Raw genomic sequence first — 144179 nt, 5'->3', positions numbered from 1 at the left:
CTTTGGAATTGTTACGAAAGTTGACTTCAGCCAATCTTAGACATATTAATTTCCTATAGGTACTTATGTGACACACTTCATTTCAGTGACTAGTGACAACTCCCCTTCCAATTCTGTTAAAGTCAGCCTTCCTAAGATGATGGGATAGTTTCCGCTTCCACTGAAAAATTAATTTTTTATCAACAATCTACTCTTGGGGTGAGTACCATACTTTTGATTTAATTTGATTTAACGTTTAACCTATATTAATAATTTTTATTTCTTTATTACCTCACTTCTCTCCAAAGCCACGTTTTCAACTATAATGTCTAGGTATGCATATAAAAATATTTTACAAATTTTACTAATTTTGACAATAATTCTATTCATTTTATCCTTGCCCATCTGGTATTTATTGAATTGTTATTTTAAAGAAATGGCAAGGAAGTTTTCAATGCATTTTGATGTCGGTAATACCTTAATACAGTGTTTTCCTGAGCGTCGTGATACCACATAAGGACTTACAGATCGTTGATGATAAATTATAAACCATCAGCTGCTTTTAAGACCACAATTGCCCTTCAAGACACTAAACACGGTCAACATTTAAGGCCTACACACACACCTCATCTGGAGCCAACCGCTCATCTTCATCCCCCACATAAGCAAGCAATCCATCGATATAATAACATAATTTTGTAAAGATATCGACAGAGTTTGCTTGAAAACATAAAATACTATCACTTTACTATGGATATGATTTACATATAAATAAATATTATTAGTTAATTTTTTGCTTTATTTGTCCCATTCTGAATTTTCATTATTCACTTCGATGAAGACAATACGAACTTACACATGAGAGGCTGAGCTACGCGAAGCGTAGACTCCCATAGGTAGGCTCCCATAGTTAGTTAAAGTATTATTCTACTTCTACAATAGCATCCCAATTATTAATGGCAGTGCTATCGTTACACTTTGGCGCCCAACGTGGAGTCAATTGTAGGTTTTTTGGATGGTCAAGTTTTGCAATTAGTAGTTTTGTTTTCTCGCAATTTTTAATTATCTATTTATTTTAAGTGTCTCATATATTTTCTTTTTAATTCGTTTACCTATTTATTTCTTTGTATTCTCTATCACTATTCTTTATTATCCTTCTTTATATTTAAATATCTTTATTATTTTTTAAATTTCTATTTTCTTCCACTATATCCAGAATTTCGTCTGTCATCCAACTTTTCTTTGCTTTGGGGGAGTGCAATTAGAACGAAAACGTGCATTGTTTCGGAAAAATTCAAACAAGCTTATATTTTTCTAAAACTTTTTTTGTTAGTTTATATACATGTTAAAGTAAAAAGTTCTACTCGTAGATTTGGCGGCTAATTGTTTATTAATTGTTTAAACAATAACAATTGTTTTGTATAAATAATTTTAAAAATATCGTTAAATTCATCTTTTTACGTTGATCAAATTTGTTTCTATTTTGTTTTTGATTATGCTGAATCCGAATATGGCATTGCAATTTGAAAATTCTTATACAGAAGCTCTTATACAGTATGTCTGCGTAGCTAGGAACCACATGGAAAACTTTTTTATTATCAATTTTACGAAAAAAGTTATTAATAAAATGCTATGGATAGTCAAAAATCTAAAACTCAACAATCAGATATCAAATTTTATCAATTTTATACGAGTTATGTCGAAAATATCAATTTCGTTAAAGAATAAAGTACCCTTATATTCCAGAATATCAAAAAATGCTATTATGAAAAGTTGTTTGAAATTAGAAACTATGTCTAAATATACAATAACATCATTCTAATCGAAAAAAAAATCAATTTTTTCTCAAATTACCGATACTCATCATCATTTTATTACAATTATGATAACTATTTTATTATCACTTGAAAAAAAGGTATTCTTCATAAAATGCTCTCCCTGGTCTAAAATCTAAGATACAACCATCAGATATCAAACTTTTTTAATTTTATACGAGGTATGTATAAAAAATATGAATTTTTTTTAAGAGTTAAGTGCCTTTATTATTCACAATATTTTAATTAGAAGGATGTAATTGAACACTAAAGCAAATTTTTTAATTCCAAACAACTTTTCTTAATAATAATTTTCGATATTGTGAAATGTAAAGGTATTTTACTCTTGAGTGAAATTCATATTTTTTGACATATCTCGTACAAAATTAATTAAATTTAATATTTGATGATTGCATCTTAGATTTTATACGATGCAGAGTATTTTATAAAGAATAACGTTTTTTCGTAAAATTGATAATAAAAAAGTTATCAAAAGGTTCCAAGTTACGCAGACATACTGTATAAGAGCTAAAAATTTTTTTTTGCTAAACTTTTATTATTGTTGAAGCTTATTATTAAATGTATTTTAGGTAAGTTTTACAGAAAAAAGTTTTGATCACTTTGTATAAACATTTTTTTAGCTGATAATTTTCGGTTTTTGTATTACATTTTTGTTATCTTTCTTAATTTTCTTAAAAAAATAATTTATTTCATTTTTAAAGTAAAATAATTAAGTGCATTTTAAAGAACACATCCTAAGCTTTAAAAAAGCACTTATAAAACTGTAATAAATCTGTTCAAACTTGAGTAATACCGTCTTAAAGTGGCGGTAATTCTATAAAACTACGAAGATTTCAAAAATTACATTTTTTGAGACGTCATATCATTTGAATTAAATTTTTGAATTTTTTTTAATAAAGCATCATTTAGTAAGATGCTTGAAAGGTAAGTTGTGCAAAATTGAGAGTTTGTATTAGTTACACATTTTTAAATAATTTTTAAACAAAATTCATGTAAGGCTCACTTTCCGACCACACCGTACTTATGCCCATACATTTTATTTCTTTCTATTATAACCGTAAGATAGCTTAATTATTCTGCTTTCTTGATCAATTTGTAAAATTTGATCCATTAGTTAAATAATTACATTAAAATAACTCAACCGTGCACTTCGCCGTACGTTAGTTTACAGTGTGTCAATATTTGTGAGAAGGGTGACTTTAGCGTTATAAATAAAAAATTATAGAAGATACAGATTTGATTTTAGAAAATTCTTTATATAGGGTGTTTGGTAAAGAATGGGCCATAGATTAAACTGAGATTCCTGAGCTTAAAATAGGTCGATTTAAGCTAACTTACCTTAGTACAAAAGTTGATAATAACCTAAATACAGGGTGTCAAAGTTAAACTTTTATTTTATTTATTTTTGAATATTTCCCGACAGGCATGTGACAACAACACGAAATTTGGTAGGTGGTGCTAGTATTGTACAATCTACTAAATTATGTTAAACAAACGTTTCTGGCTACTACCAGAGGCGCACGACGGTGGAACGTGAATGGTTGACCCTTCCCAAATTCTACGCCACTGGAGGAATTGCTATTTTAGTGCAATTTTTTTATTCTCCAATACTTTCTATGTAAAAAATATACATTCATTCGTAACGATAAAGCCATTAGTTTTCGAGATATTTGAAAATTAGTATCTCGAAAATTAATGACTTTATCGTTACGAATGAAGAGTGTATTATTTGCATAGAAAGTATTGGAGAATCTAAAAATTAAGCTAAAATAGCAGTTTCATCAGTGGCGTAGAATTTGGGAAGGGTCAACCATTCATTTTCCCCTGTCGTACGCCTCTGGTATTAACCACAAACGATTATTTAACATAATTTAGTAGGGTGTACAGTACCTACACTTTTTGCCAAGTACCATAAGAATATGTCAAATAGTTTTATAGTAAAGGGCACACATAGTTCTTAAAGTTTTAAATAAAGAATAAATTATTAAAAAAAAAAGAATACTTTAAAATAATTTGTCACATCTATGTGATACTTGGCAGAAAGTGTAGGCACTGTACATGTACACCCTACTAAATTATGTTAAATAATCGTTTCTGACTACTACCAGAGGCGTACGACAGGTGAAAGTGAATGGTTGACCCTTCTCAAATTCTACGCCACTGATGAAACTGCTATTTTAGTTTAATTTTTAGATTCTCCAATACTTTCTATGCAAATAATACACTCTTCATTCGTAACGATAAAGTCATTAATTTTCGAGATATTTGAAGTTAAAAATGAAAAGGCACACTTATTTTGATTAATGTATTATGCTCCTTCGTTTTTAGCTTCAAATATCTCGAAAATTAATGGCTTTATCGTTACGAATGAAGAGTATGTTTTTTAAATATAAAGTATTGGAGAATCAAAAAATTGCACTAAAATAGCAATTCCGCCACTGGCGTAGAATTTGGGAAGAGTCAACCATTCACGTTCCCCCGTCGTGCGCCTCTGGTAGTAGCCAGAAACGTTTGTTTAACATAATTTAGTAGATTGTACAATACCAGCACCACTTACCAGATTTCGTGTTGTTGTCCCATGACTGTCAGGAAATATTCAAAAGTAAATAAAATAAAAGTTGAACTTTGACACCCTTTATTTCGGTTATTATCAATTTTTGTACTAAGGTAAGTTAGCGTAAATCGACCTATTTTAAGCTGAGGAATCTAAGGTTAAGATATGGCCCATCAAACACCCTGTATAAGGTTTTTTTGTAAAATTTTCTGAATTTTTCAATGGTCAAGTCAGTTTTTTTCTAAAATTTATATTTTCAGAGTTATTTAAAAAAACATCTAATTTCGTAGTTCAATTTATTTAATAAAAAATGAAGCACCCACTTCTCAAGTAGAACTTTTTGATATGTTGTTTATTAAACATTTCTTAATGAAATTACAAAAAGTTCTATCTTGTTTGATTTTTTCCGAAGTGAAAATCTATATGCATTCCCTTTTTTGCATTCTTTTGTAACCTTTTGTAACAATTTGTAGCAGCTTTATGTGTAGTATTTTTTGATATTCTCTCACTAGGCGAGGCAACGAAGCATGCAACCTAGGAATTTTGTGTAGTAAGATGAATCGTCATGCAACTTTTTGCATTCGATTCGGGAGATTGTCGGGAAATTTTGTGAACTAAATTGATCTCCGGGAGATGAAAATTGCTTTTTGGGCATAAGAAAAATGCATTTTCATTTAACCCCTATTAGACTGGGGTTGAAATTTTGAATTAGGCTGAGAATTGGATAGTAGAGAGGTATACAAAATAACAACATTTTTTTAAACTCATTTAATTTCAACGATAATGACAATGTCTAGCAAATATAACAATAACAATGACAAATTAAAAACATCTATACATACATCACACAGATTTCTGCAATATTTTCTAATCTTAAATAATAATCTAAGACACTATTAATTTACAAAGGTTTACATAGTAATCTAAAATAGCTACGTGTAACTTAAAGTTTTAAATTTTTCTAATTAATCAACTTTTTGAATATTGTGTAACCAAGGAATTTGTAATAGAGAGAGCAATCACGATAGAATAACAGTAAATAATAATTACTATCGAGAGCTTTACAACTTATAAATATATACCTTAACTGCTTTCTTAAATGAAAAGTGAACAATAAATACAGTTAAAATAAATAGGTACTCAAGATGTAGAATTTAACAGGCGACAATATTAACAAGACGTGATAAGGAGATTTAACTAAGAACGCAGTGCACTTACTCCGATGTCATGTTTTCAGCATTCCTTTTTATTTCAAGCTTGGAGCTTGGCAGATGCCATGTGGAATAATTGGAAGCGTTAGAAATGTGGGCATACAGTAGAATGCAAAAATTGTATGGACTGCCAGAAAAACGTATGAGTAATGAGCCAAACGCATAAACGGAGAAAGTGTTAATATCATCAAGAAAAGAAAACTATGATATTTTCGATAGGTTATGAGAAATGCCATATATAATCTCCTGCAGTTGGAAATTGAAGACAAACGTGGACGAGGTAAAAGAATTACATATTGGTTAATAATTTGTAGCATGGTGAGCAGTTAGTACAAGATCATTATTCCGAGCAACAGCAGATAAAATAAAGATGTACTTGGGTGTCAACTTTCAATGAAAGAAAGAAGAAGAGTCGAAAGTCAGTGTAATGCGAGGACTTTAATTTCTGAAGAGAAGCATATCTATAATTTATTTTTCTTACGATGCTCTCCCAGATGACATTAAAGACGAGTGTGAATAACACATACCCCTGTTTGAGAACACTGTTTGTTGATTGTAAAGAAGACCGACAGTTTTTCTTCAAAAATTCCTGCACTTGTAGGTTCAACTGCATAAGCATTTGTGAGATTAATCATGTGAGATTCTGTGAAAAATTTTGACTAAAAATGAATATAAAAATAAGCAAATATATGAGAATAATAAAGAAAAAATATATAAACATATATTTGGAAGATATACCGATAGAAAGGGTTGATAAATACAAATACCAGGGAACCTAGATTTCAGAAGATAATAGCCAAATAAAAGAAATAAAGCCCAGAATACAAATGCCAAGAAATGCGTTTGTAACAATGAAAACAATTATATGCAATAGGGACCTTAGATTAGAGCTGAGAGTAAGAGCTCTGTTTACATGTTATTATATGTTACATGTTTTCGATACTACAATATAAACTTGAAGGATGGACACTGAAAACGAACACATAGGTAAATAAGCTAAAATCATCTGAAATATGGTGTTGCAAAAGAATGCTTAGAATAGCACGAGCAAAGAAGGAAACGAACACGGAAGTATTGCGAGGATTGGGCAAATAATACGAAATAATAAACACAATAAAAATCAGAACGTTCCAATATGTGGGATATGGAATGAGAGGAGAGTGATATGAAACGCTAAGATTGATAATGCATGAAAAGATAAGAGGAGGAATGAGTATAGGAAAAAAAGTGTCATGGTTGAAAAGTTTTAGGAACTGGAACTGCAGTTCAATATAGCTCATCGGAGCAGCGGTATATAGAGTAAAGATAGTGATGATGTTTTCCAACCTCCGATTGGGACGCGGCACTTAGAGAACAAGAAGAAGAAGAAGAGATTTATTAACTTTTTCGGCATGCCCAATTCAGCCATGACATTCCACAGTTCCATTCTTAGGATCCTATCATATGCTTTCTTAAAACCTGCATGTAGTTGGTGCAATACCTTGTACTCCCAAAATTTTTCATTACAGTCCCAGTCACAAAGATTTGATTTACTCTTGATCGATTTTTAGAACTCACGCTGATAATCTCCCATTTGAAGTTCTACATTCTACACCATCAGCCAATCGTTTTTAAGTATTAAGGGAAATTTATATCCTGTGTTAACAACAGATAAACTCCTATAGTTTGAGCCTTACATTTTATCCTTCCTTTTATGTATGAGTATAATAACACTTCTTTTCTTAAATTTGAGCTGATATAAAGGCATGCACCAAAGCTTCTCCTTTATTATTTAAACGTTGTCAAAAATAGCTCTTGATACTTCTTGCTTTGTACGTTTTCTGCGATGAGTCCGGCGATAAGATACCTATATTACCGCCTAGTTTACAATCACATTTATAAAGATAACCAAGCTACTCTAATCGTATAGAACCCACTCATCAAATCAAAACTGGTGAGGAACTGCAAAAATCTCCTTAACGACATATCTATCTATCTGTCAGTCTTGCAACATCCAATATTAGACATAGGCCTCCCTTCGCTCTTCCATGTTTCTCTATCTTGAGCCACGTGCATCCCTTTTGAGCCAGTTTGTATGTCCATGGTCTCTTCTTTTGCCCTTTAATTCGTCCAATTCTGAACATAGGCTTCCCCCAGCTTCCTCCATTCGCTTCTATTTAGTGCTTTCTGTTTCCAGTGCGTTCCTCCTATCTTTTTAATGTCGTCTCCCCATCTCATCTGGGGTCGTCCTCTTGCTCTCTTTCCTGTCCATGGTCTCCATTGTTGTATCGTGCTATTCCACCTATTGTCCGTTTGTCTAGCGTTATGACCTGCGAAGCTCCATTTTAGCCTGGTTATATGTTGACCTGCGTCTTTGACTTTTGTTCTATTTCTGACCCAGTTGTTTTGCTTTTTGTCTGTCAATTTTACTCCTAACATTGCTCTCTCCATGGCTCTTTGTGTCTTTATTATTTTATCCATGTTTGCCTTGGTCAAGGTCCATGTTTGGCATGCGTATGTGAGAATTGGGAGTATGCACTGGTCAAACACTCTTGTTTTTAAGTATTGTTGTATTTTTTTATTCTTTAGGACCCATTTTAATTTTCCAAATCCTGCCCAGGCTAATCTGACCCTTCTTTTTACCTCCGCTGTTTGGTTTTCCTTATTTATTTTTATAATCTGTCCCAAATATATATAATCATTAACCGCTTCTATTGTGGTGTCGTTTAGTATTACGTTTCTATTGTCTTGTGTGTTTGTCATTGTTTTTGTTTTGGCAAAATTCATTTTTAGACCTATTTGTTCGGATTCATTTGCTAGTTCGGTTAGCATGGTTTGTAGTTCTTCAAACCTTGATGCTATGACTACTACATCGTCTGCATATCTTAGGTGGTTTAGTTTCTTTCCATTTATGTTTATTCCCATGTTTGTCCATTCCATTGTTTTGAAAACATCTTCCAGTGCTAATGTAAATAGTTTAGGAGAAATAACATCTCCCTGTCGCACTCCTCTGTTAATCGGTATGGGTTTTGTGGTTTCTTCCAATTGTACTGTCATTGTTGCTTTCTTATATATATTATGTATTAGCATTCTGTATCTGGAATCTATTCGACAGTTGTTTATAGCTTTTTCTATTGCCCACATTTCCACGCTGTCAAATGCTTTTTCGTAGTCAACGAACGCTAAGTGCAGATCTATATGGTATTCGTTAGCTTTTTTTATTAGTGTCCTAATTGTTAGAAAATGGTCAGTGGTGCTATATCCCTTTCGGAATCCTGCCTGCTCTACGGGTTGATACGAGTCCAATTTGTGTGTTAGTCTGTTGTTGATAATCCTCATGAATAGTTTATACGTTTGCGACAGCAGTGAGATGGGTCTGTAATTTTTTATGTCCTTTCTGTCGCCTTTCTTAAATAGCAGGATTGTAAGACTTTCGTTCCATTCGTCGGGTATTTCTCCTTTATGTAGACACTGATTAAACAGATTTCTTAATGTTTGTAAGATTTCTTCTTTCCCTTCTTTCAACATTTCAGCAAGGATTCCATCTGGTCCTGGTGCTTTGTTGTTCTTTAATTGTGATAGTGCTGCTTCTATTTCATAATTTTCTATTTTTGGTAGTGTTTCTGAGTTTACATTCGTGATTGTTTTCTTGATATATTCCTGAGTGTTGAAGCCAAACCGAAAATGGACATGGGTCTCCCCAAATGGGGTGACAAAAAATGAAATAGACTACTTCCTCTGCAAAAATAAACAAATCTTCGAAGACGTAACTGCACTTAATAAATTCTCAACTGGCAGCGACCACCGCATACTACGAGCCAAAATAGAAATAAGCAAACTAGCGACGCAGAAATCTAGAAGAAAACCAACGGCTATTGACCATAGCAGAATAAGACAAAACGCAGAAGAATATAGACAGACTTTAAGGGAAAACTATAATCAACAAGTAGCAAAGGAAGAGTCAGAAATTAATAAGATCAATGAAGAAATGAAAGAAAAACTCTTGGAAGCGGGAATGAAAACTGCCAAAAAACTAACAACAAAAGAAAATAGATTAAGTAGCGGGACAGTTAAATTAATGGAAAGTAGACAAAAACTAATAAGCGAAAACAAAAGAAACACAGTAGAATACGTAGAACTAAACAAACTTATTAAAAGAAAAACCAGAGAGGATCTAAGAAAACACACTGAAAATGAAATCGAGAAAGTAATTGAGAGAAATAAGGGCCTAAAATGCTTACGACCAAATTTAGGGAAACCACTACTGATTTCAATAAAGGATGAAACAGGACGGGAAGAGAGGAGAAAAGATAAGATATTAGAAGAAGTAGAAAGGTTTTATAAAGAACTATACACCATGGTCTCTACTCTGTAATAATTTTATTTCATCTTTCGTCTTTTTGTCTAATAGTATGACCGGCGAATTTCCATTTTAGTTTAGCTGTTTGATGAGTAGCATCCTTAACTTCTGTGATATTTCTTATCCAGGAATTCCTTTTTCTAACTGACAGTTTTATGATGATCATTATTGATCAACTACCTAACAAAAGATAATAAAAGTCTTTAGTGTGGTCAAGAAGGGATAGACTACTTAAAAAACACCTCATCAACGTGACTCACTCATTTGGTGACGTAAATCTACGAACAAAATGATGAAATCCGACATTACTGAAAACATCAGAATGCAGATCGGATGCTGTCACACCATTCAGTATGAAATTAAAATACTCTAATCTTTTTAGGATTCAGTTTTTTGTTCGATTACGCGTAATTTCAAGGTTTTTAACGCTTTGCACCAACTCTACATGGTAATAAATAAACCGATTTGTTGGCAACCGACTCGATAGAAATCTTTGCTTAGAACCCCTGTGTGGCATTACCAAAGATGCTGCAAGAAACGAGGTACAGAGTAGCCAATAAGATTCATCAAAATAAATAGAGAGAGCACCTCAAGGACAAATCCAGAATAAGAAAATAATCAAGAACATTAATAAAAAGCTCTGGGATGCCTAATTTGATAAGCCTCAATAAACGAGAGATTAAAGCGGTCATCAAAATGGTGACTGGACATTGTCTTTTAAAAAAACACCTATTCAAATAGGTAGGGTAGGTAAATGAGCCATGATGCAGCAAATACGAAATAAAAGAAGAGACTTCCATACACATCCTTTGCCATTGCAATATGCTAAGTGAAATGGTTAACTGATGATTGAACCATAAGAGATCCTAGAACTACCAATGAGAAAACTGTTGGTCTTCGTTGAGGCCACATTACTTAATGAAAAAACATTGGAAACCATATAGCAATTAATGTTTTAATGCATGGTTTGTTAAATATGATTCATACACTATATATTGTATATTGTATTGCCACTTTAAATTACTATATAAACTTTTAGGCCATGAAAAGTCTTAAATCGCTGAACAATGTATGATATAAACCTAGGTTTACAAAAAATAAACTTTAAATGCATCACATATTTACAACTAATATTAATAACTCTAGCCACAAAAATATTACATTTAATCACAGCTTTACATTTATTATTTTTTTCCATGAATTCAAACGCTTTCACCTAGTGTTTACATTTTTCTCTAGATGCGAAGCTTGAAAACGTGAAAAAATACGTATTTGCTAAAAACAGCTCTTACAAATACTGAATGTTCTAGCTTTGAATATTTAATTCACATTTATTTAAAATCAAATTATAGCGAAAACCAGCAGCACTTATAGAAGTATGAAAGTAACATCTACTTAGTATCACATAATTAGTAAACAAGATAGTAGAGGATCCGATAAGGTCTACCGGCACCGATCTGTTTAATCGATAAAAATTGTTGGATAATATGTAATATAGTACGTTAACAATTATAGAAAACAAGGGGTGTCCGATCTAATTTTGTTCTGACTATGATTAATTTATTAATAATTAAAAAATTACATTTTTTTATAAAAAATATATATATATTTTCAACCCGGGCAGGTATTATTTCAGATTTTTTGGATCAATTTAATTAAAAAGGTTTTTTTGTAAATTTTCTCTAAGTTGATCGTTTTCGGGTTATAAACAATTTAAAACTGAGAAAAAAATGAAAGATGATGATTTTTAAGGCTCAAAAATACAGTGTGTCCACGGATGGGGTGCTCAAGAGCCAAAACTTTTTTATTTTCAATTTTAGCGAAAATTGTCGTTCTTTATAAAAAGTTTTGCTTATTCTAAAACCACATAAAACGAATTTTAATTCAAGTTTTTCAAAACCTGCTTAATTTTGTAGCCAATTTTGTGTAAATCCCTATAAATTTTTGCACTAAGTTCGAAATCTTAACAATAATCTAGTGTTGCTAAGCTATAATGTAGCTGAATAACTGTCAAATCCGATAAATAATTTGCGAATTGTCATTCTTTTTCGATAAGATAAGATTCTTATCTTATCGATAAGAATACCTCTTTATCCCCTCTGTGGCGCAGTGGTAAGAGCGCCTACCTTTGAAACGAAAGGTCGGGAGTTCGAATTCTACCGGGGGCAGAAATTTTTCATTTATTATAAATTAATAAATGGAAAATAGTTTCTGTCCTTGTGGGATCGGTACTCATCGGAGGGACCGCAGACGTTCGGAAACAATTAGCGTCTCTTTGCAAAGACAATGACGTCGACTTTGCAAAGTAACAAGACACTTACTCAATACACACACTACACATTACTCCCCTGACTTAGTGATAAGTTATACAATTACGTGGCTAAAGGTTCTAGTTCTAAACCAAAGCCAGAATCAGAGAAAAAATAAGATTCTTTTTTTCAATAATCTAGTGTAGCTACATTGTAGCTTAGCAACACTAGATTATTATTACGATTTCGAACTTAGTGCCAAAATTTATAGGCATTTATATAAAATTGGCTACAAAATTAAGCAGGTTTTGAAAAACTTGTAATTTTATTTCGTTTTATGGGGTTTTAGAACAAGCAAAACTTTTTATCAAGAATGACATTTTTTGCTAAAATTGAAAATAAAAAAGTTTTTTATCTCGGGCACCCCATCCGTGGACACACTGTATAAGTAAAAAATTAAAAAATATTATTTTTGTAATTATCAAGTACCTAAGTTTAAGTTAAATCATTCTTCTATCAGATTATGATTAGAATTTGTGCCATGTTTTATTCTAAAATAAATATTTTTATTTGTTAATCCGGAAGATTCCTTATGGGATCGGGGTGCATTAACAAATAAAAAACAATGTTTTAAAATAAAATAAGTCCAAAATACTTATCAAGAACTGATAGAATAAAGTTTGAACTTGAATTTATTAGATACGTCATAATTTCAAAACTGATATTTTTACTTATGTTTTTAAGCCTTGCTTTAAAAATCGTCACCTTTTGTTCTTTTTCAGTTTTAAATTGTTTATATCTCGAAAACAATAAATTTAAGAGAAAAACTACAAGACCTTTTTTGTTTAGAATGATCCAAAAAATCTGAAATAATATCTGCCTCGCTCAATTTTTTTTATTTATAAAAAAGAGTCTTTTTTATTTAGCACCCAATTAATTAGTCAGAACAAAAGATCGGGTACCCCTTGTTTTTTATAATTGTTAACATACTACATTACATTTTTTTTTATTTTACAAAAAAGTCGCATCAACCTCTGAGGTTATTAGCGACATATATACATATACATGAGATGGTTTACTTTCAAATGTTAAATTTTGTTAAATATATTGATATCTTTAAAGAGTTTTACCAAATGTTCGATTTTACAATTTTCTTCTAAGAATTTCACTTGTTGATCCGATGATGTGGTTGGTCTGTCTCTACAACTGGTATCTTGGACACTCTACAAGTACATGCACTACATTACATATCCAATAATTTTTATCCAATAAACAGATGGGTACCGATCAACCTTATATCGTATCTTAGACTAAAAGGATAGAGTAAAAATAAGCTTGATTTTGTGTTGATATCACAATATTATCTATACATGTTAGCATCTGCAGAATTAGTTTCTACAACTTGATCGCACTTTATAAACCTTGGATCCACACTTAAAAAAATTATTACCTCCCTCATGAGACCTCTCAGTTATTTATGTTGAGTCGAACAACTTTTCTAATAGTCCATGTGGTGAGACCGCTCCCGTCTGAAAAAATTTCTGATTCTGTTTCTTTGTGCATTCCTATTCAAAAATGTCCCCTTTAAACAAATCTGAAGGGTGCCGGGCGGAATTTTTGGGTAGAAATTGTTTAAACAATATTTTTAAACAAATACAAAAGATCACCTTTTTTTGACCCGAAAATTGTTTTAGGATTTTTGGGTCATTATAAACAATAAAGGTATCTTGTGATTTTTCTCAAAAGTTGATAGTTTTCAAATTATAGGCGATTTAAAATCTGAAAAATGCGAAAATACGCGTTTTCAAGGCTTAAAAACTCATATTTTAAATTAGTATTATTGAGGTTGCCAAGTACTTGAATTGTAGTTTAAACATTCATTTTCAAGATTCTGCAGACTGATCGGGTCTAACTTCAATTTACACCGTTGTTATTTAATTGTTAATTATGCGTGTCCATCCGATCTTTTTGCCGGTGCGGCGCGCACTTTTCCAAAAATCTCCGATTTTTTTCTGAAAAATATATTTTTAGATTTTTTGTGACATTCTAAATAAAATAGGTTTCTTGTCATTTTTCTCAAAAGTTAATAGTTTTAAAGTTATAACCGATTTAAAATCCGAAAATGCGCTTTAAATCGCTTATAACTTTAAAACTATTACCTTTTGAGAAAAATGACAAGAAACCTATTTTATTTAGAATGTCCCGAAAAATCTAAAAAATATATTTTTCGGAGGAAAATAGGAGATTTTTGGAAATAGTGCGCGCCGCACCGGCAAAAAAATCGGATGAATACGCATAATTAACAATTAAATAACAACGGTGTAAATTTAAGTTGGACCCGATCAGTCTGAAGAGTCTTGAAAACGAATGTTAAAACTACAATTCAAGTACTTGGCAATCTCAAAAATATTAATTTAAATATGATTTTTTAAGCCTTGAAAATGCGTATTTTCGCATTTTTCAGATTTTAAATCGCCTATAACTCGAAAACTGTAAATTTTTGAGAAAAATCACAAGCTATCAATAATAATTTAAATATGAGTTTTTAAGCCTTGAAAATGCGTATTTTCGCATTTTTCAGATTTTAAATCGCCTATAACTCGAAAACTGTCAATTTTTGAGAAAAATTACAACATACCTTTCTTGTTTAGAATGACCCAAGAAACCTAAAAAATATTCTTCGGGTCACAAAAGTTGATCTTTTGTATTTGTTTAAAAAAATTGTTTTAACAATTTCTGACCAAAAATTCCGCCCGGCACTCTTCAGATTTGTTTAAAGGAGATATTTTTGAATAGGAATCCAGAAAGACGGGAGCGGTCTGACCCCATGGACTATAATACGGAAAATTTTCGGGAGGGGAGTTTCGTAAATATAGAGCTTTCTAAACTTTGGTGCGTTTGTAAACTGGATAGGTTAACAATTTGTCGGACAATATTATCAGTAACTTGTAAGTATTTTTGATTGACAACAGAAATAAAAAATATAGTTTAAAAAGTTAATTGAAAATATGGCTATGTAAAAAATTGTCTTAAAAATACCCAATAAAAATTTCTTTTCTACACACGAGATTGATATTTGAGTCACCAGAGCTGTGTGTTTCACAGGAGTCCACAAAATTTACTATAAATAATCTATTTCTCTCCTCTCTATTAAGTTTAATATTTAATTCATAAATGAAGCCAGTTGTTTCTTGAAAAGTGAGATTATCTAACATTTTCAGTTTAATTTGGAACAGAAGCTAAGGTATGTATATTTCTTTAATCCTCCTCCCCAGGCTGCGATTGTGTGCCAGATTGACGGCTATATATAAGGATTTTGCCAATATTTTCGCAACATTCCCATAGTCCATGTGGTGAGACCGCTCCCGTCTGAAAAAAATTTCTGATTCCTATTCAAAAATATCTCCTTCATGGATTCCTATTCAAAAATATCTCCTTTAAACAAATCTGAAGGGTGCCGGGCGACATTTTTGGGCAGAAATTGTTTAAACAATTTTTATAAACAAATACAAAAGATCACCTTTTTTTGACCCGAAAAATTTTTTAGGATTTTTGGGTCATTATAAACAATAAAGGTATCTTGTGATTTTTCTCAAAAGTTGATAGTTTTCGAGTTATAGGCGATTTAAAATCTGATAAATGCGAAAATTCGCATTTTCAAGGCTTAAAAACTCATATATTTAAATTAGTATTTTTGAGGTTGCCAAGTACTTGAATTGTACTTTAAACATTCATTTCCAAGATTCTGCAGACTGATCGGGCCTATGTAACTTTTTACACCGATGTTATTTAATTTTTAATTATGCGTGTCCATCCGATTTTTTTGCCGGTGCTGCGCGCACTATTTCCAAAAATCTCCTATTTTCCTCCGAAATATATATTTTTTAGACTTTTCGGGAGATTCTAAATAAAATAGGTTTCTTGTTATTTTTCTCAAAAGTTTATAGTTTTAAAGTTATAGGCGATTTAAACGTATTTTCGGATTTTAAATCGCTTATAACTTTAAAACTATTAACTTTTGAGAAAAATGACAAGAAACCTATTTTATTTAGAATGTCCCAAAAAATCTAAAAAATATATTTTTCTAAATCTAATCTAAAAAATCGGATGAACATGCATAATTAACAATTAAATACAACGGTATAAATTTAAGTTAGACCCGATCAGTCTGCAGAATCTTGAAAATGAATGTTTAAACTACAATTCAAATACTTTTGGCAACCTCAAAAATACTAATTTAAATATGAGTTTTTAAGCCTTGAAAATGCGTATTTTCGCATTTATCAGATTTTAAATCGCCTATAACCTGAAAACTATTAACTTTTGAGAAAAATCACAAGATACCTTTATTGTGTAGAATGGCCCAAAAAACCTAAAAAAATATTCTTCGGGTCAAAAAATGTGATCTTTTGTATTTGTTTAAAAAAATTATTTAAACAATTTCTGCCCAAAAATTCCGCCCGGCACCCTTCAGATTTGGTTAAAGGGGACGTTTTTGAATAGGAATCCATAAAGAAACCGAATCAGAAATTTTTTCAAACGGGAGCGGTCTCACCCCATGGACTACCAACAAGTTTGATCGAACCTTAGGTACTTACCTTACTACAAATGTGCACATAAAAACAGTTACAGCCCTTTGAATTTACAAAATGAAAATAAATTTTTTCCAATATATCGAAAGCCGTTATTAGTTAAACATAATGCTTTTCACAAAATTGTTTTTTAAACTATTGTGTTTAACTAATAGTACCACAATAATTATTTAATTGGAACATACACAAACATTTGGGGTATTAAAATAACAAAACCCCCAAAAAATTTTTGTGGGGTGCACAAATTTCACTGATATTTTTCCTGCTACTGCACTGAAAGATGTTCCTGCTATCAGAAAACTATATGTCCATTTTCAATATACAATTTCTACATTTTCTAATAGTTTTCGACATATATGTAGTGCTGTAATTTTTTTATTTGTAAAATTTGTACCTGTTTGTTACACCCATTTCAACAGTTCAGTTTTAGTTTCGACGTATTTTAGTTGTAATTTATAATAAGCATATTTCTGTATTCTTTTTATGTATCCTATAAATACCTACGCATATTTTTGTAATTTTTAGTATTTTTTGTGAATTAAATATTCAATAAGAAATTTTGTCTAATTATGTTATACACAAAAGTCACAGCGATCAATATACATTGCTTTTAATTCAGGATATGTTTTTCTATGAGCAAAAATATTCTATAATTTATGAGTATAGCCTAAGCAAACACTTATTAACACTTTTAGGCACATGCTTTGATTAAATATATGAACACTGGTATGTTATGGATACAGCGGGGTTTTAGCGTAAGTAAATTATAAAATATAGGCCATATTAGAGATGGCGCAACAACAACATGATTTGTTGAGCGAGTTGATTCTAACAACTTCAGTGGATTACACAAATAACATTATAGGCTATTGATTATGTACTTTAGAAAGGAACTACAACATGAAATGGGTTTTATGGTTTCATATGGTCAATCGACCTCTAAATATAAAGGGGTACATTTTTGAGAAAGGGGTGAATTAGTCCCTAGGAACAGGGTGAATAAAGGTGAGTTCTATGCACTTTTGGTACAACCACGTCTACAGAAAAAATATTCCAGGTTAAATTTACTATTGAAATATCACCTATTTAAAATCAAAAATATTTTCTTACAAAACTATATTAAGAAAAAACAGCAAAACAACACGAAAGAAAGCAATTTTGTTTTTTGCACCATAACTTTTTTCCACGGGGATATAGGTATAGGCATTGCGTCACAGAAAAAATACTTCCATCCTTCTTCTTTAAAATAACGTTTGACAGAATTCCATAGTATTTATAGTTTCCGAAGTATGATTTTTCAAAGTTCGCCACTCACAGCGATTTTGGGCCATTTTCCCTGTTATTTCGCAAGCATTGCTCTGTAACTTTTTTCTACGCAGCTTTAAGTATATGCAATAGTACATTTAATAGTAAGAAAAGTCAATTACCCTTAAGTTGGTCGACTGTAAAAGGCTATATGACTATTTTTGTGCATGATATGGTTTTTCGAAATTTTATACTTTTAATTATTTTTGATATATTTTACGATTATTTTTAAATTTCTCATTATAACTTTTTTCTTGTACATTTTAGTATATACATTGTGCAATAAAAAGAAAGCTTATTTTTAAACAAGATATGCTTTTTCAAAGTGTGACATATACACATTCAATATGTCTCACCAAGTTAGAACCATATGGAAAACTTTTTTATTATTAACTTAAAAAAAAATCATCCTTTATAAAATGCTTTGCATAGTCTAAAGCCTAAGATGCAATCATCAGATATAAAATTTTATTGATAGTATACGAGGTATGTTAAAAAATATGAATTTAGCTCAAGAGCCTTTATATTTCACAATACCAAAAAGTGTTATTAAGAAAAGTTATTTGGAATTAAAAAATAAGTTTTTTTTTTTTTTTTTTTTATTTAAAACACTTATACCACATCAACCACGCAGGGTTATTAGTGGGATTACAAACACAATATTTTTCATATGAATTACATTAAATACTATAATAAAATTTTATGTCCTTTAAATAATTCAATACATTTAAATTTTTGTCCGTCAGGATGGATTTGAGGTTGTCTGGAATTCCATGTATTCTTCTTTCATTTTGGAAACAAGGGCAGTCAAGTAGGAAGTGTTTCACTGTTAATGAAGTGGAGCAGTTGTTGCAAATAGGCGGTGGATCTTTACTGATAAGAAATTTGTGTGTTACAGCTGTATGACCAATTCTTAAACGGTTGATGATCACTTGTTCTCGTCTGCTGGTGGGGTTATTCATACAGCTGTTCACCTGTGGGCATATTGGGATTAATTTGTTTTCAGAATTTTCCCAGTAATTTTGCCAAGTGTTGTTGCAGTGAATTTTAATTAGATATTTCATATCACTGTAAGGATACGTTGTAATTTTTGTAGTATCTTCTAAGTTGATTCGGCTTGTAGTTGCTAGTTGATCTGCTTTTTCATTTCCCGAGATTCCAGTGTGCGATGGCACCCAAATGAAGGCTATGTCTTTTCCCATCGAATGTAATATTTCTAATTCATTTTTTACTGCTTGTGTAATGGGATTTGTTGTATAAATTTGCTTCAATTTCAATAATGCATTAAGTGAATCTGTAATGATGACGCACTTCATCGTGTTACTCGATTTGAGAAAAGTTAAGGCATTCAATATAGCTGTGGTCTCGCCTGTGAGTATACTACACGTTGTAGGTAACTGAGTGCTGTTGGAGTTTTCATCAGAATAGTACGCAGCAGCATGTCCATCAGGGGTTTTAGAGGCGTCTGTAAATATGTGTAAGTGATTGGGGTAATAGGATATGATTTCTGCAAAAACATTTTTAATTATTGAGAAGTTTGTATTTGATTTGGGGTACTTTCTTAGTGTTAGGTCAATGGTCAAAGGGTGGGTTGTCCATGGAGGAGAGACTGCATTTGTATATAATAATAAATTAAGTTGATCCATGTTGAAATTTGTGGCTTTTATTCTTTCTATTAGAGGTATACAGTTTGTTGATTTTTTAAAAGAGAGGATGCCAGGTTGGAAAATTTGAGAGAAAAGAGGATGTTGTTTTTGGATTGAAATTTTGGCAATGTAGTTTAGTGATAATTGTTGTCGTCTTATGGTCAGAGGAGGCTCCTTAGCTAGAACTTGTAGGCTATTAGTGGGACTAGTTCTAAATGCACCTAGTGCCAGTCTCAAAGCTGTAGATTGAATGCTATTGAGTTTTTTTAGAGTAGTTTTGCTTGCGGCGTTATAACATATGCAGCCGTAATCTAGTTTACTTCTTATGAGTGATTTATATAAGTTTATTAATATTTTAGTATCTGCGCCCCAAACTTTATTAGACAGAATTTTGAGTATATTTAACCTAGATTGACAGGAATGTTGTAGTTTGTTTATATGTGAGTTCCAATTTAAGGTTCTGGTAAAAGTTAGACCTAGAAAATTAACTTCTTCTGATTGTTTTATTGATAACTTATTTAAAGTTAAGTCAGTAGAAAACCGAGATCTATTTTTATTAAAAATTATATATTGTGTTTTTTCTGTAGAGAAGTTAAACCCAGTTTTTAGCGTCCAATTTTCAAGACGAGTTATAAAATTTTGTAAGATTTTACTTGCAGATTCTATATTGTTGGATTTAGTATAAACGACGATGTCGTCTGCATAGATACTGGCTTTAATAGGTGCTCTAATTTCATGAATAACACTATTGATAGCCACTAAGAATAATGTTGGGCTTATTATGGAACCTTGAGGGATTCCATTTTCTAATGTTCTAGTTGAGCTTTTAAGGCCATTTATTCTAATTTTTATTGATCGATTACTTAAAAAATTGTTTACAAATGCTAGTATGTTCCCTTGAACTCCGTTTTCGCTTAGATTTTTCAAAATACAGTGGTACCAAGTTCTTTCAAAAGCTTGGGTAATATCAAAAAATATTGCAATCAGTTTTTGGTTATTAGCAAAGGCTTCATTAATTGAGTTTTGTAAAGTAACATGGTTATCTGACGTCGACCTGCCTCTTCGAAAGCCGCTTTGATAGGGGGAAAGGAGATTATTGTTTTCCAAGTGCCATACTAAACGTGAGTTTAAAATTTTTTCCAAGATTTTACACATACTACAGGTAAGAGAAATGGGGCGGTAAGAAGAGGGATTATCTTTAGGTTTATTAGGCTTGATGATGGGAATTATTATTGCCTGGGACCAAAGCTCAGGAAATTTATGTTTTAGAAAACAAATATTAAATAAATCTAGTAAAACTAGTTTAGCTGTAAATGGTAAGTTTTTTATAAATATTGGTGGTATGTCATCTGGTCCGGCCGAGGTGTTTTTTAAATCAGAAATAGCAAATTCCAATTCTTGAAGAGTTATGGCGATATTTAACGGATTATCGATATCGTTTATGGTGATAATAGAGGATTCTAGAGATTTCTTGTGCGTTAACATGTCCTGAGGTATATTATTATTGCTAGAATTTTGTTGGTAAACATCAGCTAATGTTTCTGCAATAGTTTTGTTACACGTGATTAGTGTTTGACCAAGAGTTAAGGTGTTTATTTGTCTAAAAGAGTTGGAGCCTTTGAGTTTACGAATTTTAGACCAAATGACAGCTGAAGGGGTTGATGAATTTATAGATGAGACATAATTTTCCCATGTATTTCTTTTGCTTTTTTTTATGAGATATCTCGTTTTTGCTCTAAGTTTTTTAAAATTGAGTAAATTTTCTTCCGTGTGCTGCTTTTTAAGTTTATTAAACGCGCGTTTTGTTATAGATACAGCCAGTGCGATTTCGCTGGTCCACCAAGGTACTGGTTGTCTATTACAAAGTTTAGTTTTACCGATATTAGTTAAGGCTGCTTCTGTTATGATATTATTTAGGGACCTAATGTCAGAGTTTATGTCACTGCTTAATTGGAAATTTTCAATTCTCTTTTGGATGTCGATTTGATAGGAATTCCAGTTTGCATTCTTTAATTTCCAAGAGTGATATATTGGGAATTTAGGAGATTGAGATTTATTAAATGTTACATGAATGGGGAAATGATCACTGTCATGTAGTGATTCTAAAGTATTCCATACGAGATAAGTTGATAATGATTGGCTACATAATGTTAAATCTATAGCGGAAAATAAGCCGTTATAAGAATTAAATCGGGTCGATTTACCAGTATTGAGTAGTATTAAATCTGAGGATTCAATGAAGTGATTCATTAGGTTGCCGAATTTGTCAGTTTTATGACTTCCCCATGCCGGATGATGGCAATTCATATCACCTAAAATTATTTTTGGATTTGGGATTTGATCTATAAGATTATTAAATTCTTGTAAATCGAGGTCGCTGGGATGAGGCAGATATATATTGCAAATATTAATGTGTTTTTGATAAGTTACTGCTACAGCTACAGCTTCAAGACTAGTATTTATTGAGATGGGTTTAGCTTGTACATCAGTTCTAGTAAAGATAGCTACTCCGCCACTGGCATGGTGAGCGTTTCTGTTTTTTAGAAAACATTGATAGTTTCGAAGGTTTATATTGGTATTTTTAAAATGGGTCTCTTGAAGACAAAGTATTTTAGGAGATAGTTCATTTATTAACAGTTTTAATTGTTCAATATGGGTGTAAAACCCATTAAGGTTCCATTGCAGAATAAAAGAATCTGACATTAGATTTCCGATTGGGATTGCGGTTCGTCGGACTCTTCAATTGAAGATGCTTGATTGGGGTTTAGTTTCTTCTTTAAACGGGTAATGTTATTTTTTAGTTTTGAGTTATGGATGTAACAGTGGATGAAGTTAAGAATATCGATTAGTTCAGAAGGTTCATTGGAATAATTTTTGGAGGTTAATTCAGGGTGTTGAGAGTATAATGTATTATCTAGAAAATCGCAGATTTCATTATAATTTAGAATAAATGCAGGTGATCTATTCTCTATTTTATCTTTTATTGATTCCAGAGAAAGAGTAAGTTCTTCGCGTGAGGTTTTATCTGATTTTTTGTATTTTTTCTTTGGTTTGTTTAAAGGAGGTGGCATAAAAGGTTGTGTATTAGTTTGTGTATTATTGTCAATAATGTCTGGAGAGGAAGATATTTGTCTTTTAACTTGATTGGTTTTACTGGGAATATTTATAGATGATGGAGACGTTTCTACTGTTAGAATTTTGGTAGAATTATCTGAGACTGATGATGTACTGGGAGGAGGGTTTTGGTTTGTGTTGTTTATAGGTGTTACTGGTGAGTCAGTTTCTATTGTTAAATTTGTTTGCTCATTTGATTCCTGAGCTTCTGTTCTGGGTTGGATAGTTTCTAGTGAAGGGTTTAATGGGGTCAGATCAGTTCTATGAGGACATTCAGTTTCTTTGTGGCCTATAGTTTTACAATTTGAGCAGTTATATCCATCTATGGAAAGGAACAGACGATATAGGGTGTTGTCATGTGTTATAAGAAAAGAATCAGGGATAGACACATTTTCTAGATGATTGATAAATATTTGCCGTCTAAAACTGAGGACATGGCTGTACTCTGTTTCCGGCATACCTACTCTTAAAATAGTCATCTTAGACACGGCAAAGATACCCATCTTTTGTAGTTCTGCTTCTATAATGTTGCTAGGAATTGTAGGGTCTACATTAGATACTACGAGTCTATCGGCTGGAGTAATCAATCTTCTTATTTCTATCTCTGTTTCTTTTATATTTACAAATTTGTAGGAGTGGAGAAGTGAATCGACCATGCTTTTTGACGAAAGATAAATACAAATTCGATTGTTAGAAATTCTTGATGCGAAAATTACGTTACGGGGTCCTACTAGCGATCCTACTGCTATGATGTAGTCGTGTATTTTAGTATCTTCCATACTAGATAGGACAACAGCTTGGTCTTTTGTTGGGTGTTTAAAAGAATTTACTGCAGTGGAATATGACATTGGTGATGATTTTTTTGTTTGAGTCATGTTGAATGAAGTTGTGTTATTTAAAGTGATATCGGTTGAAGTCATTTTAATTTAAGGTGCCGTAAGTCCGGCCCTGTCGCCAGTTCGAAAACTGGTCTTCGTTCTGGACACAATCTTGTTTTATCAGTATTTTGTAGGTTATATTTCTGATACTATTATTTATAATAATGTAATTTCAAGTACTCACGTTTGTCTATATTCGTGGGCACTTGTGTTGCACTTGAACTTTTATGCACAGGTGAAATAACAATATTTGAAAGGTAATTTACCATTCAAAAATAATTTATTTTAGAACGGCTTGTAAACGTGGTATATTGTACCATAGTCCAAAAAATAAGTTATAATATGCAATTATGTATATTCTTCTAATTGCAAATAATTAAAAAATTTCAATTTTTTTTTCAAACTACGGATATCCTTGGATATCTCACGGATATCGTGTTTAAAAATAGGCCTAGAATTTTTTACAATACACCATTATAAAGTAAAGAAAATAAGCTTACCTTTTTATTGTACTGTACAACGTATATACAAACGCGCAGAAAAAAGTTACATAACAATGTTTGCGAAAAAATAAGGAAAATGGCCCACAAATGCTGTGAGCCACGAACTTTGAAAAATCATGACTTCTAAAGATGGAAGTTTTTTTTGTGTAAGGCAATGCCTATAACTATGTGCCCGTGGAAAAAAGTTAGGGCAAAAAACAAAATTGCTTTCTTTCGTGCATTTTTTAATATATTTTTGTAAAAAAATATTTTTGACTTAAAAAGGTGATATGTCGATAGTAAATTTAACCTGGAACAACTTTTCTGTAGACGTATTTGTACCAAAACTATATAGAACTCACCCTAATGCACCCTGTGCCTAGGGGACTAATTCACCCCTTTCTCAAAAACGCACCCCTTTACATGGTAGCACTCCGCGGTTTTTTTTTTCATATTTAGAGGTCCATTGACCATATGAAATAATAAAACCCCGTTAATGTTGTAGTTCCTTTTATCTCTCTTATTTTGACCATAATCAATAGCCTATTAGTTCAACTATTGTGATTGTTAATTATATTATTATTCAATAAATTTGAGATGTTTAAGACCACCATGGAAAAATTACCTAATTTATGGGATTTGACTTTTAAATATCTGGGAGAGTTTTGTAAGGTATGTAGTAGGCTTGCTTCATTATCATTATTTTGTCTTGATACACAAAAATTTCAAAATAAAGAATAAGATAACTTTAAATATCTGGTGCTCTGATAAGTAACTTCTTTCATTGATTAGAGCTATGCCCTCTTAAAAAACATTAGTTCTAGAAAGTCTAATTTTTTTTAGGTATATACCTATGTGAAATTTTATCGCGATACAGGGATTAGTATATTTTGACAGCTGCATAAAATTAACGATTGGTAACCGTTGAAGAAACCTGAATCCACTACTACACTTGAGAACCGAATGAACGCATGACAGTAGAGTAAAGCTGGAACAAGTGCTTGGAAGCAGCCAAGAGTGATTTAATGAGTCTAAAAGGTTATAGGTCTGGATCCCGCGTATGAAAAAAAAGTTGATTAATAGCAAGCTGAAAATTTGTTAATAGCTTAAGGGTGTCTAGTCAGATAAACTTTGTAATATGGGAACACTGGAACAGGGGCAGATTTAATTGTGGAACAGGTTAAAAATTTGGAACGGTCACACCACGAAAACGGTACATTTATTTTGTCCGACAGAACAGACTTAAACTCTCCGAACAGAGATTAAACTCTCATGCAAAAATCAGACTGCTATTTATCACCTGTCATAATTCCTGTTATTTGACATATTCTACATGTTCCACTCATTAAAACGCCCACTTGGTGATAAATAGCAGTCTGATTTTTGCATGAGAGTTTAATCTCTGTTCGAAGAGTTTAAGTCTGTTCTGTCGGACAAAATAAATGTGCCGTTTTCGTGGTGTGACCGTTCCAAATTTTTAACCTGTTTCAAAATTAAAACTGCCCCTGTTCCAGTGTTCCCATATATCAAAGTTTGTCCGACTAGACACCCTAAAACTATTAACAAATTTTCAGCTTGCTGTTAATTAACTTTTTTTTCATACGCGGGATCCAGACCTATTATAGTAGATTTATGATTGCAAAAGCATAATTTTAATTGATTATCTTGAAAACGTTGAAACTATCAATTGTCAATATTATTGTGAACATTTGTACAAATTAAAGCAGGGACTAAGTGACAAACAGCCCCATATGCAGAAGAAAAAACTGTTATTTTTCTAAGACAATGCACCAGCTCACAATACCGTTAGGAAAATGGCAAATATTCATTACTTGGGCTTCGAATTGCTTTCTCATCCTGCTTATTCCCCTAATAGGTCTGGATCCCGCGTATGAAAAAAAGTTGATTAATAGCGAGCTGAAAATTTTTTAGTAGCTTAACGGTGTCTAGTCGGACAAACTTTGATGTATGGGAACACTGGAACACGGAAATTTTAATTGTGGAATAGGTTAAAAATTTGGAACGTCAGACTAAGAAGACGTCCCATGTATTTTGTCGGAGAGAACTTCCAATTAATTTGTTACCCTTTCATTAAACTGTTCTGCAAAAATCAGACTGCTATTTATCAACAACTGGACATTTTAATGAGTGGAACACGTAGAACATGTCAAATGACAAGAATTATGACAGGTGACAAATAGCAGTCTGATTTTTGCATGAGAGTTAAGGCTATGGGTACATAATTCGCAAATATTTTACCGCTATCCCTAGTTTTCGTGTCTTTACACGGCAAATTACGTGTAGTAAAATTCACACTGGTATGGATATGTACATATTACTAGAATGTCATTCTACTTGACAAGGTCATAACTAGCTTAAAGAGATGACTTTTGAATGTTCTTGGATAACTGTTATTTTTTGTATAATTGCAAATTATCAATTCAGTTAATAAATGTGATAATTTTTTCACTAGCTATGTATTCAGTGATTATAATAATATGTACTTACAACAAAAACTAATACTCAATTGAGAAAAGAGCAAAAGTGTTAAAGTAATTTTTTAATAATATATTGTTACTATGGAACGCTTACAATTTTGAACATCTTTAAAAACAAAATACTTGGATCACAGAATATGTCTTAATGTATTCTCTGCTTCTATATTCCATAAATAATACACAATAAATAACTTTTTATAAAGTTCACCTCTTAAATCAATTATTTATCACATACACTATATATCAATATCATTTAATCAACAACTAAAAATATTCCCGATTCATGTCAAATAATTATTTAAAATTGTCACTGATTGTCAGTGTCTGACTGACAATATTCTATTCGACTAAGTGCGTTGTATGACAAAGATATATTTGGAAAAAATTACCACGGGCATTGTGTTCATTTTTTTCGAATCCTGAAAAAACCAATAAATATTTTTGAAAAGTCTAAAAGCAGAATGAAAGACTAAATTATTACCGAGGGCCGAAAGTCCCTTAGAATAAATAAAAAGTTTATTTTGAATGAGTTTTTTGAAATTAAAAATAACACTAAATTTTCTCTTAGTTTTTCACCCCTGTAACTTATTAAAATAAACAATATAGAAGTTCTCAGGGACTTTCGGCCCTCGCTAATAACGTAATCTTTCATTCTGCGTTTAAATTTTTAAAAAATACTTATTAGTTTTCTCAGGATTCGAAAAAAATGAATCCCTATTTGAATAGCATTGCAGCCGAAAAAACGTACCGATCCTCTTAAATGAAAGGCTAACAAATCAATTTGAAGTTCTGTCAGACAAAATACATGGGATGTTTTCATAGTTTGACATTCCAAATTTTTAATCTGTTCCAAAATTAAAACTTCCCCTGTTCCAGTGTTCCCATGCATCAAAGTTTGTCCAACTAGACACCCTTAATCTATTAACAAATTTTCAGCTTGCTATTAATCAACTTTTTTTTCATAGGCGGGATCCAGACCTATAATTTAGCCCCCTCCGATTTTTATATATTTAAAAATCTGAAGAAATAGCTGATAAATAAAGGCAAATTTTTCAGAGCTTCCAGAATCGTAATATTCTGACGTATTAGGCTAAAGAGAGGCTGTTTCAAATACAATAAAAGAATTTTCTGGAAAACATGTTTTTAAGTTCAAAGAATCTTATCAGACCATCAGGATATTTCGTCGAATTATTAAGTTGCTGTGAAACCTACTTTCATGCATCTTCTGTCAGATAAAATGTTAAAACATTCGCATTATTTTTCCTGTAATATACAGTATGGTGTAAATGAAAGGAATAAATTCGTTATTTCGTAAGCCGGTGAATTTATAAAAAAAATCCCGAAATTAACCGATTTGGATTTTTAAATTGTGTTTTTTGGCATATATGACTAGTGACGTCATCCATCTGGGCGTGATGACGTAATCGATGATTTTTTTTAATAAGAATAGGGATCGTGTGCTGGTTTATTTGAAAGGATATTAAATTCTCTATTTAGTAATATAAACATTAACATTATAATTTATACAGGGTGGACAAAAAATATTTTTTTAAATAAATGAATTTACAAAAAAAGAAGAATGTACCTATGTAATTTATTTAATTCAAAATATATCTTACTACTGTCAGAAAACATAATAAACGTTTATTTGATAAATACACATTGCTTTCCGCTTAAATTAAATGTTCAAACTTTAGGCGAAAATCAATGTTTATTTCTAAAAAATATTTTTTTCTCTTTTTTGACAGCAGTAAAATGTATTTTGAAGTAAATAAATTACTCACATTCTTCTTTTTGTGCCAATTTATTTATTTAAAAAAAATTTTTGGACAGAATGTATAAATAATTATTATGCTAATGTTTATATTGAATACTGAATAGAGAGTTGCTAACCTTTCAGATAAGCTAGCTCACGACCCAATTTCTCATGTAAAAAAATCGTTGATTACGTCATCACGCCCAGGTGGATGACGTCACCCTTATGATATATATGCCAAAAATATATATTAATAATAATTTAAAAATAAAAGTCGATCTGCTTCGGAATTTTTCCCTAAAGTCGCCGGTTTACTAAATAACCAATTTATTCTTTTCATTTGCACCATACTGTATGTTTTATGTAAGCAGTTTTATTCTCGTTATATATGAAAATAAGTCTGTTGTTTTTTAGTCTAAGCAACATATTTAGATTATGTTGAAATCCAAGTTGAGGATGGGTCTGGAAGGTTCTAACCGTTAGGATAGTTTTTCTAGCTTTATTCTAGCTTCGGGATTTTATTGTTCGTTTAGAAGAGACCTTTCGTATCTTGAGTTAAATATTTTAAGTAAGCAATTAAGATTAGTTATAGTGTCTAGTTAATATGTAATTAGAATAAAAACCAAGAACTAGCTCAACAAGAATGTCGTCATCAAGACACAATAGTATGGTGTATTTACTTTACTATTCTAGGACAATTTATGACGAAAATACATTGCTCTCATTAACGCATTTTATGGCTTTCCTTTATAAAATTGTAAAATTAATATACTTTTTTGTAAATTATTTTTTTAGATTGGCAAAAATACACTAATTTTGAAGAGAACTATCAATCTCAAATTCATGGAACTTGTCTAGTTGTAAGAGATGAAAATGAAACTGAACCTCTAAAAAACATACAACCAAGCTGAATTTGGCTGAGAATGTCAAATTTGGGGCCCCAAAAAAGCTGAAAAAAGTTTGGCTACTACTACCCTCGGACTTCCTACTAAACCTCTATCCAGGCGGGGAAGGGGAAACATCGATTAGCCAAGAATCTGTACACTCTAGAAAACAATGTTTCAAATCAGCTTGAGTTGTCAGCTAAACAACGCTTGAATTTTTTGAACAACCGTTGATTTTGAATGTCAGCTATCTGTAGCAACGTGGTGGTAAAAATTCGATATTTTTTTATGAGATTGTGCTAAAAACATTGTCATAAAGATGAAGAGTGCTGCTAGTAAAGCTGCACAGATAAAGCTGTTAATTAAATAAACATTACGCGATTTTTGTCTTTTTGAACGATTCTTATGAGATCAATAAAATGTATCACTTCTATTTACCGATCGCTATGGAATTTACATTTTTAGAGCCCAATCTTTAAAACCTATAACATTAAATTCGAATTTTCAGTTTTTGCAACAAATATAAGGCATTTTAAATATGCCTAAAAAACGACCGGTCAATGAAAGTTATACCTTTTATTAATACCATGAGAATCATAAAAAGTAGCAAAAATCGTGCAACGTTTATTTATTTAACAGCTTTATAGAAACTGACTTTATTTGCGACAAAATGCAACAACTGCATACGAGAATTGCAGTCCTCACCTTTAAAACGCATTTTGATTGTTGTCGATACTCTGATCAAAAGATATCGAATTGTTACCGTCGAGTTGATACGAATTTTATTTAAAAAATTAATTTCGCGCACGTAACTGACATTGAAAATCGCTCGTCGCTTCAAGTGTTGTTTCTGATATAACGGCTCATTCTACACAAAAAGGGCAAATAAACATTTTTGTCCGAAAATATATCAGCTACATTTCTTGTTTGAAACATTATTTTTTTCTACGGCGTACATATTCTTGGTAAATCGATGTCTCCCCCTCCCTACAAGGAGTGGGTTTAGGGGGAGCCGGGGTTAGGGTAGGGAGGGAGCCCGGGTGTAGGAGCGGCAAACCTTCTTTGCAGAGGGGATCTCAAAATGGACATTTTCAACAAAATTAAGCTTTTGGATTTTAAGATTGTTAATAGAGACAATTTGCACGTAAGTTTAATCTATTGTGACTCGTTGAAAATAGCCAAGGCCTAACTTGGTTGTTTTTTTTTGCAAAAAAATCTGTTGTGTGCATTATTTCTTCTTCTTCTTCTTCTTCTTCTTCTTCTTCTTCTTCTTCTTCTTCTTCTTCTTTTATATAGGCAGTACTGCCTGTTTTTCTTCAACGGTGCCTTTCATTCTGTCCCTAAATTGTCATTCCATCTTTTCCTTGGGCGTACAGACTTCTTCTGTCTCACGGTGACTTGTCCCTTGCTATTGTTACTATCCGTGATTTAGACATCCTGCTTATGTGTTGATTCCGCTCTTCTTTTCTCTTATTTACCCAGGTATTTATATTGTCTACCCCACATATGCGTCTAATTTCCTCACTTCTTACCCTGTCTTGAAGTCCTTTTCCAGCAATCCTTCTTAGGATCTTAATTTCGATGGTCTCCAGATGTCTTTGTGTTTTGCTTGTATCTGGTCTTGTTTCGGCCGTGTAAGTCATAACTGACCTAATAACTGACTTATATATTCGGGCCTTTGTTTCCATTCTTAGGTGTTTGTTATTCCAAATTCTGTCGTTTAGGCATCCGGCAGTTCTACTGGCTTTAATTATTTGGTCTTTTACCAATTCTTCGATATTGTTGTCGGCTGATAGATTAATTTCCAGGTATTTGAAATTTATTACTTGTTGTATAATTTGATTGTCTAACTCCAATTTGCATCTTATTGGTTCTTTGGCTATTACTAAGTTTTTTGTTTTTTGTGCTGATATTTTCACATTCATTTCTTTTGCCTTAATGTTGAATTCGTGCAATAATCTTTGTAGGTGGTCTTCGCTTTTTTCTACTAAAACGGTGTCATCAGCGTAACAGAGTATTTTTATCTCTCTATCGCTCATTTTGTACCCTCTTTTTTTCTTCACTTGTTTTAGTATTGCATCTAACATTATGTTAAACAGTAGAGGGCTTAGTGAATCTCCTTGCGTGATTCCTGTGTTTGCTTCTATGGGTTCGCTTATTATTCCATTGACTATATTGACTATATTATTTCATACTGTAATTTTGTTGTTATTCTTTTAGCTATTTATTTTTGGAATAATATTAACAAACCAAAGGTATCGTGGAAACTAAGAACATTAAAAAATAGAAATATATTTTCATCATAAACGTCATATACTTAGTATGTTACATCTCGACTAGATTGTTTTTAAAATCAGTGATGTTAAGAATAATATAGTACATTAGGAAATGATGATACATATTCAAGTGTATTTTAAGACACCCTGTGTTCTTCTCATACAACATATTTTAATAAAATTTTCTACGGTGCAGTCGATAGAATGTTTAGAGTTAAAAGTGCTTTAATAGATCTAGTATAAATGGTAGAATGCAGGAGGTTTTTAAACCAGTCATATCGTAAATAAGATGTTAAATATACAGAGAGAGTCTGTAAAGTGGAATAAATTCAATATCTCAAATACTAATTGTTTTTTTGGAAAATGCTCAGACCCGTCGATTAGTATTTCAAACTGTCCTTTTTGACATTCAATAATAATGTATACAGGGTGTCCCAATTTAGAGATATGACGTCATCGTCGATTTTCTTAAATGGCAATACTGTCATTTTGATAGCTAATTTGATAGGGTTTGTAAAGTTATACATAACTGCAAAATATCAAATTTTTATTCTCTACCATTTACAAGATAATAGAAAATAACAAAGTTATATCTGTAATTTGGAATATATTCAATAATTAAAATACTAACTGTTTTTTTGAAAAATGCTCAGACCCGTCGATTAGTATATCAAATTGTCCTTTTTGACATATAATAATAATGTATACAGGGTGTCCCAATTTAGAGATATGACGTCATCGTTGATTTTCTTAAATGGCAACACTGTCATTTTGATAGCTATTTTGATAGGGTGTGTAAAGTTATACACAACTGCAAAATTTCAAATTTGTATTCTTTACCATTTAGATGATAATAAAAAATAACAAAGTTATGAAAAAGAAGTAATCAACTAATAATTGAATTTAATTATTTCAATAAATTAAGCAAAAACTCATAATGTTGCCCTCAATTATTGTCAATTGTCAATGGGCAACGTTATGAGCATTTGCTTAATTGAAATAAATAAATTCAATTATTATTTGATTACTTCTTGTTCTTCATAACTTTGTTACTTTTTATTATCTTGTAAATGGTAGGGAATAAAATTTTGAAATTTTTCAGATGTGTATAACTTTACACACGCTATCAAAATAGCTATCAAAATGATAGTGTTGCCATTTAAGAAAATCAACGATGACGTCATATCTCTAAATTGGGACACCCTGTATACATTATTATTATATGTCAAAAATGACAATTTGATATACTAATCGACGGGTCTGAGCATTTTTCAAAAAAACAGTTAGTATTTTAATTATTGAATATATTCCAAATTACAGATATAACTTTGTTATTTTCTATTATCTTGTAAATGGTAGAGAATAAAAATTTGATATTTTGCAGTTATGTATAACTTTACAAACCCTATCAAATTAGCTATCAAAATGACAGTGTTGCCATTTAAGAAAATCGACGATGACGTCATATCTCTAAATTGGGACACCCTGTATACATTTTTATTGAATGTCAAAAAGGACAATTTGAAATACTAATCGACGGGTCTGAGCATTTTCCAAAAAAACAATTAGTATTTGAGATATTGAATTTATTCCACTTTACAGACTCTCTCTGTATAGAGATTTTTCTAGATACCTATACATGTCTAATATTTTCTACTCTATGAATATTGAGGAATTTTATTTTCTCCATAATATTTGACATAATTTTGATTACGCAGTAACTATCGAGTCCGCAACAAGTTTTAATTTTAACTATAGTCCAGTAGTCCAGTGTACAACATACAAAAAATTAAAATTTCCCGCTTAAAATATTGATTTTTCGAAAAAAAACCCTATAGAATATTTTTTTCTTAGAATATATTTGTTTATCGACTCTAGGCAATTTTTTTAATATAAAGGATTTCATCCTCCAGTTGTGATGGATTCCACTTCAACGATAACAGCCCATTTCGGCATGGGGTAGATTTTTGTTGTTAAGGTATTTCCTACTTACTGTTAAAATTAAAAAAAAATCGATGTTGATGAAATTCATAGCTAAAAACCGTGGTACACTGGACTACTTACATCACGTTAAACAATATTTAGATACAACCTTTATAGTGTAAGAAGCAAAGGTTGAACCTTGCAAAATGGACACAAGTCCGGTTTTATTTTTTTTCTGGTATATCAAGGGGTGCTTATTATAAGAATAACTTTTTCTGAAAAAATTTCGCCCCGGAACCCCCTTTTTACCCCTTCAAATGGGGTAATTTGTGGTTTTTGCGGAACGTAGCCCTTCCTGTACCTTTTACAAAAAATTTCTTTTATAAAAATATGAAGGTAACTATATTTTCTACGATTTATTTCCCGACAGCATCTGTCTAGCATCCACCGTTTAGCGGGGGTGGCGGCCCAAAGTTGACAAGTTTTTAAAAAAGATGGTTAAAAAAAATATATTTTTGCCTAACTGTAATGGAAATTAAGAAGAAATCCTGCGACAATTATTAACAAATAAGTGACTGATTTTTTGGTATAGGTTTCACTTAAGGGTAATTGCGCTATTTTTAATTACAGGGTGTTACATTTAAAAAAAACCCTTGTTATACCATCTGAACTGTTTATGCTAGAGTAAAAAGACTTTCAGCGATTATCCATGTACTGGTGCTATTTACAAATTTGTATAATGCACCCCTATTTTTCCCCGGAACCACCCAAAAAAAAAGAAGAATTAATAAATAAAGTGATTTTCTTGGAATCCTTCACACAAAGCCCTTTATTAATATGCTTCATATATCATTTTGTGTACGGTATTATTACCCATGTATGGACACCAAAAGCAATTTCCTAGTGCAACCCCTGTAGCCAAAAAAAAAATAAGTAAAATGGGGGGTTGAAATTTTTTTTTGTTTTTTGCTTTTTGATGCATATGGGCATATGCTTCGTCAATAGTGCTTTTCAAAAATATATATGGTGCTATCCTTGAAAATATAGTGCAGAAACTACCCCTATCCCTTGGCGAGCATGTTTTTACGATTTTCTCGGCACCCTCGCTAAACGGTGGATGATAATCATATGCTGTCGGGAAATAAATCGTAGAAAATGTAGCCCTCTTCATATTTCTATAAAAAATTTTTTTTTAAAAGGTACAGGAAGGGCTACGTTCCGCAAAAACCACAAATTACCCCCTTTAAAGGGGTGAAAAGGGGGATTCCGGGGCGAAGTTTTTTCAGAAAAAGTTAGTCTTATAATTAGCACCCCTTGATATAACAGAAAAAAAACCGGACTTGTGTCCATTTTGCAAGGTTTAACCTCTGTTTCCTACACTATTAATTAAAATTACTTAAATAATAATGTCACATTGTAATAAACTAAAAGCCTGATAAATAACTTTGTCTCTAGTTTACCTCTCCATTATAAATGGGTTAAAACTTTTTATCGCATAAATATATTATACATAATTTTCAGAACAAACGGTAAATTTAAGATTAAACTTTTCATAAGATTCTGGTATAAGTTTGTTCTTTTTGATTGTCAGTATTTTTTGTCGTTCTTTAAGTCATTTAATGAAAAACCATAATTTATTTTTAAGTAAATAGATAGTTTTTTAAAATTCACGAAATTATTTTACAATTTTATGTTACCAAATAAATTTTCTTTTTGTTGTTTAAAAACCTTCTGAAGGGGATAAACCTTGTTAATCAGAACAATTGACAAAATATTTATACACAAAATACACAAAAAATATTTAAATAAGGCAAGATAAAAACTAACATGTTTAAAACAAAAATCATCCACGATACGTAGATACATTGCGTAACCATTTACATAACTTGTTAGAGATTGAAAATTACTTACAAGCTTTTGATATATTAGTTTCTAAACGTATTACTATCTTAATATCTTACTCGCTTGGTATGATTTTTGGTAGGGATGGCGGTTTTTGACAAGACACCGGTTTTCGGTTATACCGGTTTTTTGTGCTAACGGTTTAACCTGGCGGTTATAATCGGCCAAGAAAAAACGGTTTTTGGAAAAACCGGTTTTCTATTTTTTTAATCCAATAGGTTACAAAGTTACATTTACAATACACTTTAGTTTGCGATACTCCATTCGACTCGATATCAATATGATCAAAATTAGTACTATCGAAAGGACATGTATTACTTTTAACACGTTTGTATATTTGTAGAATAGGTACATTTTAACTCATTTAATACTTCCTGTATGAGTGTATCGTTTTGAAAACGTAGCGAAATTCTTGGAGATTGGTATTTGTAATCAGTAATTCGATATTCATAGTCAGAGCATTATTTTTGGTAATCAGAAAAAGTCATTCACCCACTTTCAATGTCAAGAGTTAAGTGTGAAAAATAGATTATGTTTGCGTCTAATTGAACCAGATCACTTCTTATGTAAATATTATGATTACAAATAACTGTTCAAGGAAATATTATAATAAAACTTAATAATTGTTTCTGGTTGATGTGAGATTGCACTTTCAGTTTGCTTCTGAATTTTATAAAATAAAATAAAATTTGAATTATGGTTTTGTTTGGAATAATTATTTGAGAATAATAATTATGATTGGGATCCAAAATAATACCTAATCTAATCCTAATCAACGTAAAAACCTAACAACCGGTTTTTACTTTAAAAAGAAAAAACCGGTTATAATCGGGACAAAAAAACAACCGGTAAAACCGGTTATTGCGAAGTAAAAAAACCGGTTTTAGGTTTAAACCGGTAAGTTTTTCCCATCCGTAATTTGTGGCTAATTTTATACTCCAGGGGAATAATCAAAATGTAACCGTTTCAGGAGTTCGAAATAGCGACGCATTTGACGAATTTTTCAGTTAAATACTAAGAAAACCTATACATTTTCTGCGAAAACTTCGGCCTTATTTTTTTAAATTAATAATATAATTCTTTTTATAATTTGAATTATTAAAAATTTAGTGCGTAAAAATCGATTTTTTCGAATTTTGGCGTACCATTAAAAAGGAAATCTATACAGTGATGAGCGCACAATAACCGGCAAAATAACGCAAAAGATGAAAAACATATTAAGTTGTGAGATAAAAAGAAATGAAACTAGTAGAGCTGGGAAATTTAGCGATAAAACCTATAAATTTACATTCTATTTATTGTTTCCCACCTTTAGACGTATCGGACGAGTTTGGCAACTGCCACTGACAGTGACAATTTTAGTTGACATACTCCTCTGATATGTCTAAAGGTGGGAAACAATAAATATAATGTAAATTTATGGGTTTTTATAGTTAAATTTTCCAACTCTACTAGTATGATTTCTTTTTATCTCACAACTTAATATGTTTTCCATCTTTTGCATCATATTGAAAATGGCGTATTCTAAAAAATTTTTAATTAATTTGTTGCTCCCAAAACAGCAAAAGGAATCAAAATCGTTAATTGTTTATAACTTTTATAAAAAAAAAAATAACCTATTAGTTCAGAGAAATAAGGAAAAAAAATATCGTGTTGGTGACACATCCCCCTCCAGGCTGAAACCAAATTTTTCGAGTAATATGGTCATCTATAATAATAATCTATATGTTTCCTGCAGCCGATTTTGACGATATACATAGTTATAAACAAATGAAGATCAAAAAATGGTAAATTTTCGCTTTCTTCGTCTCTTACTAAAAAATTGGGCATTTTAAACAAATTAGAGAGTAATAAACTCATAAACCGTATAAAAACTTCAATATGGCGTTCGCTGAATATGTCTATCCTTATTGGTTATTTAGAAAATTGCCAAATAAATCATAAATTTTGAGTTTTTATAAATATTCATAACTTATGTAAAAATTAACTTAGAACCTTTTTATTACATGGAATGCTGAGACTTATGGTGCTTAAATTACACCCCAAATTCCAAAGCAATTGGTCAAATAGTTTAAAAGTTATTTAATTTGTTTATCCAAAATTAATTTTTTTTGCAACACTGTAAGTCAGAAAATGATGAAGTTACTGTAATATTTTGGATAGTTTATGAAAGAAGAAAATTTACCGTATTAATTTAATTTAAAAAAAATGACAAAAAATAATTATAGATATTGCAAAATAATTTTGCAAAAACATGTGAATTAAAAAAATGGGGGGGCTAACTTTGTCCCTAAATGTCCTAGAACAGTTGTTTTTCTTTCTAAATGTGTATAAAAATTCAGTCTTTCTAAATATGAAAAAATAATTTTTCTACGGGTACCGGTTAAAAAGTTATTCTAATTGTTTATAAGTAAGCAAAAAATGGACATGTTTTTGCAAAATAATTTTACACTGTTTAAAATTATTTTTTGTCATTTATTTTTACTTAAGGTAATAGTATAAATGTTCTTCTTTCATAAACTGTCAGAAGTATTATTGTAACCTCATAATTTTCTGACTTATAGTGTTGCAAAAAAAAATGAATTTGGGAAAAATAAATTAAATAACTTTTAAATTATTTGACCAATTGCTTTGAAATTTAAAATATAATTTAATTACAAGAAGTCTCGGCATTCCGTGTAATAAGAAGATTCTAAGTTAATTTTTACCTAAGTTACGAATATTTATAAAAACTCAATATTTATAATTTATTTTGCAATTTTCTAAGCAACCAATAAGGTTGGACATATTCAGCGAATGCCATATTGAAGTTTTTTATACGATTTATGAGTTTCTTACTCTCAAATTTGTTTAAAGTGCTTAACTTTTTGGTAATAAACGAAAAAAGCGATAATTTACCGTTTTTCGATCTTCATTTGTTTATAACTATGATATCATCAAAATTGGCTGCAGGAAACATATAGGCTAATAATATAGATGTCCATACTACTCAAAAAATTTGGTTTCGGCCTGGAGGGGGATGTGTCACGAGAGAAACCTTATTTCTCTGGACTATTAAGATTTCCTGTATTAGTAATATAGCTGTGCAAAGTCCACAGAAAGTGTGCTATTTTGTTTATAAACAAATTAGCGCTCCGAAATCTTTTCTTTTTTAATTATTGCTCTAAAACTCCGAAAATTTTAACTTTAAACCAAACCACTCGCATAAAAATTGACAGTAATTTAATTCTGCACATTGATAATTTATTTCAATTTCCTTCGACGGAAATTTTCCTCGGAAAATTCGGGTTTTCCAAACAAAATCTTTAATTTTCAACTAAAATTTAAGTAATTATTTATCAATAATTAAATAATTTGGTGACAGTGGCATAAATCTTTTTTGTTATGAGTGTCTTGAAGATATGAAAATTTGTATGTACAAAGAGGACCGGAATTAAAAGGTATCTAATGGTTCAAAGATTAAAATCCTGTTGTTTATAACTCTGTCGCAAATCCCGGTCAAATTTGACCGATTATACCTGGAATCACTCCTCGCAATTCAATTTTTTTTCTTCGAAAAGGGCACAGAAGCCGTGCCCTTTTCAACAGCGTTAACTTAATTTAATTTAATCTAATATTTTCTGAGGGGTTCTATTTGTTTATAAGCCAAAAAATTGTTTCTTTATAACATTCCTGAGACCGCTCAAATGGTCCAATTTCAATCCTGTAAGGTACGTTGAATAGGTATAGTGCTTTTTTATACGAAAATCATAGTTATTCTGGTGTATCATAATCTTTCTGGTTATTATTTCAAACAAAATTTTTTAAACATTTTAATTATTGCTAAACTATTGGTTAGATTGTCGCCGGTCTCCTGTTATACAGAGAGGGGCTAAATTATGGAATAAATTCATTTTCTCTCAAATGGACGATTTTAGAGAAAAATCCCGAAACAGGTCGATTTTTATTTTTAATTTAAATTTTTTTGGCACATATTTCAAACTAGTAACGTCATCCATCCGAGCGTGATGTAGCTCATTTACAAAGGCGTTCAATTCTCTATTCATTATTATAAACATTAATATCATTATTTATAGAGGGAGGCCAAAAAAATTTTTGAATTAAATTAATTGACGCAAGAGGAAGAATGCATGTAATTTATTTAACTCAAAATATATTCTATTTCTGTCAGAAAATAGAAAAAAAATGTTTATTTTGCAAATAAACATTGCTTTTAGCTTAAATTAAATGTTCAAACTGCCAATAGGTAGGAGGGAGGCTGTTTGTGATTTAATTTAAGCGAAAAGACATGTTTATTTGTGAAATAAACTTTTTTTCTATTTTCTGACAGCAGTACAATGTATTTTGAGTTAAATAAATTACATACATTCTTCTTTTTGCGCCAATTAATTTAATTAAAAAATTATTTTTTGGCAACCATGTATAAATACCTAATGATATTAATGTTTATATTACTTAATAGAGAATTGAACGCCCTTTCAAATGACCTACCACACGACCCCTATTCCCATTACCAAATTATCGATTACGTCATCACGCTCAGATGGATGACGTCACGAGTATGAAATATATGCCAAAAAATTGTAATTTAAAAATAAAAATCGACCTCTTTCGGGATTTTGCTCCAAAATCGTCCGTTTTAAAGAAATTAATTTATTCCATAATTTAGCGCCTCTGTATAATCTACTATAATAAATCTTTCATGTCATCAATTATTTAATTATTGATAAATAATTAGGTACTTCCCTAAAATTGTAATTGAAAATTGCAGATTTTTTGGGAAAACTCGGGTTTTCTGAGTAAAATTTTTGTTGAAGGAAATCGGAAAAAATAACTTTGTGCAGAACTAAATTACGGTGAATTTTTATTTGAGTGTTTTTGGCCCAAAGGAAAAATCTTAAAAAGATACAGAGCACTAATTGAAAAAAAAAGAAGATTTAGGAGTGCTAATTTGTTTATAAATAAAATAACACACTTTCTGCGGACTTGTCATACCCCATATTACTAATATATGCAATCTTAAGATTCGATTTTAGCAATAAAATAGCTGGTAAATATTTTTTCCCAAAAATGTCATTTTTTCGATAATTTTCCAAGACTATCAACAAATTCCAACAAACCGGAGCGCCAACCCAAATTCTGAGCAGTGTCAACATGATAAGGTTAATATCCCCAGTTGTAAGTAATATCGAAATGAATAAGAATCGCTATATTCTGCGGCTGTCATGGCGGTGTCGAAATGAAATTGCGACTGTCGAAATGAATTAGAATCAGGCCCCTGGTCATTTTTGGCTCCTTTTGTGGTGGGAGTAGAACGGTTGTTAGAATCGAGACGTATGAGACGTTATTGGAAAGGATAGGGGTAAAGAGTACCTACCTACCACTTGGTATAGAAAGAATAGATTTGAATCTTTTAGAAAAAGCATACATCATGCCATAAAGACGTTAGCTCATTTCCATATTATGACGAAACCATCTAACGTACCTAGGTATACAAATCTTTCGACTTACAAAACACAGAATACATATACAGCGTGTCTGCGTAACTTGGAACCATATAGAAAACTTTTTTAATATCCATTTTACGAAAAAAAGTTATTCTTTATAAAGTGCTCTGCATAGTCTAAAACCTACGACGCAATCATCAGATATCAAATTTTGGCTGCACATGGATTCGCTCCCGGCTTCAGGTAGGAAGACCTAACCCTTCGGTCATAACTTAACTTTCGGGTATGAGTTTCGGAGCGAACTCGTGTACAATAAAAGTGGTTTTATAGGGGTTGGGAGCGAACCCATGTGCGCCGCAAATTTTATCAACAGTATATGAGGTATGTCAAAAAATATGAATTTCGCTCAAGAGTAAAGTGCCTTTATATTTCACAATATCGAAAATTGTCAATGAGAAAAGTTGTTTGTAATTAAAAATTATGTTATAATCTGCATTTACACTCTTCTAATTGAAAAAAAAAATTTAAAAATTTTCCTCAAATCACGGACACCAACATCATTTTTATTTTTGATAGCTCCGTTATTATTAATTTTACGAAAAAAACTTATTCCCTATGAAACGTTCTGCATAGTCTAACAACTAAGATAAAATAAGATATTTAATTTTGTCAGTTTTATACGAGGTATGTCAAAAAATATGAATTTCGCTGTAGAGTAAAGTACCTTTATTTATCACAATATTGAAATTTGTTATTATAAAAAGTTGTTCAGAATTAAAAACTATGTTTCAATATGCACTTGCATCCTTCTAGTTGAAATATTGTGAACTATAAGGGTATTTTACTCTTGAGTGAAATTCATATTTTTTGACATACCTCATATAAAATTGAAAACAAATGATATATTATGATTGCTTCTTAGTTTTTTGACTATTCAGACATTTTTATAAAGAATAACTATCTTAAATAAAAATTATGTTGGGTATCCGTAATTTGAGGAAAATTTTCAAAATTTTTTTTGAAATTAGAAGAGGTTAAATGCATATTATAACATAATTTTTAATTACAAACAACTTTTCTTAATAAAAATTTTTGATATTGTGAAATATAAAGGCACTTTACTCTTGAGCGAAATTCGTGTTTTTGGACATACCTCGTATATTATTGATAAAATTTGATATCTGATGATTGCATCATAGGTTTTATGCTATGCAGAGCACTTTATGAAGAATTACTTTTTTCGTAAAATTGATATTAAAAAAGTTTCCCATATGGTTCCAAGTTACGAAGACACACTGTATAACATACAGACCTACTTTTTTAACACTACATGACAATAGACCTTTACATACATACACAGTAGGGAAGACAAATAGTGATTAACAAACTCTTAAAATGTCAATCCGATCCAATAATTAGTTTAAACGTTTTTCAGATCATTTATCCCAGAGATAATTTGTTTGTAATAGCATTCAATAATTCTATTGTTTGACGCTTCTACGAATATCGTATGAAAAGTAAAGAGTTTACTTTTGGACGTGTACGAACTTATCAATTTATAGCCTCCATAAAATTATTAAATCCTCCAAGATATCCTCCATCTGGTCACCGGTAACCTTTGGAGATTCGTAAACTGATCACCTCAGGAACATAAATTCATCACCAGCATTTTTACCACAAGGCGCTGATTTCTAATACAGAAGATTACCTGTTACCTATTACACTTCTTTATTAAGTACTAATCTTATTTTATAAACAATCTTATTTTTTCACTTAGAACAGGGAGCGCTGAATCGACGATTTTCGACTCTTATTGGAGTCATCATCGGAGAGGCCTGGTCCTGCTGCTCTCTATTACGCGTATGGAGTAGGTGACTAGCGTCATCTGGCAACTGAAAGGTAAGGTAAAGTTTTTATCCTAATAGCAATATTAATAATATCAAAAAATATTAAAAATATTACTAAAAGATTTTTAAATGAAAACTTTTTGGTCCATTTCCCTGGTAATACCTTCATGGCTTCTAAAATTTGCAACCCAGATGGATGCTGAAGAGAAGAAGACAAGAGGGAATTCAAAAACTTACAATTCACGACCCCGTCTGTTCAGCTGATAAATTCCAACAGAAAATGGACCTAGTTACTCAAAGGAGTAAAGACCAATATAAAAATAAAATAAAAATTCCATTTTTCATGGTTTGGTCACTTCGAGCAGAGAGCAGCAGGCCTACGCCTCTCCGATGATGACTCCAATAAGAGTCGAAAATCTTCGATTCAGAGTGCTGGTCTGCGCTCCCTGTTCTAAGTGAAAAATAAGATTGTTTTGCCTTCGCATTGCAACTGAATAAAAATGGAATTTTTATTTTATTTTTATTATTCCTTCACTTTGAGATAGTAATGCTTACTGAAAAATGGCTTCACTTATACATTAAATAGTACTTACTTACTTACTTACTTAAGCCGTCCTCTTTTACCTTACGGTGTCGAGGTAAGTGGAGAAATCAGACGTCTCCATGCCTTTCGGTCAGTAGCTAGTCTTTCTGCTTCTCTCCACCCAATATTTCTTTTTACGCAAGCCTTTCCAATATCTGCGTTCCACGTTCTTGCTGGCCTGCCTCTTCTTCGTTTGTTGTCGGATGCCGCTTTCCATACCCTCTTTACAGTTCTACCTTCACCCATTCTCGCCATATGTCCGAACCACGGTAACTGTTTCGTTTCAAGTCTGTCTAAGGTCCTTCCAATACCGCACCTTTCCCGTATGTCTTCATTTCTTATACGATCACGTCTGGTCACCCCGGATACCGCACGTAAATATCGCATTTCGCATGCTTGAATTTTATTACGGATGTTGTCATTCATTGTCCACGTTTTCATTTTTGTTTTTAGGCTTACTTCTTTCTTCCTAATAAAACTTTTATTTAGCGCATAGTATAATTTTGTTGCGCTCTTACCCTGCTGTTTATTTCTGGTTCTATATTTCCTTGTCCATTCATTGTTGATCCTAAATACTTGAAGTCCTCTACTTGTGTAATGGTCTCATTATTCAGCTTTACATTTATATTTTCTTGAATTTTCGATATTACTAAAGCTTCTGTTTTTTCAATATTTATTTTCATCCCAAATTTCTTAAAGGCTTCATTCCAAACATTTACATTTACTTGCAAGTCTTTTTCTGATTTTGCCACAATTACCAGGTCATCGGCATATATCAACTCTGACACGTGAACTTGTTGAAATTTATACACCCCTACCTAGTTCTTTTTACCTTACCCCTGCATTCTTTTGCAATTTCGTCCATTAGAGTGATGAATAACAAAGGACTCAGAACACCACCTTGTCTTACACCTGTCCTTGTGTAGAATTCTAGAGATGAGCGATTTTTCGTTCTTACATTATTACGTGTACATTTATATATACTCTTTATTGCTTGGTTTAACTTCGGTTTCACATTTATACGGTTTAATATTTCCCAGATCTTGTTACGTGGCGCCCGATCAAATGCTTTTTCCAAGTCCACAAAACATAGAAACAACTTACTGTTATGTTGTAGGGCTTTTTCTGATAACTGTCTCACCGTGAATATGAGATCGGTTGTACCTCGCCCTGGCCTAAAGCCGCATTGGCTGTCATCCAGTGTGGCCTCGATATTTTCTCGCAGCTTTTTCTCTAGTATTATTTCGTAGATTTTACTAGCAACTACCAAAAATGATATTCCCCTGTAGTTAGAACACTTATGTTTATCACCTTTTTTGTCTAATGGTAGAATAGTGGCAAGAGTCCAGTCTCTAGGTATGCATCCGGTATGCCAACAGCTCCTTATGATCTTCCATAGTAACTGTAATCCTTCTCCTTCTATATATTTAATTAGCTCAGCCTTAATATTATGGTGTCCTGCAGCCTTGCCATTTTTTAATTTTAAAATTGCTTCCCTATATTCTTCGTATGTTATGTCATCATTATCTTGTTGTTCATTTAAATTGTACTCCTCCCTGTCATTCTCTATTTCGTTGTTGTCTCCCATTAATAATTCCATAAAATGTTCTCGCCATCTTTCGGTAATCTCTTCATTTTTTAATAATATGTTACCATCTTTGTCCTCTAAACCTGTTACTCCGTTTGATTTCTTTTGTCTTAGGTTTTTTAGGGTCCTACATTAAATAGTAATGGAAACATAATACATCCCTGCCTAACACCTCTACTGATTTCAATTAACTAGTTTTGATGGCAAATAAGCCACAATTTTACTAAAAAAATGATTTTATTAACGTTTCGACCCCCAAATCGGGTACATTTTTTTTTAGTAAAATTGTGGCTTATTTCCCATAAAGACTAGTTAATTGCAAAAATGCCACCAGAAAATAGCTTCAAAACAACATACTGATTTCAATTTCTGGACTGGGTTCGTTATGTATTACAATTTCTGCTCTGTGATTCCAGTAAAGGTTTGTTATTATGCGTGAGTTCTTTTGCCTATGTTTTTTGTCTTTAGAATTTGGACTAATTTTTTATGTCTTACTCTGTCAAATGCTTTTTTAAAATCAACGTAACAAACAGCACACTCATATTCATATCCAAATCCATGCATCTTTGAGCTATCACATTAAAAGCAAATAACGCCTCTCTGATGGAAAGTATTTATTCAAAATTTGGTATACCCTTACCAAGTATCTAAGAGACTCATTAATATTCAGCTTAGCGGGGTGTTATAGAGGTGTGAAATTACATAAACGAGGGATAAAACAGGTATATCCCTTGTTTATGGAATTCCACACCTCCAACAATAGCACCCCTCTGAGCTGAATATTAATGAGTCTCTTAGATAGCTGGTACTACTTAAGATTAACAGATATTTATATCCTAGCAATTTCTCCGTTCATTGTCTTAATATAAATTATGAAATAATAGATGATTTTAATTTTTTTTTATATTTTCTTTGTTAAGACGAAGAGTGTAGCTTTAATAAATCACCTCTAATCTTACGGAAGTAGCTGTACATCTTGTAATAAAGTAAAATTGATGAGATATAAAGGAACTGCCGAAAGATAGTAAAAGTCCTTGAAAGATAATTTATAGCCACATAAAACCCTCTATCATTGGATCAATAAATCTTATCTTAGATAATAAAGTTGTGCTTTTGTGGAAATATTTATACCTACATAACGTAATATGTTTATGCGATTAAATTAATAATATAATAGGGACAGGACATTATATTAAAATGTATACATTTATGAAAATATTTTCTCAGTTTCTGATTAACAAAAAAGCGAATGGAAATTTAAAGTATATACAATACGTTAAAAGATTTAGTCTTCGTGATTGTTTTCTTGGGAGTTTGTAAGATTGTATTTGTTTATATTTTTTAGGTATTAATTGTAATTTATTATTTCTTGAATGTTATTTCATTACAATCGATTATAATACACATGATAACTTAAAGGTGACATTAAGTTAGTGATCAACACAGTATTAAATTTTCACCAGTAATCTTTACATTTTAGAATTATCAGTAGTAATTACAAAAGGGCTCTAAAATTATCGATTTGTATCCCTTGTGACACTTTGACAGATTTAATTATGAAAGAAGTGTCACTAGGGCAAAACAAATCGATAATTCGAGCTCGAGAGTAATTCGGTAAGATTATTTCATGAATAAAACTGTTTTTTAATTCATTTTAACTAATATTTTATTGATATCTTGGCCTGAATATTTGCTAAACCTGTTTCTTGTTGTTCTCTGCGACAAGTTGTAAGACATTAATTGTCATTAATGTCACTGAATGTATTTTTCTGTAGCAACTAAGGGCATCTTATGAAAAAGACTTGACGACGGAAAATTATCAAAAATTATCAGGAGTAATTGCACAATAGCTCTAAAATTATTGAATTTTTCCCGAGTGACACTTTGACAGTTTTAATTATGTCAAAGTGTCACGAGGGCAAAAATTCTATTTTAGCAAAGTGTCACGAGGGCAAAAATTCTGTTTCAGCAAAGTGTCTATTTTAGAAATCATGTCAAAGTGTCACCAGGGCAAAACAAATTGGTAATTTTTAAGAGTTCAAGTGTAATTCGGTAAGATTATTTCATGAACAAAACTGTTTTTTAAATCATTTTAACTAATATTTTATTGATATCTTCGCCTGAATATTTGCTAAGCCTGTTCATGGTGTTCTATTTGACCAATAAAAATGGCAAATGTGTTGTTAGGAATCCTTCCAAATATAGATAATCAGAATACAGTAAAAAACACTTTTTTGAACCATGAAGGAACGACCTTTGCTCATAGAGTTTACTCAGTTTACAAAACCTAGAGTATATACCAAGGCAAACCTGTACAATATAAGACTTTTTAAAAGCAACGTGAAAACTGTGCTACTTTATGGGAGTGAAACATCCCCAATAACTGACGGAAATGTAAATAAAATCCAAGTTTTTTGTAAATAGATGTCTACGTAAAATTCTAAAGGTATATTTGCCCAATTCCATAACAAATGTAGCACTATGGAGGAAAACCAAACAAGAACCCATCAGAACAACAATAAAGAGGAAAAGATGGAACTGGCTGGGACACACACTGAGGAAAGAAAATGCAGACATAACAAAACAAGCACTTTAATGGAGAGCAGTAAGACGAAGAAGCAGAGGATGCCCGACCAAAACATGGAGGAGTACCATTAAGCTCTCACGTAGTGCCATTATTCTGCACGAAGATGTTGCCAAATTAGTGAAAGTAAATCTTCAATGAAATAAATAGGATATTTGGCGATTAGGCGATTTTAACAATTTTGGGCCACCGAAATTGGCGTTAAAAGGTAATCGTTTTCAGTCGTACGAAGAAGTGAAAAATACCGTAAAAGAATTATTTGAGCCACAAGAACTCATTAAGCAAGGCATTAGTTAAAGAATGGGATCTGTGTCTTAATTTTAGTGGTAGCTATTTGCAGATATATTTGCATCAAATCATTTTTTCTGAGCCAAAAATGGGTTTTAGTTAAACAAGCCTGGTAGGAAATTATAAACGTTGATAAATATTTTATTCGGTCTAAAATTTACAAATTTTATACGAAGAGTTTGCTAATTTTTGAAAAAATTTTATATTTTAAACGAGCCTTACTCTTATTTCAAGTTCAAATTCTTTTATGCTTCTTTTTAGATATTTCAAAAATATATTTGTAGTTAAAGCTTTTGTGTTCCAAACTTTATGACCACTTGAATATTCAGTAAAAGTTATTGGTGAAAACTTAAAAAACTAAATATTTCTACATAATACATAATACTTCTTATCTATACTGCATGTGTTTCATTATTTTATTCAGTCCAAATTTAAAAATGTTAAAATAGTCTATAAACAAAATATGTATACTTAATAGACAATTTTAAAAAGTACTTAATACTGTACCCGCGAAAAAAATTATTATTTAAACATTTAAATGCTTGAAGCATAATAAAATATTTGTTGCAATTTTCATTTATGGAGAAAAAAATAAAAAATTCAATACATACAGTATTTCTCATGATCATCTTTCAGTGCGTCACAGTTTTTCGATTTCTTTCTAACGCATTAAATTGTATGTGACAGAAAAAAAAGGCACGTCGGTGATTACATTTCGTCGGTGACATTTTTATAACATTTATTCTAGTTATTCTAGTTGTCGATAGATGGCGCCATAATAAAAAAATAATTTTTTTTTTAATTAGATAATAATATTACAAATATAATCTGTATAATTTATAAGACTATATAAATAAAAGAAAATACCATTTTATAAATGCAAGAAACAATTTTGATTTGTTTTTATTCCAAATTGAAAATAAAATGTGACAACTGGCAGATTTTACTAAAATGTCATGTTAGAATAAATGTCATAAATGTGTATTATAACGGACTTACCCTTTTTCCTATCATTTTTTACGCACTGAAAAATGATCATGAGAAATACTGTATATTACCTTTAAAAAATATTATAAATATTCGATTTGTTTGTTTGTTTTAAAATTATATTTTTTACCAAATTCCGATATGTCGAAGTCAACGAACGAATGAATAAAATTTGCAGGGAGACATGAACCCTCGACACTTAACCCCATACATGCAGTGCAGCCGTCTGCATAATATTTAATGAATTTTCGAATGTTCTTATTCAAATCTAAAGATGAGAAAACCAAATTAGTTGTAGTGTCATACTGTATTTTAACCGATAACGGTCAGCGCGCGAAATGAGCGAATAGACTCGGTAAGTGCGCGAATCCGTATTGTAGGTGCGAGTTGCCTGATGACAGTCCGGCGCGAAGGGGTTAAACCAAAACTCCACTGCATCGAGTTTCAGCCGCGAATTTCCTTTAGCGTTGAAGAGTCGGCAAAAACTTCCCAAACTATTTGTGGCGTTGTGGAACAAAATATGCGCAGTTAGTGAGGATGTGCAGATCGGTTACGCTCCCTACCTTATACAACGTACATAATTCATTATCCTGTACTTTTTCACCTACATATAATTAATACCCCATAAGTAATAAGCCACACAACATGTCCAATATCTTCTTAGTTGATCGGTGCCACTAGTCAACTTTTTCCTCCGTTCTTTTTGAAGCCGAAGCCATATCGAGCTTTAGAATCCCAACTCAGCACTTTGACCTTGCCAAAAATGGTTCGGTATGACCCGGTACCCAGAGAAGACGGACAATTTTATGGTTGTGTCAATCTATTTACAGTCTCCTTGAATTCATAAATCACCTTTTTCTGTCATCTGACAGGTAAGATTGTCAAAATAGATATTAATATGTCTGTCTTTAGTCGTGAGCTCCTTCAGCATTTGAGTACACCTCAATATTGTATGAAAAAGTGTAACATACTGCTCTATAATAATGAAGGTTGCTCTTTCATCATTTCGGCATTATAAATCTACCTCAGTTTTTTTCTCTAACCTAGATCCATGGGTGTACCAGTTGCCTCCATCTCATAAAAAAACATTTCTCTTATCCAGCCATTTCTGTCGACTCGGATAGGACCACCAACACCCATTTGGTTCCAAATTAGATAAGTTCAGAACTATCACAAGCGGTGTTTTTCCAGACGAATGGAAGCGACAAAATAATAAAATAATAACAAAAAAAAATAATAAATAAAAAAAAGAAATAAAAATAGAAACAAACATAAAAAAAGAAGTGTTTCGCACAAATTAAAATATATATTAAAAAAACAGCAAAATAATTAAAAAAACAAAATAAAAAAAAGCTACACAATGTACCAATGTATCTATAAAAATAATATTGTAGACTGTACTTATGTACTTATGTTTATAAGAAATTTATGACTATGAATCTGCAATCAATCACAAACAAGTCTGGCTAATTGGCTCTGCCAAAGCTATTTTTCAAAAAAAAAAGGACAAAGTCTACTTCTTATACAAAAACTAGGCAAAGATGACGAAAACCTAAGCTCCTACGAAACGAACTATTATGTTCACCAGATATTATTGGCAGCAAAGAACGTACCGATCAATTGCAATCTTCACATATAGCCATACAGGGCTTAAAGCACTCAATTCTCTAGAAGACAGTTCTAAGGTACTATGGAATTGTATGGGTGACCTAAATAAACTAGGAGACTCTAGAAAGGTTACAATTACCTGGGTACCGGGTCACGAAGGTCATAGCGGCAATGAAAAAGCAGATGAAATGGACAAACAAGGCTTATTAATGCCATGGACTGGATCCCTTCTGCGGCGTTGCAAAGCAGTAACAAGAACGGTTACAAGAAGTGGGTAGCTCACAAATCTCTTGAATGGTGGTGGAATTTCACCAGAACAAAAACAGTAGAAAAAGTTCATTATGGAACATTTACCAAAAGTACCCCGCACAAACCTTATGGAAATTAGTGGATTTAGTTCATACTTTGGGAAAATACTCTTTGAAGTATCCTGATAAAAAGTTCTCATGGGCACAACTCAATCGTATAAAGGATTTTCAAGATATAGAGGCACAAACTCGGAAAATTATAAGATTTACTGGGTATTCCAATTCCCTGAGTTACTGGTTATCTGGCAACATGTAGAAGTTTGGATCAAGGAAAAGTACTAGTAGTCTAGGATTTTTTCCTGGCTATCCAATGGCGACCTTTACTTTGACCTTGACCTTCAACGGGCGTCATCTTCTAGAGTTTCGAGGGTTTTCTGGATTAAATTGATATAAACAGATTACTCATGGGTTTTTGGGATCGCTAAATACAAATATGCCATCATAATTCACCCCCGAAGGACGTGGTGGCCAGGGCCACTGCAAGGAACGTCATCTTCTAGAGTTTCCATGGTTTTCGGCATTTAATTGATGCAAATAAATTACTGGAGGGTTTTTTGAGGTCGCTAAACACGAATATGCCCCCAGAATCGACTCCCAAAGCACCTGGTTTCCAAGGTCAATGAAAGGCGCCCCTGGAGTTTCGAGAGTCTTTGGTACTACATTAATGCAAACGGATTAGTTATAGGCTTTTTATTTTACATGTTATCTTCTGGAGTTAAAAACCTAAGAGTAATCCATTTGATTCCTCCGAAACTCCAGAAGATAACCTGTCTTAGGCACCAGGTGCTCCTGTGTCTGTGTTGATCACGTACTCGTGTTCAGCAACCCCGAAAACCTATAACTATGTTTAATGTTTGCATTAATGTAGTACCAAAGACCCTCGAAACTCCAGGAGCGCCTTTCACTGACCTTGGAAACCAGGTGCTCCGGGAGTCGATTCTGGTGGCATATTCGTGTTTAGTGACCTCAAAAAACTCTCCAGTAATTCATTTGCATCAATTAAATGCCGAAAACCATAGAAACTCTAGAAGATGACGTCCCTTGCAGTGGCCCTGGCCACCACGTCCTCCGGAGGTCAATTCTGATGGCATATTCGTGTTTAGCGATCCCAAAAACCCATGAGTAATCTGTTTATATCAATTTAATGCCGTTAACCCTCGAAACTTTAGAATATGACGTCCGTTGAAGGTCAAGGTCAAAGTAAAGGTCGCCATTGGATAGCCAGGAAAAATCCTAGACCACTAGTTTTTTCGTTGATCCAAACTTCTACATGTTGCCAGATAACCAGTATCTCAGCCAATTGAAATCCCCAGTAAATCTTATAATTTTCCGAATTTGTGCCTCTATATCTTGAAAATCCTTCATACGATTGAGTTGTGCCCATGAGAACTTTTTATCAGGATGCTTCAAAGAGTATTATCCCAAAGTATAAACGAAAACAAAAGAACCAGTGGCAACAACGCATTGTGCGAAATAAAAGTGTTAAACATTTTCACCAGAGTTTATTCCGATTTTTGAGGTAATAGTGCGAAATAAAATATTAACTATATGCGAACATTTGTATAAGGTCATAAACTATCTAAAGTGCAAAAAATAGTGGCAAAAATCGGCCTATAAGTAACTTATAGAACATTTTATGTTAATCAAAACAAACGACATTTTATAAATTCCAGTTCTTTTGACAACAGATAAGAGAACAAGTCTTGATCAAATTAAAAGCGACGTTGCCGGTTTTCCAAAAAGTTTTAAAAATCCAAGAAAGGAAATCAATCAATTAATAATAAACTAAGTAAACAAGATTTCGAAGTAAAAAGAATTTTAATATATTTAAAGTCATACTCAATTATTGCTTGAGAAGTTCTAGAGCCTTCGCCGGGTCGACTGGGGAACTAGAGCTTATCGCTTGCTTTAATATAGAGTACAAATACATAAAAAATGGTGGATAGTGATAATGATTACACCTCAGAAGACAGTAAAAAGAGAAGTCTAGAGATAGATGCAGACAATATTTTTAACAAGAGCAAGAAACTATCCAGAACACCAACCAAACAACAGAAAGATGAAAACAAAATTGATCAGCTTTTAAAAATGATGCAAAATTTAACAGATCAAACACAAAGTTTAACATCGGAGGTAAAAGGAATAAAAGAAGAACAACGAGAATATAGAAATGACCTCCGAGAATTAAGAAAAGAAATAAATGAATTCAAACAAAGTAACCAACAACTACAAAAAGAAAATGATGAAATGAAACAGGAACTAAAGATAGTGAAAATGAAGGTAGAAAAGTTCGAGAAAGAGAGAAAAGCTAACAATGTTATTGTCCAGGGTCTACCGATGGATACAAATAACCCAAATGTAGTCAATGAGGTTATGGCAGATTTCGTGGAAAGAGAATTAGGTATTAAAGTAGAAATAGAAGAAGCTTATAAAATAGGGGACAAAACATGTCTTGTAAAACTAAAAAACAAAAATGAAAAAATAAAAATTATGAAGAACAAAAACAAACTAAGGAATTCAAAGCCGGAAATATATATCAATAACGATCTAACGCAAGAAGAGATGAAAATACAACAAGAAATACGGAGAATTGCAAAATTTCAAAAAGAAAACGGTAAGAACACTAGAGTAGGTTATCAAAAATTAATTATTGACGGGACTGAATGGAAATGGAACAAAGAGAAGAATGAACTGGAAAGGGCAAAGCAGGACACGCCAAAAAACTGATAAAAAAACAAATATTGGATACAACACAAAAAACGGACACGAAAATGGCAAAGGAAAAGGACCTGAACAGATTAGATAAAATAAAACATACGAACACAAAAAAATATAATAAAAAACCGAAAAAATGTGATCAACTAAAAATAAGTACGTGGAACATCAGAACAATGCTTGAACCAGGAAAAATGCAGGATATCGTCTCAGAACTAGAAAGATACCAAATTGATATTGCAGTGATTCAAGAAATCAGATGGGCAGGTCAAGGAGAAATAAATAGAAAAAACTACACACTACAGTACTCGGGACATGAAAAACAAGGTCAATATGGAGTTGCTTTCATAATTATGGGAAAAATAAAAAATAACATTATGCAATTTAAACCAATAAATGAACGTATGGCTTACCTGAGAATTAACGCCAAACCATTTAATATATCAATCATAAACGTATATGCCCCAACTGAAAGTGCTACTGCGGAGGAAAAAGACAAATTGTATGAGGAACTCGAACGAGAAATGGAGAAGTTACCTAGAGAAGACACAATACTGGTAATGGGAGATTTTAATGCCCAAATAGGTAAGGAAGACTACATTAACCAAGTAGCAGGTAAGCACACAATACACGAAAAAACTAACGACAATGGCCAACGATTATGTAATCTAGCATCTAGTACCAATATGATTATCGTTAGTACAAAATTCGAACATCCCAAATACCATAAAGTGACGTGGATTTCCCCAGACCAAAAAACATGGTCACAAATAGACCATATTCTGATTACAAGAAGGAAGCAAACATCGGTAACAGACGTGAGGTCCTACAGAGGTGCACATGCAGACACAGACCATTTTATGGTGACTGCAAAAGTAAGACAAAAAGTCAAAAGAACACTAAAAAACACGACAACAAAAAATAAATGGCACGTAGAAAAACTGAATACTCCAGACATAAGGATTAAATATGCTGATGACATGAACAAAAAACTGAAGGAACAATCTAAACCTACAAAGGATATAGAAACAGAATGGAGAAATATAAAAAAAATGTATAAATGAAACAGCGGAAGTACACGTAGGGATAAAAAGAAACAAAAAAAGACAAGAATGGTATAATGAAGAATGCCATAAAATGTTAAAAAAGAAGGTAGAAATGAGACAAATGTGGATAAGAACAAATAGACAGGATTATAGGGAAGAATACAATATAATAAGGCATGCATGTAAGAAAAAAATAAGGAAAATTAGACGTGAGTGGTTGGATGATAAGATAAAAGAAATAGAAAAAGAGAGTAAGAACAGAAACACAAAAGAATTCTATAAGAAAATTAGTGAGCAGAACAAAACGTTTAAAGGAAAGATAAAAAGCATAAAAGATAAAAATGGAAAAGTATCAGAAAACGATGAAGAGTATAAAGAAATTTGGACTAACTATTTTAAAGAATTATTAACAGAACAACAAGATCAAGACCTAAATGAAAACAGAGGAGAAGAGACAATGATGTTAGGAAACCAGCTACAAATACCAACAAAAGAGGAAGTTGAGGAAATTATTAATAGCAGCCGTAATGGTAAAGCCTCAGGATCGGACTGTATCAATATGGAGCTTATAAAATATGGTGGTGAAGAATTAAAAGATAGATTATACAATTTAATAAAAGACATATGGGACGAAGAAAAAATGCCGGAAGAATGGTACAAAGGACAAATTATCACGATTCATAAAAAAGGAGATCAACAGATGTGTAAAAACTACAGAGGACTGACGCTATTAAACACAGCATATAAAATCATGTCCGCCTTAATACAACGAAGACTGACCGAAGCTACCACGAATATCATAGGACACTATCAATGCGGATTTGTTAAGGGAAAGTCTACAACAGATGCCATACATACAGTTAAACAAATTATGGAAAAAGCTCATGGATATAAAATAGAAATTGAACTGCTTTTTATAGATTTTCGACAAGCATTTGATACAATAAATAGATCAAAACTAATGGTAGCTCTGAAAGAAATGGGAATACAACATAAATTAAGAAGATTAATACAAATGACAATGAGTAGAACTGTAGTTAGTATAAAAACTCAAGTAGGCGACACAGAAGAATTTGTCATCAATAAAGGGGTGAGACAAGGAGATTCATTATCAGCAACTCTGTTTAATCTTGCCCTAGAATACGTCGTCAGGAAGATCAACAAAGGCACCCTCCGAACGAGAGAAGGACAAATAATAGCATACGCTGATGATATTGTGCTAATAACAAAAAATAGAAAAACAATGGAACGAATGTTAAACGAAATGGTAACAGAAGGAAAAGTAATGGGATTAAAAATAAACCAAGAGAAAACCAAAATAATGAGATTTGACAAAAACTTTGAAAACAGAAAGGTTAGAGTAGGAGAATACACTTTTGAAGAAGTCGAAAAATTTAAATATTTAGGAATATTAATAACAAACAATGGAGAAAGAGAAACCGAAATCAAAGAAAGGATTATTACAGCAAATAAGAGCTTCCATGCAAATAAAAAATTACTTAAAAATAAGTTATTGAGTAAGAAATCAAAAATGAAAGTATACAAAACAATAATTCGACCGACGATGATGTATGCAGCCGAAACTCTTAGCATGACAAAAAAACAAGAGGAAAACCTTAGAATACAAGAAAGAAAAATACTAAGAGCAATATTAGGACCAATAAAAATAAATGACAATGAATTTAGACAAAGAACGAACCTTGAGTTACTGGAAGAAATTGAGGAGGATATAGTATGTAAAATAAAACAGCAAAGAGCAAAATGGCTAGGACACATATGGAGATCCGGATCAACTACGACGATATACTCAATATTGGAATGGACACCAGCTGGCAAAAGAAGACGTGGAAGACCAAGATCTACATGGTTACAAGAAGTAGTAAGTGATCTCAACAATGCGGGCATACGACATTGGAAAGGGAAAACCAGAGACAGGAAAGAGTGGAGAAAAATAACAGAGAAAATTAAATAACGAACATGAGGACTGATCTACCTCAAAACATAGATCTAGAGAGCGTAAGCGGCGTAACCCCTAAAGGGGTGTTTAGCCACTATATATATATATATAAACGAAATCTACTGGGACCTAATTTCCATAAGGTTTGTGGCAGACCTAATAAGAACAAAGACAGGAAAACATTTAAAGTCATAGTAGGTCTGCTAACAGGACACTGTTAGCTGAAAGGCAGTTATAGTTGATGGGATTGGCAAACGACGACCTATGCGGATTCTCTAACCTGGTGGAAACAACAGCAGAGCACATTGTGTGTCAGTGTGACACCCTGGCAAATGTGCAGTCCTTTGCATTAGACAAAGTAAAGTCACCGGCAAAGAGCTACGTAAAAGGTTCAGTCTCGAAGTTATTATTTTAAAAAGGGTTAGGCTAAATAATGTAATCGAAGGTTGGAGGACAACAATAGATCTGAAAAAGTCGGAGTGGAATAGGCCAAAAGCCATCTCAAGGTATCAATCTCTCTATGGGCAAGCTTTTGGAGCAAATTATCGCTGAAGGTTAATTAATGAACTCAAAGAAAAAGGGAATCTTTCCAATAGGCAGTATGAATTTAGGAACAAATAATCAATAAGCGATACCATTAGCAAAATCATAAAGAACGCAGAAATATAGTTCGGAAAAAACAATAGAATACAAAGTTTATACGCGTTGATAACTATTGATATTAAAAATGCTTTTAAGCCACGATAGATTTTTCAGAATAAAAGTGCCAGGAGACGCAGAACTAATTGCAAGGAATGGGTAAGAGAAGACAAACTCCAGTTGGCGCCCAAAAACAGAAGCGATGCTACTAATTGGAAGAAAGAGAATAAATAGACCGATAAGTGTTATACTAGACATCACTCAAGAAAATAAAGAAAATATTAATTAATCTGGATCGCATTATAGATTGACATTTAGGTACGGACATCACAGAGGCAACCTTACCTATAAATTCAAGAAGACATCGGAAGCAATGATGAAAATAAAGCCCAGAATTGGAGGGGCTGGAAAATACGGAAGTAGAATGATTGTAGCGTCCGTACAGTCCATAACACTGCAGGCGTCGATCATATCAGAAAAAGCACTGAAATAAAAAACATTTTATATGACTGAAACAGTGCCCTGATCTTAGTTCGCTTAGTTCGCTTTATTTCAAGTTGTAGATGGGGTACATCCAACGTCATTATATTATACTCCATTTTGATACTTCTTGTAACTTTATTGTTAATTTAAAAGTATTTTTATTAATTTTTTACAGGAGTTATTCCTATTTATAGAGCTGACAGTGAAAATTTAACGTTACATTCCGATTAAAATTATTAATTGGTTGGAAGACTTTTTAAAACTGGAAGACTCCAAACAATGTATTTTAAAAATAATTCTAAACATTGCAAGAAATATAATATTAGTTTTTAAAGCCTCTTAATATTCAGTCGTTACAAAATTTAAAAATTTACACTTTATTGGGTATACTTAGTACATAAGATGATAACGAAAGAAATCTTTGACTGGAAAACGTTTACGTATCATTTTTAATGTTTGGCAAAATTGAATAATTATTACCATGAAATTTTATAGGTATAAAAGTTTGTATTGTTATAAAAGAATACAAAGCTGTTTTCTACAAAAACTTGTTACGTAAATCCTGTACTAGTCAATGAACTATTCGACTAATTTTGTTAACTTTTCTGCACTATTAATTGCATAGTTTTATATTCAAAAATAAAAAGCAATAAAATTAAATCACTAATATACAAGTAAATAAAGCATTTATTTTCAAAAGCATTAAAAAAATTCTATGAAATTTGCTCTTTCTCATTTTTTTTGCTTGTCATTGTTTCAACGAAAGAGTGCAGTCCCACGAACAGTGTGCCGATCAAACTGACACGAGAGTAGAATTTATTTCCATATTATTATCCGTGTTTGGTGACGTTCGAATTCACGACCGTCTGTTTTAAAGTAAAACGGTTTTTCATTAAATGATCAATAATATTTCTCTTTTATACTAGTAGTCTGGGCTGATTATCGGAGAATAGGCCATTTTTGGGAAAAGTTATTTACCAGCAATTTTATTGCTGGAATCGAAGCTAATGATTATATATATTAATAATATAGGTATGCAAAGTCCGCAGATAGTGTGCTACTTTTTTTATTAACAAAATGGCGCCCCCAAATCGTGTTTTTTTCAATTTTTGCTCCATAACTCCGAACATTTTAACTCTACACCAAAAACACTCTAATAAAAATTCACCCTAATTTAATTCTACATAGAGGCAGCATTTAATTCCTCGGAAAATGCGGGTTTTCCCAACAAAATCTTTAAATTTCAAATAAAGTTTTAGATAAGAAATTATCTACCAATAGTTAAATAACTCGGTGACATAAAAGTTTTCTTGGTTTAGATTATAGTTTCAGAGGCCGGTGAAAATTAAACGAATATTTTAGCAACAATTCAATTGTTAATTAATAATTTACGGTCGCAATAATAACCAAAATAATTATGATACACTAATCAAACTTTGAAATCTTATAAATATAAGATGCCTATTTAATATTTTGTCAACAAAATATAAATTTTTAATTTTTTTGAAGAATCTTTAAATGTTAAAAAAAATAGTTATAAACAAATTAACGTTTCTCAGAAAGTTTTTATTATATTCTAATTTTAAAAAATAGGTAAAACGCGTATTTCAAATATCTTGAAAATGAATGCTTTAAAACTTTTTTGCAACCATTTTCAAAAAAGTTATGAAATAGCAAAATAAACATACGATTACTATGTTGTTCATAATTTTTTTTAATTCTTTCAAAGCTTAAAAGTGAGCTTAAACTACAAGCTAATTACTTACAAAAAATATCGATTATTAATTTAATGGTTACATTTTAATTAAAGATTATATATATATATTTTTTTGTAATTTACACGCGCGAAAGCAGACTAATACAGTACCGTAGCTACAGTCGGAAAAATGAAAGAATACCCATGAACGAACATATAAAACACGCTGTATTTTCCTGTCACCGTGTCACAAAGAAAATTGTCCAACGCAAGTACATGTAATAATAATTCTTACATGTACTTGCGCTGGACAATTTTTTGTGTCACATGGCGACAGGAAAATACAGCGTGTTTTATATGTTCGTTCATGGGTATTCTTTCATTTTTCCTACTGTAATAACATTTTCACTCGAAGCGATAACCGCCCGCGACGTACAGTAGTTAATAAATAAAATTAACCTTCGGCTCTGTATCAAGCCTATTTTCGCGCTAAAAATTACAAAAAAAATCATTTTTAATCTTTGAATAATATATAACCATTGAACTAATGTTTGATAATTTTTGAGAGTAATTAGTTTGTACCATAAACTCATTTTTAAGCTTTGAAACAATTAAAACAAATTATAAAAAACGGAGTAATCGTATGTTTATTTTGCTGTTTCATAACTTTTTTGCAAATGGTTGGAAAAAATTATTAAAGCATTCGTTTTCAAGACTTTTGAAATACACATTTTAAGCATTTTTTAAAATTATAATATAATAAACAATTTCTGAGAAATGTTAATTTGTTTATAACAATTTTTGTTAAACATTTAAAGATTATGCAAAAAAATTAAAAATTAATATTTTGTCGACAAAATATTAAATAGGCATCACATCTTTATAATCTTTCTAAGTTTAATCAATGTTTCATGATTATTTTAGTTGTTATTGCGACTGTAAATTGTTAATTAACAACTGAATTGTTGCTAACATATTTGTTTAATTTCAACCGGCTTCTGCAGTTATAATCTATACCAAGAAAGCTATTATTTCACCAAGTTATTTAATTATTGATAAATAATTATTTGCCCAAAAAAATTGTTTGAAAATTCGAGATTTTGTTGGAAAAACCCACATTTTCCGAGGAAAATTTTCGTCGGAGCCAATCGGGAAAAACATGCCTCTATGTAGAATTAAATTAGGGTGAATTTTAATTTGAGTGTTTTTGGTGTAAAGTTAAAATCTTCGGAGTTATAGACCAATAATTGAAAACAACACGATTTGGGGGCGCCATTTTGTTAATAAAAAAAGTAGCGCACTATCTGCGGACTTTGCAGAGCTATATTATTAATACATAGGATCATAATATTCGATTCCAGCAATAAAATTGCTGGTAAATAACCTTTTTTTGTACTTTACTAATTAGACCAGCGTATTATAACTATTTTTTTTTTTTCAAAATTTAAAGATTATGCAAAAAAACGAAAAATTTATATTTTGTCGATAAAATATTAAATAAGCATCTCATCTTTATAATCTTTATAAGTTTGATCAATGTATCATGATTATTTTGGTTATTATTGCGATCATAAATTGTTAATTAACAATTGAATTATTGCTAAAATATTCGTTTAATTTTCACCGGCTTCTGGAATTACAATCTATACCAAGAAAGCTTTAATCTCACTAAGTTATTTAATTATTGATTAATAATTACTTACCTAAAACTTTATTTGAAAATTAGAGATTTTGTTGGGAAAACCCGAATTTTCCGAGGAAAATTTTCGTCGGAGCAAATCGGGAAAAACATATCTCTATGTAGAATTTAATTGCGGTGAATTTTTATTTGAGTGTTTTTGGTGTAAAATTAAAATCTTTGGAGTTATAGAGCAAAAATTGAAAAAAACACGTTTCTCGGGCGCCATTTTGTTTATAAAAAAAGTAGCACACTAATATCTGCGGACTTTGCATACCTATATTATTAATATATAGGATCTTATAATTCGATTCCAGCAATAAAATTGCTGGTAAATAACTTTTCCATGAATTTTGCTAATTAGCCCAGAGTATAGGTATTTAAACCTTTTTTTAAAAATACACTTCCCTTCACAAAATTCCTCCACTAAATATTTTTAATTAAGTTTGACAATTTATAACTTTTTTATTTTTATCCCGATCTTCAAGATTCTTACATCAGTTTATAGGTATATGTATTGACATCGTTTGTTATTATTCTGGTAATAAATAATTTTTGCTTAGATGGCATTATACGGAGATAAATAGAAGAGTTGTATTTTCTCCTAACTTTAAATAATTCTGTGGAAAAATTGAAGACCTGATTTTGTTTCTTCAGAGTCCTTTCGTATTATCTCGGAGGCATCCTTAAGATTTTCTTTTTTTAATTATCCGAATATCTCTTTTCTTTCGAAAAGCTGCAAAATTTTGTGTAAACAAACACACTGATTGATTCATGAACATGAATATCTTAAATATAGGTTGGATTGATACGATTGGAATGGCCCGCATGGAGCCCAGATCTGAATCCTATCGAGCATTTATAGGATGAATTGAAAATAGCTATTCGGCGTCACCCTAGGCCTCCAGAAAATTTGGTACAGTTAAGGATGGCGCCGCGCCGGTAGAAGCATATTGGGCTATTCTTGAGGCAAAGCTAACACATCTCATTAATTGTATGCCAAACAGATTGCAAGCAGTCACTGCTGCGGGAGGTGGACATACCCGCTATTGAATTGTTTTATTTTATTCTTAATTTTGTTTTGTGTTGTTAATTTTAGTGCGTTTGATATTTTTAATTACATACACACACCCAAACTTATATGGAATCATCTGATATTTCTTACTATTTTGTGCGAATTTAAAAAAAAACGAACACACGAAGTCAAGCAATATTTATTTTAAAACAATTTAATAACAAATACATAACAATTAAATAAAACAATAAAGTATTCAACAAACAAATTGAAAGTAGTGTTTTAAAGTCAATAGCATACAAAATTTCAATGTAAAACGAATAATGTTTAAATTGTTTTTATTTATTTTTTTTGTATTTTGTGCTAGTCAGTGTTACCACCTCTAGTCCTTATACAAGCTTCAGTTTGCGTGGGCACGCTCATAATGAAATTATCAACATTTCGTTGTGGTAGGCTGCTCCAGCCTTTAAGAGCAGCTTGTACTAGCCGTACGGTGTTTTGTGAATTATCCCGGCGAGCTCTAATTTTTCTTTGAAGCATATCCCACAAATACTCTATAGGATTGAGCTCGGGTGAACAAGCAAGCCACTCCAAACAATGAATACCTTCTGCTTCAATGATGTCTGTAGTCACTCTAATCGTATGTGAAGGTCCGCTATCATGCAGTAAAATTAAATTTTCTCCTGTTGCACCTCTCCAAAGCCTGACTACAGGTTATCAATATACTTGTGAGCAGTTAAAGTTGATTGGATGAAAATTAAAGGAGTTTTTTTTTTACGGATCATAATTCTTCTCCAGAACATTACACTTCCCCTTGTATATTTGTGAACAGATCTGACAGTTTTTGTTCTTGCTTGTCTTCCTCGACCTCTAAGTACACAATTTCGTGGGTCATCTGATTTTACACAAATCCTGACTTTTTTTGAAAATAGCACATTTTGTCAATTCCCAATGTTCCAGTTTTGGTGATGAAGGCACCAATTTAGGTGATCAATCTTGTGCTGCTTGGATAGCTTGGGAACCCATAACTGTCTCCTGCTGTATACTTCTTGGTACGAACTCTTCTTCTTATCGTTTCAACTGAAGCAGTTACACCTGTAGCTTCCAAAAGCTTCCTTTGGAGCTGCAGGTAAGAAATGGTTGGGTGTCTTCCAGCTGATTGGACAATTAAACGATCGTAGAGAGCCGTTATTACTTTTGGCGACTTTTCCTTGCTTTATTTTTGAGCTTTCCTAGTTCCTGTTACCTAGCATAGGTTTTGGACAGAACGCCATGTATTACGCCTAGCTCTACAGCTATGCCCCTCTGAGAACATTACTTTCTCCACAAGAGCAATAATCTTTCTCGTTGTAAGTTCTATAACCCGACATGAGGCATATTTTCGTTCTTGGACGCAAAGTTTAATTATTCTCGTTCAATTTGCAACTCAAGCAAATAACCTATACCGTACCGAGCTGTACTATCCGATTGTCTTATATATTTGTTTATTTTCAATAAAAACCTTTATTCTTCGCAACAATATCAATTTTTTTCAAAAGAAATATATTTTACTTTGAAATACATGGTGATTCCATATAAGTTTGGGCACGTTTGGGTGTGTGTAAACCTTCAAAGCAGTGTTTTTGTTTACAGCTTTAACAAGAAAAGAGATATTCGGATTATTCAAAAAACAAAATTTTAGGGCTGCCTCCAAGAGAGATGATTCCACAATATTTTACACAGAATTTTTTAAAGTTAGAAGAAAATACAACGCTTCCGTTCACCCCGTATAATGTCATCCAAGCAAAAATGTGTAATAAAGCATTTATCTTTGACAAAATAATCAAACAGAAGGAATGCACCAATTTAATAAAAAATTTTAAAATTAAATCAATATAATGCATCATAAAAATCTAACAACAAATATATTTAATCATCTGTGTTTCCTCCAGCTGTATTAATTACAGTTTGGGATGCATAAAATTAAATTATAAATTTGGTTTTAAGGCAATTTTATTTATTCCTGTGTCAATCTTGCACCATTTGTCTAGTATGAACATTGTGCAGGCTATGAGCAATCCATCTCTGAAGCATATCCCATATATACTAGATGAGATTAAGATCTGGCGATTGCGCTGACCACGGTAAAATTATAATATGCTGATTTATGATTCAGCCTCAAAAGTCCACTGCTGAACATACGCCTCTTTCTCGTATTTCTAACCCTGTCTCTCTTGCACGCTCTCATCCAATTTTTATTTAGCCTTCTAAAATCGTCAGTCCATCCGGTAGGTGGTCAGCCGACGCTTCTCTTATCTTTCCAATAACCTCTTTATCCCTCGCTCACCTGTCATTCTAGCTATGTGTCCTGCCCCTCTCCATTTTAATCTTACTATGCTTTTGATGACGTCAGTCTAATATCCTCATTATGAAACCAATATCTTACTATTGCTACAGTATGTGGTCTTACACTATACTACATGTAACGAAAATTGTACCTGCAGCAGTGGCAACTGGAAGGACAGCATGTTATAAGATACGATCAGTATATAGATATTGATTCAAAGTGACTTCCACAAATACGGGAACAGTTCATTGATGAAAAATTATTCCAGCCCACATCATAACTTATAATTCATTATATGGACATCAAGCCCACTAAGCTCCAATGCACATTTATTCCGCGAGTACGTCTGTCTTTTAATTCATTCCTTCATTAACATAATTATTTATAATGGGTGTCTACAAAATTTTTAAATTTAATTAATTGACACAAAAAGAAAAATGTATGTAATTTATTTAATTCAAAACACATGTTACTGCTGTCAGAAAACAGAAAAAAAATTTATTTGTCAAATAAATATTGTTTTCCGGTTAAATTCAATATCAAAGCTGCCATCCACCTGAATCCTGGCAGTTCGAACATAGAATTTAAGCGACTAACAATATTTATTTGCCAAATAAACATTTCTCCCTGTTTTCTGACAGCAGTAAAATGTATTTTGAATTTAATAAATTACATACATTCTTCTTTCTGTGTAAATTAATTTAATTCAAAAAAATTGGGCACCTTTTACAAATAATTATATTAATGTTTATATTACTGGATAGAGAATTCAATAACCTTTCAAATGAGCTAGCACCTGACCCATATTCCCATTTAAAAAAAATCATCGATTACGCCATCACGCCCAGATAGATGACGTTACTAGTATGATATATACAGGGTGTCCAGGAACTATACCGACAAACGAAGACAGGAGATTCCTCAGATAATTTTAAGACAATTTAACCAAATTCACCTAGTCCGAAAATGCTTCCTAAGGGAGCTAGAGCTCTTTGAAGATGGCGTCTTGTAATTAGTTTTTCTTAAATATCTCCAGAACACTTATAGTTAGAAAAACGAAAATTGGTACGCGTATTTATCTTCCAGAGATAAACCGATTCCATCTATTACTAATTTCTAGTACCGGTCAAAGTCGTCTTTGTTTGTCGGTAGAATTTCTGGACACCCCGGTATATACCAAAAAATCGTAATTTAAAAACAAAACGCGACCTATTTCGGAATTTATTTCCAAAATCACTTATTCACGAAATAATGAATTCACTCAATTTGGCTTTTACACTTTGTATAATCTAAAGATTACTTTTAACCAAAATGTCATTTTTTAATTAAATGTTTTTCCCACAGTTGATAATAATTCTCTTAAATTAATTTTCAGTTTATAGACTGAATTTACTTATATTACAATTTATTTGTTATGTTTTTTGTAAAAACAACCTTGTATTCTTTTACATTTTGTAGTCTTATAATTTTAGTAGAAAGATAAATTGCGAAGTGCTTATAAATAGAACAAGTTTCGTTGATTTGTCTAAGTACTAGGCGGAGAATTAGAACTAGATTCAGAAGTGACACTACCTGTCATTATCAATCTCGGAGGAGGAGGAGGTGGAAGTCTGGGATAATCTTCGCAAGGTGGAAGCACATTTATCATGTACGCTCCAGAAACGTTTCCAGGAGGCATGTAGTGAGCAACTACAACGAGTTTGCCTGATCTTCCGCGAGCCTTTCCAACACCACAGTATCGGGTTCCAACCCATACCATCTGCGTGAAATGTCCTAAAATAGATTTTCCTCAATATCAAATTATTTAGAATAGAATAGAAAAATATGATTTATTGTCATTGAAAATTATACAATTTTATATACTATACAAAGCTTACAAAGAGATACAAATTTACTAAATAGTAGAGAATTATTAAATAAATAAAACAAACATTTGTTTGTTTTATTTACTTGTTAAAGGGATGTTTTAGAGAAGGATGTTAACCACAACAAAAGTTTTAGGTGAAGAAGAAAGAACTTTTGGATAGTCCTTTTGATTCAACGTCCTAAATGAATCTAAGAATAAAGGATCTTTTTACCCGGGTTTCCAATTTCAAAGTCCGGGAATCTTTACCCGTGCGTCATCATTTAAAGCATACGAAATAAGTCGACGATAAGTCGGAAATTTAAATTTACTAAACGAAACAGCAAGTGACTTGCTGTTGCGTTTAGTAAATTTCAATTTCCGACTCATCATCGACTTATCTCGTATGCTTTAAGGCTTTAATTGATGACGCACGGAAAAAGATTCCCGGACTCAACTGTATTTTTGGTAAGGACATTCCTGTAAGTATCCTCATATTTCAATATGGTTGGTAGTTAGTTTCTTATAGTCCAAGAGACAGCGCTGAAAAATCTCTTTGAATTTATTAAAGCTAGATTTTTCACGGTTGATTACTGTGATTGTGTAGAGAAACATACTGCGGTCGGACAAGCGAAACGTAGAACAGGTAGTACTGACAGCTTGTCAAAGTTGCTTACTTGCGGAGGGAATTAAATCCATTTACTAAGGCTGAAAATCAGTACACACATTCTAAATTAAATATAAATAAAAGTTATTATAGTCGGTCAGCTGTATGACGGGACAGAGCCGGTCGGTCGGCCCCAGTGAATGTTCAGGGCTATTCACCATAATTTGACCCCCTTGTAAACTGATTTATTTACAGAATTAGAACAAAATGAAAAATACAAATGTTATTCGATTTTTAAATTATGATTTTTTGGCATATATATCGTACTAGTTACGTCATCCATTTGGGCGTGATGACGTAATCGACTATTTTTTTAAATGGGAATAGGGGTCGAGTGCTTGCTAATTTGAGAGATTATTCAACTCCCTATTCAGTAATCAGTAATATAAACATTAACATGATTAATTATACAGGGTGTCCAAAAAAAATTTAATTAAATTAATTGTTTAATTAATAATTCAAAAAAACGTTTGGACACACTGTAAAAATAATGATCTTAATGTTTATAGTACTGTATAGAGAATTGAATAACCTTTCAAATGAGCTAGCACACAACCCCTATTCTCATTTAAAAAATAGTCGATTACGTCATCACGCCCAGATGGATGACGTCACTAGTACGATATATATATGTCAAAAATCATAATTAAAAAATCGAATTACTTTTGTATTTTATATTTTTTTCTAATTCTGTAAATATAGCAGTTTACAAGGGGGTCAAAATATAGTGAATAACCCTGTACATTCATTTGAGTCGACCGACCGGCTCTGTCCCGTCTTACAGCTTACCGACTGTAATAACTTTTATTTATATTTAAGTTAGAATGTGTGTACTGATTTTCAGCCTTAGTAAATGAATTTAATTACCTTCGTAGGAAAGCAACTTTGATACCCTCTCAGTAACCCCTGTTCTACGTTTCGCTTGACCACCGCAGTATATTTCTCTACACAATCACAGTAATCAACTGTGAAAAATTTAGCTTTAGTAAATTCAAAGAGATTTTTCAGCGCTGCCTCTCCGTCTATTTGTCCCCTATTTCCCAAAACGTATCTACGTCCAGCTCTTCTCCTACAACGCGAGTAGCCGTCTCGCATAGTACGATTGAGTGCTTGCTCTATCTTCCATTAAGCCCCACATCAATCCCCTTCAGAGTAAGCATTCCATTTGTTACACAATGAACAAGCAGAATTCCTTATAAAGAGGAAAAGAAGGAGAAGAACAAGAACTTACCTGCATTTACGTTAACATGTAAAGAATCTGGCTCTCCACTATAATCATATTGTCGTACTGCTGAATACCAGTAGGTTGCTACTTCTTGTCCTAAAGATAAATAAAAAAATTAAAATTTTCATGCAACTTTCTGATGAGCTGTGACGTAGGTACTCGACTTTTAGAATCACTTTAAATGTCCGAATTAGGTGTGAGGTAATTTCAAAAACAATATTTAATTTTTAATGAGAAATAAATAAACGAAAAAAAGAACAACTGAAAAAATCATATATAGATTTTTGAAGGTTCTGAAAGATATATGAGAGATAGCTGATGGCGAACCTTTGAAGACGTTCTGATTTTGTTTTGTTCTTTTAAACAATCATAAAAAATGAAAAAAATCATTTTTGCCTATAAAAGTTTTCTTATACAATTTGGAGAAGTTGTTTCAAATAAATAAAAGTTCTAGCGCTTAATAGGTTCGATTCGCTCAAAAGAATCGATTGCGATGTAATAATAATACCCCTTAGAATAATTGCGTGTGCCAATACAAAACATAAGTTAGAACCATACATAGTTCTGAAAACGAAAATGAAGTTTATTTTGAATTTTAAGTGGGGAATATTGTCAAAAACGCAATTTTACCTTAAAAATAAAAAAAAATGAAATCACGTTTTTTGCGTTTAACTCACTACAACTCTGTTTCATTATAATATATTTTTTTGAAATTATTACATTATACCTATATTTCTCACCTTTCTAAAGACAATGGGATCTAGTTGAAGCTTTCAGTCTTATTCTGATAAAAGTTATGAATGTTTTAAAGTAAAAGGTGCAAATTCCTGAATTGCAAAGTTGAGTGACTAAATTTGAAGTTTAGATTTTTAATCATCACGATTATGTTAAAATATAGAGTACAAAGAATTTTTCTGGAAAGTTTGAGATCAAACTGCTTTATAAAACAGAAATGGTGCAATTTTAATATCGACGTTATGCATCCCCAAAAATAACTCATATTTTTCAAGATACTGACCATGGGTGGTGAATGGCTAAGTTTGGTGTTACTTTATGTTTTTTTTCTTTTTTGGTCTCTTGGTCTTTGGTCTTTTGCTCTCTCTTTTTGCATAATGAGATGTAATATATCTACTTTAAATATTAAAGTATTATGGCAAAGTTGTTTAAATATTCACTTTCCAGGATAAACAAACTAAATAACTTACAAACTATTTGGTCGGTCTAACTGAGATTTAGCAACCTTTAATAGCTCATTAATTGTTATAGTATAATTTTAAGTAGTATACTACAGTTCTAATCAAAAGTTCGTTCCCCCCTCTTATCTTTTGAACGGTTATGCTTATAATAGTGAAATTAGAGGGAGAAAATAAACGGAAGTAAGCTTCTCAACTAGTCATAACAGGTGACTTAATAGTGACAGATCACGTTACATAGCCACTGTGACCGATAAGTTTAAATGAGACCTTATGACAAGTGATACCTCGTTTGAAAGGTACCTATTCAACATACCTATGCAGTCATACTAATTTTTTTGGGTTTAAGTTGATTTTGATTTTGCTGAATAAATTAAATTAATATAACATTTTAGGTTCCTAAATTTCAAAAAGTTGAACTTTTTCAGTTCTCTAGTAGTTTTTACGTCAACGTCAACCTTTTTGGCAAGTAACCATAGGCGGAAGTTTGAATTTTTATTAATTAAAAATGCGAAACTACAATTTTATATTTATTTCATTTATTCAGCAAAACGAGCTTAAACTAGTATAACTAAATAGGTATTTTAAATACCTTTCAAACGAAGTTCACTTGCCATAAGGTCCCATTTAAAATGATCTGTCACAGTGGCGCTGTAAAGTCATCAGTCACTGTTATGTCACCTGTTATGACTAGTTAAGAAGCCTACGTCCGTTTATTTCCTTCCTCCAAATTTCACTTCTTCTAAAGTTCCGTCTCCTTAATGGAGGTTGGCTACTACAATTGCAAACTCTTCTCTGTCTTAAGCTGTTCTTATTAGCTGTTCAAAATTTAGCCCTGTCCATTGTCGGATATTTCTGAGCCACGATAGTCTTTGCCTTCCTAGTCCGCTCCTTCCCTCGATCTTTCCTTTCACTAAAAGTTGAGCATATTGGTACTTATTATTTTTCAGTATGTGTCCCAGGTATGATGTTTTTCTAACTTTCACTGCGTTGAAAAGTTCTCTTGCCTTGCCTATTTTATGCAGCACTTCTTCGTTTGAGGTGCGCTGTCCACGAAATTTTGAGAATTCTCCGGTAGATCCACATTTCAAAGGCCTCCAACTTATTTATGGTTGATGTTTTAAGGGTCCATGTCTCAACTGCATAGAGAAGTGTCGACCAGACGTAGCATTTGGATAAACGTAGTCGAATTTCGAGATTTATTCGAGAATCACAAAGCAGTTTTTTTATTTTTTTGAAAGATTTTCTGGCCTGTTCTATTCTCGATCTTATTTCTAGATCAGGATTTAGGCTGCTATCGATCCAACATCCCAAGTACTTAAATCTATTGACTTGTTCTAAAATGTGCCCATTTATTGTGCAAGGTTGAGGTACGTTTTGGTTTTTTAGGATTGACATTACTTTGGTTTTTTAATGTTTATTTTCATACCAAACTGCTCACATTTCGAGTTGGCCTTGTCGATGAGTCGTTGTAGGCCCAAGTCGGAATCCGCAATCAACACCATATCATCGGCGTATCTGATGCTTTTGATATTTACGCCATTCACCTTGACTTCATCCTTGGAATCCTCCAGTGCCTCTTTAAATAGAAACTCTGAGTAAAGATTAAACAGCAGAGGCGACAGAACACATCATTGTCTACCTCTACTCCTAATTTCTACTTCTGTGGATGTGGAACCCTCGATCCTAACTCTGCTGTTTTGGTTCCAGTACAAGTTCTTTAGTAAATTGATGTCTTTTCCATCTAAACCGACTTCTTGCAAACGTTCTAATAGTAGGTCGTGTCTTTCTCTATCAAATGCTTTTTCGAAGTCTATAAAGCATATAAATATATCTTTCTGTTGGTCGTATCATTTTTGCGCGAGAACTAGTAAATTGAAGATGGCTTCTCTCGTTCCCATGCCGGCTCTGAATCCAAACTGATCGTCTGCGATGATTGTTTCGCACTTTCTATAGATACGATTATGTACGACTTTTAACAGGACTTTTACTGCATGACTCATAAGGCTTATCAGACGGAACTCATTGCAGTGCTGTGGGTTTGGCTTTTTTGGTAGTGGGATGAATATTGACTCTAGCCAGTCTTGGGGTATTTTACCTGTATTATAAATGCGATTGAATAAAAGGATAAATATTTCGATATTTTCTTCGCTGATTAGTTTCAACGTTTCTGGGTATATTTTATCCGGACCTGGGCTTTTATTTGTTTTGAGTTGGTTAATTGCATTTATAATTTCAGATTTCAGAATTGCTGGCCCTTCGTTGTTATTTTCCAATATTTGTTCTTCTCGTATGTCACGAAAAAGAATTTTAATATAGTTTTTCCACTCTTCCAGTTTATCTTTCGTTGATTCTAGCAGTTTGCCATCCATGTTCAGCATGGTGTGAAAAGTTGTTCGCTTGGTAGTTGATGCAAACTCTTTTACCTTTTTATGTAAATTAAAAAAATCGTGCCTTTGTTGCAGTTTTTCTATTTCGACCCATTTTGTTTCCAGCCACTTCTCTTTTGCTGCGGTTATTTTTCTTCGAATTATTCTATTTAGTCTTTTGTATTCTCTATCCTGGTCATCTTTTCTTTTAGATTCTCTTCGTTTGTCCATTAATTGTAAAATCTCATCTGTCATCCATTCCTGTCTGTTAGTTCTGGATGATACTTTTAGATGTTTTTCTATTGCATTGTTCATTTGTTCTTTAATAGTTTTTCAAAGAACGTTTATGTCATCGTCAACGTCGATAATTCTGTGGTGGTCAATATTTCCTAAATTTTTATTTAATTCTTTATTTACTGAGTATTGTATGGTGTCGCTTTTCAATAATCGGATGTCTAGTTTGTGTTGAGGTTTTTGTTTCTTTATTATTTTCCATATTGCGCGCACTTTTACAACAACAGGATTGTGATCGGAATTGATGTCAGCTCCAGGATATGTTTTTGCATTGATGATAGCGTTGTGATATCTTTTGTTGACCAATATGTAATCTATTTGGTTACGGATTATTCTGTTTTCATTGTGTTGTGGTGAAGCCCAAGTGCATAATCTGCGAGGATGTAATTTAAACCATGTATTTGTCGCTACCATGTTGTGATGTTGACAGAATTCGGTCATTCTCTCTCCCTTGTCGTTCTGCACTCCAAGTCCGAAATCTCCAATCAATCCAGATACCTTTCCTCTACCTAACTTAGCGTTAAAGTCACCTAAGATAAATGTTAGGTCTCGTTTTTGGTCATCTTTATAAGTTTTTCTACATCAGCATACCACGCTTTTAGCTCTTCCGTGGGTTTATCTGTCGTGGGGAATAAGTCTGAATGATGTTAATATTTACTGGCTTTCAGGATAGTTGAATAAGTAGACATCGGTCCGAAAATGGCACAAAGTTTGTGACGGCATTGTTATATTTGTCTTCTAAAATTATTCCAACTCCATTACGATGAGCCGGGTCATTATTACCACAGTAATAGAAAGTTTTGTTCATGGTTTTAACTTTACCTGAACCTGGCCATCTAACTTCACTCAAACCCAATATCTGCAACCCTAAACGTTTCATCTCGTGGCATGCATTTGCGAGTTTTCCTGTTTCGAACAGACTCCTCACGTTCCATGCTGCAATCTTAAAATTTGTATTCAAAATATTTAAATTATTCCTATTCTTCCCGGGGATTCTTCGCACCCCTTGATCATCTAAGAACTGCCGGGGACTAGGGGCCATTTCTGTTTGTGCTTTCATTGTAGTTTTCTTGGGAAATATACAGGGTGTAACAAAAATACAGGTCATAAATTTAATCGCGTATTCTGGGACCTAAAATAGTTCGATTGAACATAACTTACCTTAGTACAAATGTGCACGGAAAAAAAGTTACAGCCCTTTGAAGTTACAAAATGAAAATCGATTTTTTCCAATATATCGAAAACTATTAGAGATTTTTTATTAAAAATGGACATGTGGTATTGTTATGGCGGTAGTATTTTAAGAAAAAATTATAATGAAATTTGGACACCCCATAAAAATTTTATGGGGGTTGGGTTCCTTTAAACCCCCCCAACTTTTGTGTACGTTTCAATTTAATTATTATTGTAGCGCCATTAGTTAAACACAAGTTTTTAAAAACTTTTTTGTCTCTTAGTACTTTTTCCAAAAGTCAGTTTTTATCGAGATATTTGAATATTTGTCAAATCCACCACATATTTGTATATGGTAAAGTACGATTATGGAGACTTGGTAATAATATGAAAATTTATTTATGATTTACATTTTTAGGTATATTTTAAACCATATTAAAAAAGAAGCCACATCTCGATAAAAGATGCTTAATCAAAAAAATACAAAGAGGCAAAAAAGTTTTAAAAACACTGTGTTTAACTAATGGTACCGCAGTAATAGTTTAATTGGAACGTACACAAACATTTGGGGGGTTTAAAGGAACAAAACCGTCATAAAATTTTTATGTAAACATATTAAAAAAGAAGCCACAACTCGATAAAAACTGCCTTATCGAAAAAATACTAAGAGGCAAAAAAGTTTTAAAAACATTTAATATAACTAACGGCACCAGAATAATAATTTATTTGAAACGGGCACAAAAGTTTGGGAGGTATAAGGGAACAAAACCCCCATAAAATTTTTATGGGGTGCACAAAGTTCACTATAATTTTTCTTTAAGATGTTCTTGCCATAAGAATGCCACATGTCCATTTTCAACAAAAAATATCTAATAGTTTTCGATATATTCGAAAAAATCGATTTTCATTTTGTAACTTCAAAGGGCTGTAACTTTTTTTGTGTGCATATTTGTACTAAGGTAAGTTAGGTTCATTCGAACTATTTTTGGTCCCAGAATATGTGGTTTAATTTACGACCTGTATTTTTGTTACACCCTGTATACCAGAGTGGTTTTCCGTTGCCCTCTCTGGTTTGTATTTTAGCCGATCCTCTGGATACAGACGTTATTTGCAGCCGCCCACTCTGGGTCAGACGCTTCGTGCTGGTTGATCTCATACAAACCCTAAAATCAAGGGGTTGCTACTTCCACCATCCATACCGTACCAAAGGTGTCCTTCTCCGCCATGGCTACCGTTGTGGTCTTCATCCGTAACCCTGGACAAGGGACCCTAAACAGGCACTAGTTTCCCGGGTCAGGAAACCCCTGGAATCTACGGGGGTAGGGATTGATTCATTTTCCCTGATAGGACTATCCAGAGGAGTTTCTACCCGCTACCCACTAATATAAGTATAACCGTTTAAAAGATACGGAGGGGGAACGGACTTCTGACTAGCACCGTATATCTCATTATGCAAAGAAACAAAGTTGCAAACATTTATAAATTAAAATAAAAATGTATACAATTTTTATTCAGTTGCAATGCGAAGGCAAAACAATCTTACTTTTCAATTAGAATACGAAATGCAGCGCAGCCCAGTCCTCTGAATCGCGATTTTCGGCTCTTATTGGAGCCTCATCGGAGAGAACGTAGGCACTGTCCTCCATATCCTAAATGACCAGCACCGAGAGTTTTTCCCACCCATTGCAACCGAAGTGAAGGTATTAGGTGACTAGCGTCATCTGAGAATTGAAAGATGAAGTAGTTTTCAATCCTAATAGCAAAATTAATAATATTGACAATATTAAAAACATTACTAAAAGATTTTTAAATTGAAAACTTATTGGTACACTTTCCTGGTGACACCTCCAAGGCTTCTACAATTTGCAAACACATGGATGCTGCAGTGAAGACAAAGGGAAGGAATTCTACACTATGCAATTCACATCCCCCGTCTGCAGCTTGGTAAAGTTCCAACAGAAAATGCACCTGGTTACTCTACGGAGTAATACGACTATAAAATAAAAATGTATACCATTTTTATTCAGTTGCAATGCGAAGGCAAAACAATCTTACTTTTAAATTAGAATACGGAGCGCAGTCCAGTCCTCTGAATTGCGATTTTCGGCTCTTATTGGAGCCTCATCGGAGAGAACGTTGGAACTTTACCAAGCTGCAGACGGGGGATGTGAATTGCATAGTGTAGAATTCCTTCCCTTTGTCTTCACTGCAGCATCCATGTGCTTGCAAATTGTAGAAGCCTTGGAGATGTCACCAGAAAAGTGTACCAATAAGTTTTCAATTTAAAAATCTTTTAGTAATGTTTTTAATATTTTCAATATTATTAATTTTGCTATTAGGATTGAAAACTACTTCATCTTTCAATTGCCATATGACGCTAGTCACCTAATACCATCACTTCGGTTGCAATGGGTGGGAAAAACTCTCGGTGCTGGTCATTTAGGATATAGAGAACAGTGCCTACTTTCTCTCCGATGAGACTCCAATAAGAGCCGAAAATCGCGATTCAGAGGACTGGACTGCGCTCCGTATTCTAATTGAAAAGTAAGATTGTTTTGCCTTCGCATTGAAACTGAATAAAAATGGTATACATTTTTATTTTATTTTATAGTCGTATCACTCCGTAGAGTAACCAGGTGCATTTTCCGTTGGAACTTTACCAAGCTGCAGACGTGGGATGAGAATTGCATAGTGTAGAATTCCTTCCCATTGTCTTCACTGCAGCATCCATGTGTTTGCAAATTGTAGAAGCTTTGGAGGTGTCACCAGGAAAGTGTACCAATAAGTTTTCAATTTAAAAATCTTTTAGTAATGTTTTTAATATTTTCAATATTATTAATTTTGCTATTAGGATTGAAAACTACTTCATCTATCATTTATAAATTACTGCAAATGCAATTACTAATATATCGGTCAATTCTGTATTTTAATTTAAAAAGTCGCAAATTAAAGAATGTTTTCGCATTTTTTCTCTAGTATGTATAAGAAATGTATTATAGTTAAAATTATTTTTAACTTTTTATGATTGTTTAAAAAAACAAAACAAAATTAGCTGTACGTCGAATTTGTCATCGACTATTCCTCATAATAAATATATCCCTAGTAGATAAGACTTTTACGTGAAATTGATGAGTTTTCACATATAGACTGGTGTAATAAACTCTATCGTTATCAGTAATCCTACTTGAGATTAGCTCATTTTCGCCGCTCAAGAAAATTTTTATAAAGGAATAACAGTTGATTACCAAATAAATAACTCAAGATTTACTCTCTATCCTACACCTATTATATTCTTGGCAGGCATTGATGGATGACAAAAGCGTCTAGATAACGATGATTAGGGCAGTCCAAAACCCGACATAAAAATTAAGCTGAAATAACTATTATCTTTAAAGATCAAAATTCATGAGTGCTTGTAATATAAAGGAAAGGTTAGATTGAATACACGTTGGTAGATAACTGTTGTTTCAAATAAAAATGGGGAAAATACATTATATGGGATATCGTTGTTGGAATTGTTGGAATTGGAAAGAAATAAATACCGCAAAGAATCATTAACGAATCATTGTGGGTTCTTTGAAGGCAAGCAAAGTTACTCTCGCCAGTACAGCCCCATATTTGTAGAGCAATAAAACTCATTTTCATCACCCTCTGTGCCCTTATCTTTATGTGGGGTCGGCTTCCCTAACTATATTTCTCCATCATTTTCTATCTTAAGTCAAACCTGGGGGTTTAAGGCCAAATTTGGGTCTCGAAGGTAGCTGAAGGTGCCAGTCTTTCAGCTACAATAAAACTTCGAGAAATTCCCACAGCTTAACCAAGCAATATGGGAAATCCTACTTCCACGTCCACGTCGTAATCCCTGGGAAATGCATAGCGTGCAATGGGTCTACGTCATTTAGCTGACGAAAGAGGGTGAAGGCGAACTTTCGGCGCCAAAAAACTGGAACACACTGGCTAAGGGAATAAACCCCAACAGAAAATTACTCACCAACCCGCCTGGCAGGGGTGGTGTGTCAATTGCCAATACTCCCCAAAATGTCAACTACAAAAAGAAGGATAGTATCCAGGTGGGTAGAACTAAGTGTCCAGAGTCCCACACCAACGCGTTGGTGCGCCTCAAGGATTCTGGTGGAGGCAAAAAGCTAACATATACAAAATTGAAGAAACAGAAACTTACATATTACATCGGTACCTACAATATCAGATCCATGGCAAATGACGATAAAGTAGCATAATTAGAGTAAGAACTAGGTAAAATTATATGGGACATAGTCGGGCTATCTGAAGTAAAAAGAAGAGGAGAAAACTGCATAAATTTAATATCTAGTCATCGAATATATTACATAGGAACATACGACCAAACATACGGAGCAGTAGGTTTTATAATAAATCAGAACTTAAAGGAATCCGTAACAGCAATTAAAAGTATCTCAGATAGAGTAGCCTACCCACATAATTCTGGAAGTAAATGAAAGATTCAAAATAAAACTTGTGCAAACATATGCGCCTACCACACAGCACGAAGACGAAAAAGTAGAAACATTCTACGACAAAATAACAAAAGCCATAGAGGATAAAAAGTGAATTACACTATTATATTAGGTGACTTTAATGCAAAACTAGGTCAAAAAATGAATGAAATGTAAACAAAAATCGGAGACTATGGATTTGGTTTAAGAGATAAACGAGGTCGTAATCTAGCTGAATATCTAGAAGAACAAAATTTGTATGTCATAAATCCTTTTTTTAAGCAGAAGGCAAACCAGAAATGGATGTGGGCATCACCGGATGGTAGAACAAAATACGAGATAGACTACTTCCTATCAAATAAAAAACATATCTTCGAAGACATCACAGCATTGAACTCTTTCATCATGGGAAGTGACCATCGACTCTTAAGAGCACGAATATGCATTGACCAGAAAACAGGAAGAAATAGAAGATTTTAGAAACAACCAATAATAGACCAACAAAAATTAAAAGAAAATGGCGAAACGATCAGAGAAATCATTAAGGAAAACCTAATATTAAATGATACAACAGACATTAGTGCAATTAACACTACATTAAAGAATAACCTTATACAAACAGGAATAAAGGTTGCTAAGAAAACGAAAAAAAGACACAACAAAATAAGCAGAGAAACGAGAAAACTTATGGAAAAAAGACAACAACATCTAGCAACAAACAGTAGATACAGCACATAATATAAAGAATTAAATAAAACCATTAAAAGGAAGGTAACGGAAGACATCAGAAAATATAATGAACAGAAGTAGAGAAAGTAATAGAAAGGTATTATATAATAAACCACATAATATCAAAAAGTTCTACTCTAAAAGGGGGTGCTTGATTTTTTGTCAAACAAATAAACTGCAATATTAGTTGTTTTTTAAAATACCTACGACAATAGAAATTTTAGAATAAAGAACTTACCTGACCAAGAAAATTTTACACAAAAAATTATATATTAAGATTTTTCTAAAATTTAATCTACAGCTTCTATAATTTTTTATTCATAACGCGGTATAATTTATATTTATAGAAAGGTATCGCGGAGTAAAATGTCTAAACCCATCACTAGGAAAAAACGTCATAATTCAAAACAAAAATGGAGATAAGTAAAGCGACTTAAGGAAAATAACAAATATAGTAGAATCCTTCTATAGCGAATTATATGACACAAAACAGGAGCCTGATAATAACTCAAAAGAAAATCTAAAAAGAAGAATTAAAAATGTCAACTCTGAAATTCTACCCGATATAGACGTCCATGAAATCGAAACCGCCCTATCTCAAAAAATGAAAAATAACAAAGCTGCCGGTCCAGACGGTATCCTTGCTGAAACGCTTAAGCAAGGTAACCAAGCTATTATAGAGGAGCTAAAACTCCTATTTAATTTGGCTACACAAGGCAGAAATACCTCACGATTGGAATGAGAGTATTACAATATTGCTATTTAAAAAAGAAGACAAAAGAGGCTTAAAAAACTACACCTTACCTATCTCACTACTCTCACAAATGTACAAACTCTTTATTAGAATTACAACCAAATGACTAACAAATAAAATGGACAGTTATGAACCAGTTGAACAAGCAGGTTTCAGAAAAGGGTTTAGTACCATAGATCATCTCCTCACTATGAAAATATTTATAGAGAAGGCAAACGAATACAACCTAGATTTATGTTTAGCCTCTGTAGACTATAAAAAAGCGTTCGATAGTGTTGAGATATGGGCGATAGAAAAAGCTCTAAATAACAGCAGAATAGACTCCAGGTATAGGTAACTCTTACATAACATCTCTAAATCAGCAACTATGACAGTCGAATGGGAAAAAACAAACAAAACTAATCCCATAAAAACACGTAGAAGCGTAAGAAAAGGAGATGTAATATCCCCAAAACTCTTCACCTTAGCTCTGGAAGACGTCTTTAAAGAACTGGAATAGGAAGACATGGGTATCAACATAAACGGGAAGAATCTCAATCACCTCAGATATTGCGATGATGTTGTCCTTATTACAACCAACCAATAAGAACTGTAAGAACTAGCCACAATGCTGACTGAAATAGCATACGCATCAGAGAAGATAGGATTAAAAATGAACATGAGTAAAACCAAAATCAAGACAAATACAAACGACAGAATAAATATAAATAATGTCAATATTGAGGTTGTTGACGAAATACTTGGATCAAATAATCAAAGCTAATAAAGAGAACCAAACAATTTAAGTACAGAGAAGAATCCGACTGGCGTGGGAAGCATTTGGAAAGTTAAGATGGATACTAAAAAGCACAAAGATACAACAGTACCTAAAAATCCATGTATTTGACCAGTACATCCTTCCGGTCCTGACGTATGGCTCAGAAACATGGACATTAACAAAGGCCAACATAAACAAAATTGAAATAACTCAGAGAAAAATGGAAAGATCCATGTTGGGAATAAAACTGCAAGACAGAAAAACAAACAAATGGTTAAGAGAGAAAACAAAAGTAAAAAATGTAACTGAACATATAACAGGGTTAAAATGGAGATTTGCGGGATACAATGCGAGACAGGAAGATAAAAAACGGAATACTGAAATACAAAACTGGAGACCGTGGACAGGAAGAAGAGGAAGAGAAAGACCTCAGATGCGATGGAAGGACGATATTGTAAAAGCTGCAGGAACTAACTGGAAAAACGCAGCTAAGGACAGACGGAAATGGAAAGATTTGGGAAAGCCTATTTTCAAAGTTGGATAGAAATGGGCTAAAAGAAGAAGAAAAGAAGAACTAAAACCTATATTAATCCTCTTTACTGACAGCCTAAGCGTCCCCCTTAGGTATTCCTTGGTCTCCCTCCTTTAATCTTCCTTCTATTCCTCTCAGTAAGTCGCATATCAGCAATTCTTCGTATTGGGTGAGTAACTTCTCGACCTTGAACATGACTAAACCATTTTAATCTATGCTCTATTATTTTGGCATTAATTGGTGCTATCCCTAGTTTTCGCCTAATATAATAATTCTTAATTATATCCTTGTTTGTCACATCACTTATCCCTTTAATCAATTTTATTTTCGTCACATGCATTCGTTGTTCCCCTTTCTTTTTAACTGTCCAGCAGTCAGTTCGATAAATCGCTAGTCTTATGGCTGTTTTATAAAGTTAATTGGATTTTTTCTGTCAGAAAGCAAACACTCCCTTCCTTCCACTTTATACATTCAACCCTAATTCTACTGCATGCATCTCCATCTATTTCCCTGTTACTCTGTAATAGCGATTCTAACTAGTAACTATTACTCTTCACAAATATTTCACCATCCAAAGATATCATTTTATTTTTAGTACATCTTTAAATGGACATTCCAAATACTATATTCCTATCCTAATAACCTTTTTGTTGGAAGTTGGAAATGGATTTCCGGACGTCCAGGATATCATAGAAAAAAACCGCCAACAAAGATTTTAACAAAAAATTATTACCATTATTATTTTAAAACAAGGAATTTCAGAAGATAGAAAAAAGGAAAAAACATAACACCATAAGCAATCCAGACTTATATGCATATACATAATACCATATGCAAAGGGCTTGTAATGGGAGAAACACATACATAGGATTCTGACAATGAGCATAAGCACGGCAGAGTACAATAAAAAGTAACATCGATTACAGTCATGAAATAAACAGATAGTAAAAAAATTAAGAAGTAGCCCTCATCCTGCAAGTAGCAAACCCATCATTCGTTGTCATTGAAAAAGGTATGAAAAATAACAGCGAATAATACATACATACGAAAATGTATAAACAGCGAGTAATTTTTATATATATAATCTATCTTAGGTCAAGACAATGTTTCACAATTGAGGCCCCTAGAACACAAGGGGTGTAAGTGCCAAGTTTTGAGAAGACTTTGTTCAAAGTTCTAGACAAGTTTAAAAGTTTTAACTATTTATAATGGGAAATAAGCCACAATATTATTAAAAAAATATTTTTATTAACGTTTCGACGCCCAAATCGGGTGCCGTTGTCAAAATACAAAATACTACTAACAGAAACAAAAATGTTGTTGCTTAGTAAAAAAAAATTCTTCTAATAATTTATTTAATTTGACTCATTTATATCGGCCATTCAGATACTATTGATACATTTTAAAGTAGAAGACTTTAAAATGATATTGCCAATATTTATGAGTTGCGTTCCTGAGACGACTTTACTGAAAGATAGTTCATTCGATTACATGAAATCAACCCCAACTCAAGAATATCCGTCACAAAAATCATAGCATGTGATCTGTCTTTAAAAAGACAACCACATGCAACGGTGACATTAAAATTCTCGCGTTAGAGATCTCATAGTAAATCACGAGGGAAAACCAGGAAAAACCTCGTGATACTATCCCGACATCGTAAGTATTTGGTCTTATATTTAATTTACTCTCAAAAATTAATACCAAATTCTGACTTTACTATAATTTTGTTTAAATTATAAATAATGTCAATAATACATGGATATATAAGTAATACTAAAATATAAAATATGTACTAACTCGACTATTGACTTACTAATTGTGGTATTTTCTTTCTATTGACTTCCTCTTTCAGTATGGGTATCCACATCCTACTGCATTCCACCGAGGAATTTGCGACACAATTGGTTTCGTTTAGCATAATTAGAGCCGCTTCTTTGATTTTTCTCTTTTTACTATCTGTTTCTTTCAGGACTATACTTAAATCTCTCCACTGAACTCTATGTTCATTATCCCATGCGTGTTGACATATTTGAGATCTATCAAATTCTCTATTTTTAATATAAGATTGATGTTCACTTATTCTCACATTTAATGGTCTTGATGTTTCACCTATATAAAACTGTTCGCATTCACAAATACCAAATACTTACGATGTCGGGATAGTATCACGAGGTTTTTCCTGGTTTTCCCTCGTGATTTACTATGAGATCTCTAACGCGAGAATTTTAATGTCACCGTTGCATGTGGTTGTCTTTTTAAAGACAGATTACATGCTATGATTTTTTTGTGACGGATATTCTTGAGTTGGGGTTGATTTCATGTAATCGAATGAACTATCTTTCAGTAAAGTCGTCCCAGGAACGCAACTCATAAATATTGGCAATATCATTTTAAAGTCTTCTACTTTAAAATGTAAAAATAGTATCTGAATTGCCGATATAAATGAGTCAAATTAAATAAATTATTAGAAGAATTTTTTTACTAAGCGACAACATTTTTGTTTCTGTTAGTAGTATTTTGTATTTTTACAACGGCACCCGATTTGGGCGTCGAAACGTTAATAAAAATAATGTTTTAATAATATTGTGGCTTATTTCCCATTATAAATAGTTAAAATTGTAAAAATGCCACAAGAAAATAGCTTTAGAACAACATTAAGTTTAAAAGTCTAGGCAGGTTCCTACAACTTAGCATGTTTTCAACGACATGCCATTTTTGATCATGTCATTGTTAGTTTATGTAGAAAGTTTAAAAAGCCACCATGTTTTCTATGTGTTTGGTAGTCCATTTTTGTATTTAACCCAACTTCCTAAAAATTTTCAGTAGTAATTGCACAAGAGCTCTAAAATTATTGAATTTTTCCCGAGTGTCACTTTGACATTTTTAATTTCACGAGCCGAAGGCGAGTGAAATTATTTCAAAGTGTCACGAGGACAAAAATTCTATATTAATGTTAGAGATCGAGTGCAATTTGTTGCGATTATTTCATGAATAAAACTGTGCAAAACCAAAATTTTATTGTAATTTATTTATGTAAGTACAAATTAGTACAATTAAATACACAGTTGTTATAAATATTTCACGGTTGAAAGTCATCACTTTTATAATTTTTAAAATATTAATTGTCATTAATGTCACTGAATGTATTTTTTTGTAGCAACGAATGGCATCTGACGTAATATACTTGACGACGGGAAATTATCAAAAATTATCGATTTAATTTAGATTTCTGTAGCTTTCTATTGGTCAGAATCTCCTATGAATGAAATAATCACTTACACTCCTGGTGTTCTAGGGGCCTCAATTATATATATTTTATAAAATTTCAAATAATTGATAATATATTAAAGTATTTTTTCATAAAACATTAAAAATTGATTTTTTTTTATAAAGAAACAAATAATATTACCTGAAATTTCTTGAACAAGTCCATTAGATGGTCGACAAAAAAGATTTTGGCCTATATCTTTATCGTTTCTGTAGTAGAATCTATTTGTATGAGCTAAGTGATTTGCCCATGTTTGAGCAAGATAGCAAAGCTGGAACAAAAAAATTTTAAGAAACATCTTAAATATTATAAAGTGTATAAAATACAAGTACATATGTATATATTTAATAGAAAGTATATAAAATATCAAAAGGGTTTATTCGTACTGCAACTGTTGCCTAGTAGTCCGTTCTTTAACGGTAAAATATTGCAAAACCTCTAAATTTTAAAGAACCGCTTGGATTGACATGAAATTTGGCATACACATAGCTAACAAGTCAAAGAAAAAAAGTGATATTGTGCCGATATGTGCTTTTGCCCTGGTGGTGGTTTTCACCCCCTCTTGCAGGTGAAAAAATATTTGTCCAAAGAAACTCAGGAAATGGATAAACTGGCTAATTTTAAGTAACTTTTGTTCTATAGAGTTTTTTCACTAAGTCAATACTTTTCGAGTTATTTGGCAGTCAGTGACTATGTCCATTTTTTCAACAAAATAACCACGCTTTTAGACGGTTTTTTGCAAATAACTCAAATAGTAAGTATTTTGTCGAAAAAACATTCATAGGAAGAATATAGCCTATAAAATATTTAAAAAAATGGTGTATATATCACGTCTCTACACTTAGTAGAAGCAGAGTTATAGCTAATGAGAAGTAGGTTCATATTCGTCAAATTCCAAATGGGATACTTTAACGTGAAATAACCAAAAATAAAGCACATTTCGGGGAAAACTCATTTCAACTTATTTAAAGTGTTAAAAAAAGCTTCATTTTTGTTTTATAAAAAAAATAATGTGTGTGTACTTTGTACGCACGTAAGAAGATATTCTTCTATTATATAATAGGTAATTTAAACGAAGTAAATATACTTAAAAGGTTATTTGTACTTATTTTATTTAAAAATCAAACTAACTTTCTTATCTACCACTTTCAAAAAAGAAGAATATCTTTAAAAATTATATAATAATATACTTACAATCATAAAATCTATAAAAAAAAATAAAAATATAATAACTTGCTTGGGGCTTGAACCCACTTCACGTCTACCGCGCAGTACGAAAGTTGACGCCATTTCAAACTGCACCAAACTCTCGTATACGTCATGTGGGAATATACACAAACTAAACGTTTACACCATAAATTTATATGAATTTAATAAATTTATTAGTTTGATTTTTGTCGAAATAAAATACAACAAAATATAGAGTAAGAAAACGATATATGAGATGAAGATTTGTAGAAAGTTTATTCGTAATCAGATTATGTAAATTAAAGCATTGCCTATTAATAGGTAACTACATTATTTTGTTTACATTTTCCAAATAGATAGGTATTGAAACTATTAGGTATTTCCAACTGAAACATTTAGAATTACGTACCTGCGGCTTTTCAAAACTATTTAAAAAGTCACTATAATTATAAATTTGATTTTATTTCTGTCCACAGATCAATAAAAACTAATATTATACAATATTTGTGTTTACCGATAACCTCCATATTGAACAATTGACAGATCATTTCAAAATTTCAACACCCAATCAGAGCCCGTATAACAACTAATACCATACTGTCGGTGTGCCCATGCGCGCGGATCAATCAAATTTTACCCTCAATCGATTCGACGCTAAAGAAGAATATCTTTTAGTAGTTAGTCCCTTTTGGTTTTGGTAAAAAAATCGAGAAAATCACCCCCTAATTAGTATCTTAAATGAACTTAATCGTTAGGACTTCTCAAGTTTCTTGACTCGTGTATACCTATATTGTTTATATGATCTGTAAGTTTGATCGGTTCAAAGTCCTGATTATTGAAAGGGCTGTAGTTATAAGGGGTTGAACGAGTCACTGATCACGAATGTATGCAAATTTAGAAACACCAAATCTCAAACAAGTTTTGTCTAACAAAAAAAGAAAAAAATACATGATATTCAGAAAAAAAAATCTGACTTTTTTTGTTTTTTCGAGATTTTTGGTATCTCTAACAATTTTTAAGTTATTTTGAAAAAAAGCATATTTTTCAAAATTCAAATTTTTAAAAATTTTACTTTGAAACCAAATTTTTTCAAAAATAAGCACTTTAAACCGATAAAACTTACAGATCATATAAACACAACATAAGTAAAATAATTTGTGGAGCGCTAACGATTAATTTCATTTAAGTTGCTAATTAGGAGGTGGTCTTCCCGATTTTTTTTTGCAAAAACAAAAGGGACCAACTTTATTTTGAGCGTAACTTGCTTAAATTTAATGCTAGAAACTTTTTGTAAAAACAGAAATAAAGCTTTTTTTAAACACTTTAAAAAAGTTATAATGGGTTTTCCCAAAAAGTGCTAAATTTTTTAAATATTTCACGTCGAAATATTCTATTTGAAATTTGGTGAATATTAATCTATTTTTCATTGGCTATAACTCTGGTTCTACGAGATCCACAAACCTAATGTGTACACCATTTTTTTTTTACTTTTTTATAGGCTATATTTTTGCTAATAACGTTTTTTCAACAAAATAATTACTTTTTGAGTTATTTGCGAAAAACCGTCTAAAAATGTGGTTATTTTGTTGAAAAATGAACATATTCACTCGCAAATAACTCGAAAAGTGTTGACTTGGCGAAAAAGCTTTATAGAACAAAAGTTACTTAAAATTAGTCAGTTTATCCATTTCCGGACTTATTTTGGACATATATTTTTTCACCCCAAGAGGGGGTGAAACTCACCCCCAGGGCAAAAGCACACATTGGCACAAAATCACTTTTTTTCTTTGACATGTAAGCTATACGTATGCCAAATTTCATGTCAATCCAAGCGGTTCTTTAAAATTTAGAGCAAAAACCGTGAAAGAATGGACTATAGTAAGATTCTGCTAATATATTATCCTCGTAAATCGTTAATCCATTACCAAGAGAAATAAATCACATGTGCAGAATGAAAAAAGGGATTTTTGGGAGCCCAAAAATCCATGGCATAGACAGTATCCGGAATTTTTTATTTTTCCTACTTATTATATTTATATTTGGTTTTCTAAGACAGAATGTATAAAGTCGATTGTGCCAAGAGTAAATTCTGGCCAAATTCTGTCAACTAGAAAAAGCTTGGAATAGTTATATTATGTAAACAGTATTTGAGACAGTAAAAAGTAGTGCGACTGACAGAACTTGGAAAAAGCGTAGTATATATGTCACTAAAAAGAATAAAATATTGTATGTACTGATATAAAGCAGAAGAGAGAGCTGAGACCATAGAAAAATAAAATCATATGCTTTTTGTTTCCAACGAACCAAAAAAGAATCGCTGTCATTGCACATTCCCAATGGCAACGAAAAATAGATATGTGTTAACGTATTAAATCACATAAAAAAGTCCCATAACGTGAAAAATTACAGATAATATATTTGCATTTTTATATTAAAATAATGGTTTCTTTTTACCATAACTAGTGATCTAGATTTCGAAGAATTAACTTTATATAACACCGAGCACCATAAAACCATCATACGACCAATAGCAGCATATGGCGTAGAAACATTGATCATGACTGAAAATACAATAAATTTTATTAATACTTTTGAAAGAAAGATATTAAGGAGGATATTGGGACCCATTTGCGACAATGATATATGGAGAATAAGGTTCAACCACGAGTTATACCAATATTAGAAATAACCCTCTATATAGTATGATAAAATTGATCCAAATAATGGCATAACCCAGACATCCAAAGTGAAAGATTTCCTCCAACACCAAATTGTTCTATATGGTCCACATAATGTTCAGAAAAAAGTCACACCATTTTCAGCGTCGGGTTTGGGGGGTGAGGGGGGAGAAATCGGTAAATTCGCAGTTTTTTAGTATTTTCGTCAATCTCGTATTTTCGTCAATTTTCGTCTAAAACTATGCGGTTTATCATGAACAACCTTCTATACAAAAATGTTCTACGTTAAATTTGAAATAAAAAATGTCCTATGCATAATCCTTCTAAAATGAACGGTTCCAAAGTTACGGAGATAGTATAGTGAATAGTGTAATTGGTCCAAAAAAACGCCTAACTAAGACATCAAAATTAAAAGTTTTCCTCCAACACCAAATTGTTCTATATGGTCCACATATTGTTCAGTAAAAAGTTACATCATTTTGAGCGTCCGGTTTGGGGGGGAGATGGGGGAGAAGTCGGTAAATTAGTAGTTTTTTTTAAGTTTTCGTCAATAGTTCTAAAACTATGCTTTAGCGTAAACAATGTTCTATACAAAAATGTTCTACATAAAATTTAAAACAAAAAAGGTTCTATACATAATTGTTATAAAATCAACGGTTCCAGAGTTACGGAGGGTGAAAAGTGGAGGTTTTCTATACTTTTTATATTATTTGGAAAATTTGATGATGATTTTGGGTGGTGAGGTTGACGTTTCTTCAAGGGCTTATCACTAACATACCATCGGCCACTGAAATAGCAAATTTTATTTACAAAAAATTTCTTTCATCAATAATAATATTATAAATTGCCCAAAAAATATAAAAAGTATCGAAAATCTAAACTTTCACCCTTCGAAACTCTGGAACCGTTGATTTTATAACAATTATGTGTTGAACCTTTTTTGTTTTAAATTCTATGTAGAATATTTGTGTATAGAACATAATTTACGCTAAAGCATAGTTTTAGGAATATTGACGAAAAACGTAAAACAACTACTAATTTACCGACTTCTCCCCCATCTCCCCCCAAACCGGACGCTCAAATTGGTGTAACTTTTTACTGAACAATATGTGGACCATATAGAACATTTTTGTGTTGAAGGAAAAATGTTACTTTGGATGTCTGGGTTAGGCCTTTTTTGGACCAATTATAATATACTATCTCCGTAACTTTTATAACCGTTCATTTTAGAAGGATTATGCATAGGCCCTTTTTTATTTCAAATTTAATGTAGAATATTTTTGTATAGAAGGTTGTTCATGCTAAACTGCATAGTTTTAGAAATATTGACGAAAAACGTAAACAACTACGAATTTACCGATTTCTCCCCCCTCTCCCCCTCAAACCCGATGCTCAAAATGGTGTGACTTTTTTCTGAATATTATGTGGACCATATAGAACAATTTGGTGTTGGAGGATAACTTTCACTTTGGATGTCTGGGTTTGGGTCTAGTTATACCATACTAATAGCAAATTATGCAAATATACAAAGATTGCGCTAGGAAGGTCACCTTATAGTCCAGAGAAGTAAGGTTTTTGTCAGGACACTTAAGCAGCCAGGTTGCAAATGGGTTTTTTGGATACTATATATCTAATACAATATAAATCCAAAAATGTCCGTCACAGTTCGGACGAGAAATTTAGTTATTAACAAATTAGGGTCAAAAATGGCAGTTTTTTCGTTTAAATCGCTACAGGTAAAAATGGGGTAATTAAGTATCTTATTTGTAGTATTCTTCTTTTAATATTTAACCCAAGGTTTAAAATGGCAGTCTTTGTATTTTGGTACCATCATTTTTTGCTTCAGAAATTGTAAAATAAAACTAAAATTTCGAAAATAAAAATATTGCTATATCTTTTGTCAAAATGACCTTAAGATTTTCGTATTGCACGAAAAGTTGAGTCAAATAGTCCGTATAATGCACAAAAATTTTTAAGACGATTCGTCAATTAGTTTAGATTTTACTTGATTTATTTACCCCAAAGAGCTTTTTTTTCGCAATGTTATTGTTCAGCAAATAATAATGACATAGCAATTCTGTGGAAACCAAGTGAAAGGAGAATGGATATGTTTTCAATGTATTGAAAAAAATCATTAAAAATACGTTTTTATCACTCCGAAAACATTTTACTAAAGTAGAGATATTTTTGGCTTATAAATAATTTGAATAACTTTGTTAATATTGACTGTAGAGTAAATCTACTTTGAGATTTCAAAAGCTGGTATTTTTAGACGAATTTTCAAAAAAATATCTTTTGGCCTAGGTTAATTACGGTCAAAGTTAGCCACTTTTATTATTTAATTCACAGTTACTTCTATATACATAAAATTCTCCTGTAACAGTTTTAGTTACCATACTACTCCGAAACGGCTTGGCCGATTTTAATGAAATTTTACACCGATATCCTATATGACTGAGTATAGGTTTTAATCTATTTTTTATACCCATATGTTATAATGGGGGTTGCCCCCCTGACATTTTTTTTGACAAAATTGTCTACCTTAATTTTATATAATGTATAATTAAAAAATAGATACAACCCTTAATTTTCACTTTTTTATCACCAACCCCTATTTCTTAATAGCCATCTATTCCGAGACCGCTTGGCCGATTGTTTAGAAATTGGTGGTAATATATTTTTCATATCCCTGAGTGGTAAGGGATGTTACCCCTAACATTTTGTAATGTTAGGTAGGGATATGTGTACATAACGTACTCTATAAGATTACGAGTATATACAAATTTAAAAAATTATGATCAAAATCCATCAACAAGCTCCGGAGATAATAATCGCATCATATGTTTAAAGAATCAGTTTCGGACGTCAATTTTAAGGCTTTATTAACCACTCTGTTGAAGTTCAAAGTCTACTCAAACTTTTACACATAAACTATATACCTTTATCTTCAAAATTGCGCTAGTTAAGTTGCTTAATTGCTATAAACAAAGTAGCCGCCAATTAAATAAAGAAAGTGGTCAACTTTGACCGAAATGAACCTATGCAAAAAGTTATTTTTTGAAAATTCGTGTAAAAATACCAGCTTTTCAAATCCCATTGTAGTTTTAGCCTATAGTCAGTATTAACAAAATTATTCAAATTGTTTATAATCCAAAAATGACTCTATTTTAATAAAATGTTTTCGGAGTGATATGAATGATTTTTTAATGATTTTTTTAAATATGTTGAAAATATGACTAATCTTCTTTCATGTGGTTTCCACAGAACTGCTACATCATCATTATTTTCTGAACAATAACATTGCGAAAAGAAAGCTCTTTGGGATAAACAAATTGAATAAAATTTAAACTAATTGACGAATCGTCTTAAAATTTTTTGTGCATTATATGGACTATTTGACTCAACTTTTCGTGCAATATGAAAATCTTAAGGTCATTTTCACAAAAGATATAGCAATTTTTTTATTTTCGAAATTTTACTTTTATTTTGCTATTTCCGAAGCAACAAATGATGGAACCAAAATTCAAAAACTGCCCTTATAAACCTTGGACTATCTACTAAAAGAAGAATACCATAAATACGATATCTAATTACCCTATTTTAACCTGTAGCGATTTAAACGAGAAAACTGTCATTTTTGACCCTTATTTGTTAATAACTAAATTTCTCGTCCAAACTGTGACGGGCATTTTTGTATTTATAATTTATTAGATATATAGTACCCAAAAAACCATTTGCAACCTGGCTGCTCAAGTGTTCCGAACATGGTATATTTTTGCCTTATTTCCCTGGCGTATTACAAGAATGAATAACGACAGAACACCTAGTAGAACGCTTAGCGGAACGATGGTGGGACGTAGGCCAGTAGGAAGACCAAGGAAGAGGTGGATAGACGAAGTGAGAACCGATGCTAAACAGATATTTGGGGTAGATAACTGGAGGAGAGCAGCCAGAGACAAAGATACTTGGAGGCGGATGCTGGGGGAGGCCAGGGCCCGACTTAGGACGTATCGCCATACGAGAGAGAGTGAGAACACCGCACACCGGTACACAATTTGCCTGAAGGCACCGTTGCTAAGTCAGGGTAGATTAAGAAAAGAAATGACAAACAACAATAAAAGGAAATATGGAAGAGAACATATCTTTAAAAAGGAAAGTGCGCCACTGTTTATAAATATTTGAATTCCATAGAAATAGGAATGGAATATTCATAAATCAAAGAGAAATAATGCGAATATCATAAAAATAAAAACGGAAAAATTCACATTATCAACTATATTCAAAAATATTTAAATCATATTGTTGTTCTGAAGCTATTTCCTCGTGGTATTTTTATAATTAAGTATTTTGATAATATAAATCTATATTTGATATTATAAATAATAATCATAAAGCGAATATTCCACTTTTGACCCATTTGTAGTACTAGATATCAATTCTCCTTGTAGTGAACTATCAAAACTTTTATTAAATATTATAAAACCATTTGCAAATAATAATGACACATTTATAAAAAATACACAACATTTTTTAAACAAATTAGCAAATATTGAATTTAATCCAAATAATATTGTAGTAAGTTTTGACATAAACAGTTTATTTACAAATGTGCCATTAGATAAAACTTTAAACATAATTAAAACGAAGTTAGAAAATGACAATACATTGACAACTAGGACAAAACTAAATGTATCAGCTATAATGGAGTTATTGACATTATGTACAGTGGAACCCCGATAAGTCGGCCCCCGATAACCCGGAAGTCCGGCTAACCCGGACCGATTTTCATCAGATAAACATTTTGATTTTCAATATTTTGTATTTTTCAATTTAATTGTGGCTTATTTCCCATCAAAATACTTAATTATCAGACAAACCTTTCAACAATAAAAATGTATGTAATATAATATTTGAGAGATAATGTGTATATGTGTAATTTGAACTATACGATATTAAAAATGACTCATAGCACACGCCGCAGAAACAACAGCCACCTGTCTGTAGTATCTATTCCTTTTTATTTCAAACTGTCAGCATTGTTTACCCTGGGGGTGGATGCCACCCCTTCTCGGGGGTGAAAATTATTTCATTAAAAATAATACCATAAATCGATAGAGGGACAAATTCTAAGCAAAATTTGTTATATAAAGTTATTAATATAAATCAATACTTTTTAAGTTATTAAAGATCAAATATTTTATTTTTTCGTAAAAAAATGCATGTTTTAAAGCTGTTTTTCACGTATAATTCAAAAACTATAGGCGTTTTCAAAAAAGTTATTATTGCCAAAATTAAATATAATAAAAAATTGAATACACTCCTCATTTAAAAAACTACACGTATGTTAATGCAAAGTGAGTTATGGGTAATTGAAGGTATATTTTTTCGACGAGTACGCAAATCAGTAGACATTCAATTACCTATAACTCACTTTTAGTTAGTATTAAAAGGTTTTTCTGGTAAGGAATTTATTTTATTTTTTATTAGCTTCAATTTTGGTAATAATAACGTTTTTGTAAAAACTTAAAATTTTTGGGTTATTTATAAAAAATCGGTTAAAAACATGAATTTTTCTCACGAAAAATTAAAATATTTAATCTTTAATAACTCAAAAACTTTTGGTTTATTTCAAAAGTTTTATATAACAAATTTTTCTTAGAGTTAGTTCCTCTATCGAATTATGGGGTTATTTTTAATAAAATAATTTTCACCCCCGAGTAGGTGTGGCATCCACCCCAGGCTAAAAGCGCAAGTTGGCACCATGTCACCTTTGTTCCTTGAGATATCCTATAACCACTCACTAATTTTCATGCCAATCGATGGAGGTTCAACGAAATAGGAGGTAATAGCTCATATCCACCTTCAGTGACTCCACTAACATATAAAATATCTAGGTAATATATTAAAATAAGCTAAATGTATATCATTTTAAACATATCAGATATTGATAAAGTTATTATCTTAACACATGGGAGCTGTCTTACTGAACTCTTAAAATAACTACCTACTAAGTGAATTTTTTAATAGATTTATTGTGTTGGAAAAATAAAAAATAAATATGCTATTCAGTTTAAAATATAGTAAAACAAAACAATTCTGAAAATAGAAAAATAGACGGTTTCGTTTTGATTTAAATCTGTCTCCTTCCATCCCCCGATAGCGCTATTTCTAGGTCTACCTGTTGTCAAGGAGGCTATGCAAGAAGACAAATTTACATCAAAACTTCCGTATTTCTCGGTATAAAATAAAACTATTTAGAACGCCCTCTAACGGGGAATAAGTGAAATAAATGTCGACTCGATTCAAGTTTTTTTTTAAATAACTCCGTCCATTTTAGAGATATCGTATCCATTTAAAAACAAAAAAATGTCAAATTTGTTTGTAAAAGGTATATTTAAAAACATCCCTAATAAGGGCTACATCAAGACAACAAACGTTTTCGGAATAATAATTCCGTCATCAGGTTTTAAATACAACATACCATGCCTGAGCCAACAAAATTATAGGATCAATACCTTTTAAAGTACCTAGTAAATGTTTATAAAGATTGTACATATTGTTATTTTAAAGTTAGGATGTTTTAAATTTTCCTAAATATAACTTCAGACAACATATAATTCTGCCTCTTGTGGGATGTAATATCCAGAGGATGAACCTCTGTTGATGGACTTAAGATCAACTGAAGTTCAGTTTCCATCTTAAGTCCGTTAATAGAGCAATAGATTTAATCATCTGGACATTGCAACCCACATGGGACAGAATTATATAGTGCCTGAAGTTAAATCTAGGAAAATTTAAAACATCCTAACTTAAAAATAATAATATGTACAATCTTTATACACATCAACTACTTTAAAGGGTATTGACCCTATACTCTGGGCTAATTAGCAAAATACAAGGAAAAGTTATTTACCAGCAATTTTATTGCTCCAGCAATTTTATTGCTGGAATTAAATCTTATTATTGTATGTATTAATAATATAGGTATGCAAAGTCCGCAGATAGTGTGTTACTTTTTTTATAAACAAAATGGCGCCCGAAAATCGTGTTTTTTTAAATTTTTGCTCTATAACTCCAAAGATTTTAACCTAACACCAAAAACACCCAAATAAAAATTCACCGCAATTAAATTCTGCATAGAGACGTGTTTTTCCCGATTTACTTCGACGAAAGCTTCCCCCGGAAAATGCGGGTTCTCCAACAAAATCTTTAATTTTCAACTAAAATTTTAGATAAGTAATTGGTAATCAATAATTAAATAACTTGGTAACGTAAAAGCTCTTTTCATATAGATTAAAATTCCACAAGCCGATGGAAATTAAGTGGACAGTTTAGCAACAATTGAATTGTTAATTAAAAATTTACGGTCACTATAACACTATTAACGGACCAAAATAATTACGCTACATAAGAATAACTATGATTTTTTTATAAAAAAAACACCATACCTATCTAATATAATTTACAGAATTAAAATTCGACTATTTAAGCGGCCTCAAGAATATTTTAAAATTATAAACAATTTTTTGGCTTATAAACAAATAAAATATCTCGGGAAATATTAAACTAAATTAAATAATGAAATCGGTATTGGAAAATTAGCGGCACGACGCTTCCTCCAAAAAAAAAAACGTTTAATTATAATGAGTGGTTCCTAAGATACAGCCGGTCAAAGTTAACCGAAATTTACGGCAAAGATATAAACAATAGGATCATAATTTTCAAACCGTCACATTTTTATTTTTGTCCTCTTTCTCCACACCAATTTTAATATCTTTAAAATACTCATAACATATAATATATTAATAAAAACTATCGATAATACGTGTGAAAATTGCCAAAAATACCAAAATTCCCATCAAAAATTAGGTCGGAGAAAATGTAATCTCAAAACTCAAAATCGGTATACGTTAAAAAATGCGTTTTCTCGGCTTCCCATGGAGCGATTTTCTTCATTCTTTTTTTGTTTCCAAGTAACTCGAGTAGAGCCATCTAACTATCGCATTATTAAATGTCAAACTTGCTTTTGTTTTGTTATAATAGATTAATTTATTTATACGGAAAGAAACTACATATTATTTTCAGTTGTAGACTTTTTTTAGATAAACTTACTTCAAGTGTACCTTTTAATGTTAAAAATACAAATATTTTCATTTGAAAGCTGTATATTTATTTAAACAATCTTTATTTAAACAAATTAAAAAAAATTGTTATAATAAAGAAATTAATTTATTATAACAAAACAAAAGCAAGTTTGACAGTTAATAATGCGTTAGTTCGATGGCTCTACTCGAGTTACTTGGGAACAAAAAAAGAATGAAGGAAATTGCTCCATGGGAAGTCGAGAAAATGCATTTTTTTTAACGTATATCGATTTTGAACTTTGAGGGTTACATTTTCTCCAATCTAATTTTTGATTGGAATTGAGGCGTTCTTTGCAAAAACCCCATATGTCACTTTTTACAACATCGGAGATATTTAAAAAAAAAAGTTATTTAATTGAACCCTATTAAGTTTACGGAAATTCTCAAATTAGTGATTTATTATTTTGATGATTACACAGAGTTTACAATATAAATAACATTATTTTTTCCTTTTGTTTATTTATGAAGGACATTTATTCATTTGACATGTGGGGTTTTTGCAGGAATTTTTCATTAATTTATAGGAAAAACGATATTTATAGTAATAAACCAAAATAAAAAATGAACGAAAAATGGTCTTTACTTATAAAATCACACAACACAACTATTCGAAGGAACTTTAACCTATAAAAACCTACTGACAGCCAAGCGATAAAGTTTCCCGCAAAAACACCAATAGTCATTAACTAAGGGAATTGCGCTTGACATATGGGGTTTATGCGGAATCGCCTATACTTTTGTCGCTTATATTTTGGACTACTGTAACTTTAATGGAAGTTTCTTACGCAAGGAACGTAGGTAATTAGTCCTTCAATCCATAGATGGCATAAGTCCATTTTCGGAAAAAAAGGACTACTGGGGTTTTTGCAAAGAACGCCTCAATTTTGCTATTTTTGGCAATTTTTACTCGTAATATCGATAGTTTTAATTATAATAATATATGTTATGAACATTGTAAAGATATGAAAATTGGTGTGAAGAAAGAAGACGAAAACTAAAAGGTGATGGTTTGATAATTATGATCGTATTGTTTATATCTTTGCCGTAAATGCCGGTAAACTTTGACCGATTGTATCTCAAGAACCCCTCATCACAATTAAACAAATTTTCTTTTAAAGGAAGCGTCCTGCCGCTTTTTTCCAGTACTGTTTTCAAAATTTAATTTAGTTTAATATTTCCCGAGATATTATATTTGTTTTTACGCCAAAAAATTGTTTATAATTTTAAAATATTGCCGCATAAATAGTCCAATTTCAATTATGTAAAGTACATTATATAGGTACATGTCTTTTTATACAAAAATCATAGTTATTCATATGTATCATAATTATTGTGGTTATTATAGCGACCGTAAATTTTTAATTAACAATTTAATTGTTGCTAAACTGTCTACTCAATTTCCATCGGCTTCTGGAACTATAATCTATACGAAAAGAGCTTTTATGCTACCAAGTTATTTAATTATTGATTTAAAATTACTTATCTAAAATTTTAGTAGAACATTAAAGATTTTGTTGGAAAAACCCGCATTTTCCGGGAAAAGTTTTTGTCGAATTAAATCGGGAAAACACCTCTCTATGCAGAATTTAATTGTGGTAAATTTTTATTTGGGTATTTTTGGCGTAAAGTTAAAATCTTTGGAATTATAGAGCAAAAATTGAAAAAAACACGATTTTCAGGCGCCATTTTGTTTATAAAAAAAGTAGCACACTATCTGCGGATTTTGCATACTTATATTATTAATATATATAATCATAAGCTTCGATTCCAGCAATAAAATTGCTGGTAAATAACTTTTCCCAAAAATGCCGTATTCTCCGATAATCAGCCCAGACTACTAGTATTTTGGTGGCTCAGGCATTCTATGTTTGACATTCTATGAATTTAAAACATGATGATGGAATTCTTATTTCGAAAACGTTTGTTGTCTTGATGTAGCTCTTTTTAGGGATATTTTTAAATATACATTTTACAAACAAATTTTACATTTTTTGTGATTCGTGAAATACAGCCAACTACAGGAATTTAATTTCCTTTTGGATTTCATTCAAAAAACCATTTTATAGGAAATTTCAAGGACTATAAAACCGCATCGAACACATTTATTAAAAATGTTTAGTTATTCAAAGGTAAAGGTTAAAAGGTGCAATAAAAGTGATACTCGTGCTACCAATTTAACTTAAAGTTGTGATATATCTGACAATTTTAATGCTACAGTAACAAAATAATTGTTAAAAAAGCCCCTTGATTTTTGTATCATTTTTTGCGCATCTCGTATTACTTTCGAGTTACATGGAGCCATGCATTTTAAACCAGTCCAACTTTTTTTGAAAACAGAAATAACACTAGAATAAAAGGTATTGTAGAAGGAAAATTATGCATTTTAATTCAATTCTGGTTGATGAGGGATTAAATATACTTACCATTTTTTTTTTAAATATATTACTCATAAATTTTTTTCGCACCATATCTTGCTTAGCTTGAATGTAATCGAAATTTAACAGTGCTCATTTTAAAGGCCATTTCAAGCACTACAAAAAGTATTTGAAGCATTATACTCTTAAAATCAACCAATTCTCTGTTACTTTAAGTTGAATACACTGATTTGAGTATGCATCTGTTTTCACCTACCATATTTATTCTTGTATGATAACGGCATAACAGCATAAGATGATTTATGAAGTAACAAATTTCGTTTTTTTTTCATAAGCTACAAAAATGTTTTATATCGTTTTTTTTTTCGTTGGCTGCATATTTTTTAAGGTACTCGCAAAAAACCGTCCGCAAAAGTTGTCATTTTTCAATGAAAATGGCAAATTTTCAACCACGAATAAATCGAACAGTATTGAGTTTAAAAAAAAATAAATTAAAGAACAGTTTTTGCTTATAATTAGGTTATCTAACAATTCCGTAGTTATTTTAACAAAAAATTTTGAAGGGGTGGGAACCACCCACAAGATAATATAATATACACCAAGCTGTGGGTGAAAAAACGTGATATAATTCAGGAATTTTTGAAACCTATCAGGTGTTGTAAAGGACGATGCCAGGAATAACTTCTACTAAAATGTGACCAAAAATAACGTGAGCTTTTTTTTATTGCGATTTTCATTTGTTCAATTTGCAATTTTTTAAGATTTTTAATTTTGCAGCTTAGGATATTCCAGTGGCGACGCGTGACCTCTTCTAAAGTGTTACCAAAACCAGATGGAAAAAATCTTATTTAAAAAATGAAGATATGGCTAAATGTATATACATATAGCTTCAATAATATCATTTTGTATATCACTTGAAACTCTCGAAAAAACAGTTGATGTTTCTAGATGTTGGCAAAATTTTTGATCTTTTTTGGCAATTAATGTTAACAATTCCCTGTAATTGCCTCGAATGTAAGAGCCGTCGCCCTCAAAATGACCACGAAACGCTAATTCTTGTTCGGCCAAAAAACATACGGTACATATCTATTATAAGTGAGCTAAGGATATACGAGTACCTATCTATTTTTTTAACAAACTCATTATGTTTAGCAATATTTGCTTTAAATGCTTGGTTAAGAGAACTTTTGATTCTTGTTTTGCCAAACTGAATCAAATTGGGTATACATCTTACATGTAGGAGAAATTTCATGTCTCTTTTTTAAAACTCTAAAACTATTTAAATCGTGAACCTGGTCCACCCATTTTTCTGTAAAAACCAGAAGACATGGCCAACAATACAGTCTATTTTTCTTGCAACCACATAACCAAGGATTTTCACTGTACCAACTAAATTTAAAATATCGAGCTAATTTTTTAAATTCCTTTTTTAAATTGTTTAAAATAGGTCTTTCATTTTCAATAATCTCATTTTATTTTTCAATCAGAATTACTTTTCAAGTAGTTGATCGATTACGCAGCGACACTCATCCATGGTGAACTGCACGCACACTTTTTATTATAGGTACTGTTAGCAAATTTAAATCTGGTAACAGCCCTACTGATATACAGAGCGCGCTTACGCCCATCGCTCCTTCAAAATTTTCAGACACTAGCCGAAGCCGGTCCCGAACCGCCCGAGCGACAGCGAGATAACCATTCATTGTCACCACAAATGAGACTGGTAACAGAATAAAATAAAGTGCAACTGAGTCACATAAACTCGCCAATATTTTCGTGTGTCTGGCTATTTACTGAATTAGGTACTATTAACACATAATATAATAATATATTTCTATTGGTAAAAATAAAATAAAATAATAAATGGAATTTATTCATCGTCATAAAATACATATTTATTTGCAAGATTTTTAATTGTTACCAATGGTAACAGTGGTTACATGGACGCTTCGCCAGTGGGATATTCATTTTAGAGAAAAACTTTTCAATACAAAGTTGTAGTAAATTAAAAAAACCTACAATTTGAGCTATGGTAAGTTTAATTCCGTTTATTGGTTGTTGCAAAATAGCCTGCGAAATGTCCAAAATGGCCTTTTTTTACAATTGCGTTATTTATCTTTCAATTTCAAACATAAAAGAAATTGTAAGGCCGGATTAACGAATTTGTTGCTTAGATATTATAAATTGTTTATCCCAAGAGGTCAAATGTCGAAGGCTATAACTTTTTGAAAAAAAATGTAGAGAGTTGGTGAAACATCCAATCTCCTTCTAAAGAGTTGTATTTTCATACTCTGATGTAAATAAATGCGTAAAACATTTTTAAACCTCTAATTTTTGGGTTTGAAAATAAGGGGGCAAATTTCGCTATAAACATTTTGTTAGAGCTGAAGCGGCCCTGTACATCCTATGAGTTTTTAACTTACAGATTATTGTTGCTGAAGACGAAACTAAGATTTATAAAAAAATAAAAAATTTCTACGACCAACTGAAGCGGAGCTAAATGTTGGGTTTGAAAATAAGGGGGCAAATTTCGTTATAAACATTTAGAGCTGAAGCGGCCCTGTACATCCTATGAGTTTCTAACTTACAGATTATTGTTGCTGAAGACGAAACGAAGATTTATAAAAAAATAAAAAAATTTTACAACCAACTGAAGCCGAGATAATTGTTTCTTTTTTCTTAAATCGTTGTGCCTTTATTTATAACAATTAAGAAATTATTTTACAGTCATTGACTAAAGAAAGACTTATATTATCTTAAAGTAAAAATTATTATAAAATATAGTTATTTTAATTATTAAAAATTATTTTTAAAATCGATGCTTTTGCGAGCGTCCGAATTTTGCAAATCGCCCGGCTCGCTTCAAATCCGCGCGCTCGGAAAATTTTTACGTAACTTGTATTAAATTTTGACCGAAAACAATTTAATAATATTACCATTATAATATACAGTCTATTTACAATTGTATTTGTTTTTCTTAATAAACTTTTATATGTGAAATCTCATTTCTGAAGAAATAATATTACAAAAATGATACATATGAAATACATAAGTATATTTTTTTTCATTGTTATATAAATATAATAATAATAATGTTATTTCTTATTATACAACATAAAACTTTTTCTTCTTGTAGTGACTATCCGTTTTGGATGTTGGCGACCATCATGGCAATTTGGCAAACCCCATTTGGAAACTGAGAACCAGGAAGGCGAAGGATTACCTTGCTAGAAAATTTACGTACGTCGTTCAACACAACTACAAATCTTTTTAGAACAGCAGTACCGATTTAGTGTGCAAGTACAGATTGCCATGATGGTCGCCAACATCTAAAACGGATAGTCACTACAAGAAGAAAAGTTTTATATTGTATAAGAAAAAGTAACATTATTATAATTATATTTATATAACAATGAAAAAATTAAGAATATAGTTATACAGGGTGTCCAGAAACTCTACCGACAAACGAAGACAGGAGATTCTTCAGATAATTTTAAGATAATTTAACCAAATTCATTTAGTACGAAAATGCTTCCTAAGGGAGCTAGAGCTCTTTGAAGATGGCGTATTGTAATTAGTTTTTCTTAAATATCTCCAGAACGCTTCTATTTAGAAAAACAAAAATTGGTACGCGTATTTATCTTCCAGGTATAAATCTAATCCATTCATTGCAAATTTCTAGTACCGATCATAGGCGTCCGTTTTGGGTAGAGCAACGGTTATTTTATCGCATAACTTTTTTATCTTTAACTTTTATGCATTTCTGATACTGGATTATTAAATTGGGAAGTATTTTAGTACTAAAAGGTACTCTTGTTTTAAATCGGTAGGACACACCATTTTCTAGAAAAATCGATTTGAAAACTTTTCGCTTTTTGAATTACAAAAAAAATTCAAAAAAAAACTGTTTAGAAAGACGAAAACTGGTACATTTATTTATATTCCAGAGATAAATCGATTTCATTAATTGCGAATTTCTAGTACTGGTCATAGGCGTCCGTTTTGGGTAGGTCAACAGTTATTCTATAGCATAACTTTTTTGTTTTGAATTTTTGAGCATTTTTGACACTAAATTATTAAATTATGAGGTATTTGAGTACTAAAAGTTACTCTTACTTTATGTTGGTAAAATACTTCGTTTTTTGTTGAAAAGTTCTTTCAATTTTTTTTCAAATTCCAAAAACGAAAAACTTTCAAATCGATTTTTCTAGAAAACGGTGTGTCCTGCCGACTTAAATCAAGAGTATATTTTAGTACTAGAATACCTCACAATTTAATAATCCGGTGTCAAAAATGCATAAAAGTTAAGGACAAAAAAGTTATGCGATAAAATACCCATTGCTCTACCCAAAACGCACGCCTATGACCGGTAATAGAAATTCGCAATGGATGGAATCGATTCATCTCTGAAAAGTAAATATACATACCAATTTTCGTTTTTCTAAATAGAAGCGTTCTGGAGGTATTTAAGAAAAACTAATTTCATGGCGCCATCTTCAAAGAGCTCTAGCTCCCTTAGGAAGCATTTTCGGACTAGGTGAATTGGGTTAAATTGTCTTAAAATTACCTGAGGAATCTCCTGTCTTTGTTTGTCGGTAGAGTTTCTGAACACCCTGTATGTTTCATATATATGTATCATTTTTGTAATATTATTTCTTCAGAAATGAGATTTCACATATAAAAGTTTATCAAGAAAACAAATACAGTGGTAAATAGACTGTATATTATAATGGTAATATTATTAAATTGTTTTCGGTCAAAATTTAATATAGGTTACGTAAAAATTTTCCGAGCGCGCGGATTTGAAGCGAGCCGGGCGATTTGCAAAATTCGGCCGCTCGCAAAAGCACCGATTTTAAAAATAATTTTTAATAATTAAATTTAACTATATTTTATAATAATTTTTATTTTAAGATAATATAAGTCTTTCTTTAGTCAATAGAGAGTTATTGCCACCGGCAAATAAAGGATCCCTTATTACAGGATACTTTAATAAAGGACAAATACAGGACGGGTCTAAAAGAGTGGTATTGCAAACGCAGTTAAAGAATCTTTTATTTTGACAAATGACATGAAATATTTTTGTAAATATAAAAATAACCTATAAAATTCCATTTGTCGATATAAATTAAAATAAGATAATTGAAGAGTAAAACGTTAAATTTAATTATTTTGTCATTTAAAGCTGTTTAGAGAACAACATAATATATCCCATAATACTCATCGTTCAATAATATGGAAGTGCAATAAATTGGAAATACTATTTTAGGAGTTTTTAAATAGTTTTGCATTATGGGTATATGTAATGGGGAATTTCTGGAGAATATATTATTAGGGAATAGTGGATATCCATTCCTCAACTACAACTACCGAATGACACCATTCCAGAATTTTCAGACAGAAGTTGTGTTTTTATAATCCATCACAAATCCCTTCAAGAATTGTTATTGAAAGAACATTTGGTATTGTGAAGAGATTTCCCATTTTACCATATGTAATGAGATGCAAGTTACCTTTTATTCAAAGAATAATATCAGCTTGTTCAGTTTTACATATTGCAGTAGTACATAATAGAGAAAACGTTGAAATACTGGCAAATGAGTGTGCTGTTGATATTGATATAGAAGCTGTGGCAGTACATTTTCAACCAGGAGCTAATCTAATGCGACTAAATTGTGTGTGTTTGTTTAAAATTATTGTTCGACATTTAAAGCTAGCGCTTAAACTAATTTTATTTTTATTGGACTGCAGTTTGTTAATAAATTTATAAATAAATATAAATATTATATTGGTGACTGATTTTAAGTATTTTATGATCATTAGCAGGTTTTAAATAATAAACTTATAAATATATACATACATGCTATTGGCGTTTGATCTTTTATCCATTATGGCCCTCTCTTTCTTTCTTTTCACCTCTGGATAACTAGTTATCAGGAAGTTTATCTGACAGATTAGATACTAATAGATATCTGACAGAGAAAAACTTCCCGTTAACTAGTTATCCAGAGCTGAAAAGACTGATACTAAGGATACTGTTATATAAACTTCCCAATAATTAGTTATCTGAAAATGAAAAGACCTCTAATCTGTCAGATAAACTTCCCGATATACAAAAAGATAATAGAAGAATTAAGCTTTATGCTGGTTTTTATTAATTTTTTTGGCAATTTTTAAATAAACAAATACTGATGGCATGAAATGGATCACGAACAAGGAGGAATGAAGAAGGAATTGGAGATTGTGTTTACCATTAAACGCATAAAACTGCAGTATCTGGGACACATATGATAAATCAGCACCGTTACTCCCTGCTGCAGTACATATTGCAAGGTACAGTCAAAGGTAAGCGGAGACCTGGTAGAGGGAGAATATCAATGGAACTGTTTCGAATCGCAGCTAGCAAGGTTACGATTGCTATATGATTTCCAACATTCGAAACGGATAAGAACCAAAAGAAGAAGATGGCATGAAAATGAAAGTGTATTAACACTTTTGATTAAAAACTTTATAGATTCTAATCTATAAAAGATTAAATTTTCAAAAATAAATACTTGAACCTTTGTTTTATTTTGTTAACCTGTTGTTATATATCTGTTGAATAGAACTCTATTTTGAATCTAGAATTTTAACAAATCCTAACTTTCATTAAAATTTATTGATCTTATATCTTCAATCTCTTATATCTTCAATAAATATTTATTTCTATAGAAAAATGTAAAATATATTGAGTTTAATAAATGAGTTACTGATATTTTAAATCTGATCATTGTAATTAGTAACAATTTAAAATTATTTAGGTAATATTCCTTTTTACAACTTCTTGTAATAACTCAAGCTTCAATAAAATGTTCTTTTCTATATTCGTTTGGGTCAAAACATCAATAATCTATATCTCAGAATATTACTTAGAGTTGTTTTTAATAAATAAAACCCAACATACAACTTTAATGATGAAAGTTTAATCAAATATCAATCCCACAATACATAAATTATCAATCCAAAGAAGCGACAAGATAAATTCAAAATACAAGTGAAGTTAGACCTTTATTCACATTTTTGACACGTTATGTCAAAATAAAGGAACTTTTATTAAAATAAAGGTGTCCTCTAATTTTTCTTAAATACAGGCGGCCTGTATTTTATTAAAAGACAAAAATAAAAGACGCAATACTGCGCATGCTTATATGTCAAAATAAAGGATCTTTTATTACAGGTCGACTTAAAAGACGTTGGCAATAACTCTCTAATGACTGTAAAATAATTTCTTAATTGTTATAAATAAAGGCATTACGATTTAAGAAAAAAGAAACAATTATCTCGGCTTCAGTTAGAAAATTTTTATTTTTTTATAAATCTTCGTTTCGTCTTCAGCAACAATAATCTGTAAGTTAGAAACTCATAGGATGTACAGGGCCGCTTCAGCTCTAAATGTTTATAACGAAATTTGCCCCCTTATTTTCAAACCCAACATTTAGCTCGGCTTCAGTTGGCCGTAGAAATTTTTTATTTTTTTATAAATCTTAGTTTCGTCTTCAGCAACAATAATCTGTAAGTTAAAACTCATAGGATGTACAGGGCCGCTTCAGCTCTAACAAAATGTTTATAGCGAAATTTGCCCCCTTATTTTCAAACCCGAAAATTAGAGGTTTAAATATGTTTTACGCATTTATTTACAGCAGGGTATGAAAATATAACTCTTTAGAAGGAGATTGGATGTTTCACCAACTCTACGATTTTTTTTTTCAAAAAGTTATAGCCTTCGACATTTAAACTCTTGGGATAAACAATTTATAATATCTAAGCAACAAATTCGTTAATCTGGCCTTACAATTTTTTTTATGTTTGGAATTGAAAGATTTTCATTTTAAAGCTTTAAAAAATAAAAAAAAATATTTGTACAATAAATAACGCAATTGTAAAAAACGGCCATTTTGGACATTTCACAGGCTATTTTGCAACAACCAATAAACGAAATTAAACTTACCATAGCTCAAATTGTAGGTTTTTTAATTTTCTACAACTTTCTATTCAAAAGTTTTTCTCTAGAATCAATATCCTAAGCTGCAAAATTAAAAATCTTTAAAAAATGCAAATTTAACAAATGAAAATCGCAATGAAAAAAAGCTCACAATATTTTTGGTCACATTTTAGTAGAAGTTATTCCTGGCATCGTCCTTTACAACACCTGATAGGTTTCAAAAATTCCTGAATTATATCCTGAAATCGACCTATTTTTGACCCACAGCCTAGAATAATAGTTGTTTCTTGACCTATTCCCTATTTATGTACTTTAAAAACATCAAGTAAATTGATGCAGTAGGATGGAATTCGGAGCAAAATACCCTCATTGACTGCACTAACTACTATGCCATTAAAAAAATAACCATATTTAAAAAAAAATATAAAACCCCCAAATGATAAAATTTTAATAATTTTCTCACAAACTTTTATAACCAACTTTATTTCTTTTTCATTTAGATCCAAAAAGTATAACCGCAGAACCGTCGTATCCTTTGTTCTGCGTTACGGGTCTGATTACAAACAATAAAAGAATAACTAGATTATAAAAGTCTTTCTCGGTAATTTCTTTTCCATAATGCGCCAAAAACTCCCTCTTGCGGCGTCTCATTTTTTTAGATCTTTAGTCTCGAGGGAAATGAACGTTTCCAATTTCATTTATTGACGTGAATTCCTAATGGCAAAATCGTAATTACATTTCTCCATCGCAATTATAGTTGGAAAAGAGTTCTTATTGAGCTGCTGGATTATATTCAAGAAAAGAGAGGCTTCTTTTCATACTAACTGTCAAATCTATAGAACTTACGTAATACACAAATAAAAAATTTCTAAAGAACAACATATTACTTCATTTTTTTTAATAAAAATCCAAAAACTTTTTTTTAATGCATGCCATTGGATTTAAAATATTGTTCTCTATAAATCAAAGTATGCTATAAAAATTAATCTGTCAGTTGCACCGCTTTATTAAGGCAAAAGTGACAACGCCTCAAATTCGTACCATTAATTTCTTAAAATTTTAGAGAAAAGATGATGCAAAATTTAAAGGTTACTTACTAAAGTTACTTAACCAAAATTAATGCTCACAATATCATATTGAAATAGGGCATATTTCATTATTTTTTAATATAATTAGATATTTAATGATACTTAATATATTTGTGCAATCTGCAGTTTAAACATGTTTAACCCTAGGTGGATTAACTAGACAGAATTGTTTTTGTCGACTCGATTCAAGTTTTCTGTTAACTCAGATATGAAAATATCAAAAGGCACCGCTAGGAAAACATTCCAACATGCGATTCAGAGAACCTATAGGTTCTCTGAAATAACTTTTTTTTCTTAATTTTGGAGCATATATTAATTTTGGAGCAGTTGAAAATGGGAGCTCGGTCTACCGACTACTTACTTTACACAGCTTTTGTTAAAAAGCACTGCTGTAAAATTGGCATTGCTGGTATAAATCACCTGCGCCTCAGGAATTACTAGAAATATTTTTTTGCAACTGCAAAAAAGGATGCAGAGCTTCATGCACCTACACAGAGATCGAGCTTTTTTGTAACAATACACGTGGAGGATGTGCACGTGTAAACTGTAAAAATAGTGCTCCAATCTATGATAAAGATGAGGAGGGAACGAACAACAGTCACATATGACTGTTTTTCTTTAAATGCTTAATAGTCCAGTCGGGTTAGACGAATAACAGGCCTAACCTTGCATTAGGAGCTGCCCCAAATTTTATTTTTTTAATCTTTAGGGAGGGTCAATATTAGTATAAATTTAAAATCTCGACTGAATTCCACCGTTACGTTAGCCGCCATCTTGATTTTAAACGAGAACCGTTTTTGCTCAATATCTCCGCCATTTTCAATTTTTTGACAAAAAGTGTGGAAACTGAAATTGTTGAAAATGCGATTTTCTATAATTTCATTAATTATAATTTTTTTCGGGCGGTCGATATTTTCCGAGTTATGAGGGGAAAATAGTGAGAGTTGGAGCATCATTATTGAATTATTGAATTATCCCGTTTATTATTAGTTTTACAACAAATATGTACCTATACAAAAATGAAGATAATTAAATTCTACACAATTTTAACTTCTTTCATTTTTTTGCTAAAATTAATATTTAAGGTAGTACGTATGCGGAAATGGCGCGAGCGTAAGACCGGATTGATTTTATAGCAATTGTTTTTGTTCAATGTCTACGCCATTTTCAACTACAATTTCAAAATAAAATTTCCTAAATTTGAGCATAATTATTGAATTGAATTTTGTTTCCGAGCTACCCCAAATTTTATAATTCTATCCTTTAGCAGAGATCAATAGTAGTGTAAATTTAAAATCTCGACTGAATTCCGCGGTTGCATTAGCCGCATATTGATTTTAAATGAGAACTGTTGTTGCTTAATATCTCCGCCATTTTCAACTTTTCAACCTAAATGGTGGGAAAGAAAATTGTTGGAAATGCCATTTCCTACAATTTCTTTGGCACAATTTTTTTATACGATCAATATTCTCCGAGTTAAGGGGGAAAATATTGGAAGCGGAAGGGAAGCATAATTATTGAATTGTCTCATTTATTATTAACTTTACGACATAATTGTACATAAACAAAAATAAAGAGAATTATATTTTATACAATTTTTGAAACTTCCAATGAAACATCAACCAAACTAAGTATATAAAAGACATAAAAAGACATTATATGCATTAAGTTCACTTAATTTTATTAACTAGCGGGTTTGATTGGTTGAATTTGTCTGTTGAATTTGTTGAATTTTAAGTTTTATGTCAGCTAATATATCGTGATGTTTCAACAATTTTTTTTAAATTTTGGACCCTGTTGGGGGGAATTTTACCATTTCCCCCCTTGTAGACCCGCCACTGGTTCTCTCGAAAAATTGTAGTAAATCGTAATTGCAACAATTTCAGTTCTTACACTTTTTGTCGGAAAGTTGAAAATGGCGGAGATATTCAACAAAAACAATTGCTACAAAATCAATCAGGTCTTACGCCCGCACCTTTACCACAGACGTACTACCTTAAATATTTATTTTATCAAAAAAATGTACGGCATCAAAATTGTACAAAATTTAATTCTCTTCATTTTTGTATAGGTATATATTTGTTGTAAAACTAATAATAAACCAGATAATTCAATAATTCAATAATTATGCTACAACTGTCACAATTTTCCCCTCATAACTCGGAAAATATCGACCGTACGAAAAAAATAATAAAAAATGAAACTATGGAAAATCGCATTTTCAACCATTTCAGTTTCTACACTTTTTGTCAAAAACTTGAAAATGGCGGAGATATTGAGCAAAAACGGTTCTCGTTTGAAATCAAGATGACGGCTAACGCAACGGCGAAATTCAGTCGAGATTTTAAATTTATACTAATATTGACCCTCACTAAAAATTAGAAAAATAAAATTTGGGGCAGCTCCTAATGCAAGGTCAAATGCTGTCCCGACTTGGCTATAATTTTTTTCATATTTTCCGATAGGTAGATCTTTTGTATAAATTTTATTTTATTTTTTTCTGCAAAGTTCATTTTTTTTCTCTTCTTCTACTTTAGGTACCGTCTCCTCTAAGAAGTCGATGGAACTGCAATTATACCACTTTCTCAGATTGTTGAGTCAGGAGATGCATCTTCTTCAAACACTTCGTTTTCCCTGTATTTTTCCCTGCATTATGGTTTGTAGCACCACGTATTTATCCCTCTCATAACGTGGCCGAGATATTGTAACTTTCTTATCTTAATCGTATTCATGATTTCCCTTTCCTTTTTCATCTTTCTGAGGACCTTAGCATTGATTATTCTGTCTAACCAACTTATTTTTAATATTCTTCGGTAGGTCCACATCTCGAGTACTTCAAGTCGATCGTTTATTTCTTTCTTTAAGGTCCAAGCCTCCACCCCATACAGCAGCATCGAAAACACATATGAACGTAATATTCTTATTTTGAGTTGCAAACTTGGGTCTCTACTGCATAGTACTTTTCTCATCTTGTTACATTTTTTTCTCTACTTGTACATTTTTCATCATGAGGAGAAATTTTAAGGGATGTAATATTATAAAGAGATATTTTTATTGTAAATAATAAAAAAGTATCAATGTCATGTAAGTAAAGAGATAAATAAATGATATGTTTAAATATCATTAAATGAATTAAAAATAATAATTGATCACTTTTTTACACATTTTATTAGCAATTTTGGTGGTGGCTGTGTGGTTTATAAGGGTTAAATTATTTAGACAACCAACAATAATGTCTTAAGATTACAAAAAGACCTTTATTTGACTTCTTCAAAGGTTATTAAAGTCTAAAGAGTACTTTGCTTTGCGTTACAACTAGTTTTTACCCCTAAAAAAAAATAAGCGCACATCGGCTTAGGGTAGACTTTGAATTAGAAGGTAAGTAGAGGCTACTCCCAAAATGTCATTAAAATCCATGCAGTAGGATAGACTTCGGAGGTAATATCCTATTTTTGCTCTCATTGACGAGCTTGTGTCACCAAGTTACATTCTGTAATGACAGACCTCCTGTCTCGTATAAAAGTATAAACCATTTTGTTTACATTGGTGTTTGATACAGTTTTTGAAGAGATACTGTTGAACTGTGTGTGTCTTTACTACGGAAAATAAAAGTAAATACTATAAGTGATGTTTAGTACCATTGTTTATAAAATACAACCATTACAACCCTCAAGAAATATTTAGTAGATTACCAGTCGACAAGAAATGGAGTTTAAATAAGTGGTTACATGCATGTTGAAAGGACATTAAAGACATTTTAGTTCAAAAATGAATAACCATTTTCAATTTCGTTGCAAAACGAAAATACATCCGAACCATACTCTAGTCCAATCAGAGAGTGCAGCAAGCACCTCTACCGGTTTCGAAACTTATTAGTCTCTCATCAGGAGGCACATATGCTGCTCTCTCTGATCCAACCAAAACAAACCCCAGCGTGCAGTCCCGGATTGCAACGAACGAAATGGCATAGATGCCCTAGCGGCAACTGCTACCAAAAAGACTAAGTTTTCACTCTAATGGCATATAAAACAACATAATGCTATTCTACATCCCACCAGAATGAAAACAATGGGAACCTTCTCTGGTTACACCTCCGAGGCTTCTACAATTTGCAAACCATGCGGATGCTGAGACTAAGGAAGATGAGGGAATTCTACAATTTACAATTCACGTCCAATCTGCTCAGCGCGGTAAAGTTCCAACCAGAATGGTTCCCTTCGTACTCCAATCAGAGTAAATGTAAATCAAAAATGAATAACCATTTTCAATTTAGTTGCAAGACAAAAATACAGCCGAACCATACTCTAGTCCAATCATTGTAAATTGTATAATTCCCTCATCTTCAGCATCCGTATGGTTTGCAAATTGTAGAAGCCTCGGAGGTGTAACCAGAGAAGGTTCCCATTGTTTTCATTCTGGTGGGATGTAGAATAGCATTATGTTGTTTTATATGCCATAAGAGTGAAAACTTAGTCTTTTTGGTAGCAGTTGCCGCTAGGGCATCTATGCCATTTCGTTCGTTGCAATTCGGGACTGCACGCTGGGGTTTGTTTTGGTTGGATCAGAGAGAGCAGCATATGTGCCTCCTGATGAGAGACTAATAAGTTTCGAAACCGGTAGAGGTGCTTGCTGCACTCTCTGATTGGACTAGAGTATGGTTCGGCTGTATTTTCGTTTTGCAACGAAATTGAAAATGGTTATTCATTTTTGATTTACATTTACTCTGATTTGAGTACGAAGGGAACCATTCTCGTTGGAACTTTACCGCGCTGAGCAGATGGGACGTGAATTGTAAATTGTAGAATTCTCTCATCTTCCTTAGTCTCAGCATCCGTATGGTTTGCAAATTGTAGAAGCCTCAGAGGTGTAACCAGAGAAGGTTCCCATTGTTTTCATTCTGGTGGGATGTAGAATAGCAGTATGTTGTTTTATATGCCATTAGGGTGAAAACTTAGACATTTTAGTTCATTCTCGAGGTCTTCATGTATGTAAAAATAATTTTATTGTAAACATTTAATATCTGTTGTCTGCTTAATAGTTTTTTTTAATAAATCAAGTGTATTTTGAATAAAAATAAAATAGACCTTTTGGTATGTTTTGGTAAATGTGCATTACAGATTGAATGATATTTACCTATACAGTATTTTACTGGAACTGAGTAATGCGTAAGTTATCAGACTGTCTTTTAGAAAAACCTTCTTCGGTCATTTTAAAAAAAATTATCTTAAAAAAACACTAATATTATGAAACATATAGTTCACAGCCATTATCTAAAGATTTAGAAAACTGAGATACACCATAAATGACAACAAGTGAACGAATATGAAAAGTGAACGAATATCAAAGGTAATGAATCAATGGCGCGGAAATTGAACATTTTTAACATTATGACGTCACGACCAATGAGGGCGCGTTTTGGACTGACTTTTTTTTTAATTTAAAATTTTTTGCAAGTTCCCTATTTGATGCTTCTTAATTTGGTTGACTAATATTTGCAGTTTTTTGTGCAAAAATAATGCATAGATCTTACGTACTATCTGTGATTAAAGAATTATGGCTGAATAAAATTGTTGTTACCTCCGAAGACATTGTTAAAGGCGGTGCTGCATGTCTTTGACGGTAGACGTTGTGCCAACATAGGCAATCCGTGATAAAATCGCTGTCTTGCCAAGCAGTTTGTATCTCGGACATATCTAGCACCATACTAACTGGACGGTTTGTTAAAATCTGCAAATAATAAAATATTTGTTACTAAACCGAAGAACTTATTAAATGATTATGTTTAACATAAAATGTATATTTAAAAAAATTAACTTAGGGAATGTCTACGAAAAAACTTTTAAGTATCGAATACTATAACCGAAGAATTAAAAAAACAGGTACTGTACTAAAATCACAATAAAGGTGCACTAGAAATAAGCAAATTAAGATACCTTGAATGTTACAAGGAACACTCCCAAATCATGATTTATAATGTATACATGTACCGGGTGTCCCAATAAGAATGGCTCTCGGCCATATCTCAGAAACGGTTTATAGTAGAGCTTTGAAATAAAAAATTTTATAACAAAAGTTGCCTCAGGAAAAGCCTGGAAATTATTTTCATAATTGTGGGTCCACCGCTAGAGGGCGTAATTGAATATCAAAAATAAAAAAATCTAAATTTTACAAAATTTTCCTAATGAAGGGGCACTGGAAATCCGATTATTGTATTCTTCATCAAATTCTGCGCATATTTGATTTAACAAGTTTAACTCTACCTTTGCAAATAAGAGGTGGGGGTGAGTGGGAACCTTGTTATGAAAAAATGGCTGTAAGTCCGGTTCTGCTAAATCAAATTTTGAAAACTGGGTCTTGTTGAAGACAGATCTTTTTCTTCAATGTAAGCGTGATAATTTTGAACCATCCTAATAAGTAATAAGCCAGCTGGGAGGCGTTATTTAATTTTTTTCAGAAATCTAGTTTTCTTTGGAAAATATTAAATACAAGTATGCATTTTTAATCATACTTTATAAAATTAGATTAAATTAGCAATAGAATAGCGAAAACCGCATGTCGATACCTTTTGTCTATCTCAAGATATCTCGAGAAACGTGTAAATTTTATACATAACTGTTACTATCACCGGTAAACTAAGTTAATGAAAAGTAGTGTGCTGTGGAAAAAAACAAAATAACATTTTCCAGATGTCAACGTATAAAAATATAATTAATTAAAACAACAATATAAAGAGAAACAATACTATTAAAATTAAATATAACACAGAACAAAAAGAACTACTTAGTGACGACCTAAATATTCAAATTGTTGCCCATCATACACTACTCTAGAATACATTATCCAGAGAATACTAAACGCCATTCAAAGCATATCGAGAGCAGAAATTGAGACTGCTGTTCAATCTACTCTTGAAAGAGTAAATGTTTGCAACGAAAATGATGGGCAAAAATTTGAACGTTTATGTCAACACTAAATAGTTGTTTTTATTTCTTTGTAATAGGGCTTTTCAACGCTTCTCATTTGTTTCGAGCCTCTGTCATATGCCGTATAATCCGTGTATAATATTAATATACGAGATATGAACGAGGCTCGAAACAAATGAGAAGCGTCGAAAAGACCTAATATACGTTGACAGCTGGAAAATGTTTCTTTGTTGTTTCCATAGCACACTACTTTTAATGAATTATTTCGTTTACCGGTGACAGTAACAGTTATGTTTTTAAATTTACACGTTTTGTAAGATATCTCGAGATAGAAAAAAGGTATTAGCATGCGGTTTTCGCTATTCTTTTGCTAATTTTGTCTAATTTTGTAATATGGTATTAAAAATGCATGTTTGTATTTAATATTTTCCAAGGAACACTAGATTTCTGAAAAAAATTAAATAACGCCTTCTAGCTGGCATATTACTCAGTAAGTTGGTTCGAAATCATAACTTTTACATTGACGAAAAAGATTTGTCTTCAACAAGACCAAGTTTGCAAAATTTGATTAAGCAGAACCGGACTCACAGCCAGTTTTTCATAACAAGGTTCCCACTCACCCCCACCTCTTATTTCCAAAGGTAGATCTAAACTTGTCAAATCAAATATGCGTAGAATTTTATGAAGAATACGACGATCGGATTTCCAGTGCCCCTTCATTAGGAAAATTTTGTAAAATTTAGATTTTTAAATTTTTGATATTCAATTACGCCCTCTAGCGGTGGTCCCACAATTATGAAAATAATTTCCAGGCTTTTCCTGAGGCAACTTTTATTATAAAATTTTTTATTTCAAAGCTCTACTATAAACGGTTCCTGAGATATGGCCGAGAGCCATTCTTATTGGGACACCCGGTACATTTACAAAGGTTATACATTTTAAATCATGATTCGGGAGTGCTTCTCGTAACATTCAACGTGTTTGTTTATTTCTAGTGCATCTCTATTGTGGTTTTAGTAAAGAGAGAATTATAAATTTGAGTTTCGAAAAGTAAATTTAATTTATTTTTAAATTACGATCTAATATCAACAGAAGTGTTATACAAACTTTGTTATGCGTGGTTCTTTTCGGACAACATACTCAGTAAAACACAAGTTTAATTAAAATAAATAAATATATTCTTGTTCTTTTGATACAAATTAAAATCAAAAATAATAAAATAAAACAATATTTTTCTCTTTGTTCCGCCCCGACAAAAAACTACCTCGTCGGATGTCTGTAAAAGAAAAACAAAATTGTATTTTCTACTATTAAAAATGCAATAACAATGTTAGTATAATACAAGACGCAATCACGCTATTCCTCAGTACGGAATCAACATATTAATAATTACCCACATACTCGTAAGCACGTTATTCCTCAATACAGAATAACTACACACAACCAGCTAGTGGCCTGGCGAGTTGCTTTCAGATCAGTCCGCTGGATGGAACTGATTTTCTGTTGCTCCGCTCTATATTAAATACACCTTCGGCGGCCCATCTCCTGGCGTCCATCGGTAGTGGTGGAACCTATTAATTGGGACTGCCTGGATTTCGATGCGTGTTCGGTACTCTGCCGGAGATCCGAATGCGTAGCTAGAGAGGCTAATCATTACAACTTACAATAAAAAGTAATATCTGAAAAGTTGTATTAGTTTAAAAGGTCCTCTATACTATATAATATAATATTGTAGAATTTGTAGATCTTTATAGTCATAAATTGAGTCCGAAACATAACGGAATTATTTTTGGAATATTGGTGTCTGGAATCTTTTTCAACGCCGGAATTTTCTTATAATTCTATTTTATGCTGGCTCCCTTGAATTTGGCTTCTATGTTTATTAATAAACAGAATGATCACCAGAATAAGTGCCATGATTGAGATTTTCAGCAATGAAAGTGTAGGTAGGCAATGTAATATTTTCTTTTCTCATTGATGCCAATTGTGATGATATTATGACTCGGGAGTTTTCACAGATTTTCTGTAGATAAATACTTATTTTATTTTTAGTAGAATTGGAGCTTTTCTTTTATAGATTTTGATAGTGTTGCTAAATTTCAATTGATTAATTATCACTTCGCAACGATTAGTATTATGATGAGAAATGAACTGTATTTGAAAAATTTGGTCTCTTGTACTTTGCTTGGACTCGTTCAGATGTGGATGGCATTATCAATACTTCGTTGTTAGTTGCGTGTTCCATAATAAATTCTTGAAGAGTTCTGTGGTAAAACATTGGGTTGAAGTTTGATCATTGAGAAGACGACGCGCGACGCGACGGTACAATTTTCTTGTAGTATCTTCTTTGAAATAAAAAGTACCTTCTAAAATGGGACATTGTTCTTTTTGTAGGTGCGTTCGTCGGAGGTTAGTGTCAAATAAGGATATGTGGGGAGTGTATATTTTGATATGTTGGGTACAAATGATAAATATCAAGGAGATATTGGGTTTTAGGGTAGGAATGTGAGCAGCAAAGGTTAATTTTGAACTTTAGAAAGTTACTGGTGTTCCAAATATCATGTAATATGCTAGAATATTTGTAAATTTTGGAATTTGAGAAGGTCGGTACATACTATGCAAATATTTGATCATATCTTGAACTTCCTGACTCGAAATAATTGAACTACGTAGATAAGTTTAATTTTATAAACATAATTCAATTTGCTATATTTTCAATAAATACTAACGTGTGATCCAAAATTATTGTCACCATAGGTGGCTCTGAACAACAGAGATAGCTCTACAGTGCATGTCTATTATTAATTCAGATATACTTTCCAGTTTGCGTCAGCTTTGACAGTTACTTGTCAGTGTATGTACGTCAACTTAAAAACACTATAATTGAACATAAAAAGTAGCAGAGGAAGCAAAATTTTAACTTTATACGAATTAAAAGGTATTGAGATTGGGTGTCTTTTCAACGTGTTTTCAATCTTTATTCTTTGTTTGGAAAAGTGATCATAACAACACTGAATATAGCCGCAGTTGGCCGTGACGTGACACTCCGGCGGTCTTTCAGATTAAAACAAGACATACGCAATTTTTGCACGGATATCGTTGATCCCAATAATTGTGGATCGCTCGTTATCACTGGACCATCCGGTACCTACTCTTTTCCGAACGTTTGCTTTCACAGGAAGACTGCAACTTCTTGTTGAATACACTGTAGGGTAGAAGTTCGACGTGGATACCCATTACTGTGTTAAAATATCAAAAACCGAAACAATTTTTTATCAGTTGATGTGTAAAATATTCTTTTCTGATCCGCACGTATCCTACTAAATGCGCCAATTATAACTTTGAATTCTGAAAAGTGGTTTTAAAGATTAATTTATCTTGAAAATACCAAATACAGTGGAGTCCCAATAATCCTAAATAATTGGGATCGAACCCATTTAGGATTACCAAATTTTTCGGATTAAACAAATTTTCTTAAAACACATTTAATAAAAAATAACATAAATAATATACCTATCATTAAGTATACAGTGCGTCCATAAAGTAACGCATAAATTCATTATTTCACAAACCAGTGACTTTAAAGAAAAATCCCGAAACAGGTCAATTTTTATTTTTAAATTGCGATTTTTTTGGAATATATATCATACTAGTGACGACCGCAGAGTGAGCTAACATGGTTCACGGACGGTTCAGTGATGGGCGGGCGCTCTGGAGCTGGAGTGTATGGTGTGGAACCCGAGGTGTGCATATCTATGCCTCTTGGGCAGTACACCACTATATTCCAGGCGGAGGTGGCTGCTATCACGACTTGCGTCGTAGAGAATATTCGAATGGGCCTTGAGAATAGGACCATACGTATTCTCTCGGACAGTCAGGCAGCACTTAAGGCCATTGCCAGCTGGAGAATTAACTCTAAGCTTGTGCTGGAATGCCGACAACACCTGGAAACCCTGGCCTACCGAAACCGAGTGGAACTCGGGTAGGTGCCGGGACATACGGGGGTTGAAGGAAACGAAAAAGCCGACTCACTTGCGAGAGAGGGCTCGGCTGTCCCCCTTACTGGGCCTGAGCCTGGCCTAGGGGTGACCAAATCGGCTGTCAAAGGAGCCGTTGCTAAATGAATCCTTGCGCAGCACACCCGACACTGGAACGATATTTCGGGACAGCGGCACAGCAAGTTAATGATGGGGCGGCCAAACCCCTCGCTAACCGATGAGGCCCTACGACTCGGAAGGAAAAAGCTTAGGGCGGTAACTGGCTTACTAACCGGACACTGCACCCTAATAAAACACCTGCACAACATGGGGATCTTTCACGGAGACCATGTTTGCAGGAAATGTGGGGAGGCAGATGAAACTGCCTCACATGTCATATTTGACTGTCCAGCCCAAACCCGATGGCGACTGCAATACGGGGTCGAAAACTCGAACCTAAGTGTCAAAAGTCAGGTAAAGAACCTAATAAAGGGTCTTGTCCTGCTAGCTGGGAGAATGGACCTCTTATAGGTAACAGACGACTTAACTTCAAGTTAAGTAATCCCGAACCCATTTGGGACAAAACCCAATGATGGTTTAACCCGAGACCGAACGGTGTGCAATAAGCCTACTCAGGCTGCAGCACGGGCCCCATGGCCACCCGGTTCGATCTAACAACCAAAAAAAAATACTGGTGACGTCATCCATCTGGGCGTGATGACGTAATCGATGATTTTTTTTAATGAGAATAAGGGTCATGTGATAGCTCATTTTAAAGGGCACTCAATTTTCTATTCACTAATATAAATATTAAAAAAATTATTTATACAAGGTGTTTTAAAAAAATGTTTTTTAATTAAATTAATTGCGAGAAAAAGAAGAATGTATCTAATTTATTTAATTCAAAATCCGTTTTGTTGTTATCATAAAACAGGAAAAAACTGTTTATTTCACAAATAAATATTGTTTTTAGCTCAAATTCAACGTAAAAGCTGCCACCCACCTGCCTCCTAACAGTTTGACCATTTAGTTTAAGCGAAAATCAATGTTAATTTTTCAAATAAATTTTTTTTCTGTTTTTGACATCAGTAAATTGTATTTAGAATTAAATAAATTACATACGTTCATCTTTTTGTGTCAATTAATTTTATTTAAAAAAAATTTTTGGACATCCTGTATAAATAATTATAATATAGTTTATATTACTGAATAGATAATTAAATAACCTTTCAAATGAGATATCACACGACCCCTATTCTCATTTAAAAAAATCATCTATTACGTCATCACGCACAGATAGATGACGTCACTAGTATGATATATATGCCAAAAAATTTTAATTTAAAAATAAAAATCGACCTATTTCGGGATTTTTCCTTAAAGTCGCCGGTTTACGAAATAATGAATTTATGCGTTACTTTATGGACGTACTGTAGTACTCTCGTTTTGAACGCAATCAGAGCCTAAGATAATTAGAAGGAAGTAATGAACCCTTTAAATTAGTTTGTGGAGATACAAGAGCTATTTTCCTACCACCAAACGTTACCCCGCTGATACAGCTAATAGATCAGCACGTTTTGTAGTATGTGAAACAGCTTCTGCGACCTTGTGCAAAATATTCCTGGCTGTGAAGAGACGAATAACAATGCTGTAGAAGAATGGGTGCGAGCTGATGATGGTGGCCACGAGCTATATGATGATCAGCAAATCATTGAAACGGTTACATAAGAACTTCAAAACCGTCTGATGAGAGTGATGGGGAAGAAAATATAAAACGACGAATAGCGGGTAACCCACACAGACGCTCTGGCTGCGTTTGATCTAGCGCTACGCTACATAGAGCAACACCCTGCCGCCACGCCGGCGGATACCATGTTTTTGAGACGCTGCGCTGGCGTAATTTAGCTTCGAGGGAAGGGAATTCTTTATTAAAGCAAAGATATTCAACTGAATTTTTCAAAAAAAAAGTAAAATGTGAAAGGTTTATTAGTCAAGTACTTGAAAACATATTTTATTGTAATTTTTAGATATATAATATAAAGGTGATTCTTATATTAACTGCATATTAATTTTCCCCAAATCTATTTCAAAATTCTGTTTCGGATTAAACGAATTTTCGGATTACCGTAGTTCGGATTAGCGGGACTCTACTGTAATAACATTAGAAGTGTTATGGACAAAGTTACAATAAAAAATCACAACCAAAAAGTAATAATATAATTGTTTAAAAGTTCCTCTACACATAATATATACTATAATATTGCGTAGTTTCTGGTATTGGGACCGTGCAAGTTCGGAAAAGCGACACCTGGTTTCATAGCTCTGCACTTTTATTCGCACTTTTAATTATATTGGCCAATAATATGGTCCTGGTTACTGGATAATTGTCAAGGCCATAGTCCGAAAAAAATAATAAGAAGAAAAAATAAGATTTAGGTTATGTTATTAAAACGTAAACAATTGTATGTAGTAAATAAAATGAGTCATGGTTTGGTCATGGTTGACCATTGGTCAAACCATGACCAATCAACAAGAAGAACTAGTAATTACAGTGGCACAAACAAGAATAGAACAAGTAAAAGAGGGTCTAGGACGTTTCATCGCCGCCGTTTCGATGCCTCCAGTTCGATGCCGATGCCGGCCGATTCATCGCCAGTCAATTAATCGCTATCTGATATATTTCCGGATTTTCGACAGTTACAATTATTAGTTATTTTTAGTATTAATTAGGAATTCTAGGAAATGCGAGATATGACGGCGATGAAATGGACTGGCGATGAACCGGCGGCATCGAAACGGCCGGCGATGAACCGGCGGCATCGAAACGTCCCATTCCGAGTAAAAGAATATATATCTAGGACAAATCACTAGATTAAATAGAGAAAATCAGACCGAAGAAATAAAGAGAAGAATAAGGTTGGCCTGGGCATCATTCGGAAAACTGTCTTATATTCTAAAGAACAGAAAATACCCGCAATACCTAAAAACAAAAGTCTTCAATCAATGTATACTCCCTGTTTTAATATATGGCTCTCAGACATGGACGTTTACAAAAGAGAATATGGAAAAAATAGCAAAGACAGAAAGAGCCATGGAAAGACAAATGCTGAACATTAAATTATCAGACAGGAAAAGAAACGAATGTATCCGTAACAAAACAAAAATGAAAGACGTCTCTACCCAAGTAGCAAAGCTTAAATGGAAGTTCGCCGGACACACCCTACGGCAGAAGGATGAAAGATGGACTAAAATGGTAATACATTGGAGACCATGGAACCACAAACGAAAAAGGGGAAGGCCACAGATGCGATGGTCAGATGACCTGAAGAAACACATTGGGTCAAAATGGATGCAAATTGCCCAAGATAGAGAGGCATGGAAGAAGGAAGAGGAGGCCTATATCCAAGGATGGATGTTTAGGGCTGATTAGATAGATAGATAGAAATAAAATGAGTTATTAAAATGCAGTACTGCAAGCAAAATACAATTAATTAAATTTACCTTTATATAATAATTGCATATCATATTAATATTGTGGAGCAATATATAATTTTTCTTCTTAAATGACAATAGGTATGAAATGTACGTCAATTTGACAATTTGAATTGACAATATCCCTTTCAGGCCTGAATTTTTTTGAGTGAAAATGAAGTTTCCCTTTGAATAAATACGATATACGGTATCTAAAAAAAGTGTAAAAAATGCAGAAAAAAAAATTCATCGTTTGAATCTGTCACAAATGACATGTCACGTTCGTGCGCTCTGGGCTTATGTTCTATGAATACAGGATCGTAAGTGTATGAAAAAATTCATTGTTATTAAACGTAAAACACCATTAGGGCCAAATAAACATTATTTTTATAATTGTTTAATATGCTATTACATACTAACTAAAATAGAACAAACATTTTTTGCTGAAATGTCATGTCTTTCCATTGTCTCTTTGCTGAAGAAGAGCTCGTTGAAGGAACAGGTTCTTCATTCAATACAGGTTCTTCTTCTAATACAGTTTCTTCAATATCCTTGTCATCGGTGTTATTTTTAAACATTTCAACGTCAAAAGCAACATCATTTTCGCCATCTAAATCTTCTATTTCGGACTAGTTACCATCATTTCACACCTCTAGAGCCAAATAGTGGGTGAGAGGCACACCTGTAATAATTAGAAAAACTACTTTTATCATTAAAATGTAGAAAAATTAATAAAAAGTCACACCAATAAATATTTAGTATTTTAATTTCCTGCTTTGAAAATTGAATGTGTGACGGCAACTCACTATCGTGATATTCAAATTTTACGGGACAAGATCTCTACAAACAAATCAATAATTTCTTAAATTTTGTTTATAATCTTGAAGTTGAAACTTTATCTATACCACAACCCCGTTACAATAACATAAAAACTTATAAAAAACAAGATATCTTTTACTTACCTTTATTGGTTTTCTCGTCAAAATACACAGCCTTCTTTAAAGGGTATTCTATTGCAAACTAAGCGGGAATTCGTTAAATAATTTCAGTTACTCTGATAATACACGATAGACACAACATATTGATATCATCTTTCCTAGTAAAAATATGTTTATTTTTATATTGATACCCACATAAACATGAGCTCACGATCGTGTCAGCCGGTCACGAAAGGGATATGAATTATTTAAGAAAGTTGCAATATTTATCCGGTTTTCGCGCACGATCGTTTCGCGTATCCCTTCCGAGTAATTGCACACCGCGAATACTGAAAGTGCCGATTTTGTAAAATCGACTGTCATAAATAGAGTAAACAACAATAGTAGCCGTCACACACAACCTAAATTACGTTCGTAACAAGTTTGAGGTTAAAATACGAACCGCGAATAGAGAATGCCGAATTAGCCTTTTAACATAATAGAAAGATTCCTTACCGACTCCAGTCTATCATTAGCTATTCCATGCCGATTCGTAAAACTTATAATATACTGATGGCCAAAAAAAGTGCAACACTTAAGCGGACAAATATTTTTAAATATTTATTTATGGAAGTAGGTATACATAATAGTAGGGAAGGCAAGTATGCTAAATTTGCAGTTACTCGAGCGTTAAGGGGACCTATTAGATTGTGAAGATTAGGTCCTAAAATCAAAATAAGTTAAGTTAAGTTTTCCATTTTAGTGGGGACTTACCAATTTTTAATTTAATTTTCCATTTCCAACAATAGTTTTTTCCGATTATAGCGCCATCTATCCACCATTCGAAAAATGTCTTGAATAAAAGTTGGTTATTTTTACGTAAGTAATTCAAATCTACAATAAAAATGGGGGCTCCTATTTAAGATTTTAAAGTAGCCCCCCACCCCACCTCCGTCGGTGGTCGTGTTTGATGTCATTCAATAGATTTTAAAAAAATATTGAACACGTATTTTTCAGATTTTTGATCTGATGTTCATTTCGCGAAATAATATCGGGGTTCCTATTTAAAATTTTAAAGTTATCCCCCACCCCTCTCCGTCTGGGGTCGTGTTCGGTATCATTCAGTTTTTCGATCTGATGGCTATTTCGCGAAGTATTCGCTTTTTTGTGAAACTTTGTTACTCGCACATTTCCTTACGCCCTTCTCAAATCGTCAGATTTTTGAAATATACACTGTTCTGTATGTACTTAACTTACCTAATTATATGTTAATCTGACGATTTCGAGTTTTTCTAAAGATATATTTTTTTCGGACCCCCTTAACGAACTCCCCTGTATTAAGAGTCCATATATGGTAGGGGTTCATTCACAGGGTACAAGGTTTCTTCCCATGTTATTTTCTGGCGCGCTCGAGTAACTGCAAAAATCCCCGCTTGTGCTCCCCTACAAACAATAATAATAGTTCAAAAATAAATAACCATTTGCAATTTCGTTGCAACACGAAACTACAGCCGCATCATATTCTAGTTTAATCAGAGAGCGCAGCAAGTACCTCTACCGGTTTCGAAACTTATTAGTCTCTCATCACGAGGCACATAATATGCTGCTCTCTCTGACCCAACCAGGACAAACCCCGGAGTGCTGTTACGGATTGCAACGAACAAAATGGCAGGGGTGCCTTAACGGCAACTGCTAGCAAAAGACTAAGTTTTCAATGTAATAGCACATAAAACAATACCAAAAATATTACTCTACATCTCTCTACATCCCACCAGACTGAAAACAATGGGAAGCTTCTCTGGTTACACCTCCGAGGCATCTAACATTTGCAAGCCATAACGGATGCTGAGACTAAAGAAGATGAGGGAATTTTACTTTGGTATTGTTTTATTGGATTGAAAAGATTGAAAGTTCTATTAGATTGAAAACTTAGTCTTTTGCTAGCAGTTGCCGCTAGGGCATCCCAGCCATTTCGTTCGTTGTAATCGGTAACTGCACGCCGGGGTACCTATACGTAAACTGCAGACGCACAAGGCATGGGCGAACGATTCGGCTTTTTCCGATTAGCGGGTAGTAGAGTGCGCTACACTCTAATACCCGAAAGTTAAGTTAGGACCGAAGGGTTGGGTCTTCCTCCTTTCCGAATTCGTAAAATTCGATATTTGTACATAAAGATAATTAAAAACGTTGATAATACGAATATATACTGTGTTTTATTTACATTTTTTAGACAGGCTTAAATAATTGTAGACGTATATTGGCATCACGATCAATCGTAGTAAACAGCAGACGTATAAAGGCTAAGTACGTCTGCACTCTACTACCCGCTAATCGGAAAAAGCCGAATCGTTCGCCCATGCCTTGTGCGTCTGCAGTTTACGTATATGCCGCCGGGGTTTGTCCTGGTTGGGTCAGAGAGAGCAGTATATGTGCCTCCTGATGAGAGACTAATAAGTTTCGAATCCAGTAGAGGTGCTTGCTGCGGTCTCTGATTAAACTAGAATATGATGCGGCTGTAGTTTCGTGTTGCAACGAAATTGCAAATGGTTATTCATTTTTTATTTACATGTTTACTCTGATTGAAGTACGAAGGAAACCATTCTCGTTGGAACTTTACCGCGCTGAGCAGATGGGACGTGAATTATAAATTGTAAAATTCCCTCATCTTCTTTAGTCTCAGCATCCGTTATGGCTTGCAAATTTTAGAAGCCTCGGAGGTGTAACCAGAGAAGGTTCCCATTGTTTTCAGTCTGGTGGGATGTAGAGTAATATTTTTGGTATTATTTTATGTACTATTAGATTGAAAACTTAGTCTAATAATAATAGTCTTTGACAAATTATTTTATAACATTTTAAACAAATTTGCAACTACATTTTCGTCAAAAAATTAATACTGAGTGGCTCCTTCTTGATTTTATTTACACTCACTAACGCTATGGGGCATTGATCGAATTAAGTGGTCCATATATCCTATTGCGGAATGGAATCCGGATTGTTCTTATGGTATATCACAGGTTTTCTCAGTTGGCTGGAGGACGCACGGACGTGACAATCGATTTAGGTTTCGACCTACCATACCACACACATTTTCGATGGGTGATAAATCAGGTTTGATGGCCATTCCAGTCTCTATACCAAATTCTTTTATTAACTCCATGGTTTCATGGGCAATATGAGGTCTTGCGTTATCCTGTTGAAAGATCGCATTTGGAAGGGTTTGCAGATAGGGATGTAAAACAGGTTGCAGTACTTCATAAATATATCGTCGAGCTGTCAAAGGGCCGTTAATAAGAACTAGAGGTGATCTACATCGCAAACATATAGCACGCCATACCATAATGCTTGGTGGTCTTGCAGTATGACGTTCAACAACCAAGTTATATTTTGTCTCTCACCTCGAAAACGTCTTACTCTTATGCGCCCATCAGAGCCACCCAAACAAAGCCTAGATTCATCAGACAAGCAGACAAAATTCCATTGGCCATTCCAGTTTAACCACTGCAACTATTCCAGTTGCTGCACCACTCTAAGCGTCAAGCATTATGCTGTGGTGTAAAAAATAACACCAAAAGTGGACCGTAAGCTCTCAGACCCATTCCAAGTAATCTTTGATTAATTGTTTTCCTTGAGACTACGTTCTTCTTGAAACTACCCTTCCTCTAGATGCAAGTAAATCGCTTCTTACTTGATGTACACTCTATTTCTGAGAGCAAGAAATCTAAGGTGACGCAAATCACAGCCTTGCAATATTCTAGGACTTAGGACGTCCAGATTCTCCACGACCGCGACGCCGATAAGTCTCATCATTGGACCATCTCCTCCAAACTCTTAACACCTTTGATGGATTAGCTCCACCTCTTCATAAAATTTCCTGTAAACCAAAATCTTCCTCTTTCATGCCTACAACAACTTTTTCGAAGTCGCTTGAATGACGAATTTGCCAACGACCGCGAACCCTTGGCATTTTAAATTTTTTGAGTAAATAAAAAACAATCAAAAATGACCAAAAATTACAAATACACTAAAGTTAAATACACAGAAATAAACTTTATCTTTTTTGTTTTTGCGAGAAAAAACAAAAAAAACTTCAGTTAAAGAAAAGATAGCGTGGTAAAAACTTTATCACATATATATTTTTAGATAAGACTTACAAAGAAATAGTTTTTATCCAAATAAATCTTTATCATCATCATTCAACCTCTCCTGTCCACTAACTGTACATAGGTCTCTCCCATTTTTCTCCACTATCCACGGTTCTGTGCGCAGAGCCTATTTCACTTCAAATCAGGCCCGAGGCACTACACAATTTTTAGGCCCCTAAATAAGATTTAATAGTAATAATTAAAACGAATTAATTAATTTTTAAACGAATTAATTATTTAATAGAAATATAGTTGAACCAGAAATTTAAATTTGTATTAACAATAAATAATATTTATATTCAAACAATTAAACATTGTTTAAATACAGTTTGTCGTATTTAAGATGAAGACAGCTCTATATTTCGGCTATCAAAATCAATACAGATTTGAAGTTTTGCACAGTCATACTTGCAAAAGGTTCACATTTTTTAAGATACTCAACTGAAACTTAAATTTTAATCGCGGCCTACTGCGAATCCAAAACAGGGTAAATTTTCTATATTTTGCTTCACGTTACAATATTGGAAAATGTTATTTGAAAAACTTCCGAATCTTATTCTAACCGCACATACCAAATTGCATGACAAAATTCGCACTTTTAGTTTTTTCAGTAGTTGGAGTCAGGACCCTAATCTCCGGACCAGCCAATTTTAAGTTTTAGGGTCCTGACTACAAATAATGAAAAAACTAAAAAGGCGAATTTTGCCATACAAGTTGGTATGTGGGGTTAGAATAAGATTTGGAAGTTTTTTCAAATGACTTTTTCCAATATCTCTAACGTGAAGCAAAATATAGAAAATTTACCCTGTTGTTGGATTTGCAGTAGACCGCGATGAAAATTTTAATTTCAGTTGAGTAGACCGCGATGAAAATTTAATTTCAGTTGAGTATCTCAAAAAATGTGAACCTTCAACCTGTATGACTGCAAAAGTTCAAATCTGGATTTATTTTGATAGCCAAAATATTGGGCTGTCTCATCTAAAATGCGACACACTGTATCTAATGGTTGCTTGTAACATGTAACATGTAACTTGTACATGTAAAATTTAATGGTTGCTTTTATTCGTTGAAGAACATTTCTCCAATGTTCCTTTTCTTCTAAATATTTTTTTTTCATTAATGTTACACTTTATCCTGCTGTACTACTTCTCTTGACTAACGTATTATTGATGAAATATGTTCAGGAGATCGCTCATGTTGAATAACTGTCCTATTGATATTTTTCCAGTCATTATACCCATCGAAAATTAGAAGAACAATAATTTTCGTGGAAATCAGTTTACAAACGTAACAATAAAAACGGCTACATTTAAGACTGTAAGTACACTATAAACTCGCAAAGAATTTTCCCCATTAGCTTTCATTTTATAAAAAACCGCGCTTTGCAAGTATCTGATTTTATTATTATCCAATTGTGTGTTCAACACATTCACTAATTTTATCAATACAATATATTGAATCGGTCGATTACTTATCGATTATTTATGGTTGAAATTCCAGATTTAAATGTTTTGGCCTATATCTCTAGGAAAAGAGTTATTGACATTGTCGTTTTCTATAGGAGGTGACGGAGATGTACTTGTGACAGTTGAAGTCGCTTGAAAATCAACAGTGGAGTTATCATTTATCATTTCCTGTTCGTAAAATGAAAGAACTTTGAAAATTTATTTGTTTATCGCAATAAAAAAATTTTTTGGTGATCTTTCCGGGCCCCAATAAAATACGGGCCCGAGGCAAGTGCCTCACAGGCCTAGTGGTAAAATAGGCCCTGTCTATTGGTCTTGTAGCCATTTCTTGGATATTCGTTTAATGTCGCCCATCCAGCGTGTTTGTGGTCGTCCTCTGCTGCATGTGTCTTCTCTTGGGCGCCAGTCAATTAATTTTCTGGTCCATCTTGATGAATCTTTTAGTCTCGCTATGTGACCTGCCCAATTCCATTTCAGCTTGGCTATAAGTTCGACGACATCAGTGATACCTGTTCTTTTCCTTAGCTCTTGGTTCCTTATTTTGTCTTTTTTTGTCACGCCGAGAATCTATCTTTCCATGCGCCTTTGTGCCACTCGCATTTTTAGTGCTGTTGTTTTTGTAAGCGTGAAAGTTTCTGCTCCGTATGTCATAATAGGAAGAACGCATTGGTCAAATGTCTTCCGTTTCATAGCTATCGGGATGTTGCTCTTATGCTCTTAAATATGACTGTTAGTGAACCATACGTCGCCCAAGCAAGTGTTATTCGTCGTTGAAATTCACAGGTTTGATTAACCTTGCTTATTCTGATTTCATGACCGAGATATATGTACTTTTCTGTAAATTCTACCACTTGATTTTGGATGGCTAGATCTCCGCTGGGAACTAAATTAGTGACTGATTTTCGTTTTTAGATCTATTGTTGAAGATACATGTTCTAATTATTGTAGCATTTGTTGTGCTTCACCCAGATCTTTGGTAATAAGTACTATATCGTCGGCGAAACGCAGATGATTGAGTATTTCGCCATCTAGTTTTATTTGTCTATTTTCCCACTTTAGAATTTCAAAGGTGTATTCGAGGACCGATAAATAATTTAGGTGAGAGAGTGTCACCCCCTCAGTGAGATTCATATCAAGCGAGGTGTGAGACAGGGCGACACTCTCTCATCCAAATAAATATCCGGATACAAAGTGTTGCATTTTTTTAGCCATCAGATTACTTTTTCGTCATATTCTTCAATGCACAACATCTTGTCTTTATATAAACACTTCCACTTTTTATTCACTCAGATATCTGAAAGAGCACTAAAAGCGAAACACTTAATAAAAATATAGTAGATAGTACACAAATACTTCAAGCGCAACATATCTTTCAACTGGATGAGACAGATTTTAATGGAAAACTATTTTTAAGCCTCGACGTGATAACCCTGAAACTTTGGGACACTAATAGGACTTTCAAGTTTCGTTGCGAACTTACGCCTTTGCGAACTTTATATTGATGTGTCATGAGCACAGGAAAAGCTCCATCAATAATGTTTTTAGCCCTACAAATAAGCGTAGGGAAGCAATGTTTTTGGAGGGATTAAGTCGATTATAAGTTTAAATGGTGTTTTATTAAAGTCTTAAACTTATATTAGATTATACAAGTAGGCATACATTTACTGTATTGCTTAGAAGTAATTATTTATTTTATCATAAATACTTGGAAAAGGGAATAGTCTAGCGCGTCTCCTAGAAAGGAACGGCTCGATTCAGTTCCAAAAATTGAAAATGGAGTAACTCAAATTAAACTAAGTGTCCATTTGAGACGAAATAGTCTCTATAGCAGTCTCGAGACTGCACTCACAAATACACACACCCAAACTTATATGGAATCACCATGTATTTCAAAGTAATACTCATTTCTTTTGAAAAACTTGTTATTATTGCGAAGAATAAAGGTTTTTATTGAAAATAAACAAATATATAAGACAATTGGATTAGTACAGCTCGGTACGGTATAGGTTATTTGTTTGAGTTGCAAATTGAACGAAAATAAATAAACTAACTTTTGCGTCTAAAAACGAAAATATGCCTGATGTGGGGTTATAGAACTTACAAAGAGGAAAGATTATTGGTCTTGTGGAGAAAGTAATGCTCTCAGAGGGACATAGCTACAGAGCTAGGCGTAATACACGGCGTTCTGTCCAAAACCTATACTAGGTAACAGGAACTAGGAAAGCTCAAAAATAAAGCAAGGGAAAGTCGCCAAAAGTAATAACGGCTCTCCAAGATCGTTTAGTTGTCCAGTCAGCTGGAAGACACCCAACCATTTCTCACCTGCAGCTCCAAAGGCAGCTTTTGAAAGCTAAAAGTGTAACTGTTTCAGTTGAAACGATGAGAAGAAGAGTTTGTACCAAGAAGTATACAGAAGGAGACAGTTGTGGGTTCCCGAGTTATCCAGACAGCACAAGATTGGTCGCTTATATTGGTGTCTTCACCAAAAAAACTGGAACATTGGGAATTGACAAAATGTGCTATTTTCAAAAAAAGTCAGGATTTGTGTAAAATCAGATGACCCATGAAATCGTGCACTTAGAGGCTGAGGAAGACAAGCAAGAACGAAAACTGTCAGATCTATCCACAAATATACAAGGGGAAGTGTAATGTTCTGGAGAGGAATTGTGATCCGTAAAAAAACTCCTTTAATTTTCATCCAATCAACTTTAACTGCTCACAGGTATGTTGATAACCTGTAGTCAGACTCTGGAGAGGTGTAACAGAAGAAAATTTAATTTTATTGCATGATAAAGGACCTCTACATACCATTAGAGTGACTACATACATCATTAAAGCAGAAGGTATCCCTTGTTTGGAGTCACCTGCTTACTCACCCGAGCTTAATCCTATAGAGTATTTGTGGGATATGTTCAAAAAAAAATTAGAGCATGCCGGGATAATCCACAAAACACCGCACGGCTAGTACAAGCTGCTCTTAAAGGATGGAGCAACCTACCACAACAAAACGTTGATAATTTGATTAGGAGCGTGCCCACGCAAACTGAGGCTTGCATAAGGACTAGAGGTGATAACACTGACTACCACAAAATACAAAAAAAAATAAAAACAATTTAAACATTATTCGTTTTACATTGAAATTTTGTATGCTATTGACTTTAAAACAACTACTTTCAATTTGTTTGTTAAATACTTTATTGTTTTATTTAATTGTTATGTATTTGTTATTAAATTGCTAAATATTAAATATTAAATTGTTAAATATTGTTTGACGTCGTGTGTTTGTTTTTTTTAAATTCGCACGAAATAGTAAGAAATATCAGATGATTCCATATAAGTTTAGGTGTGTGTATATATTAGGGTCTGAGAGAACTCTCCGAGGTAATCTGTGACTTGTCGCCGAGACTGCACTTGTCACACGTGGACATGCTTATTTATGATCTCGAGATCTAATCTCCAGTCTTCTGTCTATGCTAGAAGAGCTTAGTCTATACATATAGTCTCATGTTAGTGTTTAGTGAAAAAAAAAATATTGACTTGCTAAAAAATGAGTGTGCGACATTGGACCGATGCAATTTTTCAATTAATTTCTCTTTACGAATAAAAAGAATTTTTATGAAATGTTAACCACAACTACAGAAACCGCGAAAAAAATGATATTTGTATGATGAATTTTCAATAAACTTTAACAATTATGATGCAAACGAAATACAAAGAAAGTTACTTATATAATTAAAATTTATATTTTCGTAAATATGGTGTTTTATTTATTTTTTTTTATTTAAAAAAGACAAAGTCGCATTAGTCGAAGGTTATTAGCGACATTTCTGTAACATTTGTAACAATATTAAATCAAAAATTGGTAAAAATGAATTACATTTGTAGACAATTAAACTTTTGGAGCAATAATTAAATCCCACGCACTAACACTTTATTTTTGATATGAACTTTTAGATCGCTAGCGACACTCCGACACTCTCTTTCTGATGCATCATTAGTGATTAATAGTGATAGCGTTACGCACACTAGTATCTGTTTGTTCATATTTCCTTCTATGCCTATATGGGATGTTATTCACAGGAAGTGGATTCTTCTGAAACTTTCTTGAGCTAGAGCTTCCAATAGTTTGGCCTTGGTTCTTTTCTCAATAGGGTTTTTATGGTATATATTTTGCATAGCTTTGACTGTGCTAAGAGAGTCGGAAAGGACTGGACAACAAGGGAGGTTTTTACTACATACATGTTTTATGGCTGTAAACAAACCAAAGAGCTCTGCAGTATAGATGCTGGAATTCAGAGAAAGATGTAGGAGCATAGCAAAGCGATGACAAAATCCATCAATATTCTTTTAAAGTAGAAACTTGAATCTTAATGTTGGCTTAATTGAGATGTGTCACTTTCCCAGTCCGATGCCTTATTCCAAGATAACTATTGATTTTTTTCTTTATGGACGTGAATTTTCGTTTTATGGATCTTTCCTTTAAATGGGGGTAAACTTGACTGAGCATATGGGACAAATCTGATAGGTCTGTGGTATATTCTTGAATTGGAGTTATAGGATCTGTTGATCCCGTGATATTCGTTAGGAGCATGTTAAGTTGATCAAAGTTTAGAGGAAAAGGTATAGGGTGATTTTCTATGAAGTTTTTAGCAGGGTCAAGTAAGAGAGAAAATGAGCCATTCAGAAGTGCTTGCTGAACTAATTTTAGCTTTTTTAGATTTTGCTTGAACTTTAGGTGGTGGAAAAATGTTACATTCTTTTAAAGATGGATCTGCTTCAGGTGAAATAATTTAATCAAAGTTACGTTTTGGTTGATTAATTATGTGGCTGTCCTTATTTGATGCATCTACTTTGTTCGGTATCTCCGGGACATTAGAAATATACATTTGTTCACACTGAGAAAGGTTTGTATCATTGGGTGCTTGTAAAGATATATTTGTTGCGCTGGATACCGATGCTTCATTGTTTTGGTTGGGGTTTAGTTGAGCTAGTGGTTTGGAGCACTGTGATGCTATGTGACCTGGCTTCTTGCATCTAAAGCAATCTAAACTGTCTTGAGAAATAAATATTCTATATATCGTGTTGTCGAAAACAAGAGTAAATGACTCTGGTAGTGCTAGAATGTGAGGACTAATATAGATTTGTCTTCGAAAACTAAGGATGTGATTGTACTCAGGCATAGAAGCACTAATTTTGAGGAATGTCATGGGGGAGACAGGAACTATGCCGATTTTTTTGTAACTCATTGATTAGCAAGTCGTGTGGTATTGAAAGACATACGCCGGAGAGCACAAATCGTTCCGCTGGTGTAACTAACCTTCTTGCTCTGACAATTTCACCTTGTATTTCTATTTGACCATGATTATTCATAAAATCATCCACTATTTGTTTATTGGATAAATACCTACATATGCGATTATTAGCTAATCTACAAGAGAAGATTATATTTTTCGGTTGAATTATATTTCCAAGTGAGAGAAGGTAGTCTTGAAGTTTGGTGTTTTCTAAGGCACTAAAGATAATTGCTTGGGACTTTAAAGGAAATTGCACTCTCGACGCTGCCAAAGAGTATGACTGTAATGCGTTTATTTGACTTTGATGGTGTTGTATTGTAGAACTGTTGTGTGATTCCATGTTTGAAGTCATTTCGATAAACGTTAAGTGAAAAGTAAGTCCGACCCTGTACACCTGCTAAAACAGGTATATCGGTCTTTACTAAAAGCGGTTATTTTGCTGGTAACACTGGATTTGTTTATTGACAACAATAACAAATAATTGCAATTTGCTGACTTTAATGCTAATTTAACTGGATATTATGTAAAGAGTTTGAACACTTACAGTTTATTTCAATATATCACTGAGATTCACAATTTATAACTTGCTTGCTATGCTTGCAACGATGCAGGACCGGTCCATCAGTCGAGACTGCTCAGCAGATATTCGAATATTGTTTTTTAATTGTTTTGTAATCCACAACCGCAATTCATATACGAGAGCTTAACCGGCTCCCAAGTCAACTCGATGAAGCACCCATTTTGTCATCCAACACTTCTTTTTTTTTTCACCTTTTTTGCACAATCATATACGCAATTATAAAATGTAGTGCCTGATACGAATCCATTTTGAAGTATGAAAATATGTATAAGCGCGATGAAGTCACACGGTGGCCTGTGTGTTTACTCTCTAGTCGGCACGGAATTGCCTTGATATCGAGAGTAAAGTCACCAGCGAGTCTCCCATGCCAATCTCGAGACCGCAAGTGATCTCAAATCGACAACACCTTGAGACGAATCTAGAGATTTTCTCTCGAGATTTTATCTCGAGTGGACAATTAGCTTAAAGAAAAGGATTTGGTGGCAGTTACACAAAGGATCCCGGCATTTTTCTTATGTAAAAGGGGTTTCAGTTAAAACTGAAACTTATCAGAGAGGTAGCTTTGGCCAGGGTGGTCAAAAGTTCAGAAATCAATTATTGTTTCTGAATAATAGAGATTCAAAGTGTCGGTTTTTAGTCCATTTGAATAATGCATATTTGTATGATATACAGGTTGTTTGTAAATAGGCGTAACAAACTTCAGGGACTGATTCTGTATGAAAATATAATGACAGTTCGCTATAGAAACGTATGTACGCAAGTGCTTAGTTTTCCGAGATACTGGGTATTAACATTTTTTTAAAAAGTGGCGATTTATTAATTGCTATAAAATTGGTTAATGTATGCAAATTAAATTTAATGCGATTTAGGAGGTAGTTATTGCCCGTTTTGTCATACTATTAAAAAAATATTCATCATTGGCGCACATAGGTACGGGTAATGGCCTCAATTTATTGAAGATTTATAAGAAAAAATTGGTACGCCACTGAGATATTTCAAATTAAAAATCATTTTTATTATTTGTTGAATTTGTGACGAAAAATCTTTGTTCTCTTTTTTCATATGAAGCGCCATTTTTATGCAAAAATAAAGCATCTTATGGCGTATCTTTTATTTCTTTAATATACTTTCAAGAACTATCTAATACAATAACATTAAACCAGAACAATATCAGAAAGTACCATTTGCTGATTTGTGGAGTATTGCTTCAAGCAATTAGGAAGAGCAGCGAGAAATCCAAAGAGGGCAGAATTATGAAAAAGCTTTGAACGGCCATTTAATAGAGCGGGCTGTATCGTCGCGCCCGTTAGTAAAATTATTCCGATTCGACTTTTTTGCACAAACTTACTCAAAAAGAGGTCCTTGTAACAAATCCATAGGGTGCCAGGCGGTGCCGTGGTCGAAAAATTGTTTAAACAATTTTTTTCTACGGCCGTGCTAAAAGAGCCACTTTCACGCACGCATTTCGTTTCCGAAAGTTGCACTTTACCGCACGGCGTGCGTGAAAGTAAATTTTCCCGCACGGCGTGCCGGAAAGTAGAATACTTTGTAATATGGCATTATAATACATTATAATACATGCAATAAACTAATATTTAGATATTATTTACCAATTTATTTCAAATTTATCTTATTGTGTTCATGTTTTAATGAAATTAGCGCGATTATTTCATTCATAGGAGATTCTGACCAATAGAAAGCTACAGAAATCAAAATTAAACATTAATATTTTTGATAATATCTTGTCGTCAAGTATATTACGTCAGATGCCCTTCGTTGCTACGAAAAAATACATTCAGTGACATTAATGACAATCAATGTTTTAAAAGTTATAAAAGTGATGACTTCCAACCGTCAAATATTTATATAACAACTGTGTGTTTAATTGTACTAATTTGTAGGGGAGGGAAGGGCAACGTGAAATAGTGGGGTAAAGCGAAATAGCTCGTTTTCAAATTCTTACGCAAACGGAGCCATCACTGTTTACAATCCAATCAATGTTTAGAAGTAGTACGTGCTTATCGATCATTTTGTAATAGTCGTCTGTCGATGTTATTGAAAATATCACTATATGTACATTTTTGGACGACTATTTGTAAAATCTACAGGTGAGTGTAATTGCTAGTTCTTCTATCTTATTTAACTCAACATATTTTTGAAAGCAACACACAAAAGCAATCATACTTAACTATCTTTTATATTAAAATATAGATTGTTAGGTTAGGGTTAAAAATTTTGACTGGGCAAGTTTGCTTTTAAATCCATTTGGGGCAATGTGAAATGTTAATAGATGGGGCAAAGTGAACTATCGTTTCACTTTACCCCACTTGTAATTATACTTGATTGCTACCATTAAGAAATAATATGTGTATTTCCAGGTGTAAAATGTGAAACTATAAAATTAAGCTGCTATGCAACACGGAATTTCTGTTGCTACGTTAAATTGGAAGATTAAATCCGGAAAAAGTAAGGAAGAAGCGCCAAGTAAGAAGCTAGGCTGATTTCAAACCGTACTCTAGACTATTTCACTTTACCCAACCATGCGGGGCAAAGTGAAAAAAGACAATGCCTGACAAACCCACGCATAACAAAAAAATTATTAACTTAATTTAATTTATATTTCGACATATTGATCTTAAACTATACTGTAATAAGATGTGTTTTTTACAAAATTTCATTTCGAAAATTGTAAAATTTATTTAATTTCAAAGTTTAGCTATTCCACTTTACCCTACTTTCCCCTACTTACATAAATAAATTACAATAAAATGTTGGTTTTGAACAGTTTTATTCATGAAATAATCGCAGCAAATTGCACTCGATCTCTAAAATTATTATCGAATTGTTGCCCTTGTGACACTTTGACATAATTTCACTCCCATTCGGGTCGTGAAATTAAAACTGGCAAAGTGTCACTCGGGAGAAATTCGATAATTTTAGAGCTCTTGTGCAATTACTACTGATAATTCGATGAAATAAAATTATTTTGACATAATATTTAAAAGTCAGATCAGTAGACAATTACAATGGTTTTGAATCGTCGTCATGGAAACCAATATCGTCGTCGTGGTAACCCATTATATTGAAAGTTTGGTTTTGACAACCTCGTCAAATAATTAATTTGTGTATTTTCACTTCTAAATAAAAATTGATATAACTCTATTTTTTGTAGCATTTTTTCCTAACGTAGGGCCCTAGAAAAAATATTGTTCCTAACTCATGCGGAAAGTGTCTTCCCAGCACTCAACTGCTTGCCCGAACTCCGCTATCGCGTCGTTCGGGTCAACGGCAGTCTCGTTCGTGAAAGTATCACTTTCCGCACTAGTTAGGAAAATAACTATTTAAACAAATTTACAAAATTAATTTTTTAATTTCCCACAAATTTTTATAGATAATTTGGATCATTCATCATTATGAACAAAAATGGTCTCTTGTAATTTTTCTCTAAAATTGATTGTTGTCGAGTTATACGCGATTTAAAATTTGAAAAATGCGGAAATGGCCATTTCAAGGCTTAATAACTCATTAAAATTTATTATTATGAAAGTCAAAAAGTGACCATATCAAAGTCACAAAAACACCCCTCCTTCAAGATCCTGAAGAAATTTTTGTCATTATTTTATTACAAAGCTGTTATTTAATTATTAACAATTAGCGCTATAGTCCGGGCTATACCGTCGCCCCGTTAGCGAAATTATTTCGATTAGATTATTTTTTTGCACAAACTTACTCAAAAAAGGTCCTCATAACAAATTCACAGGGTGCCAGGTGGTACCTTGGTCGAAAAATTGTTTAAACAATTTTTTTAAACAAATTCACAAAAATAATTTTTCCACTTCGAACAATTTTTGTTTGATAAATTGGGTCTTTCTGAGTATAAAAGGTCTCTTGTGATTTTTCTCTAAGATTGATTGTTGTCGAGTTATACGCGATTTAAAATTTGAGAAATGCGAAAATAGCCGTTTTCAAGGGTTAATAACTAAGCGTATGGCGTATAACTCGGCAACAATCAATATTAGAGAAAAATCACAAGAGACCTTTTTTACTTAGAATGACCCAAATTATCTAAAAACAATTTGTTTGAAGTGAAAAAATTATTTTTGTGAATTTGTCGGAAAAATTGTTTGAACAATTTTTCGACCACAGCACCGCCTGGCACCCTGTGGATTTGTTATAAGGACCTCTTTTTGAGTAAGTTTGTGTAAAAAACTCTTTTCGAAATAATTTCGCTAACGGGGCAGCGATACAGCCTGGACTACAGCGCTCATTGTTAATAATTAAAAATAACAGCTTTGTAATAAAATAATGACAAAAGTTTCTTCAGGATCTTGAAGGAGGGGTTTTAAACTTTGCTTTGGTCACTTTCTGACTTTCAAAATATAATTTTTAATCGAGTTATTAAGCCTTGAATATGGCCATTTTCGCATTTTTCAAATTTTAAATCGCGTATAACTAGACATCAATCAATTTTAGAGAAAAATCACAAGAGACCTTTTTTGCTCGGAATGACCAAAATTATCGGGTATAATATCACAAGCGAGTGAGAATAAATTGAAAATAATGCGACAGTTTTTCTAAAATTTGTTGTTTGGCAATAGACACGAGAGCCCGCTGGGCTCGAGTGGCTATTGCCCAATGACAACAAATTTGAGTAAAAATGAAGCATTATTTTCTTATTTATTCTTACTGCCGTGTGATATTCGTAAGATTATTTTTTAATACGTATATTATGGATGTTTTTCTGAAGCTATTTTCTTGTGGCATTTTTATATCAATTACTTTTAATGGTAAAATTGTGGCTTATTTCGCATTAAAAGTAATTGATATATTATGGATATTTTCTTAAATGTGACAGTTGTCAAAACTAGGAAACTGGTTGCCATTAAACAGAAACAATCTACTTAAAAAAATTCTATCGGTAATTTTCTACAGTAGATAATTCTCAGTATAATTTTAATCTGATTGGACAGAATTAAACACGTGATCAAATATCTTACTATACGATTGGAAGTTAAAATCATCAAAAAAAATTCTAAAAATTTTTTCGACCACGGCACCGCCTGGCAAGTTGGTGCAAACAAATCGAATCGGAATAATTTCGCTAACGGGGGCGACGATACAGTCCCCTCTATAAAGCCCTTACTGGAAAATGAGGGCACCCAATATGCACCAGGAATGGCTGATTAGATAAAAATAGGTAAAAAATAAATATGGCCATTTTCACATTTCACATTTTTAAAAAAACATCAAAATACAACGGAAACGGGAGTGGAACGAACCCATTAGTAGAATGGCAGAGGATAGGATAGTACGAATAGCATGAGATAAGTCACCAAATGGACGAAGAAGTATTGGCAGACCAAGAAAAAGATAGTGCAATAACTTAAACAATTTAGGAGGCTAATATTAAAAAAGAAACAGGCTTTAAAGCCTACATACAAGAAGGAAGAAGAAGAAGAAGATCAAAAAACAATCACATTTTTCAAAACTGGGAGATGTTTTGCTCAAAATTTACTAATATATAATATAAACTAATTTACTAATATAATAATATTCACTAATGCATAATATAAACCATTCTTAGTATACCAAACTAAATAAACCTCTAATAAGTAAAAAACACCCCATATTTTTAGGAGGTACAGGGTTAAATTCACTTAAAAAAAGGAGTTTTCCCAAACATCTTGTAAAATCACATACAAATGTCATAAAAATGAAAAAAATTTACTTTTAATTCTAATTTAAAAAGTAAAAGTCCCCTTAGAGCACTAGTTTTGACGTGGAATTGGTATGTATACAATAAAGTATCTATTAAAATATCCATTTGAATACGGCAAATATCTCCCCTGCTTAACGGAGCTTTCAGATTTCCATCTTATCCTTTATTGCCTCTATTTTAGAATCCTTATGTCGACACCATTGTGTACTTATCTATATTCCGTGATCTTGATAGGGTTAAGAAGACCTTGGCATTTGCTTATACAAATCACCGTTCGTCCCCCTGTTTCCTTTTAACAAACGGAAAATAAAAAGTTTGCATGATTCGCAACGAACTGTTTAAGATAACAATCTCGATCAAAGACCTAGACCTCGGTGAGGTGACGTGGGTGACAAGCAGCCATCATTAATAACATTAGTAGACATTTTCAATGTAATACGTTATTACGGAAAAATGTCGTTGTAGAAATTCATTCTATAATATAGTTTTAATTTTTTTTTCTAAGTTAACTAAGAATTTGTAAAGGTGTGCTTGATTTCAGTTGGTGTAATTTATTAATTTAATATGTACATACAGGGTGAGTCACCACTAACGCGACGGAAGATTACAGCGAAATGGTAAAAGATTTGAAAACATTTTTGATTAGTGGTTTGTAAGTTAATAAAATCTACATTTTAAAATTATTTTGGAATATACACGGTGTCCCTATAAATGGCGGCGTATCAAAGTTTTATTTTTTCTTATGGAAAACCCTATATTATATTGCATTTTTAATTGTCCGCAAAAAATAAGGTATAGTTTCATAAGGCTTCCCTATACCTATGTACAGAGTGTCCTGAGCTATGGTGACTTTTCTTAAAATGTAAAGTTTTAAAAGAAGGCTTATTCTCAAGTTATTTAAGAAATTATAAAAAAAATACTTTTACATTTAAATATTTGAATATTGGTTGAATGTATTTCATGATTAATTGTTACATATTTATTTACAGGATGTTCAAAATTTACAGTTTTATTATTGGATTATTCAATGTGCCATATGATTCTTATTTTAAATGTAACACCATGTATATGAATAAATAATTATACTAAACACATCTACCTCTTTCGAACGGTATATAGATGTCCTATACCTAGGTGTCATAGTTTTTGCGTAATTTACAATTATTAAAATTCTTAATCTGTAAATCGATTTTAAAACAAAATATGTAGTTAATTAATGGCATTGTATGACATTGTCATTTTATGACAGTACGGTCTGGTAATTTTTTTATGATTAATGTATTCCATGATTCATTATTACACATTTATTTACAGGGTGCTCAAAATTTACAGTTTCATTATTGGATTATTTAATGTGTCATATGATGCTTATTTTAAATAAAACACCATGTATATTAATAAATTGTTATACTAAACACAGGTTCCTCTTTCGAATGGTATAGGGATGTTCCATAACTAGGAGTCATAGTTTTTGCGTAATTTACAATTTTCTTAAACGGTAAATTGATTTTAAAAATAATATTTATGCACTCTCGATTTTTAAACTGTACGAAATAAATGTTTGTTTACTGTATCATAATGAAATGAAAATAATGTCTATTTACTAGATCATTATTATGAAAAGGAGGTAGATTGGTCTGTCTACAATACATTTAAAAAAAATCAGGATCTGCTCCAAAGTCTAAAGTCCATAAACGATAAGTTAAATATTTATCATAATCCTGTTCGGTCTAATATTAGTGTAGTTGAGTTTTATACGGATAATAGTGGTTTCTTTTAAGTATTCTAACAGTCGTTTGACTGATTTACCCGAAATTTTTTCTTTACTAGTATTTGGGTTTTCCGTAACAGAAACCAGGACATCAAGTTCCTTGACGTGATCACAAATAACTGGTTTATTTTTATTTAACTTTCCGAAATTTCTCAAAAACGTCCTTTTTTGGGCGTCTTCTATCAGGATACCTACTTTTGAGCGTAAACTTTAGAAAGTAAGATACAATTGTGTGGTCGGCGGACAAAAGCAGATAAGTCAATTTTTGAGATTTTTTATTTGTTAAAATCATCTAAAAAATATTATCTACCGCTGGAATAAAACAGATAAGTCAAATGGTATACCTGTGGTTCCATATCAAGTAGTGATCTTTTTCATACTTACAATTTTATTCATTTTAGAGATGAATTCAACCAATCACTTCCTTTTATCTAGTTTAGATCGGCGTGTGCCTAACCAAAACATTTGACTTAACTGATTAGGGACATTTGTGGATTTATCCACTAAGTGTAATGCTCATTAGCTAAAGACTGAGAGAGTCATAAAAAGGAATATTATGTTAATGCTTCATTTAATTTGTAATTTGAATATTGATTACATTGTGTTTCTCACGTTTCTTTTCTCTTTCAATGGTGTGGTTAATAATATATGGTGTGTAATGTGTAGTAAGCACATTTCATGAAAATATTCATTAAAAGCTAAATACATACACAAAATCAATATACAGAGAGAGTCTGTAAAGTGGAATAAATTCAATATCTCAAATACTAATTGTTTTTTTGGAAAATGCTCAGACCCGTCGATTAGTATTTCAAATTGTCCTTTTTGACATTCAATAATAATGTATACAGGGTGTCCCAATTTAGAGATATGACGTCATCGTCGATTTTCTTAAATGGCAACACTGTCATTTTGATAGCTAATTTGATAGGGTTTGTAAAGTTATAACTGCAAAATATCAAATTTTTATTCTCTACCATTTACAAGATAATAGAAAATAACAACGTTATATCTGTAATTTGGAATATATTCAATAATTAAAATACTAACTGTTTTTTTGAAAAATGCTCAGACCCGTCGATTAGTATATCAAATTGTCCTTTTTGACATATAATAATAATGTATACAGGGTGTCCCAATTTAGAGATATGACGTCATCGTTGATTTTCTTAAATGGCAACACTGTCATTTTGATAGCTATTTTGATAGGGTGTGTAAAGTTATACACAACTGCAAAATTTCAAATTTGTATTCTCTACCATTTAGATGATAATAAAAAATAACAAAGTTATGAAAAAGAAGTAATCAACTAATAATTGAATTTAATTATTTCAATAAATTAAGCAAAAACTCATAATGTTGCCCTCAATTATTGTCAAATTGTCAATGGGCAACGTTATGAGCATTTGCTTAATTGAAATAAATAAATTCAATTATTATTTGATTACTTCTTGTTCTTCATAACTTTGTTATTTTTTATTATCTTGTAAATGGTAGGGAATAAAATTTTGAAATTTTTCAGATGTGTATAACTTTACACACGCTATCAAAATAGCTATAAAAATGATAGTGTTGCCATTTAAGAAAATCAACGATGACGTCATATCTCTAAATTGGGACACCCTGTATACATTATTATTATATGTCAAAAATGACAATTTGATATACTAATGGACGGGTCTGAGCATTTTTCAAAAAAATAGTTAGTATTTTAATTATTGAATATATTCCAAATTACAGATATAACTTTGTTATTTTCTATTATCTTGTAAATGGTAGAGAATAAAAATTTGATATTTTGCAGTTATGTATAACTTTACAAACCCTATCAAATTAGCTATCAAAATGACAGTGTTGCCATTTAAGAAAATCGACGATGACGTCATATCTCTAAATTGGGACACCCTGTATACATTTTTATTGAATGTCAAAAAGACAATTTGAAATACTAATCGACGGGTCTGAGCATTTTCCAAAAAAACAATTAGTATTTGAGATATTGAATTTATTCCACTTTACAGACTCTCTCTGTATATACAGGGTGTCCCGAAAAGATTGGTCATAAATTATACCACACATTCTGGGGTCAAAAATAGTTCAATTGAACCTAACTTACCTTAGTACAAATGTGCTCACAAAAAAAGTTACAGCCCTTTGAATTTACAAAATGAAAATCGATTTTTTTCAATATATCGAAAACTATTAGAGATTTTTTACTGAAAATGGACATGTATCATTCTTATGGTAGGACCATCTTAAAACAAAATTATAGTGAAATTTGTCCACCCCATAAAAAATTTATGGGGATTTTGTTCCCTTAAACCCCCCCAAACTTTTGTGTACGTTCCAATTAATTCATTGTTGTGGTACCATTAGTTAAACACAACGTTTTTAAAACTTTTTTGCCTCTTATTATTTTTTCGATAAGCCAGTTTTTATCGAGATGCGGCTTCTTTTTCAATATATTTACGTAAAAATTTTATGGGGGTTTTGTTCCTTTAAACCCCCCAAATGTTTGTGTACGTTCCAATTTAACTATTATTGTGGTACCATTAGTTAAACACAGTGTTTTTAAAACTTTTGCCTCTTAGTCTTTTGTTCATAAGTCACCTTTTATCGAGATGTAGCTTCTTTTTCAAAATATACCTAAAAATGTAAATTATAAATAAATTTTCAGATTATTAACAGGTCTCTAGAACCGTACTTAACCATATACAAATATGTGGTGGATTCGACAAATATTCAAAATATCTCGATAAACACTGGCTTATCGAAAAAGTACTAAGAGACAAAAAAGTTTTAAAAACAATGTGTTTAACTAATGGTTCCACAATAATAATTTAATTGGAACGTACACAAAAATTTGGGGGGGTTTAAGGGAACAAAACCCCCATAAAATTTTTATAAGGTGCACAAATTTTACTTAAATTTTTTTTTAAGATGTTGCTGCCGTAAAAATGCCGCATGT

General features: G+C 32.3%; 1 pseudogene; it reads right to left on the bottom strand.

The window, feature by feature from the left end:
* Window positions 1–65713: 65713 nt before the first annotated feature.
* On the bottom strand, window positions 65714–125576 carry LOC114328876 (uncharacterized; annotated as a pseudogene).
* Window positions 125577–144179: the final 18603 nt, after the last annotated feature.

Source organism: Diabrotica virgifera, chromosome 7 (assembly GCF_917563875.1).
Source record: "Diabrotica virgifera virgifera chromosome 7, PGI_DIABVI_V3a".
NCBI classification, from domain to species: domain Eukaryota; kingdom Metazoa; phylum Arthropoda; class Insecta; order Coleoptera; family Chrysomelidae; genus Diabrotica; species Diabrotica virgifera.
This window is presented reverse-complemented; position numbering and strand designations above follow the sequence as displayed.